Source organism: Aptenodytes patagonicus, chromosome 4, assembly GCF_965638725.1.
Source record: "Aptenodytes patagonicus chromosome 4, bAptPat1.pri.cur, whole genome shotgun sequence".
Lineage (NCBI taxonomy): Eukaryota > Metazoa > Chordata > Aves > Sphenisciformes > Spheniscidae > Aptenodytes > Aptenodytes patagonicus.
In genome coordinates, this window is record NC_134952.1 from 36,066,973 (window position 1) to 36,211,151 (window position 144,179).

The 144,179-nt window shown below is 38.3% G+C and overlaps 1 protein-coding gene across 5 annotated transcripts; it reads left to right on the top strand.

Annotated features, from left to right (window-relative positions):
* Positions 1-5,635: 5,635 nt before the first annotated feature.
* FAT1 (FAT atypical cadherin 1) lies at positions 5,636-118,115 on the top strand. 5 transcript variants are annotated; one of them, XM_076336351.1, is made up of 28 exons: positions 5,636-5,790; positions 14,149-17,437; positions 43,919-44,233; positions 64,271-64,332; positions 69,205-69,534; positions 70,076-70,286; positions 74,485-74,624; positions 82,794-83,069; positions 83,286-83,496; positions 86,059-90,126; positions 90,605-90,801; positions 92,216-92,369; positions 93,839-94,072; positions 95,354-95,743; positions 97,139-97,353; positions 97,763-97,900; positions 98,222-98,365; positions 100,563-100,760; positions 105,067-105,868; positions 106,843-106,974; positions 107,083-107,246; positions 107,825-108,287; positions 108,799-108,952; positions 109,200-109,310; positions 109,527-110,158; positions 110,405-110,542; positions 115,440-115,475; positions 116,404-118,115. In XM_076336351.1, the coding sequence occupies exons 2-28, from the start codon at positions 14,170-14,172 to the stop codon at positions 117,027-117,029; spliced, it is 13,809 nt and encodes a 4,602-aa protein (XP_076192466.1). In that variant the 5' UTR covers positions 5,636-5,790; positions 14,149-14,169; the 3' UTR covers positions 117,030-118,115. The 5 variants fall into 5 exon arrangements, with proteins under 5 accessions (XP_076192466.1, XP_076192465.1, XP_076192469.1 ...); XM_076336350.1 differs by lacking the exon at positions 5,636-5,790 and adding an exon at positions 7,681-7,747; XM_076336354.1 differs by lacking the exons at positions 5,636-5,790; positions 115,440-115,475; positions 116,404-118,115 and adding exons at positions 7,681-7,747; positions 111,037-111,090; positions 112,581-112,640.
* The last annotated feature ends 26,064 nt before the right edge of the window (positions 118,116-144,179 follow it).

Here is a 144,179-nt window from a genome sequence, read left to right on the forward strand (position 1 = left end):
ATCCCTGCAGATCTCCATACCGTCATCATTCCACCCTAGGGAATATTGAAGATAAGTGGGATGTTTCACTTTTGTTTGGGGTGCACTGCACAAACCATTACCCTAATTTCAGTCCAAACCTTTAATCAAAATACCAGTACTGTCCATTACTGTGCAGCTGGTTCTGTTCCAGTTTGCCAGTATGGCATAGAGTAGGATAAATGCCATAAAAGCAAACTTAACCTTATGTGATGTTTTTTTATTATTTATTATGCGGACTTAAAGTAATCTATTTGACTAGCCCTCAGCCTGAGATAGATTGGTGAAGAAAAGTGTGATGTGGAAAATGTCTTGTTTCTGAAGTGAAACTAAAATGCTTCTCAAAAGTTGACATACACAGAGGTAATCTGTAAGATCAAAATGTTGTAAATATGAGGCTGCCTAGCTCACTCCTGTTTAGAGAATGCATTTCTCATTCCTGCTGCTTGGGAAAAAAAAAAAAAAAATCACTCTTTTCCAGATCAGCTGTCTCTCCCAGTTTAAAGGCTCAGAAAATAACTATTCAAATATTTGGGTGTCCTCCCCCCATTAGTACCTGAAGAACTAGTTGTACCTAGAAACACAAAATAATTTTTTGTCTTTTTTCTTTTTTTTCCCCTATGGAATTGCCTCGGGTTTTCTTTACTATTGCATATGTGTGTATTTAGCACATATCCACAAATAGCTGTAGCTCGTAGGTCTAATGATGGAGTCGCCTCAGTAAACTCCTCTTTAGGTTCACAGGGCACACAATGGATTGCCAAGTAGCTGAGATTGTTTAGCATTTCATTATACCGATGCTGATATATGACTATTATTTTGACATTGCTGCCTTGAAAGTCTTGAAAAGCACTGTGAAAGGGTACCTAATCAAATAGTCAGTGATATTTTACACAGCAAGAATTCTCCAGGGTAAAAGAAAGTCAATAAAAATAATTAAACTATGAAAAGTTAAATATTCTTGCTCAAATTCTGTCAGATAAAGAGATGCATGCAAAGGCAATCCTAAAGATTTTCAGGGGTTTTGCAAGAGTTTGGTTTAGGTAGAAAAATGCCAGCACTCTCTCAAATGTGCATCTCCTACAAACTACCCCCTTTTCCCTTCTATATAAGGGGAAAAAAAAGTGGACAGCTGTGGTTCAACCCAAGTTTGCAGAGAGTAGGCAAGAACAGCCAGGAAGGCTGAATTGTTTTTTATTTCCCAGATCTGCGTTTACAAGAGAGGAAACAAAATAGGGTGGTAAAGGAGTATACATCCTTGACTGCAGGCCAGGGAGAGATGATTACCAAGTTTTGGGGAGTTGTTCTGTTTTGTTTTGCTTTCCAAAGGCTACAACTAATTGAGATGCTGGGGAGTTCTTCCTGAAGGGCTGTCATAAGGCATTGGGGCCAGATGAGGAAAAGGAGAATGGCCAGAGCAGAGCTTCTCCTAATCAGCCTCTTTCTGTGTAAACGCGATTTAGATAGAGTACAGGTTTTGTGCTAGCTTTTTGTACTGTAGAGAATTTTATTCTTACTGTAAAACCAATGTCAGATCAGTTCATATTTAACTGTCGGAGAACTTGCTTGAAACTGCGCCTGACCCCATTACTGAGAAGATGTATTTGCCCTCTGCCACAGAGGCTCAATGTTTATGAGCCCTTGATTGCCCCTGAGTCACAGGCTGCTATTGTGTTCAGAAGTGCTTTTTTTGAAGCTGCACTTGGTGTAGCAATTGCAACTGTTCCGCCCTCATAGAGACCAAGCCGTAATTATCTTTGCCTTTGCCATCTCTGAGCCGGAGCAATTCAAAGTGCTGATTTCGATCTTTAAAGCTTTATGCAGCTGAATTCCCTACAATTTGAAATTAACTTCTCTTTTCCAAAATGGGAGCTGAGAGACCAGTCCAAAGTACTTGAGATACCATTCCCCATGTGCCTACCTGGCGCTGGTAGCAGGAAAATTTCTCTGGAGGACACTTGACTTCAGTATTTACCTCCAATCTACTGACTTACCCAGTTGATCTATCAGCTCCTGTTTGTTAAATATGTAGCAAACAAGTTGAGATCTATGAGGCTAGGTTTTGAGGAAGATTAGTGAGAAGAGTGTTAGTGCCATAATGCCTTACAGGGAGATGATGATGAAGATGATCATGTGGGAATATAATTTCTGATTGTCTTATTTTATGACAAGAGTTCTCTAACATAATTGTTTGCTGGCAGTCTGATACCAGATTTCTATTTCAGTTTTGGGGAAATAATTCCAAAGTCAAAGGATCCACATTTCTCTTAAAAGAAGACTATCTGATCCAGAGAACTATTTTTTTATTGACAGCTGAGCTAAAACTTGTTTCAGCTTAGCTGGTTTCGTAAGAACAAGGATATGTTAATAGATGACAGGGAGCACTGAACATATTTTGCTACAATGGTTGTAAGACTGGAAGTTTTTCAGAGCAGTGCATGGTGCCCTAGGCACTGAAGTGTGATTTCAAGCATTCTCTTTTGTGCCTTTCCTATAGGTTAGCAAAATGTAACAGAATATATTCATTTTCTTTAGGATAACATATCAAAAAGATACCCTGGGAAGATTAATCTTTAAATGTGACAGTCAACAATGATTATAACAGCTTTATTGACACTATTTCCGAGAACAAAAATCAAAAGGCAGAGAAAACATGAAAAAAAATGGAATATTCAGTAACTATCAGAATGACTTTGTCAATATTATTCATGATGTTAGAAACCTGTTTTAGAAGGTAAAACTATATATATCAAGAAGACTTATGAATACACTTGCCTGGACATCTTGGCTCCAACACTTTATCTGAAGTGCTAAGCACCATTACCCACCGTTGGAGAGTGACGGCATATCCCTTTATTCTTCATCTAAAGTACTTACTGTCAGCATAGCATGTGTACAGCAGGAAATCCAAATCAGAAGCCCCTATTTTTTTGTTATCTTTACCAGCTACTTTTGAGAGATGCTCCTGTCCCACTTACAGGAGGTTAGTGCAATTCACCACCACTGCACTTCTCCAGGCATTGAGAATTAAAGTTTAGAAAAAAGTTTAAACAACCTGCTGCTCTGGCCTTTCATGACTTAACTCGGCAATCAACCACAATGTGGCCATGAATCTGAAAGGTAGCAAATTTTATACTCCAAAATTATGAAATATTTGCAACGGTACTGAGTAGAAGGGTGGTTTACATTTGTTTCTAGCCCTTAACTATAATTTCTTTAACGTGTTCCCCTTTTAGCTCTGTTCTGGAATGCTATTTTCAATGCAGTTTACTTTATGAAGATCACTTTGAAGCAGTTTTCACAGAAGGAAAGATCATCTGGCCCAGTGGCACTTGGATAAGGACTTAGTATTAATTCCATTTAGGGTCATCGGAAAGTAACTCCGAGGTGCAAAGTAAATCAATCAGCTGTGCCTGTTGTGGAAATCTACAAGGCCAGAGAATTTTGACATTAAACTTTCCAGACAGGTTCATTCAAAGTGGTCATTCCCAGGCTGAATTGGCTTGTATGCACTATTTGGAAATGTACTTAGTATTTATATACTGCAGTTTGTATCTGCTCTTCCTAACACAGAATGTACTGCACGCTCACTTGGCTGATAGATTTTCGTGGTGTATCTTATAGGAAATAATGATCCAATGTCTTCAGAAGTCAATTTGTCTTTCGGAGGAAGGCCACGACTTTAAGGTCCTTAGGGATAAATGGTGTTATAAAAGAATATTTTACCTTCTGAGAATCTCAGAGTGCTTTACAAATTTAATGTTACACTATCCCTCTCAGGTAAACAACTTTTAAAGCAGTTTCTGTAGTTTTTCCAAAATTGTATAAACCCCACCATTCAGCTGATCCCTGCCACTTAGCAGTGCCACCTCTCCTGGACTTTGTCAAGGAAGAGTAATTGTTTGGGGGTTACTTTGAATGAGGGAGAACTGCAGTATAGATATGCCTTGCTTGGTTATGCTTTATTATTTTTGAGAAGGAGATGCCATTTTGCTTTTTTTTTTTGGGGGGGGGGAGGTGGAAACCCTTTGCTGTTCCTTGAAAAATACAGCTCCTCTGAAGAAAAGGAAAAGGGAAGGAAGAAAAAAGAGGAAGATGAAGAAAAAAAGAGGGAGAGGAGAGGAGAGGAGAGGAGAGGAGAGGAGAGGAGAGGAGAGGAGAGGAGAGGAGAGGAGAGGAGAGGAGAGGAGAGGAGAGGAGAGGAGAGGAGAGGAGAGGAGAGGAGAGGAGAGGAGAGGAGAGGAGAGGAGAGGAGAGGAGAGGAGAGGAGAGGAGAGGAGAGGAGAGGGAAAGAAAGGAAGAAAGAAAGGAAGAAAGAAAGGAAGAAAGAAAGGAAGAAAGGAAGGAAGAAAGGAAGAAAGAAAGAAAGGAAGAAAGAAAGAAAGAAAGAAAGAAAGAGAGAAAGAGAGAAAGAGAGAAAGAGAGAAAGAGAGAAAGAGAGAAAGAGAGAAAGAGAGAAAGAGAGAGAAGAGAGAAAGAAGGAGAGAAAGAAAGAAAGGAGAGAAAGAAAGAAGGAGAGAAAGAGGGAAAGAAGGAAAGAAAAAGAAAGAAAGAAAGAAAGAAAGAAAGAAAGAAAGAAAGAAAGAAAGAAAGAAAGAAAGAAAGAAAGAAAGAAAGAAAGAAAGAAAGAAAGAAAGAAAGAAAGAAAGAAAGAAAGAAAGAAAGAAAGAAAGAAAGAAAGAAAGAAAGAAAGAAAGAAAGAAAGAAAGAAAGAAAGAAAGAAAGAAAGAAAGAAAGAAAGAAAGAAAGAAAGAAAGAAAGAAAGAAAGAAGAGAGAGAGAATAAAAAGATAGGAGAGGGGAGAGGGAAGAGGCGAGAGGGGAGAGGGGAGAGAGGAGAGCTCAGCCTATTTGGAGTCACCCGGTTATTTTGGCGGCTGTGCCCCGCCGAGGAGGAGCCGTGCGGCGCTGCTGCGGGGAGCCCGCAGCCGTGCGGCCGGGGAAGCGGCGTCCCGCCGAGCGTAGCGGCGCTGCGGCGGCGGAGCCAGCGGGGCCTCTAACCGGCGGCGGCCGCGGAGAGTCGCCGCGGAAGGGGGCCGGGGGCGGCGGGGGCGTGCGGGGCGCCTCGCCTCACCTGCGGGCGGGCGGCTGCGGCCCAGGTGCGCGGCAGCGGCCCCGCGCGGAGCCGTGGCTGCGCGGAGAGGTGCGCGCTGCTGCTGCCGCCGCCGCGCTCCGCTGCAGCGGTGAGGAGAGGGAGGGGGTGGTGCTGCCGGGAGCAGGGTCCGAGGGGGACGGACGGAGTGCGAAAGAAGACGGGGAGGGGAGGGAGGGGGGGAGGCGGGGGAAGGAAGGAGGGAGGGAGGGAATCGGCGATCCGGCGCAGGTTCCCCACTCTCACTCTCTCCGCTGCTGCAACTCCTCAACTCTGATCGTTCTTTGCCTGGACATGTCTTAAAAAGTTGGATCTGTCCCTCCCTTTCGTCTTCGGGTTTTTTTTCTTTTTTCTTTTTTTTTCTTCTCCCCTCCCCTCCCCCCCCCCCCCCCCCCCCCCGTCTATTTTTCCTTCCCACTCTCGTTCAAGTTTAAAGCAGCGGATGGGTCGGAGCCGACATGCCGCGCTGTGGCGATGGGGACGGGCGCCGCGCTTGCTGCGCGCCGGGGCCGCGCTGAGCGCCGGGGCGGCGGCGGAGTTCACGCTCTAGAGGTGTGTGCGCAGCGGGGCATTGCTCACTTCTTCTCAAAAGGACAAAACAGAAAGGGGGGGAGGAAGCGTGCGGAGATGAACTGAGCCGGAGCGGACTTTGGGAGAAGAGCGCCGGGTCCAGCTGGTCTGGTGAGTTCTTTGTTTAATGAGTTTACTATCAGCAGGGTGCTTAGAAAGATGATTCCCATGAGAGTTTTGGTGCTCTAGTTTGTTGCATTATTAAAAATACCCAGGTGTTCGCTTCAACCCGTAGTTTATAACTGTGTAGTACATGTATGTTTCTGTATATACCAATATATATATGCACACCGGCTTTATCCAAAGCTATGCGTACCTGGGGCTGAGGGCGTCCCCAGCTATACCGCCACCTTCACGGAGAGAGCGGCACGCAGGTTTCCCGACCCACCCCCCCTGCAGCCGGAGCCGGGCTCGGCGCCGCGGGCTACCGGCTCGCTCGGCTCGGCTCGGCTCGGCTCTGTTCGGCCGAGCCCGGCCGGGCTGGCTGCCGGCGCCGTAGCCGGCCGCCCGTGCGCTGTGGCGCGGCGCCCCCTGCCCGGCCGCCGCGGAACTGCGTCCCCGCCGCGGGGCGGCCGGTGCCCGGGGCGGGGGCTGCCGGTGCGGCCCCGGGAGGGGGCGCGGGCGCTGCGGGGGCGCTGCACGGCGGAGCCTGCCGGCTGCGGGCTGGTGAACCTGAAAGCCGGCGCTTTCTGAAGGGGTCGGTTTCGTCTGATCTGCAGCCCCGGGCGCGTGAGGCTTTGGTTACGGAAGGGCCCCCTGCGCAGCTGGCTCTATTTATTCATGTGGCTAACAGAAGACGCGGCGGGGCTAATGCGCGGTAAATGCGCCCCCGCCGGCTTCTCCCGCCCGCAGCCCGGCTTCGCCGTGAGCCCGCTGGGTCGGGATTCCCCAGGCAAACGTTTGATCGTGATCACTTATTAATGAGCGGGGAATCCTCCGAGGACTATTTCGGAGTATTAATCTCTAACGTTGGGCGGGCTGACAGACATCCCTTCAGCATGACGCCTGCGGGGCGCTTCCCCGCCTGAGGTAGCCCGTACCCCCTCCCCGGGCCGGGGGGTCGCCGCCGCGCTCCCCCGGCTGTCCCCGACCCCGCGCACGCTCGCCCCGCCGCTGCTTTTCCCGGCGCCGGGGCACGGCGCTACTCCTTAAAACGGTGGCGGGGAGCCGCGGTAGCCGCCAGTCGATTTTGGCCTCTGCTGGGAGACTTTCCTCCGCACGGCCGTTAGCGGCGGCTCGCCCAGCCCAGCCAAGGGCCCGAGGCTGGAAGGCGTGAGGCCAAGCCCGCCGGCGCGGCCTGGGGGCGGCAGCCCGGCCGCCCGCGCCCCCTCCCGCTCGCCGCACGGGGAAGAGGGAGCGGCCGCCGAGGCGCTGCGGTCGCCGCAGGGCGGTCGTCGCCGTCACCGGCGCGAGTGGGGACCGCGGGGCTTGTCCCCGGTAGCCGCTGCTCCTCGGACGGCAGAGCCCCGCCAGCGAGGACCGCCTGTTCCCGTGGGGGTCTGACGGTCTCCCTCGCCATCCCCGTAAGATATTCCCCGGCAGCAGCTTTCTGAAGTTTCGGAGTAGCCTGTCCGAGGGAGGACTTCGACACACGCGAAGCCGACCGCGCCCCGGGTCGGCACCCCCCTCCCTACTGCCCCGGCCGGGCTGGAGCGGGGCGAGCGCGGCGGAGGTCGGCGGGTCCCCCCATCCCGGCCCCGCTGGCGTCCCCGTGAGCGCCGGGCCACCGGCAGGAACAGCTCGTGCTGTGGTTCGCCCTCCTCCGGCTCCCCTCACCGCGTTTCGTCCTTCCCCGGCGGGGCCGGGCCCTGGGCGAGGAGGCGGACCGGGGTGCGGAGGCTACGGCCGCCTCTCCCGCGCCCGCGGAGCGCCGCAGAAACGAGTTCCGGAGGGGCGGCCGTCCAGGGCCGCGGAGGAATACGGCGGCGGGGGGCGCCGTGGAGGGGGCGGAGGGGCACCGTAGAGGCGCGCCGAAAGGCGGCGAAGAAAGGGGGAGCGGCACGGCGGGCACCATGCGGGGCTGGCCCCGGCCCGCGCCCCCGCTCCGCAGGCAGTGAGCCGCGGAGAGGTGAGGCGAGGCGCGGCGCTGCCGGGCCGGGCCAGGCCAGGCCAGGCCAGCCGGGCGAGTTGGGAGAAGTTTTGGTGGTGGGGGAGGGCGGGCAGCGGCGGCGCGGGGAGGGGGCGGCCGGGCGGCGAGGGTCCCCTCGGGAAGTTGCGGCGCTGAGGCGAGGCCGGGAGCGCGGCGGGGCCGGCCGGAGGCGCTGGGCGAGCGGCCGCCTCGTGCTGCGGAGGCCCGCGGGAAGGGGCTGCGGAGCGGCGCCGGCCCCCGCCCCCCTTTCCCCCGCCCGCCCGCGGCGCCGGGCCGGGGTGGCCGTCGGGCGTCGCGGGCCCTGGCGCCCCGCTGTCCCCGTCCCCCCCCGGCGGCCGGTGGCGGCCGGCGGGGCTGGAGCCGCGGCCACGCTCCCCTGAGAGCCGGCAGGGGTTTAGCCGGCAGGTTGCTCGTAAGTTGGGTGGAGGAAAAGGGGTGGCGGTGATATCTTCCCCTGGAGGCAAGGTGTCTTCGGATGCGTCTGAGGGGCCATTGCAAACTTAATTCCCTGGTAAGCCGGCAGGGGCGGTCCGCGGCGAGTAAGTACCGTGGGGTGACTTTCTTTGTTTGCATTTTAACACCGCGTCCCTCGTTGCGTTACTCGCCGGATTCCTGCGAAAGATAAAGGGAGGACGCGGCGTTCGGCAGCGGCTCTCTCGGAGATCGCGGCTGAGCGCATCAGCCGGCTTCTGCTGCTTTTTTCTTCCTCTTTACGGCAGTTGAAACAAAACAAAGCTTTGCTTGAAAGGTGCGCTTTTTAATCTGTTCGTGTCAGTAAGTGACGGTGTGTCTTACCGCTAGATAATATCTCCCCGTTGTAAACTTTTTTTTTTTTTAGAAACTCATTAATAAGTTAAAAAATGCTGCCTTCTAACAGCAGGTTTTCCTGCGGTGTAAACTACTTGCATGCAAATTGTTCCTAGGCAGTTGCACGGAAATATTACATGTATTCTTTCACCACCTCTGCTGTCTTTCTGCAAAAGAAAAGAATTTCTGTGTAATAGATATGTATTTCCTATTTACATGTGTAACCATGTGGAAATATTCAGCTATTTAGTGCGTAAAATACCTTACTTTAACGCTGAAAACTATTTTGTTTTTGTTTTGTTTTGTTCTCTGTGAAATCCTAAAATCTCACTTTTAGGAGACTGGAAGGTGAGCTTTAGTAGTCGTCCCAGTAGTAGGATAGTCTGTCTCCTGGGTTTTATAACTCAGCGTGCAAAAGAACTTTATATGGCTAAGTTATCACTGCTATCAGTGCAAGTAAGCAAACATAAAATCCCTTTATACCCCCAAAGATTTACATCTTTTATTTTTTTTAAGTTTAAAAATGAATTCAAGCTCAGTAGAACTATTTTTGTCGTCACAAACTTTAAGGTGCCATGTTAAATTTCGATCAAACTCTTTCATCCACAGAGATTGGAGGTCTGCCTTTCCTTGCACACCTGGTGAATTCAGAATTAGATACACTAGTAAGTAACTGCCATACAGGTAAATAGTCAAAATTCTGTGTGAAACTTTGTTTCACTCTGGATTCAGAATCTTTGCGTGCTGTTTGAATACAGCTGCTGCATTTTCCTTTTAACAGCAAAGATCTCGAAAGCATAAATCAAAGTATCTCATGAGATTAATTTATAGTGTGGAGAATACAAGCATAAAACTTATTGGAGTTTAGTCACAAGTTGAAACTGTTCTGTTAATCTCTGCGACAATGTACATTTTTTGAATAACTTACCAGCTTTACTAAAGTAACATTACCATACGCTTTCATCATGTGTTAATTTTCTGGATACCAGAACAGACGGACACCCTCCCTCCCAGAAAAGCAAAAGACACTGTTAAGTTTTTTGATTGGAAACTTAAGCATGTTGAAACAGCTAAACCTGATTTTTTTTTTTTCTCCAATCAGACTACATAAATAATTGCTTTTAAACAATTGAAAGAGTAGGTGTAACTACAATTAGTACAGCCCACAAAGCCACATGATCTCTCTTCTACAGTAGGAACCTTGTCATGACAGTTTAGTTACTGCAGTAATAAGTTTTCACAGTGCAGTTGTGTCAAACGGCATCAGTTGCATATGCTGATCAAAACTGACCTTTAAAGTAAATAGGTGATGTTTTGATTGGTAGAGACATTTTAGTGTTAATAACATTACAAATCAAAGAAGCTGGTGCACATATGGGGGGAAACCCCCACTACATTTATTAAAAGTTAGTGAAAGATTACAGTAGGCAAGCATTGTAGAAACTGCACTAAAGAACCTCTTTTAGTCCTCAGAATGCTCTCTGATGTTTCCCTAGAGCCAGGTAACAGGCCACGCTCACAGGGTCTCGTTCTGCTAAGGTAAATTATGTAGCTTAGTCTTGCAGGAGGTCCTTCTGGACTTAACTGGCAGATCTTGTGTGTAGAAAAGGGATAGCAGTGGGACTAATACTCATTGTGACTTGGGCTATGTGGCCTGATTTAGATTATTTTTCTACCTGTGACTTTTATTGTATTGCTGGGGGAGTAAATCTCTCAATGTATGCTTCCCATTCATACATTATGTAGAAGATAAGATTATTTTGCGTGTGTTTTTGTTGGCTTGCTTGGCATGGAGATTGCCATTGACTAAATTCTATATTTGATGCTTAAAACTTTGAAATCTCAAACTATAAACTTTGAAGTCTAGATACTGTAAACATACTGCTAAGAGAAACAGTCTTTATATAAAAGACTAGTACCTTATCCAAATCATCTTTATTTGTAAGCTATCAATTTGAGGTCTGCAAGCCCCAGAATTTTGCTTGTTCTTATACCTTAATGTGAAGATAGTAAAACTATGTTAAGTAACTAAGTTACTACTTAGTAACTATGTTAACAAAATTATTAACACATCAACACCATTAACATAATTTGTATATGGGAAAAAATACTAAAGCAACTTAGAAATACAAACTATCTTAAGTATCCCAGCACTGAATATGCATATAAATAAAAATGACCTGGATATGCATATAAATAAAAGTTATCCGAATAATAATTTCCAAATAGGAAATCAAAGTTTGTTTGAAAGTAGCTTTTCAGAATAAATATGGTGTGCACTTCTTATAAACCTAGGGCTATGATGTTTTGTTAAGCAAACGGTTGCCTTACGTGTTGAAAATGGATGCAGAAAATCCTAAACTGGTCATATTCCAAAGATAATAAAAAATTTGGGAGTTCAAAGTGTAGCCTTTGGCTAAAATGTTTCTGAAATTCAGTCATTCTGGCTCACTGTAATGAGCCATCTGAGTTTATATCTAACACATTATCACTTTATCTTAACACTTTCATACTTTCCCTTAGTAGTTAACTGTCTTTACAACTGGCATTGTTTAATACTTTAGATATTTATCAAGATTATATTATGTTGATTTTTGGATAATCCTGGATCAACATTTTTTAGTTTCCAGTAGCTCTGTAAATTATGACAAGATGGAAAAAGTGTCATGTAACAGAAATGATTAACTTGTTTTTATCTAACATGGTTAACTGTTCAGCTGAGAGATGCTTTTAAGCTCTCGATTGTGACTCAGCAAACCTTAGAAGTTGCTGCTGAGGAATGGATTCTCTTACTGGTAGTTGCGTCATTGTGTGTAATAGGCTGCCTGTTGCCAGTTCTGAGTGGACTCTACTTGAAGTTATTACAGAAAAGCAGCAAAAAGTGTTTAAGGTATTATGGCACAGAAAAATATTTATGGTAATAGTAAAACACAGGTGTTCAAATTTTAATGAGGAGTTTGGATATCTTAATGCAGTCTAATGCATCATAGTGTGGTGCACGTTGTATCTAATGTGCCTGAGATGTGAGGAGTAAATTATAAAAGATACAGACAGGTACAATGTTTTACATAATAAATACACCACTTCAGACAGCTCGTTGCCAAACATTAAGTGTAGGCAGTGAGTTACAGGATGCCATAGCATCAGAGTTCAAGCTGGGCTTTGGACTTCAGCATAAATTTAAAAAAAAAAAAAAAAAAAAAAATCCTAGTGTAACTGAGGAAGAAAAGAGGGAAAGACCTGATCAGATCAGCATAAGATCTGATCATTAAGCAATTTTTGGTAATAGACAGCTTCCAAAATTCCAGCAAGATGGAGTAAAAGAACCTGTTTCTGTTGATTACTTAAAAATGATGTAATGATTTCTTAACATGTCTTTTAGGACAGTCTAATGGCATCTTAAATCACTCAGAGTTTTGGAAGTATTGATATCAGTTATTTATTGCAAGGTTTTGGTTGGGTATTTTTTAGGTTTTTGGGTTTTTTGTTACGAAAATGTTCGTTTACTTGGCAGTGTGTTAGGGGGATGAAGCCCTGGAGACCCAAGTGTCTGTTTATTCCCAGGACAAATCATAGCCTGGGAAGAAGAGTACATAGGGGAGGAATAATATTGTTAACCCATTGAAACGGTGGCTATTCCAACCTCACGCTCATTTGCCCTCCCAACCTTTCCTTCATCCAGCTTTAAGACCTTGTAAGTAGTGGTTTCAGCTAGTGACTTACTTTTAAAAGCTCATTCACTTTTTATTGTTTGCTCATTCACTTTTTATTGTTTGCTACGGTTATAGCTTTAATCGTGTAACTTAATTGCTAGATTTTGAAGACAGATGCACTTTTTTGTTTTTCTTCCAAAAGGGTACTAGCTAAGTTTTCATTACTCCTCTCTAATATTTCCTATAGTTTGTGTGGATCTGAGTCTTAAATTCTTCTCTTCTCAAAATCATTGACTTACTAATGGCTGTGACTGAATTAGCTGCTTCTGAGGTTTTGGAATGAACTGTTGACACAGGTAGATTAATTTGCTCTAATGCTTTTTAGTTGGCAGAGAGGTAGTCTGTGGAATTTCAGCCAATGCGATCTTTCATGTATCTACCTGAGCAGGTAGGAATTAGGGGAAAGAGAAATAGCTGTAAGAGAAGATGTGAGTGGAAGGAGGAGACAACATAATGTGATACCTTTTGAGCTGAGACGAACAGAACTAGCGTGAGGATAGGCACTGAGGAGAGGCTGACAGCCAAAGATAGAGTGGGGACAAACTAGGGCTAAAATGTGGGAGAGAAGGTCAGGAAGAATGGAAGAAGAGTACAATTAGGAGTTAGTATGAGTTGTATAACAGACTGGCCAGGGAATAATATGCTAAAGGAGAGGTAAGGGAAAAATATTTAGGATAAATAGGGAAAGGTGAAAGAGAAGAATGTGTACCACTTAATCAAAGTAATCAAGTCAAAGCTAGATTACTTTCTACTTGCTGGAAAGGAATTTTTCCCCCAAGATTTTGTTGAAAGCTTGGGCTTGTTGAGGAAGCATTCTGAAGCTTTGATTTGTTATCCTGTGAGACTTTAGGGAGTAAAGACTTGCTATAAACCCAGATGAACAGGGCGGTCCCAAAGGTCTTGTTCCTGAGGTTTCTGCCTTTCCTCCTACCACAGTCTTGCCTGGATTTAGGCATTGGAAATGGTACACTGACTTCTTCAAAAGGGAAAGCCAGTGAGGGTGTGTCTCCATGTCTGTCTTGCTGTTCCAGGCTCTTTCCCTGCCATTTCTGGAATGTGTTTGAGAAACATGTCTTAATAGTTCCTCCAGTTATTTTGATAGATTCTTGTTCTCATAGCACTTGATATTAATTTGTTTCAGATCTGTTCTGAGAGGGGAATAAAGGAAAACGTCTCCTTTTTTATTGGTTTTACAACTTAGTGATGCTTGATAAAAATGTTTTTTATGATATGCACTGCTACCCCCTACTCTTATAAGGGTACTCGAAGCCAGAGAGAATACAATACATACAGAACTATTCTCTGTTTATAACTTTTATAATTTTTGGAACAGGTGCTTATAGGATACTTGAAGAATTCATGGTAATTTCAAGCCAAATCTTGCAGTTTACTTCCACATCGTTGGACATCAGCCATTTTACAGTCTAAGCGAAATGAGGGAAAAGAATTTTCTATCAGAAGACAATGTCACATATGAAGTAGAGGACTGGAGTGAAGGTTCACTACTCCAGATTAGTTCAGATCTAGTTTGCTTACTTACAGCAGACAGCACTGGCATATTTCTTCTAACATGTTGCTTCGTGGAGTTGTTCATTTGAAGTTTACTCTGTGTGTTCCCCTTGTGCCACGCTAGTAATTCCTAGACTTTTGGTCTTGTGGATTCTTGGCGTTTTTTAGGAGTTTTAATTTATCTGCTTTTCTATTACTGTAAATCATGTTGAAACTTTCTGCAAAAAAGCATATAACCTAGATGTGTAACTTGTAGCGTTCTTTGAAGCATGAGTTCTAAACTAAACATCAAGGCTATTTGACTAATATTTGAACAGTCATAAGTGTTAACACATCTCTCTCTTGTTTCAGGGTTTCTTTGTAATTGCTGCCATGGGAAGATACTTGACTATGATGTTGCTGCTGATGCTGCTGGTGCAGCATTTTGGAAACTGTGAAGGAAATCCAAGGCCACATCATGCTCCACCAATGCAATTTACACAAGTACAGTATAATGCCACTGTGTATGAGAATTCTGCAGCCAAGACTTATGTTGGTCATCCAGTGAAAATGGGCATTTACATTACAAATCCATTATGGGACCTAAGATACAAGATTATTTCCGGTGACAATGAGAACTTGTTCAAAGCTGAAGAATATGTTCTTGGAAACTTTTGCTTTTTGAGAATACGGACCAAGGGAGGAAACACAGCTATCCTTAACAGAGAGGTAAAAGACCATTATATGCTGACTGTTAAAGCAGTTGAAAAAAATACAAATGCTGAAACGCGCACGAAGGTCAGGATACAGGTATTGGATACAAATGACTTGCGGCCTTTGTTTTCTCCAACATCTTACAGTGTTTCTTTGCCTGAAAACACAGCAATAAGGACCAGCATCGCAAGAGTCAGTGCAACAGATGCAGATATAGGAACAAATGGAGAGTTCTACTATAGCTTTAAAGAAAGAACGGATGTGTTTGCTATACATCCAACTAGTGGAGTGGTAGTTCTAACTGGTAGACTTGACTACTCGGACACTAAGCATTATGAGATGGAAATTCTTGCAGTGGACCGTGGGCTGAAGCTGTATGGTAGCAGTGGCATAAGCAGTATGGCAAAACTAACTGTTCACGTAGAGCAAGCAAACGAATATGCCCCCGTTATTACAGCTGTTACATTGACTCCATCAGAACTGGACAAAGATCCAACTTATGCAATTATAACTGTAGAGGACAATGATCAAGGTTCAAATGGGGAAATAGCATCATTAAATATTGTTGCAGGTGATCCGCTTCAACAGTTCAAAACAGTGAGGTCTGTTCCAGGAGGTAAAGAATACAGAATAAAAGCCATTGGTCACATTGATTGGGAGAGCCACCCTTTTGGATACAACCTCACCCTTCAAGCTAAAGATAAAGGAAATCCCCCACAGTTTTCTTCTGTAAAAGTTGTTCATGTGACATCACCACAATTTAAGTCTGGTCCTGTCAGATTTGAAAAAGAGATATATAGAGCTGAAATAAGTGAATTTGCCCCTCCAAACACACCTGTGATAATGGTGAAAGCTCTGCCTGCTTACCCACATTTAAAATATGTATTTAAAAATACACCTGGCAAAGTAAAATTCAATTTGAACGCGCATACTGGTCTTATTACCACTTTAGAACCCATAAAAGCACAATATGCATCACATTTTGAACTTGAAGTTGTGACAAGTGACAGAAGAGCTTCTGCAAAAGTATTAATTAAGGTACTAGGCATGAACAGCAATCCTCCTGAATTTACTCAGACATCCTATAAAGCCTCCTTCGATGAGAATGTGCCAATAGGTACGAGTGTCATGAGAGTAAGTGCAAAAGACCCTGATGAAGGGGAGAATGGTTATGTGACCTATAGTATTGCAAACCTAAATCCTTTGCCATTTGTGATTAACCATTTCAGTGGGATTATTAGTACTTCAGAAGACTTGGATTATGAATTGATGCCAAGGGTTTACAATTTAAGGATTCGAGCTTCTGATTGGGGTATACCATATCGTCGAGAAGTTGAAGTTCCTGTTACTATTATTTTAAATAACCTCAATGACAATATACCTCTGTTTGAGAAAATAAATTGTGAGGGAACAATCCCCAGGGATCTTGGTGTTGGAGAACAAATAACAACTGTATCTGCTATTGATGCTGATGAGCTCCAGTTGGTGAGATACCAGATTGAATCTGGAAATGAACTGGATTTATTTAGTCTAAATCCAAATTCTGGAGTACTTTCACTCAAACAGTCACTAATCGATGGCCTAGGTGCTAAAATGTCTTTCCACAGTTTGAAAATTACAGCTACAGATGGAGAAAACTTTGCAAACCCGTTGTATATCAACATAACTGTAGCTACTAGTCGCAAGCCGGTCAACTTGCAATGTGAAGAAACTGGTGTTGCCAAAATGCTCGCAGAGAAACTCTTACAGGCAAACAAATTGCACAGTCGTGGAGAAGTTGAGGATGTTTTCTTTGACGTTCACTCTGTGAATCTGCATGCACCTCAGTTTAGAAGTACTCTCCCCAATAGCATTGAGATAAGAGAAGACCAGCCTGTGGGCTCCAGCATAATACTTATGAATGCTACTGATCTTGATACTGGCTTCAATGGAAAGCTAGTGTATGTTATCTCTGGAGGTAATGAAGATAGTAGTTTCATTGTTGATATGGAAAGAGGAATGCTGAAAACTTTATCTCCCCTTGACCGAGAAGTAAAAGATAAATATACTCTAAATATTACTGTCTATGATCTTGGAATACCACAGAAGTCTGCATGGCACCTTTTAGATATAAAAATTTTGGATGCTAATGACAACCCACCAGAGTTCCTGCAAGACAGCTATTTTGTTGAAGTGAGTGAAAACAAAGAGCCAAACAGTGAAATAATTCAAATTGAAGCTACTGATAAAGATTTGGGAGCTAATGGAGAAGTGAAATATTGTCTTCTTACGGATACAGACAAGTTTACCATTAATGCTGTGACAGGAATTGTGAAAGTTGTAGGGGTTCTGGATCGTGAAGAACAGCATGTCTATTTCTTGAAAATAGAGGCTAGGGACCAACCTACTGAAGAACCTCAATTATTTTCAACAGTTACTTTGAAAGTGTCTGTAGAAGATGTTAATGACAATCCTCCTAAGTTTATTCCTTCAAATTATCATGTGAAAATTCGAGAAGATCTTCCTGAGGGAACTATTATTACGTGGCTAGAAGCCTATGATCCTGATTTAGGCCAGTCAAGTCAAGTACGATACAGTCTTCTGGACAGTGGAGACGGCACCTTTGATGTTGACAAGCTAAGTGGAGCAATACGTATTGTACAAAGACTGGATTATGAAAAGAAACAACTTTATAACTTGACTGTGCGGGCCAAGGACAAAGGAAAACCCATTTCATTGTCCTCTACGTGTTACGTTGAGGTTGAGATAGTTGATGTGAATGAAAACTTGCACCCTCCACGGTTCTCTGTATTTGCAGATAAAGGCTTTATAAAAGAAGATGCCCCTGTTGGCTCCTCAGTAATGACAGTATCTGCTTATGATGAAGATGCAGGACGAGATGGGGAGATTAGATATTCCATCAGAGATGGATCTGGCATAGGAGTTTTTCGAATAGATGAAGAAAAAGGTAGGTGGCTTTCTGTTATTTTTATATTCCAAATAAAATTATATGCCAGGAAAGAGATAAGAGAAGCCGCAGTGTCACAGTTGACATAGATGTTCTTGTTAGGACAAAAAGATGTCACCGATAATGTGTATAGTTCTATCTACCGCTTTAGTGAAATTATATGTATACATTTGATCAGTAATTTTCCTTTTTTGTCCTCATTTCTATCCAGCTTACCTAAAGCCATTCTTAGATCTTAAAATCTCTGCCACCTAGCAAAAATAAGAATACTATTGATACAAAATGAAGGTCTGCCTCATGTGAACACTGTTGTGTTGTGGACAGTGGGGCTGTGAAGCTAAGGCAGCAAACTGCTCTCTGCAGGGATTTTCATGCTTTTTAATCTTAAGTGACATCTCTGCTTCGTTTACTGGAGGTATGCATGGGTGTGATATTGCCATACGTGCTGGTTTTGGTAGTTATCTTTTAGAGTTGTTATAGGTGCCCATCTATAAGTTAGTAAGCAGTGCCTTCTTCATGGAAAGGCTTCTGTCAAAGAAAGCATAGGTGTAGCCTTTAAAAAAAACTTGTATAAATAAAGCAGACAACTGTTGACCTATTTCATTAATAATGCATAAATTGACAAGCAACTGTGAGAATTATTCTAGCGTCATGTATTCAGAAGAAACATAATTATGGTTTCAGTAAAATTCTAGTGCTGACTTCTAACATTTTGGTTGGGCATCTGTGTAGCTACCCATTCATTTATGTCTCTGATCAAGATAGAGCATTGATATTGTGCTACTATCTAAGCGCCTTAAAATAAATTGAGGATGAATCTTGTGCAAAATCCAGCTACGAGTTATATGTAGGCAAATTATGACATATGTGATTGATGTCTTAAAGAAAAAAAAAAACCACCTTGTAACTGAGAATAAAAAATGGCAATCATATCTGATTCATCCAGTAGCCATTCTGTGTGTTCTGTATGCTTCCTACAATTATGAATGTGGGTAATACAGACTCACAAAGTTGCTTTACTCTTCAAGGTTTAGGTGAACAAACTGTTACTGGCAATATTTTTTTCTTCTATAGAAAGTCAGTTATTAAATTAGGTAGTTTGTGGCTAAAGAATCAACTCCAGAGCTTGAAATGTACCATTGCTTTTCTTAGTTTTGCTTTTAACTAAGCACATAGTTAAGATTATGGAACAGATTTTCTAAAAATGGAGAATCAAATACTTTCCAAGACTTAGTAATTTCACTTTTAGGTTTTTGGTATGTGTGCAGACTATTCATTTGTGTATCATTATGCCTTTCTTTTGACATAAGTATATTCAAGTTTACTGTGCGTTATAGCATCTTAGAAAAAGTGTCTAGTTGTCCTGCAGAATGAGTCTGAGTTTGCCAATTAATTGTCCAAGTGATAGATAACAGTAATGAGAATGAAAGAGTGAAGAAATATTTTTATTTTGACACCAATATGTACATGTGTACCTATTTATGTGTATGTGGACAGGTACGTGTATTTTTGTGAAACTACTACTGTGGCAGAATTAGTTGTCTGCATGTGTTCCCTCTTTATTCTTTTGGCATGAGGCTGAATTGCTTTACTGAAGAATTGGTGTGAGTTTAAGTAAGTTCCTTTTAATCTGCCAGGTTTACGAAGTTGGCAGAACTTGGGGCAAAACCAGCTTCTATTTAATAATCTTGTTCAGGACAGTGGCTCTGTATTTTCAAGGCAGGGGAGAGGCATTGTCTATATTCATATCCTGTATCTAGTGTTTGCAGTTCTTCAGGGATGAAAATAGAGGGATTTGTTGGGGTGGGGGTGGTGTGAAGAGGCTTTACCTGTTTTTAGTCTTAGTGAACAAATTCCCCTTGAGACACTGGCATGGGGAAGAGTGTATGTATTTGTGTTTGGTGGGTGTGTTTTTTCTTGAAATGTTGATATAAAGGAACCAAGGAAAGAACATGGACTATTCTACAAGCTTGACAATGTAGCTTAAATTTTGTCCTGACTTTTTTTTTTTTTGCTAAGAAGCCCATCAGAATTGTTACAGAAGGCACTCTTTATACTGCACTGTCTGAATATTTGTTATGTTTTTCAAAATGGACTGGCCTTGATACAGGGAGCAGACTGATAATTAGCCAAGAAAGCACATTAAAGAATTTGTGAAAGAGGACACCTGGCAAGCAACTCGGTAACTTTTTTAGCTTGCTAAAGGGCTCCTGACTTTACCCTTTAGCTACGTCTCTTCCTGCTGTCTTTGAAAGCATCATACTACACTTTCAGTTCAAAGATGGATAAACTGGATTTAGGAAGTTACTTGGAATCAACACTTAACTATTCAGTGGCTAAGAGGAATCCTTTTGTGTCTTGCTTCTTCGGAATCAAGGACAACAGTCACATTTGCAGGAAGACTAGATGATTGATGATGATAGAAGGATCAAATAGCTACTTCCACGCGTGGAATTTTTGCTGGCTTTCAGGTTATCTTTTCCATGTTAACGGGTTTTTTAATTTTACATTTCAAAAGGTAGGAAATTGTATTAGTGTTTGATATTTGTACCTGTAATTCTGGAATTTTCACAAAAGAATTTAATGTAACTTTGCCACTAACTTTTGAGTACTTTTTTCAAAGGCTTACCTTTACTTTAGGTCAGCTGGTTTTCATAGGTTCTGTTTTCTGCAGTCCTGTCCAAACCCTTAGAAGTAAATCTCTTAACAGGGAGCCCTAATGCACCCATATGCCCAAACTGTGGAGTTGGTTTGATTACTTTGTTGCCTAGTTGCTCTGAAGACACAGAAAAAAAAATATTAGAGGAGAATTTGGTATTCACTCATTTTTTAGCTTTCACGCAAGTATTCTTTAGCCTGAAAAGGCAATAATGGTCAGGAAAAGAGGACAGCAAGATGACAGAAGTCTATAAAATTGCAATAGTTTCTGTACCACCTTCCTCGTATTACTCTGGTTTTTGCAATGCAAGAAAAAGGGCACACACAGTTAACAGGTAACCAACCTAAAAGGAAGTATTTTTCACATGAAGTGTAATAAAGTCATGAAACTCATTTCCCCAGGAAGTTATAGAGGTTGAAAGTATGACTAAAGAAAATAAATGGTACTAATGAGATTATTTTGAGGTTCGGCCTCATGCTGTCTCCAGCTCATAAGTTGTTAACTGGAAGCCAAGTGTGTAAGGGAAGGAGATCAGAGATCGTTGCTTAATATATAATGATTCAGAAGTATAACAGTGTATTGTGACTGTTACTGTACAGAGATAAAAATTACATAATAAATGGATACTCTGGGTGTATTATAACAGTATGAGGGGGAAAAATGTTAAAACAAGATTTCTGTGCAGTGAATTTATACAGCAAAGCAATTTGTTTATCTTTTAAGTATGTCTGTTCAGAAGCTGGAATTTAAGATAGCTTTTTATGTGTGAGCTAGACTGAAGTCTGCAAATTGAGATGATCAACTGGCTATATAAATTGCCTACTAAAGCAGCTGTAAAGTATTTTCCCAAAGAATTTGATAAGGAGTTGAGCAGATTGGGATGTTTTAATAATAGAATGCATTGTGTTGATACAGATCCCAGTGTGCCACAAAATCACATGCACCATCTAAATCCCATTAGCACTGAGCAATAAAAGTGAGATAAATCATGTCAATACCATGCTGCTCCTGCCATTTAGAAAAGCTCTAAGGAATGATAGAAGCAATTGCTGGAGGAGAACCTAAAGCAGAAGCTATGTGGGACCAAGGTAATACTGAAACCTCTGTCTTCCTCATCCCAGTTCCCATACCAGCAGGCAAGCAGGGAAAAGGAGGATGTCTTCCTGTTTACTTTTTGGTTGTCAAATACAAGAATAGAGCATTTCCATTAAGTATTTACGCTCCTCAAAGGTGAAATGAAAGATGGAAGCTCTAGTATGTAAAAACGGTATTAGAAAGAACTCCCAGTACTTCCTCCAGTTGTATAGGTGAACAAGGCCACGCAGTGTCGCCCACTGGGCTGGATGTGACACTGTCATGGGAGCACCAGCACATGGTGAGCAAGTTTCCACACTGATTTTCAGTTGTAAAAATGAGAACTGTTACTAGTTCTGCTCAGTATCTGGCCTTCTCCAAAGATTTTTTTGCCAAGCAGAGCGTTCCTTTCCTTGAGATATCAGGGCTTCTAGCTTGTAACTGAGAGCAGGTTTTTATCTTGTTTCAAGGTTGTCTTCTTTTGGTTTTGGTTTTCTTTCTAGTGCTCAAAATTCAGATAGCTGAGGGAGCCAGCAGACTTTGGGAGTGTAGATGCCCTGGGTCATTTAGCCTAAGAAAGGTCTCATTGCAATGTTTATAGAAGATGGGAGCCCATCCTGGAAGCTGATGCTCAGAAATGAAGGAAGTTTCAAGAGTCATGAAGTCCCTGGTGTCCAGTTGTCTCTAACCAGTTGTGTACTAGAGTGGTTGGATTTGCAACCCTTGTACACCCAGATGCAGAGTGTCACATGTAGGCCCTACGCAGTAAGGTTTCCCCTGATGACAGTTTGTTTGAACTATTTTAATAAACCATGGTGAATTTTACACACACGATGTTATCGGAAGCTTCCCAGCTACTTCAACTTGCAAGGCTACCAGCAGGCATTTTCTAAACTTCTGCAATTGAGGATATTTCCCAGCACGTGACCTAGTTCCAGAATGGTGTTGAGGGTGATGTGGCAGTCTGAACTTCATGCATGATAACCTTATTAATTGTGTTTAATCCAGTAATATAGTTATCTGTTACCAGGAATCTTACTGTTCTTTCAGTAACCTGAGTTTAAGTTATTAGGCCATGAGTGTTACAGAATAGCAGTAATTCTGTTCTAACAGTAACAACAAAGTTTAAAGTGATTAAACTAATTTGCTGACTTAAGTATTTGCTGACTAAGTATGACTGTTTTATTAGAACAAAGGTCTGTCTAGCCTGATATGCTGTCTCCAGTAGCATAGGGAAGAATAAGAGCAGGGCAGACACATGATACTTCTTTCCAATACTTTCCCAGTCTCTGATTATTTTCTGTTTGGGGAGTTTTCGAGTCAGATGTGGTTTGTAACCTTTAGCGGATTTATCTTTCTTGTGTAGTCTTCCCTCAGAACCATGTAATTTTCAAGTGTAACCTTGCTACCATGATGATTTGTTTTGGTAAAGAATGTTAAAGGAGCAAGTAAAAAAATGTTAATGGCGGCATGTGGAAGAAAATTAACTTTATTGTACTATCTCTGTGTGCATAAAATACCATCAATAAAGCTTAATGGCCGCGAGACACTATTTTTAATATTATCAGAACCATTTCCAGCTGGTAAGACAGTAATTCATTAAGGAGAATGAATAGGATTTTAACTACATAAAGCAAAGTACTGAATCGTACTCTTAAAAGGTACAGAGCATTGCTAACACATAATAAGCATGTTAACATTTCTTTGTAGTGTTTTCATTATTGCATTAATTAAAATGCAGGATATGATTTACATTTATACATAAGGGGTAGGTTCAGGTTCTGTTTCTTCAGTGATCTTTGGCTTTTGAGCTGTTCAAATCATTCCACCACTCACTATTGTTGAGTTTTAATGTGAAGACAGGCATTAGCAAAGATTAAATAATATGATCATCAGTGGAGCAGAACACTTAAGTACCTATTGAATAGCTATTAAACCAGCAGCGTTGTCTGGAACAGAAGCCAACTGGCCTGCATCTATCCTAACAACTCTTTGTACCTTTAGGCAGAGTGGCTGCACCCGGATGGTCTGTTGGGAATGCTATCTGCTGCATTTCGACTCTTAGCTGTGCCCTGGTGCTCTTTGGAAGAGTGGTAGCTGGCACAGGCCAAAAGCAGTTTAGCAATGCAGAGAATCAAGTTCCAATGCCTGGGAACGTTTTCTGTCTGTACTGATGCAGCCATAAACCACTTGAGGGTGGGGGAGGCATTTTTAATCAAAACTGAGACTAGTATGATTTGGTTTTAACTTAATTGTAGTTAAGCAGCCTTATAAATACGGGACTTTCTTCACACTCTTTCAGTGAATGCTTCATGTTGAAGTTGCACCTTCCATATACTTTAGTTTGTTACCCCTTTTGTATAAGTCATGAATATAAACTCCAGGATATACAAGAACTTAGTTTCCCTCAGTTTAAATTTTTAAAAGAAAAACAAGAAACCAAAAAGTTCATAATAATTTCCATTTTTCTACAATACATATTCCAAACATGCTACTGTCAAAGCCATATGGTGGCTGTGTGCTGTGTTTATTCTGAGTCCTTGCAGATCTGTCAGATAGGTTATAGGTCACTGAAAACTGTTAACAGAAAAAATGTTGAGCAAATTTTTTTGTAAGAAAGCTGTTAAACATTAAATTAAAAATTGTAATCAGTTAGGTGGTGTTGATAGTCAGGAAAGAATATTCCTGGTGGGTTTGGTGTGATAGGCTATGAGGAGGAGATGCTGTAAGATTTAGTCAAAAGTTTGTTTGCAGAAGTTGCAACAATGACATTTCCTGTTTAGCTTCTGTCTACAGATACAGTCTCATTGGCACGTAAGTTTTGACATTAAAATTCCTTATGTGAGTATTTTGACCAGTTAAAAATGTGGAGTAAATGAGAAGACGACCCTCTGCTATGACCCTCTCCTTCTCATAGTGTTTTCTTCTTGCAAAGCGCAGTAGTTCTTCCCACTGTTTTTGAAGAGAGAGCTGGATTAGGAGACGCTCTGTTGCTATAGAATACTAAGTGGTTGCAGCTTTTTGCACAAGAAATTTTTACCCTAGCTAGTTCAGGTACAGACATGAGTGAAGCTTAGAGCACAGGCTAATTTCCCAGGTATCTAATTAACTTTTCAGACAAGTTTTTTTTCACCCTACACTGAATTCTGTACTGCCACATTACATTGTACTGAAGTCAATGATTTGCCCATATAGCTATAGCAGCTAACTTTCTTCAGTGGCTGAGGTATTGTCCTGGTTTTGGCGGTTAAACCATGACAGGTATAATGTGCTAGAGTAAGAATTTCTAAGGTTATTCTGATGTGGTTTATTTAAAAAAAACAAAAACAAAAAAAACAAAAAACCCAAAAAAAACCCAAAAAACAAACCATAAACAACCCCCCCAAAAAAACCTCCCTTGTAGATCGATTACTAGGTTCTATAAACTCCAAGTTAGGGTTAAGTTCTTAAGCCTGTGAATGTAAATTTGGAAGGTTAATCTTTTAAATGAGGGGCTGGATCAGCACTTCAGTTAGAATCAGGTTTTAGCTCTGTTAACTGCTAATATGTATGCTGGAGATTTGAATGAAATTCTAGTCAGCAGAGAGGAGTTTTTTCTTAATCAAAGGACTTATGCAGATTATTCTTGGATTCTGGAATTGGCCGGTCAGTTGCCACACTGACATCTGGAACAGAATTCCAGGTCAAAACCTGGAATTCAAGCACAAACTGTTAAACTTATTATTTCTTTGGAAAATAATACAAGGGCAACCATCTTCTATTTGTTTGAATAGTGTATAATTAAAGCTCTTCAAGGAATTCAAGTAACACTTTCTGAGTTTGAGGCATTTTTTTTGTGCTTATCAAGATAAAAGTGTATGTTGGGATTGTTTGGTTGGGGTTTTTTTGAGAAATGTTGGGAACGTATCTGTTCAAGAAATACTGGTTTATCTCTGCTAAATAATAATAATAAAAAATACAGCTGTTGTTATTCTGGAAACAGGAAGTAGTTTAGGTCAGAGATGCAGAAACAGTCATTCCCTTAGCTTTCTCTGTGAGGAGAGTTTAGTAAAAATAATACAGTATTCTTAAAAAAAGGGGGGGGGGCAAGTGAAGATTAATTTGGTAGTTAACTGCTCTGGAAAGATACTTTAATGCTGATGTATGTTCAGTGTTTTTTTCTAGTGGCATGTTTATTTTGTGCTGTGCCTGGGCATCCCCTCCCTTTGGTATTGAATTGAGAAAGATGAGGAGCATGAGAACAACTTGAATTGATGTGACTGGGAGACAAGATATACCCATTTCAGCTCTCCCGCTGGCAGTCTTGTGAATCCTTTGCAGAGGAGTCCTTATCAAACTTCTCCAGAGCCCACCAGAAGAAAGGTTTTGTAGTGACAATAAATAATGAAGCCACTTAGAGTATCATGCCCACCGAAACACAATAATCTGTTTTTTAAAGCATTTATCCTATGTTTTGATGACTTCTCTTCCCTACCAGAATTTTCAATGATAGTCAAGCATGCAGTCCATGGAGCAGAGCTGAAATCCTAGCTTAGTCTGTAAGATGGGAGAGACAATTGCATCTGTGTGGGACATTTAAATTGAGGAGGCATAGAGGCATATTTATGATTGTTGATTACAGATATTTTAAAAACTTGTTGTGTAGGCTGTTTTTAAAATGGGGTATTATCTTCTTTTCTGCTTTCTAGTTAATGATACCCAGTGGGTTTGAGTGTGTTCAGTATGATGTTGAAAATAAGAGTGACGTAGACACAGAGGAAGATCTGTACGGTGTCATTCTGTTTTTACAGCATTTTTTTTCAGTGGCATTAAGCCAGACTCAGGCCATTGTGCAAGAAAAAATTAGTTATGTTAAAAAAAAAATTAACTGTGCCTAAATTGAGTAATAATTTGAATTCAAAAAACATTTGCTTAAAATTTCATGCAACTAAAATATATTTTCCACCAATTTGTTATGGTTTTAAAAATGAGACATTTGGCACATAGATTCTCTTTTATGAGACAGTACAAATAGCTGTAACAGCAGCTTACTAAGAATAACTGTTGTATCTTTAGATCCCCTCTAGTATTAGGAGAAATTTAAAAACTTTTTTTGAAGAAGTATAGACTCAGTTCAGCACAATTTGTGTCTGTTTAAAGAAATAAAGGTAAGAGCCAGAGACCCGCTATCAGTTAGGCTGAGGACAAGTCCTAAATTTGCTGCTATCCAAAAAACCAATCCAGAAAGCTTTTTCCTAGTAGATAACTAACTTTTGGGGGTGCGTTATTTTGCTTTATTGCTGGTACCAATAGCCTGGCTGCCTGACACTTGAATGTGCATGTAAGTACTCAAGTTCAGAAGAGGTTACCTGGTTAAGGTGTCAGGGACCATCTGGTCTTGACTACAGTTTGCAGCTTTGCACTACTGTACTCAGGGTGTGATTATGTACAGGCTAAGGTCTGGAACTGATGGTGCTGCTGGGTTAACCTGTGGGATGATGCTGTTGCATTCACGTTTCTTGTCAGGTGCATCAAACGTGCTAGAGCTAAGCCTGACGTTTAGAGCTAATGTTGCGTTTCAGTTTGGCAGAGGTTAAGGAGGCCTGGGTTTGGACCAAGGTCCTGAGCAGCCTGGAGCTAGCTGATTACCTACCTTTCTTAGGCTAGAAGGAAACTGTATAATTTGCATTTGCGATGGTGGTAACTCACAAAGTGCTATTAGGTTGTTAATGTAGCTTTTAGAATGTGCCTTTGGAAGAAGCTGAATTAGTTTTAGACAAACATATTCATCTTGTGTTTTGCTGTTGGCAGGGGGATCTTCCAAAGTAGTTTGAGAGTTTTCTTAGGTATCCTGCTGAGTAAAACATCACCTTAGCTGCCAAATAGAGATCCCATACAAAAGCTGGGGTTCCCCTCCTTTTCTGCAGGGATGCTGAAAGTAAGGGATTGTTTTGTTGTGAAAGGTGTTGATTAGGTTACAACTTGGTCTGATGAAAACAGAGCTGCCTGGGGGCTGCGTCTCTGTAGGAGATGAACTGAGGCTGAGCCACATGCAGTCCCAAAGATTACCTTATAAACAGTAATCAATTCAGGCAGCAGAGTACATATTAAGGGCCTATTAACTTGCTTAGGCCTCTCTTTGACTTGAAAAGTACTTGTGAGCAGAGGAATAATAAAAGGGAAGGGTTGCCAAAAGCTATGGAACGTGCATCTTGCCCTATGACTGTTGGTACATCTGTTGAGTTGGGGATTTATTTCCTACTAAGCATCTGCTTAGCTTTTGAAGTACATATTAAGGTCAAAGGAGGGGAGTTTGAAATGATTGCATAATGTTTATTCTTTTCTTTGAAGATTTTAAACTTTAATCATACAGTATTTGGACGTATTTAACAAAGGACAAACCTACATGAGTATTTGGCAAACTTCCACAACTTATAACATGCAGTAGTTGCAGCTTTAGAACTTGGATTTAAAAATACTTTGGGCCTTGCTGAAACTATGGTTTGCAGGTCCGTTTTGTAATCTGTGTATCATTCTTATTGCATCTGTGACTTGATTGCACTGGTCATCTGAACGTGACCAAAAATGAATTTTCAATTCATCAGTCTCCATGTGGCTCAATAAAAGAAAATCTCCAGCATTCCAGTGCCATCAAAGAGGGTTTTTTTTTTTTTGAAAACAGTTGTGTCCAAAGAATGTGTCCAACAGGACTGCAACAGATAATTTCCTTATTCAGGAATGAGGTTTCCTCAGAGTCCTTGTGTACTATCCACGCTTCTAATAGCTGCTAATATTTCATTTTAAATTATTTGTGAACAAGGATAAATCAATAAGTTCATGGTTCTTATAAAGAGTTGCGTAATTGTGATAGGCATTAGGGTTAAAGAGCAAACTGCTGGGCTAGTGGATATAAATTGTCTTGACCTACCAATAGTGGCAATCATTAATAGTTCTTTCAGCTCAGAGTTCTGCGTCTGTGTAGATTTGTCAGTGTGGCATTGCTGATACCTGAACTGAGTATCTGGCTATGTGACAGGGAAGGTTACACACAGAAAATTCAGTAGTTGCATTGCTTTATCACCCAATCTACTTCTTAGAATAATCCTCGCTGACATGGATTGCTTCCAAAATCCACGTTTCTTAAATCAATCATTTTGGGTGCTTATACAAAAGGCCATTTTTATTTTGCTGCTGCGAAAAGACTGAAACCGTCTCCATAGACTAAAAAATGAAAATTCCTGAGTTTTGGTTTCAAAGTTGCTGATCATAGTGTGCTTATTCATATTTTGTACAGGACTTAAGGATTAAAAGATTATTATATTAAAAATTTCAAAATGCAAGAAGTATAGTTACAGAATAGCCTTCTGATTTTAGTGTTACTGGTAAATGTACGTGAGCATTACAGAACTGCTCCAGTCATGTGGGTAAAGGAATGAAGATTTTGGTAACATAATGTGCTAAAAACGAATACAGAATGAATGAATAATATGCTAAAAATGAATACAGACTTCTCCTCATATGCGTTGCCTGTAGTCCTGGTTATATTTATGCACAGAGGGAGTTTGGTAGTTCAGCTTGAAAGACTTGCAGTACAAAGAAGGTTATGATGGAATGTATGAATGGAATTACATGTGATCTTTAATGCTAGTACCTTGTCCCCTCCATTCCTCCAAAGCTGTGAGGGTGACACACATAGCTCTTTCATGGGGAATACATCTCCATTCTACAGGGTTTTTTTGGTGTGTTGTTTTTGTTTTTTTTTTTTTAATCCCCCCCTCCCCGAACCTTTGCCTGTAGATTTACCATGACAGGGTATATCCTGTCTCTATGAAAATTAGAGATTGCTGTCTAATGATAAAGGGTTTAATCTGCAACGAATCAGACATGTGGAAACTTCTGTCTGTGGAATTTTCTGTTTGATCTGAGAGGAATGCCCTTGCTGTGCCCTTCCTGTAATGAAAGCAAGGTAGACTGAATCAAAGTGATTCTAGATAAGATTGGAATGTGTGCATTGGTTATGCCTCTATTATATTTGGTGTTGCAATTCTGGTTGTATGTATTATTTTACTATCCCAGAGATTAACAGCATAGTTCACCTCTTTCTGTTTTAGTTAAAAGTGCTGGTTTTTTATTGATTAAATTCCTGAGTTAATTACTTAGGTTTGAACATGGAAAGTCTTGCTCACAAAAACAGATATTGTCAGCAAAATATTGAATGTGCTATGATAATACAACAGGTTTTTTGTTACTGTAAATAATTTTATGCTATTCACTAAATCTTCTGTCTTAAAGATTTTTTTGGTGTACTGTTGTGAGGAATGGCTAACCGTTTCTTTCCCTGTCTTTATTACACAAACAGTTAATGATTAACAAATGTCCAGCTGCCTGTGCAAGGAATGTTAATTACTTCGGGGAGGGAGGGAAAGATGACTATGCCTTTGCATAAGAAGTCTGGTATAATAGTTCACTTTGAAGGTAGTTTGAATATGACAGTACTGATTTTAGCAGATTAATCAGAAATGGAAAAATGACCTATGCCTCTGTCTTTGACGTGCTTCCATACCTGTGCTACTAGCTAGTACAGTAATATTTTGGGTTGCCTGGGTTTGTCCAGACCATTTTAAAGTAAAAAGTGTGTAAGAAGAGATGACAACTTGTTAAGAAGTAGATTACTTTGTATATGGATATAGAGAAAAACAGCTCAAAAAAAAAAAAAAAATCTAAGCAGTTCATAGTCCACACTATCTCACACCATTCCTAATCAGCTTTCTGAACAGGGACTTGTGTGTTAAGTACAGAAGCCCAGAGATCAAGAACTGTGCTTGCAAATGTTAAAAAAATAATAAAATCTTAGAATTTGCACTTTTCAATTAGTTTTTTGCTTGCTTAAAAATGTTCATGCTGAACAGTGAAAATCTGTAGGGAAATTTTGGACTGACTTGAATCCTTCCAGATACAGATAAAGTAGGGGAGGGGAGTGTGAGAAAGTTCAAAAACTGTTAGCAAAAGATGAGTTGTCGAGTTGTCAAGTTGTCACTGACTCAAGTGACACGTCAGTTTTGATGTGCATTGTTTAATAAGAAGTTAAGGGAGTGTTGATTACAGTGAGAACAAGATTACTGCAGATTATGTGGATTAAATTTGGAGTGAGTATTGATCCAGCATGTGATGATAGGAGGAAATGGAGTAAGAAATATATGCCATGCTATGTCTGTAGTTCCAGGGGTGATCAAAAAATCCTTTGGAAATTGAGTTGTTCAGTCTAGTCAAAAACAAGAATGGCCAGCATTTGAGAACATATTGTTGAGAACAGTCATGCACAGATACGGAGATTTGAGAAGGTCACCCGTTGCAACTCCATCTCTAGTCACTGCAGATTCTGTGAATTTCTTAAACACGGAAAAAATCTTCAGTGGCTCAGGAGCAAAATGCTTTTTGTGTCTAAATAGTCTACTAGTTACCTACAATATTGTAGTGTTCTTTCATTTACACTGAGTGTACTAGTGTAGACAGAGTTGATCTACTTTTATCATGGCTCTATGACAATTAAACTTCTTGTTTGGTGGAGAGTTATTGACATTACTCATTCTTTCTGGTATTGTTACTAAAGGTGCAGTTATTTTCAGTGAAAAATGTTTCTATGGGGAATAATTAAGAGGTTTCCAATGGAAATTCTAACAGAAACTCTGTGGTTTGTTTATCCAAATGCTTGCAGGTTCTACTATTAAGCAATAAATATAGAGTGAATTAAATTTATAGGTTGTGGGGTTTTTTTTTAAAACTGTTAACTTGCGTTAATTTCTGCTACCTTTAGTCATCTTTTTTTTTTCTGGAAAACCTTGATTAAAATGGTGCAGGCAGTTACCCATTATTTATGTGAAAGAAACTGAACCACCTCCCAACAAGCATCCAGGGCACGTAAAAATAAATATGCTTGACATCTAATAAGTCATTTCTAGTTTTCTAGTTGCAGGTCTCCTTTTTAGATGTTAAGTATTGATTCTTCAGTGTGCATGTAAGAATTTGCTTACAAACGGAGGATTTCTCATTTGCTTGATACAGTAATCTTAACCAAAGAGAACAAACATTTTTTTAACCCCAAAGTTCTTTGCCTTCATGACTCTCCTGTTCTGAAGTTTTTACTCAGAAACAAACAAGTTCAGAAACATTTCTTTGTATGGCCTTTTGTTTATTTTGATTCATATGCAAAGGCAAATAACAAAAAAAAAAAATTAGTATAACAAGTACTGATCAGTGTGGAATCACCTCTGGATATATGAGTAGAAATAAAGTCTGAATAAATAAATGGATACTTTGTAGGTTAATAAATCTGACTTTGTCAGAACAAGGATGAAAATGTCTTCTGATGCTGCTGGATCCCAGATGCTTTAATCTCGTGACTTCATTGATTTGCTTTGTTCTCCTAGTACTCACATGCCCACAGGTACACCAGCTCTTCTTTGTACACATAAATCTGCTCGGGAGCAGAATTTCTGTTGACAGTAATTAAGTGCCATTGTGTACATAGCTACTTGGTGCAGTAACATGAACAGCAGTAATAGCCTGATTGCCAATAGTCCTCAACAAGCTACTTGCCTTCTGACAGGTATCAGTATCTTTTCTCGCTCAGAGCTCATCTGGGAACTGTCATTGTTAACCAGCAGTTTCAGCAACTGAAAATAGCCTGGAGACCGAAAGCTTGAAGCAAAATTGCAGCAGTCCAAAACACAAATCAGTATAAATAACATGCACAGAGTAAATGACAACAATTTTTTGCATGTGGGTTAGTCGTGAGCCAGTGTTGCTGTGGATCATAGCTGTAACGGCTTCGTACTAAAGAAAGAGTAGGACTGCTCTGTTGAACTTCCTGGGCCTTCAAAGTTACTTTTGCAGAAGTAATACGAGGTAGGCTGCGATTGTTCAAATGGCAACCAAAGAGGGAATCTGAGAGAAATGCTGTGTATGCAGGAAAAAGATTCTTGGGATACATGGAACGATTTTCCTTATTTAAAATGGTCATTAAACTTTGAGATTTACAGACAAAAAGTGAGTATGCTTGTTGCAGAACTGTCTAGATATTTTAATAGTTTGCAGAGGTCTAAAAAGCTAGATCCTTCTGGATCAACAAATCAGTTTCTGTACAATTAAATGTGTTGCTCTTGTGCATAATTGGCTTCCCATGCGTCTCATTATTTTCCTTGTAGCCTCCTCTTCTGCCTAAGGGGGACCTAGGTTAATCTATCAGCTCCAGTTAGTTTTGAAATTCCTGGGGCCATTTGCAGAGGAATTTCCCCTTCAGAGGCTCCCCACTTCCCAGTTAAATTATTAGAGTGGTAGTATAACCACTCACATTGTCAACAATTCCTTAGTACTAGGAAGACTGACAGTGAAGTTAGAGGGATTTTGCAGGGTGAAGCCAGAGTTCTAAAGAGCATATATGTGTTCATTTGTGTGTGTATGTAAGACATTCTCATAAACTTTAACAAAGAACCTAGAAATTCATCCTTTGCATTTCTTATGCACATGCAAGTACACATACATTCTAAAAATTTCATTAAATACATTTCCTTCTTTGACGTTTGTAAGTAAACAAACAGTAGGCCTGTAGAACCCTTCGCTTGTTTCTGAATTACCTATATTTCAGTAGAAATTCTCTGTTGGTCCTGAAACTAGTAAGAGAGCAGGATTTAAAGGTAACTGAATAGTGTAACAATATTATCCCAAAGTATTTTTGCTTAAACATAGTTACTTATTCTAATTTTATGATACTGTGTAATTGTATTTCTTGGGACATAGAAACCAGTTGTGTCTTTACCCGAAGACAAAAATCTGTCCTGAATAAGGGGATGGATGACTGGAGCAATGATTTTCATCAGATCCTGCAAACCTTGCTCATGTAACACAGTAAGAGGAGCTGCTTTTGTGGGTACTGAGAGCCCACATGTTTGGCCCAGAATCTACTGGCAGTTTGTTCCATTTTCACTAATATTTTATAAACCTGCTGTAATGCTGATGTAGTAGTGTGGTCATGTTTTTTCAGCATGTTTTCTTTCAAATCATGAATGAGTGCTTATGTTAACAGCAAAGCTTGCTTTACTTGTTCTTTCTTCAAAGAAACGTAGATTGTATGTGGTTCTATTACAATAATTTTTCCTATTGGCATAGGAGTTAACATTTCATTTCCCTAATGTGTACTCATCAGGGGGGGGTTTCTGTCTCTCCATATCGAGCTTTAGCAACATGGTACTGTTCCTCTCTATAGCAATTACATTGCCTGTCCGAAAGCCTGACATACAAGCAGCCTAGCTGACAGAAATAAGCTGGAGCTATTAAAATAACCGTAAATGAGGCTGACAATAGGAGCTGTCTGCCATTGTCCCAAAAGATTTTCTGAACTGGAAGTAATCAGTTGAGTTCTAAGGCAGCCCCATCAGGGATCTTCTAATTGCAAAAATTCCCCCTTGCCACCCCCCAACTTCCTGAATGCAAGTTCACGATCTTTGTGGACTTTAGCAGATTTATTACTTTTAGCCCAAACTATCTAGTACTCTTGTAGTAGAGACTATGTAGTACTCTACATACTCTTCTATGTAGACAAATTTAAGAACATGTTTTCAGAACTTTTTTCTCTTATAAATGGCCTAAACACTATTTTCCATTCATTTGACTTGTTTTTGTACAAATGTGCAGAAAGCAATGTGTCAGGAACTGGAAGTCAAAATGTTGCTGGGTCTAATTATTTACAATTCTTTCTCTTGCCCTGTATTTTGTTCTACTTTGCACATTTAACTAAGATGTGTAAAAACTGTTTTCTCAATGTTTTAAAATATACTGTGTTTGGTGCAGAGCTTTATGCACATCTTTGCTTCTAGGTCTTCGTGCTATTTCTAGATGCTTGTTTAAGTGATAGTTGCTCTTAGCTGTTGAACATTCTGTATTTCTTCAAATCTCTCTGTATCTACCTTATTTATAAGCTGCATGTAGCACAGATCAATAGTGACCCTTTCTCTCCCTCCGCTGGAACACAATTCAAATTACTGCCCTCTGTTCATAGCTCGGAAGTGATGCATAAACTGTTCTATGTTTTAAGTTTTATGTCAAGGTCTGGATTTGACTACATGCTGGGGCTCTTTGGATGCCAAGTTTTTCCCCCAAAAAAGTGTTTTACTATGAATGCATTGGTAATTTCTATGCATTTACAAAAGTGAGTCTGCCAGGTTTGACTGGACACTGATAGTGTCTGATTGTTTCACCAACCACTCTCTCTGTTGTTCCATTAGTGTCATATGCAGAAATTGTTTAATTTTGAATACAGTAGGTTATTTAATGGAATTTGGGAGTTTTTGAAAACTTATACTCGTACCAGATTTATTGAAGGTATTGGTACAAAACTGGATTTGGCTATATATTTTACTATGTCTAGACAGTTCAGTGAAGTTAAATTTGAGATATAAAACAGGTCATCATTTTATTATGATTGAGATTTTACTTTGTTCGGTTTGGTTTTGTTTCATTAAAATCTCAAATCTGTCCTGATTATGATGGTTCCTGTACTCTGTTAAGGGTTCTCTGTGCTCTAGACACCACATATGCTCTGCAGTGATATTCTTCCCCTTCCACCTCCCAGAACTTGCAATAACTGGTCCCTGGAAAGAGAGCAAGCAGTGGTGGACTTGACATGTTGGAAGGTCTTGCAGCTGCACAGTGAAATGGCATTTACCAGTTACAGAACTTGTGCAAATTCACTACAGTTCCATCAGCTTGCTGATACTGCTAGTGAAAAGTTGCTTGAAACTTTCTAAGCCCTGATTTGTTAGAAAATGAGCACTTTGTCCTTGAAACAGTAACAAGAGTTGTCTTCCATTTAACAATCCTGTCTAAGCATGATTTCTCAGCTGGTAGTACACAAGATGCAACTTGAAATGTATACAGCTTTCTATTTCAAAGAGCTATAACTAAAGTTTCATTCAATTTTCTGGGAATCTGTCTTTATAAATGCTGACAAAGGACTTGTAATTCCAATGTGTTACTTTCAGCTTATTTTTGGTATTTTTTTTCCTAGCTTCTCCTGAGAGAAACTTTTCTGAGCATTCTCTAAAACAGAAATTGTAAAGTTTAAGTTTTTTCATTGACTTTCTTCAAAGAAGAAATGTTATATATATATATATATATATATATATATAAAAAAGTGGATTAAGACCACTGTATAGAAACTTACTGAATATCTAAACAAATAAATGTGTAAAATCTAAATATGTGACAAGCTGTAACTATTAGAAGGAATGTTTATATTGATGACAGGTGTTAGATGGTATTATCTAAGGACTTTTGGCGTCCTTGTGAAAATCAACTCTGCAACAAGTTATGTTTGCAGGCCATAATTTTTCAAGGGTGGTTGTGTTTTTGTGGGGTATGGTTTTGTTTGGGGTTTTTTAAATGTTAAAGTCCAGTTAACCAGGATACATAAATCAGAATGTGTTAATTTAAGATTCAGCTTTACTCAGGCAAAATAGAAGTCATTGAGTGGTTGAAAAGAAACAATGAAACTGTTTCAAACTAGATTGAATTATTAGTTATGCACACTCATATTCCTCAGACATGTTTGCAAACAAGCAATCTGAATTCTTAATAAGTTATGCAAAACGCAGTATCAATGGTTTGTTGCTAGGTTACAGTCTTCCTAGCTGTGCTCCTGGAGAAGAGGAGAGAGAAGAGCAGTGAACACCTCTTGTTTGTGTGTGATTCAAAGGCAAGCAATAGTTGCTAAAACTTTCTGCTCTCCTTCAGGGCTGCAACCAAGGATTATTTATATTCTTAAACAGTACAGTTTAGTCTGTGTGAATCTTCAGATGCGAGAAGTCTGATATGTGAGTAGCTTGCGTTGTCAGTGATAAGCTTTAAATTGCTATGGAGTTGAAGAGCAAATCATATTTCTCTGGTTGCACTTCATTCCATAGAGGTGTAAACACGTAATGCTTCCTGTTCAAAGTGCGTATGTGATACAAGTAAGGAAGGCTAGCACTTTTCCAGCTCAGTTTATTTCTCAAAAATACTATGTTTCTTAAAAGAGAGATTGTATATACTTTTTAAAAGTTGACACTGCCTGCCGCAGGTCTTTAGTATTTCAAGAGTTAGAGTGCAGTGCCTCTCTTGGCATTCTGCCCTGTTTATAGAGTGGACGAGCTGACACTTCACTTCTGCAAAAGGAATCTCATTCCATTCCTTCTTTAGAAGGAGATTGTTTCAGGGAGTTCACAGGATGGAGATTTTGGTCTTTTCAACTGACGTTTTAAGTGCTGAATAGTTCCTTGTCTCTGTGGCAGGACATACTTGAAATCTTTAGTGCTTAAGGATAGTTGGTTTGTGTAGAATAAAGACTGATGTGATATTGTGCTGCCTTTGTTTGTTTTGGTTTTACCAAGTGGTTATTACTTGACTGATCAAATAATATTAAATTTTGTAGACATTAACGTTGGATGCTGTTTTAGAAGAACTGTAGGCTTAAGGCTCAGTTGTCCCTTACACACTGGTGCTTGGTAGAGGCCTGAGCTACAGTAGCATAGCAGCCCCAGGGAAAGAAAGAATTTTTTCTTGGGAGTTCAGTAAGTTACATATTTCAAAACCTTCACTTTATAGAATTCTTTATGGCATGTAGGGTTGTAGCTGTACTTGGCTGCTGCTTCAAGGCATTTCCCAATGTCAGACTACAGCAGTGGCCAGGAGTTATCAGAAAGAAGTTAAGTAGTTAACCAAAATACAGATAAATTGGCTAGAGGATTTTTTTTTAATTGCTGTAAAGTGGAAAGAATCTGAGCTATGACACTGGTCACAATTAGTAATAGAATCACAATTTATACTGAATGCTACAGATGGGTCTAGTACTTGTAAATAGTGCACTCCAGTCTGCTGTAGTCTGTCTTCTCTTGTGCGGGTGGGTGCCATAACTATTAATAAATTCGCCTTTTTTTCAAGTCACCTTGCTCTCTCTTACTGTGTCTGACAGGGAGCATAAGTGGAGAAAAAACCCCACAGAAAACCCACGCATAACACACAGGATTGCACTTGCCAGCTGTCCTGATTTGACTGTGCCTCTGGAAGTTACTCGAGGGGAAAAAGAGGACGAAGGAGTATGGATGTGTTCCTCTTTGAGGCCTCTGGGGACTGCTGAGAAGCAGACAAGCACTGCTTCTTCTCCTATGCCAGATGCTCTTTCCTGTTTTGTGGTTTTGTGTTTTTGGGGTTTTTTCATCCTGTCAGCTCTGCTGTAGCCTCTGTATTTATACAGCTGAGGAAAATGCTTATGTCGTGGCAGGTAATAATCTAAGAAAGAGAGGTGTATTGCAGGAAAGGCAAAAATAGAATGTGTAAGAGACAAATAGGAGCAGAAAGTCTGCCAAGGAAGGCATCTGTGTTCGATCTGGATAGTGTTGAAGAACTGCACTGCCACTAACTTGCACCAAAAGGCAAAGTATGGGTTAGAACAGATGCTGTTTTAAATAAGATGACCTGGGCAGAAATCAAAAGTTCATTAAATTGGGAAATACCAGCTTTGTAAAATGTTTTTGTTTTCTGGCCTATTCTAGTTGTGCAAGTGTGGAGATTTTAGTAACAACCTGAAAACTCTCTGTTCTGAATTGTTTAACATTAGAAGCCAAAGTATGATAGTATTATATTTAGCAAGATTTTACTTTAAAAAAACAAAACAAAACAACCAAACCAGTAATCAGCAAGGCTGATGTAATTCTTTCTTTGTTTCAACAACTACTAAGCGAAGTTCCACAAAATCTAAAGCAGAAATTTGACCAGAAAAACTGAGTTTCTGGGAGTTGGGGTTCTTTGGACCCTTGTCCACATAAAAAGCTAATTTCATGAACATTAATAACTTTCTGGAAAATATATGCAGCCTATCTAGAGGTAGCAGAGATTCAAGTAGTAAACTGCAGTATGTGGTAAGCATTTCCCCCTATTTTATTTTTAATTAAAAAGATTGTGCAGACCTTAGTGATAGTTTACACTGCAGTGACTTACCGTTTGTTTAGAATTGAAGACAAAGTTGCAGTCTGTGTTGGTGTTGGCAGACTAGTGCCATTGAGGGACAGCATGCCTCTGTTTATAACAGGCTTAATCCACTTACTTCTAAAACTTTGATTTGGATTGGTTTTTCATTGAAGGTCATATTTGATCAAAACCTTTGTTCATGCAATTCTTAAAATATTGCCTATTTTCCCCCAGAGATGGCTTTTAAAGCAGCTGAAGAAGCTTTTTGATTTGCCCAGCTTATTAGAATTTAGATTAATTAAGTTTATAATCAGATTTCAAGCATCATGTTCCAGGCCAGGGATTTCTCTTAGTTTGTTTCAAACGTCACTCCCAGGGCAAATTCTGCTAAACGGCATTTTCATGCTTTGCTGAGAAATGATTGCAGGTTTTGATTTCCATTACAGAATCATTAATATTGTTAATGAGAGTTCTCATGGATAAGCACACTTAAGGAGGATCATCCCTGGGAATTGGGGGTATTATAGTTTGAGCATTTGTTAATTAGATAGAATTGGCTGTCAGATTTGAGGTGGATTTATATGTTTATTTTTGTTTTAAGAGTGACTTTGGCTGTAGTGACTTGGGTTCTGGGATTTAAGTTGCAAGTAATGTTGGTTCTTGTCGAGAGTGGGGTTAACATTCTGATTTTTCCTCAGTTGCTGTATTCATAAACCAGTCTGTTCCTCCATATTGAATTCTGTCCAAATTCTGTTCTATAGTATTCACTTAGGACTTTTGCCTTCTTTTAATGAAATTGATAGAAAAGTCCTATTGCATCAAGTGGGAACAATATCTAGCCTAAAATCTCAGACATATGAATATTGTAAAATCAGCTCTGATGTCCTCTTGCAGATGACTGAGAAACACTTCATCAGAGCTCTTCTGTACTCCCCTCTGGTGGTTACTGACTGAATTTCTTTTTATCCTGACCACCTGAAAGGCTTCAAGATTGTATATCCAGCCAAGTGAAAAATGTTTTTGGAATCTTCACTTTACTGTATTTTATGAACAGTAATATTTACAAGTCTTTAGGATTACCATACATGCTAAAGATTCTTTAGTGGTGCTCTGTGGAAGATTTCTCTACTTGTCTTGCTACATAAAAAGCAAGTGGTTTGTAAAAGTTAAAATTACCAAATTGCCTCAGCATAGAGAATAGATGGGAAATTTGCTGATTAAAGACTTTTCTGTGAATGGGAGAAGAATTAGAGCAGTGATGGAGCTTTTACAGCACTGAAGATACAATAGAAGCACTTAAGCTGTACTCCCTAAATGTGCTTTGCACCACTTGAAGAAAAAAGTGAAAATACTTTCTAGGAGCCAAAATACGCTGTTGAAACTGATGATACTGATCAGCATCTTACTGATGCTTAATGGATCTAGCTGATTGCGAGATTAAAACAAATTAACTCTTACTTAGATTGTTTTATTACTTCTCTTTGATATATGAGTTCCCATCATTTTTCTCTCTGCTGTCTTGAGAAACACTAGAACTAGAAGCCAGTGAATTTATGAACTCCACGAGTGCTGGCTTTCAGACAGCATACAGAATTGTGCTGCCCTAATATGTAAAATAGGCCACTGTAGTCAATGTTTGCAAAAGCAGAAAGTTGGCACACCAACCAATGATACTTTAAGGACTGTTTCTAGACCTGTGATTTGGTAGGAGAACTATCATTGTCTTTTTTGTTTTGTTTTTTTACAATGTTCTTAGTTAAATTATTTTTCTTTGGGCTTCTGTTTCTTAGAAGGTATAGTAGACTACTGAAGTTTACATGCATTTGTATTCATTATTGTATAGAAATTAAAGATGAAGCTATTAGTGTTCTCATAGGCAAAATCAGATTTAGCGTTAAACTTGCAGAAGCAGGAGCAACTTCAACTAGAGTAATGAGAAAAGGATGGTGTTTTCTAATTACTGATGTAAGTTCAGATTGTACAATAATGTTAAAAGGGGGGAAAAAACCAACCAAGTACTCCGTGTAGCTGTGTGTGTTTAGTGTTGACTGTGTTTTGTGACACACGTGCTGATGCAGAACCAGAAAAAATTCAGGTTTTGGTAGTCAGAGCTTCCCCCCACCCCCAGGCATGTGTACTGGATCAGTATCCGTTCCATTTTATTGCTGGGCGGAAACGGCAGAAGGAAAGCTGAGTCATTAATAGACCAGTGATCCCTTCCCTCCTGTGTCTGCAGCTTTGAGTGATGAAGGAGAACTAGGTGTGGTGGCCTCTCCTCCACCCTGCTCAATGTGTGAGGGGTGAAGGGAAATTTTTGCTCCCTATCTTCCTGTTCCCTTTTGCGTGGCTGTTATACTGGAGGAATGTTATTTTGAGTCTTCATTTTTAATATTGTCAAAATAATCCGCTTGCGTGTGATGCCCATCTCTAATAAGTTTTCCAACTTGCATACATACCTGTCTATTCCATCTGTTCTGAACTGTAAGTGGAGTACATGAAAGCTTTTTTTTAAGTACCCTTTATGCCTCTAGGAAATGTTCATTCAGGAATTAATCTGTTGATTAGCGTTAAACAGTTACGTAAGCATCTTTGCATATCTGACTGATCGTAAAATCATTTTCCTAGATGCTTTCTATTTCAGTTTGGAATTACAAAGAGCACGTACAGAAAAAATGCTCACTCAACAATTCAGGATCCATTGGGTAAGAAACATGAGAAAAATGGAAAAATAATTTTCATGAATGAGATTTCATGTTACTTTAACTAATGCGCGCTTAGAGCGTGGATGATCCTGTAGAAAATCAGACACATTCTGAAAACCAGAGCTACCTTGTTGGGTAAATGTCTGTGTTACATGACCTGTTCAGTGGTCAGATGATCAGACAGATTACAAGCCTTTCATTGAACATTTCTGCAAAAAGTGTAAAATATACAGAAATAATGTCATATATGCAGATCTAATTTGATATGAAAAATGAACCAAAAAATAAAGTTGCCCGTGTTTGCTGTATTGTATGGTTAGCCACTATCTCTATAGTCTTTTTACATACTTCTTTTGAAATACTGTAGTTGTTTTGTGGTTTTTTTTTGGTGTGGTACTTTTTTCCCCTTTTTCCCTTGTGAAGTACATGACTTAAGAGAATGGACATTTGAGAACTGATAGTCCACAAAAGCAAAATAGGTTCAGTCTTCTTTTTCCGTGAGGTAGGCTTTGATAACTAAGGTGGTAGAATTTCTAAAGGTGAGCAGATTGCAGGAGGAGAGCTCCATTACCACAAGTCTCTTTTTATGTTTCTTTAAAATCAGGCAAGGCTATCTTAAAATTAATCTGCCACTTCTGATGTAGCTACTGTTAAGAAAGCAGGACAGGTGTAAAATGATAACGGTCGCTCAATTCGGCACATAAGCCTGCCCACTGTGTTCTGCATGGATCACAAGCAACAGAGCAGCACTGCTGGAAGCCTTGCTAAAAGGGAATTAATGCAGTCTAGCCTTGTGTTTAGTGGGACATGAAGGTTTTACAAAATTTTCCAAGGCATACGTGGAGTCTACCCAGACTTAAGATGAAGTGCTTGTATGCCACATCCAGCATTTAGGTTTAGAAATGAGGCCACAGTAATTAACAATTTTATTTACTCCCAAGCAAGTCTCCTGGCTGAAGTAGAGAGGTGCAAAAGGTATAATGTGAGTGAGTTACAAAAATAGGATCCAGGTAATTGGGTGCTCAAGGCTGTGTGTCCATTTTTAAGAGCAAATTTACGTACATTAACAATCAGAAACTATGCAGGTAACCACAGCACAAATCCAGTGACTACATAGGGTTATTAATTTTTTTAATAATAAAGCTGCTATCAAACAAAATATAAATACTGGGGTGAAGAGACTGGAAATCTAAAATGCCAAAATCCTTAAAATTAACACCTTGGCTTAGTTTTTGATGACGTTCCCCGGGGGGGGGGGGTAGAAAGGAAATTATAAAGCCACCAGTTCGCTTTCAAGAAAACTGTATGTAGTATAGACTGTATGTAATGCCTGTATATTTTCAAATTGCAGTGCCCCTCCTTTTTATCCCAGTTCTGAAGCCTTTGGCACTATATAAAACCAATTTCCATACTGACATCTGGTGGTAGTTCTGAAATGCTGTGTTGCTTGAAATGCTATATATGGGTATTTTGCAGGTCTAAGCATTGGGTGCTATCCCCTCCAGCCCTTCTGAATTGATCTTACTGACATCTTAAAATTTCATATGGTCATCATCAGACCTTTATGCAGCTTCCCACAAGGCAAAGAAAGTAATGAATAAATGAGTAATTCCTCATTATTGATCTCATTTTGCTCAGTTGGTATAATGCATTAAAAAAAGTGTCTGGGGTGTGTGAAGGAAATGATACTTACAGTTAATTCCTTTCCTGTAGAACTCTTGTAAAAGCACAGTGGCATAGTTTTATCAATGTCCTATTTTACTGATGGGGTGTGTGTGTGTGTTGTGTGGAGTAAACGAGCTCAGGACAAGGGCCACATCACGCATAGTCACATTATGTGGCTGTATCCAGAGTCCAAAACTGGCTGTCACAGTGATAGTTTGACTTATCTCTGCTCCAATCCCGATTAGACCTGGTGTGTCTCAGTATAACAAACAGTAAGAGCCATGAAAAAGCCCTTCAAGACTTCCACAGAAATAGTTGCAAGGGCTTGCTCTGTCCCTCACCCTGACATGTGTCAGGTTCGTTTTAAGTTCTATTTAGAAAATGTCTCAAATTGGACCACCTGTAAGAGCAACTGGATCAGGAAAAGGAAAGTGCAAAGTTTAATTGTGTCATGGCTCCGTGAATCTGTTTGATATTCATCCCCCATCAAATAGGTTACAGTGTGTCATGTACCCTTTTGACACGTGCATATTATGACGTACCTGTAGAGTAAGTTGCATATAAAAATAGATCTGTATTTCCTTCACAGTGGATAAAAACTTGAGTCCCTCATTCTTTGTTTAGTTCTGGCTCAGACAAACTCCTGTAGACTCAGCAGACAGATTTTTATCAAGTTTGTGAATTGTGTAGCTGTTCCTTAAATGGTAATTCATTTTGTGCATGTAAAATTGAGCCAAGTGCTGCTTTCCATTGCCAGAGTAATGGCAGCCGTTGGTTGGTCCTAATGCTACAGAGGTTAGCTTCAGGTATAACTTTTGTTTTCTTCTCTGTGAAATTTCTGTGAATACAAATAAGCACATTAAGAAAATTCAGTTAAATAATTCATTTGGGCACATAGATAAGAATGTTTCACATTTAAGTAGCTGCTCATTAATATGAATAATGGTAAACAGTTCAAGAGTTTGGCATCTAAATCAGATAGTTTAATATGGTATAAAATTCACTATAATCAGTGATGAGTAAAGAGGGTCATTCAAGTCCCAAAAGACTGTGAATTACTCATTATATTTAATCTTTTAGGCAAAATAGCTTTTCTGAATAGTGCTAATTGATCTGATAAATCTCAAAGGATGTTGGGAAGGAAATTAAGTAATATATTGTTTTAATATCTGTAATGCGTAATTGCTGAAAACTGTTGTAGTAATTTTATTTTTTGTGGCTTCAGGTTAGCCTCAATATGTTTGTCTGTGATTCTACAAGCTGTGTTAATATACAATGTCAGTTATTTTCAACTTGTATTCATTTTTATTTATTCATTTATTTAAGCTTGTTGCTTACGCTATTTTTACACACTTCTGCATGTTTATTGAGCATTTTCTATTTATCTTTCTTCCTGTTAAACAGGTATTATTGAGACTGCAGATCGCCTGGATCGTGAGACTACTTCACATTACTGGTTAACTGTTTATGCAACAGACCAAGGCATTGTGCCTTTATCATCCTTCATTGAAATCTACATAGAAGTTGGGGATGTTAATGATAATGCTCCTCAGACCACAGAACCAGTTTATTACCCAGAGGTCATGGAAAACTCACCTAAAGATGTATCCGTCATTCAGATTGAGGCATTTGATCCAGATTCTAGCTCAAGTGAAAAATTAACCTACAAGATTACAAGTGGCAATCCACAGGGATTCTTTTCAATAAACCCCAAAACTGGTAAGTACAATACAGTGTTTTATTTTACATATAAATGAATCAATGTATTTGCATAAATGCATAAACCAGGCAAAATCAGGATCTTTGGTTTAACATTGTAACCATGCTTTCACAATAGTTAGAGTTAACATGGTATCTTTGGCTGTGTCAATATTAGTAAGTTATACAAACAAGTAGAAGAGGATTTGAGACTGAAGCAGTCAGTTCAAAGTACTTGACATCCACACCATGCGCGTTTTGGGAAGGTTTACTTCAGAGTAGCTCCACTCTAGACTTGTCAACACCTGTTTGCTTTTCTTGCTTTTGTAATGCAGTAAATATACTTTTGGAACACATATTTTAGCTTAGTTTCATCCAAACTGTTTTTAGCAGTCTCAGTCTTCCAATTTTCATGCATAGGGTTTTTGTCAGGCGCTTTTTTTTTTTTTTCCTTCTTTCTGGGTAGTGTTAGTCTAAGCAATGCAAGCCATTTATTAACTGCAAACTCACTTGTCCCACAGTCGGAAGAGACTATCTTTGTAAGTAACTTGCTGCTGTAAGCGATACAAAATCTGGAAGATAACTTGCAGGTGTGGTTGTTACCTAATGAAAAGAAAGAGTCTGAGTTCAGTGTTTGGTTGGAAAGCTTAAAAAACATGCTGAGGTTTTAACAAGAAAGTACGAATACAAGAAACAAGTGACCTTTTGGTAACTGTGAATTACAAATACTGAAATTTGTGTAGGGCAGAGAGACAGGAAACAAATAAAATAATCCATTTTAACTGAAGCTACACAGCAATTTTGAAAACAACATAAAGGTTGCCTACCATCCCTTGCTTCTGAATGAATGTAGAGAAAATAGTACATATCGTGGATGTTTTTTCCATAGATCTTTCCTAACAGCAAAGAAGGGTTTGGGTTTAATTAAATATTTTGCTGGGTTGGGCGCAGCTTAGCTTTTCATGTGTTGCATTTAGGTACTGTTTCACAGTACAAATTACAGGAGATGCTTCTGATTCAATCAGCCAGAAATTTCTCCTCAGAATCCAGAGATTTTTAGACTAGAGGTGCTGAAGAGGTGTAGAGAGTGACTTTAGTCTGTAACAAGCCTACTAAGTAGAAGGGAGCAATAGAAGCCTTATTCATTTAGTTCTTGCTCATTCGTAAAGGGAATTTCAGGGGATTTAAAGGAGCAAAAAGTGGGTGAAAAATGTGTTTTGAAGGCTAGGTTGACACTATGGCCTTAAGTCTGTTTCATAGTTGTTTCAGCTCAGGGTATGAAAGACTTCTGTGCTGTATCAGCTGTAATTGCTGTGTCAGCAAAGCTCTGAGTGCAAACACAGGTATGTTATTTGGGTTATTTCTGACAATAACTTCTTTGTTAGCATGTGCTGCATCTGCTTGTGAAAACATTGCCAAGAGGGACATATGAAATAGCTATAGCATCAGAAGATCTTTAGCGTAGTTAAAGCCTCTATCTAAATACTATATTTACAGAAGCATTCGTTTTAGAACAAAGGCAGCTGAAGAAGTAAAACAAGAAAAATTCAACCCCAAAGTCTTCTAAAGTAAATGCAGAAACTCTGCACGTATGTGCTTTATTTCTATTTGTTTTTCTCTGCTTACACATGATGCAAACACACATCACACACGCTCATCTATCTACTTCCTCACCCTTTCTGTTTTTGAAAAGTACTGTTTGCTTGCTACTTTGATATTTCTTGTCCTCTCAATCAGTGATATTGATAAAACTGGGAGTAAAATTGCCTGTGAGTTGGGTGGAAAGAACTGAGTGACTGCAGTGCTCAAATTGCAAGTGAACATAAACTCTACCTACATTCATTTACTCTTTACTGTATAATTGGCCGACTATTTTTGGTTGCAGTTTCCTTACTTTTTTTTTCTGTAGCTCATTTTCTCTTCCGCTTTCTTCCGGTCCTTTCCTGTTCCTCTCTGCCTTCTGTATCATTATGCAGCATTTTCCAAAGTTTTAAAAAAGGCACTTGCATGCCTCCCTTACCTAGGTTTTGAGATGAAGAAACATCTTTATTCCTATTTAATGGATAGAAAAATTAGGGCAGCAGGAGATTGTGACTTGTCTTCAGACAGAGTTCGTAGTTTTCTACATCAGTAGCTTACTGCCGATCTCATTTATGTTAGAAAGGGAGCTTGAGGGAGCTCAACACACTAGATGCTGAAGTGATAAGGAACACTTAATAGGAAGCTGATAAAGATTTTCTGTCAAGAGAGTTTCTTACCTGCCTTTATTGTAGCATGCATATGGTAGAAGCAAGCCGTGCGGTCTGGAGTCCTTCTCAGCTCCGTGTTAAAGGAGAGGGACATCCCCCCCCCCAAAAAAAAAAACCCAAACAAATGGAAATAATTATTTAATTATATTTAGAGTACAAGCACTGAGAAGAAAAGAATCTCCCTCTGATTTACATTCAGCAGGAGAATTTTTTTTTTTTTTTTAAATATAGATAAAATCATAGTAATAGGTAGATTCATTGATGTCTATTACTGTTAAAATTGTAATGCTAGATAGACATAATAAACATAGAGAGGAGGAGAAGAGAAGAGGTGGGCAGAGGAGGAGAGAAGGGAAACCTCTTTGGCTGGTTTCTGTTGTGTTCCCAGAGTGCACTCCTATAAGTTCAATGAATATTAAATAGCTAGTTCATGTATATTGTCTTCCTATTATATAGGACACTGGTTTTCATGCGATCTAATATGCTGTCTTGTTTTTCCTGTACGTGTTTGGTTTGAAACTGCAGTAGGCACTAACATAGTGATGAGTTTTGACTGAGGTTATCAGGATTGTAACTTCCCAAGTCTTTCTTCTGTCTATTAGCAATCAAATACGTTTAACCTGAATAGATCTCATTTGGGGTGAAAGCACTTTCACTAGGATTGGGGTGTTAAGGAGTTGAAAAATCACTTTAAAAGACACTAGTAGTTGTTGTAGCTCTAACGCAGTGTATTTTATCTCCATCAATTAATTAAAATAGGTCTCAGCTGAAGAGTACATTTGACTAGAATTAGTGAGATCAAACCCTGTCTTGTTTGCTTATGCAGGTATGTTACCCTTGTTGGCCCTTGTGAGGCTATCGCACTGTAAGGTATTTGTCAAAGGAAGAGAAACCTTCACAGGGCCCCAGGTTTCCCTTCCAGCCAAGGGGGAGATACAGGGCTGGACTATGAATCAAGTCTTTAATTGTATCCCATTATAACACTGAAAGCGACAGAGTAAGAGAATTAAGTGTGTGTGACATTGTTACTTTGGGCCACTGTGCAACCCCAAAGGCAAACAGGACTGTACTGGCATTCAGCCTGAGTCAAGGAAAGGCTAGTGTTGGGATTCTTAAAATATGTGGCGAGTGCTAAAAATATGTTTCAGTTGATACTATGTTATTGTCTCCTCTCCAGGTCAAGGATCCATCTTTTTCTGTCTCTTTATAGAATTTAACAGTATGGTATTGTGGTCCATGGCTAGAACTCCCACACATAATAGTAATACAGATTTTAAATAGCAATAACCTATATGTAGCCTATGTCAAGTAAAATACTGCTTTCTGTTCTCTGTAAGTAGCTAATTAATTTCTAGAATTTTATAAGCTCCACGCTAAAATGTCTGTGTCTTTGCACAATAATGCTGAATTTTTAGATGGTGAAACTGGCTGACATGGGCCTATGTAGGATATAGCTCATCTTTCACAGAAAGAGGAGATTTCTTTTCACGACAAGAACTATTGATTGACTGATCTGTTTTTCAGAAATGCTACTCGCTGAAGTAGTATCTGTGTGCTTCTTACAGTGACCAGTTTCTGAGTATCCCCTTCACTAAATCTTAATTGGCATTTAAAAATATCTTTCTTATTTTAAGTAATTATAAAATAACTTGGTTAAAGAAACATTGCTAAGTTTTTCTTTGCATGCAGAAATAATGTTTCACTTTTTGGAGCAGAATATATAACACAGTACATCGCAGGACATTTTGTAATCTTTTCAGATATACCTGGCCTTTCATTAAAGCAAATGAAATACCACTTTCTTTAGTTTTGGAGTTTCCATGTAATGAAAAAAAGCTGCTGTACATTGAGTTGGCCAGGTGGAATAAAAATAGTTATCATAATATTATTTGCAGGAAAAAATTAGAGCAAAGACTAATTTCACAACTTTCACGCTCAACCTGAACACAACTGTAGGCAAATATGTAAGTTATGGTACTAATTTATATCTGCTTAACTTCTTGCAAAATAGCTTGTAATTAAATACAGAAGTAATGGACAAAGACGATAGAGTTCAAAGGCATTTTAGTATGTTTAGATGGAAGGAGTTGGAGTTGGCAGAATTTGATAGCTGTTCAGAACACACGTGCTGGGACTCCGGTTAATCTCACCACTTAACCCTAGAGCTATTGCACTGAGGATCAGAAAAGATTTGCGCTTTTAGCAACACTCATGTAAAGCAAAGGATTATATAAGAGTAAATAAGTTCTGGGTTTTGTGCTTTGGAGCTCACAATGTTCAATGTTTTTTCTGGTATGTATAATAGAAAATAGTTCAGTAATTTTTCACTGTTTATTGTGGGTGTGGTTTATTTGCTTGTGAGTTCAGGTTTTTTTTGCTTTTTACATTTTGTAATTACCTTGTAACAAGGTCAAAGACATTGAAACTTATTATCAAAATGTTCTTAGTTGCTAGCTTTCGTATTTCAATGGATGCATTTGGATACATTTTGTTTGAGAAAGCAATGAATGGACAAAAATGGATGCTTTGAGGTACGAGTAATGAGCTGTTTCACTTAAGTCAGTGATTCGACTCCAATCTAGTTGTAGGACTGAAAAGTTTTACACCTCACTGATATAAACTCCATGGTTGTATTTACAAAATATAATTGAATATTGTATTGTTTGAATTAAATTACTGAATATTTTTATTTTTACAGAATCATGTTGAGTGGAAAAATTTATATTTTTTCCATCTTTGATTCTTTCATATTACAAGATGTTAATTTGCTTTATTGCTTTTGAGGAGGAATGTTGGAAGCATGACAGTTGACAGCAGGATTGCAGTAATTCTTAGAGAAAATGGAACGGGTACTTATTATGGCATCTACTAATAATAGCTGATAATACCATTGTATATAACTGTACATTTATGAGCTGTTTAGAAATTATATAATCATAATTCATAATCTGTATTGGATTAACCATTTAGAAATAGATCTGTTAGTGTCAATTCAAGAGAGAGTTATTGTATTCATTTTACGAAGAGCTCTCAAACAAAATATGTAATTTCTTTCTGTCTGAGTCAAGAGAGTGGAACATGCATTAAACACAAGATTTTGTTGCACCTGGTAAGAACTGTGAGGGTAGTATGCAAACTAGCTCCCCAGTTTAAAGTGTATACTTACAGTTCCCCAGAGTGACATTGCAGTGGGCTAGAACAAAATTCTTTTTCTATCATTACTTCCTGTGTTTTGTAGTTTTCTTCTGTTTTTATTGTTTAAATTGTGGGATTGCAAACTTCATGTGAAATTAGAAGAAAGGTATTCAGCTTTAACTGACCAACAGTAATGGCTCAACAAGTCATGAGTAGAACGTGGAGATTTAAGAGCTAAGGAGAACATCCTTAATTGCTGCAGAACTAGAGCCATTAGATTGAACTCTCTAAACAAAAGGAGCTCACTGAATTCCCCTAGGCTCTGTATCTGTTTCCATATGGATGGAATAGCTTTTGCCATGCCATGATTTTAAAATATGGCTGCTACTCAGTGATACAGGCTTTGTATAATTAACATCTCAAAGATTGCTGAGTTAAGGTGCCTGAAAGAAGCTCATACTCCTTCCTTGTAAGTGGCAGTATATGAATTAGAATGGCAAAAACTACATTTGCATAGTGAAAGGAATTCCAGTTCTCCTTGGTATACCTGAGCAAGAAACTGGAATCCTAACTGGGTATCCATATAGGGCGAGGGAAGACCCTTGTACCCTTTTTGGATTGCCTTGCTCGTGTATTCAGGCCGGAAATAATTTCTGATCTTTTTGCCAAATTGATATGCTTACTTCCACTCCCCCAGGACTTCTGTTACATTTATTGTACCGACTAGATTTGGCTTGGGGAAAGAATCAGGGTTGGATAGCAAGTAACACTTTCTCCAGCAGCCATGCCTTCAGAAATTTAAAACAATAATAGCAAATGAGGCAGGGAGCTACTTGATACTGATCCATATAACAATTTTGAGTCAGATTTGCAGACATGCTGAGTGCAAAAATAATAGCCTTTTATGCCTGTAATGCAGCTTGATATGAAAATGATGCAGACCTCCAAAAACTAGACTTGGGTTCATAACCTGGACAGGAGAATGACAAAATTAATTTTGAGTGTTAATTTCCCTATACTTCAGTTTTGCAGGTATAAAATAAGAATAATTGCACGACCTAATTGCTTGGGAGTGTTGTGAAGATATATTCATTCATATTTATGAAGCACTTGGGTATTATCATGAGAATGCCATGGACATTCCTTTGAGAAAATTAGTAATCCTGTGGTGTAGGAGGTAGGTCATTTAGATAAGGCCTTTCTTACATACGGAATTCCAGCAGAAGCACTGAGTAATTACCCATTTCAGAACATATTGTATCCTGTGCTCCCAATGAGGCCTGAGTCTGTGCATCTTAATACACACATGCAAGACAGTCAAGGTGATATGGCAGTCTTGACTCTGGAATTTCCTCGTTTGAGTGATTAAATCTGAAGCTAAGTGTTTGTCTAGGATTTAATATTATTTGACATAACTTTTGCTGTTATTTTCTTTTTTTTCTATGTTCTTTTTTACTATCTCAAGTTTTTGAGAGTACTTACACTAAATTGATCCTGTGGCAGTTTAGGATTGTGGCAGTTTTTGTTTTATAAATTATACCACACTTCAAAACGTGCATTACAAAGCTAACATCAACCTTCAAATTAAGTGCTGGTTTAGAGACATTTTTATATATGCAATCCCAAAATAGAATGCTATTTTTATATATTAAGTTTGTTGTATCAAACAGCGTAATTAAAATTTTGGTAACACTGAGTCTGTGGTTCTCGCTGTCTGTTTGTTAGTCTCTAGTAATCATTAGAGCTTTGTGAAGTTATAAAATGCTAATAGCTCATGAGTAAATCATCTACCTCACATGATTTTGTCTTTTACACTGTTTGTAACCTTCAAAGCAGTATCTTTGTGTGTGTGTGTCTGATTTGGAGGCTGAGTAAAGTGAAATAGGAAATGGGTACAGCTGCAAACAACTTCCCATGGGTTTCCGATAACACTGGAGAATTACTTAGTGAGGAAATGAAGGGCCAGTGACCGCACAGTAGTATTGGCTTCATTTTAACAAAGGAAATCTTTGTTGTTTAACTACTTGTGGGTTTTAATCCCAATTGACCTAATATTTTAGAACTTGAATAAAACCAGTATTACTATGTTGCACACTAAAGTGATTTAAAGTTAAATAAAGACCCAAACGCTGAAATTGTTCATGTTACTTCTGTAGCTGGCAAACAATGCCAGGCTCAATTATTGTTCATTCATGTCACACAGCTCGAAGCATATGTAGCAGCCTCCATGTGCCCAACTGTTTACCTGTCACATGCAGAGAAAATAAAGTATTTGATTACACTGTCTCTAGAACAGATTATTTTTTCCCTTTACCGAAAAGGTGACCAGAATTAACCCAAATGTTTATTAAATTCCTGCAACCAGAGAGGGTTACATGAGTAGACAAAAGTTTGTATAGACATACATTTGGAAAGAGAGTTTAATTCTGCAAAAAGCTAATTTTATTTTCCTTTTCAAATATTGTTTAAAGCACTTGAAGTGCTATTAGACTAGTGGTTTTCAACCTGGTCTTTTTTGGAACTGGGAGAACAAGTTCATATTTGTGAAACATCTTCACATCCACTCGCTCTACAATACTTAGGGATTTAGCACTTGAAAAGACAGAAAACTTGCTGTACTATAGGCAGCTATTTTAAAACTTATTTGCAAACATTTATGTAGAGATCACTTCTTCTAAGTTTTAGGTAGTGGTGTTTGGGCTTTTTTAAATTATTTATTTTGTTTATTCTCCTACATCTCTTTGGAAAAAGAGAAATGGTAGGAGCTGGGAAAATAAATGGGAAGCACAGCAGTCCTTCCCTTCTCCTTTTTCTGTCCCTGGAACTACATAAAAACTTCAGGTCACACTCTGCATGATCTATGTTGTAAAGCAGGAGTTTAAAAGAAGGTGAGGTTTTCTTTCAATTTTCTCATATTCTGATGCAGAAATGGTAATGGACACAGACTCCCTCTATATCGTATGTTCTTTTGAGCTGGAATATATAACGTGTGAAATTATAATTCTAGCCAGGGAAGAGATGGTGACCAGGTAACTGTTACGAGCCACTTGCATAGTACTACCTTCACACAATATAATGGTTTTCAAAGATATCAGTCTTTCCTTGATAGGCTTGCTGGGTAGTGTAACTTAATGGAGTTTGTGTATGTAACAACACTATAACATTATATTTGTTAATTTCCTAATAAGAGAAGATTACTCGGAATTAGTGCCCTGATTCACATTTAACTTGGCGTGATTTTTGAGTGATGAAAATAAAAGATCAATCCCAGCAAAAATATAGTTCTACATGAGGTAATACAATTTTCTATCTGTATGACAAATTCACAGTTGAGTCACAGTCAAAGGCTAACTAGGAGTCAGCTATAAAATTCTTCATCAGCTTTTCTGAGAGCTGAGACGAGACCTTTCACGGCAGTTTGTGATCATCTGTCATGAGTGTTGCATGGAGGTCTTTACATATGGTTCAGTTACAAAAGCAGTTCCCTTTAAACCAGTAGGTAAAAGACTGCAGTGCATTCCAGACTTGTTCTAGTAGTATTCTGTCTTGTAAACGTAGGAAATAGCATGCAATTAAAATAGAAGGAAAAAAAAAAAGGCAGCAGCATTGTATAAATGTCCAAATTCTCACTTAGAAACTATTATTTTAGGGTTTAGATGTATAGGGAGTTAGGGGGCCTCAAAAGAAAGCCTGTAATGGTGTTGGAAATGTCCTAATGTTCTTCGTGTCATTTGAACAACTTTCTCTGTACTTTTGTAAATACGTATGTCATCCATAAACCATTCTTAACATCAAAGGAGAGAAGATAGTAAGGACAATTGTATCTAACAGAGTTGTTACACTGTTGCCCCAACTTTCCTTTCATATGAAAGATTTAAATGAGTACCCGAAGAAAATTCCAAGAAGGTTATTTGTAGGCTTACGGCTGCCCAGAACCCTGAAATATCTCAAATAATAAAAACCAAATAGTGAAATCTGTACCTCATTTATCCATATACAGAGAACGCTGGAACAACACAATTCTTACTATAAAAAAAAAAAAAAAAGAATTGTTTTTATTCATAGTGTTAGATCATACAATGTTTTTTCTGGCATGCTACTCTTAGTTCCTGCCTCAGTTCCTTCAAGATAAAAACTTTTACATCCAGTGTCAGTGCTGTGATAAATGTTGAAAAAGCCTCTGCCAAATCGCATTTTTAATTCCTCTTTTTCAAGTCTTTCAAAAACTTTATTTGTATTGTTGAAATACAGAAAGTTCTGCTTGTTGGCTTTTTAAGGAGACGCATTCTTGAACTTGTCTACATTTTCAAATTTAGAAGACTGTATTTCCAAATTGGATGGCCAGTTCTGAAGTAGACAAAGCAAGACCAACCATCTCGTGCAATTGATGAGCTTTCTTAAGGAAATCCTCATGGTTTGAATTAATAAAAAACAAATAATGAAATAAATAAACCATATAGACACACACATACACACACAAAAAAATATCCAGTGATGAACATTTGGAAGGTGAATTTCCCCCTTCCATAAGCCATATCTTCAAAATTTGGAGGGAATGGATTTTGTCCATAACAGTCAGTTAGCTAGTTTCATATTCATTCTCTGCAAATCAGTTAATATTATTTTTCACATTTTTATATTTTAAATGTAATGTTAGTTAAATAAAACATTGTGACTTTTTCAGATTAGTTTGTCTTTCATGAATTATTAATTTTATCTAGATTAAAATGAACATTTTTAATATTAAGCTGTATTTCGTGTGGCTGCATACTCCCCTGTTTTGTTTTGGGGTTTTTTTGGTGGCATCAATTACTAGTATGGCGTTGTAATGGAATTATGCGCTACATCTAAGTGTGAAAGACTTCTGTTTTGTGCTGGCGGTATTTCATGACCTGAACACATTTAGGTCCAGTAGGTGGTCTCATTTGTCTTTGTGTAGGTGGAGTCTTAGATATGCTAAGATAACTGAGATCAAAACCCTCCCTTTACGGTTTTGTTTCCAAGGCTGTTATAATAAGAGACCACATTTAAAACTAGTACTTCTGTTCAGTTTTCTTGCATTCTCTAGGATTATTTGGAAGCTGTTTTCCCAAAAGATACTTCCTTATTGTAATATGCTAAATACTAAGAAACTTTAACTAGACATTTGAATTTCTTATTTCACTTAGAATGTATCCCTGTAACTTATCAAAGTTTTAAACAGCTGTTCTCATACTTCGCTAAAAAAAAAAAATTTGAGTAGTATCAAACTTTCTACTCTTCCCCTATAATAACATTTTCCTGTTTGTAGAATTTTATGAAATGCCAAAAAGAGTTCAATAATTTCTCATGTTACTTACAGTCATTCTCAACCACTGCTGTCATCAGTTATATGCTGTAATTGCAACCAAAGCACAGTTTTGTGACTGAAAAACAGTCTTAGTAAAAACAGTTGAATTGCATAAGAGCAATTTTGACATCAAGACAATAGCCATCTTGGAAACCTGCTCTGATATTTCTCTTTGAAATCATGTATTCTTAACACACTGTAACTTTGCAAATCTCTGTTTTAAAGTTCAGGGTTTTTGTGTAGCGAGATGTAGCTGCAGTGCACGCAGACTTTGACTTTATGGTTGTTGCTGTTTAACTGTAACTACAAATCTGCTTGTTGATGAATACTTTCCGTTAACTCAATGCAGAACGTTCAAAATTACATTTTGTTTAGCTACCTTGCATTTCAGAGACAATACTTACCAACTGTAAATAGCTTTACCAGCAGAGTAAATTCCAAAGACTGTACATGTTCTTTCTTTGTGAGTTTGTCAATCTTCCTTAATCCACATGTGTTGCAACAGCTTTATGGGAGATTAATCATGAAATTGTAAAACTTCTGTGGCAGACGAAGTGACCTCAAAACTAACCTCAATCCTTTAATAATTGGTCTTAAATACTTCTCTCAACTGATCATGATTTTTTTAAAACATATTAACAACTCAGTGCTGGCTACAGTGAGCTGAAAAATGCATTTTCTTTGTTCGGGGTGGGGGGGGAAGCTGAGTTTGGAAAGGAGTGTGGGGTTTCTTTGTTCAAACACTGTAAATGCAGTAAGATTATGTCAGGTTTGAAAAGGTCTTTCAAGATGATGTGAGATTTTATGGTAATAATTCTGTACTTCATTACTGAAGATGGTATGTCTCAAAATGAGATAGTAAAGGTGAGTGATGAAGATCAGGTTGCTTAAAGAGTTAATTACTGAAGGTATTTGAGCTTTGAATTGGTGTGGCTTTAGTATACCAGATGGTGCTGAAGGCAAGAGTATTTTTGCAAGGTAAGCAGAGAGATAACAAAAATTTATAGTGTTCTGTTGATAGTAAGATCAAAGTTCATTCTACAGGAAATTTATCATCACTTACTAGTTTCCTTTCAATAATCATACTTGGGTTTTGTTGTTTTACTTTCCATGCAAAATTATTCTAGCTATTTTTTTATTAAGTACCATTTTTTATGATTTCATCTTATACTGCTTATGACTTGCAGTTCTGTTTTTCATGTTCTTATATATAAGAGAAACAAACTACCAAAAGAGTATGATTGACAATGAAACTGGACACATCCTAAATGCTTTCAGGTACTCAGAATGCAGGATCTTAGACTTAGGTTTACTTTTCTAGTATAGCTATTTGGGGGTGTGTGATTATTTATATGTTTCTTTTCATTATTCCCCAAATAGTTTTACTAGTAAAAGAATTACTGCAGAAGCAGTTATACCACTGTCTTAGTAAATCCAGACTGAAAATAATGTAATCTGTGACTAATTAGAGTATATGAAACGATATGGTTTGGTTTTTTAGGATATATTTGAGCAGTTTTCTATAATTATATGATCACTAAACACAGATTTTATACTTCATTTGGAACCTAGTTGAAATTGAAGCTCTACAATGTTTATTGGATTGGATGACTTAGTAGTTTATATAAAGGGTTTTTTCCTCCTTACACCATACATCAATAAACTTTGGTAGGTTGCTTGTCTTTGCTCCTTGCTTGCAATCACTAAAATGATTAATGAGTACTCTGATCAGCAAATTCCAGGTCTTTCTATCTGGATGCTGTTAAAATAGTTCAGGGAAGTGACTCTCAACTTCAGATGTGCACCTTGCACTTATACTTCATAGTAAGTAGTAGGATTGAGTAGTTAAATTGCCTGGTTACTGATTAATGTCGTGACTGGTGGTATGAAGTATCAGCCATAGGATTAAGTAACTTATGTTTTGACCCTATATACAAAGCTTACAGTCTTGGCAACAAGTAACAAACTCATAAACACTGATATTACTGTACTTCAATAAGTATCTAATGTGCTGACACAAGCACGCCCCTATGGACTAGGCAATCCTGACTTGGGTAGGACTGAGATCTCAATTATTACTTTAATTTTCATGTAGTACCATTCAAAGGGCAAGACATTTATTCATCTGGGATAAATGTGCCAAAAATGTTTTTTGTGGATGAAATCCAGAGCACATACATCAGCATCTGAAATAGGAATAAGGAAGTGCCTAAATAAAAAAAAAAAAAAAAGAAAAAGGATGGACTGAAAAGCAAATAGAGTGTGTAGTTCTATAAAGCTTTTTAGGTCTCAGTCTAAAGTTTACCTAGGTGCCTGTATACTGTGGGAATGTCCTGCTGGCTTTTGCCTGAACTGCTGCAGATGGAAAATGAAGGGAAAAAGGCACCAAAGCCATGAAAGACTGTGCTAGTTGAGTGCAGTTATGCTATACTTAACAGAAAGGGAAGACTGATCTCAGCACAGTGTACTGCAGTAGGTCTCCCTTTTAATTTTTCTAAAACTATCTATTTATAGGGTAGTGCAACTCATTTTTGTAAAATAGCCTAATCAGAAAGTTCATGCATGAAGTGGAAAACTACTCCTGTAGCCCCAGAAGTGGATTTAAACTAGAAAAGTCTGCTAAGCCACCAGGCTGTAAGCTGTGCTAGGCAGAAGTGATCTTTGTTCTACCAAAACAACTGTATAGCAAAAAAAGGTAAGATTTGAGAGGCCAGAGAGAACAAGCGAGCAACAACATGACTCTGTAGCTAATGGATAGAGTACTCAGCTAAGAGAGTGGAAAGAGGAAGCTGGGCACTCAGTTTCTCTTGAAAAGTGGTATCGTTTTTACAGTCGTTATTAAAAGAACAGAAATTATTGCTTTTAAATATTTTACTTGAGCAGAAGAGGCATTTGCAACCATTTAATGTGCTTGTAAATAATACTGCTAGTTTCTTTTTGGACTATATGTTCACAATCATATTTTCAGCACTTGAAAATTACTGGTGACAATTCTGTTGCTGGTTTTATTTGAGCTGTTAAGGTGCTTAGGACAAGGAAGAGTTTAGGAATGAAAAGCAAGTCAAATTGCTAAGGAGGTCCTACAGATCTGTAGGCCTGTGTAAACCAAAGTTGTTCAGTTCCTTTATGATATGTTTTCTCCAGTATGATGGTTAGGACTATGATTTTGTTTGTTTTTTAACTCAGCAGCTTGCCTTCATGGTGATATATTACAATGGCACACTGTCTAGCTTATAATCATCATCTATACATGACTGGTAAGACATGGAGTTTATATTTTGTCAGCTGCAAAGCTGAAATCTGTTCTTAAATCCCTCTGCTATTACTTTTCATTGACCTATTTTTATTAACCTGTTTATTTACTTTGGTTGTGAAGCCTTGTCTTGGCTTACATAGAAGACAAGATTTGACTACAGTCTTGCCAAAAAGTGTATCTGAACATCTTTAGAAACGAAATACGGGCCTTTTCTGATGGTCACTGATTGTAAAGTAAGTTAAGTGTAAATCATAGTTAACTTGAAATCAGTTGAAAGAAAGAAGACTGAAAAAAATAGTCATCTTTCTGTGGCAGTGATGAAACAATCATGGATTATTGTGCTCATCAGTCATTTTGTCAGTATTTCAGAAAGTGTTGAGATATTGGAAGCAGTTTAAAAAAATGTCGTAAGAGATGTTCCTGACAGTGAGACTTGACGCTCACTGTATTATCAGAGAAGTCTAAGACTTGACTTGATCACACTGAATACTTTCATGAGGAGGAATCTGCTGATTCCAGTGGACTTCTTAGTCTATCAGACAAAAGAAAGATATATTCCTCTGTCTAGAAGGGAAAGCTGTCTTCACTTGGATATAATACACTATTTCTTAAATGAGAATGATTAGTAGGAAATCCTGCTTTGAGGTGCGACAGCGTCTTCATCACTTGAAGAGACATAATTGGTCTTCGACTTACAGAATATATGCTGTAATTTGCCCAGTGCTTTAGGGTTGTGTTATGCAGTAGTCAAACCAGATTATCATTACAGCCACATGTGAATTTAAAATCTGTACTTCCTTTAACTCTTACACTGATTTATATATTAAGATCTTGTAAAGAAAATACCAAGATAATTGTTTTTAATATTCATTAGTAATTTGTCATTTTTGAGGTTGAAGTGGGGGAACGAGAGCTTAAATAATAATACGTTATAAGTAAACTGTTCTAAAGCTTTAAACTGATTGAGTTGCACTAATGCAGTCTAGAGAAACCATTTCTGCTGACTGGTTGTGGTTTGCGTTCGACACAGAAGACAAAAATGTCATCAACAAAATGTGACCTCCCTTATATTTAATTCCAGTGTCTTGTATCTGTTGAAATTGGTGATAAAAAATGTTGTAGCTGCTTTCCATATTTCCTTAAACCTTCAGTGCCAATGCATTCAAAGATCAGAGGAACTGTATTTCTTTTCATACACTACAATTCAAATAGTGTTATACTACATTCAAATCAAGCCTATCAATTCAAACTCATTGAGGGCAGCTTAGTAGACTTGGCATCTGCTTTAGTCTCTTGGATCGTGGTGGGTTAGCCCTGGCTAACAGCCAAACTCCCACCCAGCTCCAGAACCTTCATCTCAAGCTGAATGTGCAATTGGGTAGTCTGTGTATGTGAAAGCACAAATGCATGTGTTTGTAGGTGTGCCTGTAGTAGGGAATGCATGGTGTATACACAGCAAGACAAAAATTTTGAGCCTTCCTCCTCCCCTTGCAAAGACCACTTTCTGATGCTACTTCTTTCATCACTGAGATCATCCATGCCATAAAGATAGCTAATAGCACAGAATTAATATTAACATTCTTAACACTGTGCCCACCTAATGTTCTACATTTTTTTTAAAGATTACCATTTCAGCATTGAATGGAAGTTGTTGTTGATGTGCTATTTTTCAGATACAGAGGTAAGGTGATGTAACTGGGCACTGAGATAAAAGCTCATATGGGATAAAATAAATTCCTGCTAATGTCAGGTCCCTTGTGCTATTTTCTGTTCCAAATGTAGCGGTTTTGTTTATATTTACATAATTGAATGCTGTAGTTGCATTTTTGTCTGTTTATTTTAATACTGTTTAAAATAGAAATATGAAGTAAATTTTATTTGAATACAGTTGTAATTATTTTTATTTTTCAGGAGACCTCAAATAGACAGCAGATATCCCCAGAATGTAAACTCAAAGGAGGAAGGAAGGGAGAACAATTGTATCTGTTACCTGGTGTGGGTTTTTTGTTTTGTCTTTTGTTATGGATGTTTACAGTGAGTTTCAGTTCATTATAGTACCTCTCCAGCTAGTGAGGCAGAACAGCTGTGGTTTATCCAAAGTCTCTCTAAATTATTAAGCTGCTGTTATGAAAATGTTTCTGATGAGGTGCGTTTTGAAACATTACTAAGTAGAAAAACTGCACCAATTCACTAGAGATACTATTTGCCCATCATTATCTTAGAAATGTTTGTTATAAACTTGTGTTTTCCCAAGGATGCTTGACCCATCTTGCCATAGTGTGCACTGATTTCCTGGTGGAATAATAGTCAGTGATGTGAATTACTGGAGCTTATTGTTCCTGTTGGTTTTTTGGGGGGCTGGGGGGTGGGGTGTGATAAGAGGAGGCAGAAGGAAAACAGGAAAATGTGACTGCAAAACGATGCTCTGTGAGTCAGTTTTGCTTCGAAAATGGATGCTTTGTCACAGTGATCTGTTTCTCACACACGCGGTCATTTCTCTCATTCAGCAGTGAACAGATTCTACCCACCTCATAATGAGGATTTCAAAACTGATTATGTTACAGACTTCTTCAGAGATTAATTGAAATCATCTTTTGCTTGTCACTTCTGTGGGGATGTGGTGTATGCAAAGGTGTGGTTATTCATTTATTTGTGTAGAGGGAGGGGTACAGCAAGGAGATCTCCAAGCTGTTACAGAAAGGAGAGGGAGCTCAATGTAAAAAGTTTGAGAACTTTTGTTTTCAGTAGAAAGAGCAGAGTGATTACTCTTGTTGCAGGGAGCTGACTTATATTAGGTCCAAAGATTCTCCCCAACCATCTTAATGGGCAGTCACAAAAGCCACACTGCATAGGAACACTCGACCTTACTATCACGGCCTTAATTCAGAAAAGCTCTTCAACAGCTGATGAAATCTGTCAGTGCAGCATTAAGCATTTTATAATATACAACAACTTGGAAAAAATGGAAGAACTTAGTGATTGCCGTAATCAAAGCTTTTACAGTTTTAAGCTGTAGTGAAACACTTCACTGAAGCGAAGTTTTCAGTTAGGAAAGTGGCTAGCAGTAAAGAGTTAAATAAAAAGAATGTCATGCATGTGTATGTGATTCTAAATCCAGAAGTGTTACATTTCCTTTGTTGGCATTAGTTTCTGCTGAATATACAGGATATATATGGTGAAGACTAAACCCTTCTGTTATTGGTCTGAAGTGTTTTAACAGAAGTGTGGCGTGCTTGGTTGAAAAGACTGGAAGTTTTAACAGATGAAAGCATATATATTTTGTTCTTACTGGATATTTTTCTGCTTACCCCCTTGAGTTGTATTGACCAGCTTCATTATCAGAAATTATATCTGGAATTAGACTTTCTTTAACAAACTGTAGCATGTAGAGTAGGGGTACATGATAGAATTCTGTCTGGAGTGCTTGCAGCAAAAGAGGGTTTGGGGTTTTTTTTCCCCCAAAGTATTAGTTGGCATTTATTAGCAGTGACTCCAGTCTTAATGGCTCTTGCTGGGGGAAAAGTGGATAGGAAACTGTTGAAGGTGCCATCTTTCTGCTCTCGTGTTAGCAATTCTCGATTTGCTGCTGCTGTGAGAGATGGAATCTAATATTGTCAGAGGGTGTAGACTGAATATTGAATATTCAGAGAAATGCAAGCATAATGAGATATTTCTGCTGGAATTACTTTATTCTCCCTGTGCTTTTTGAGATCCTCCCCATCCTCAACACAGCTATTCAACAGCCAACTCCTTTAGTGGCTATGCTGAAATTTACCCTTTCCCCTTGCAACTGTGGTGAGTCTCAGGGGATTAATGCTTCATGGGAGGGCTTGTGCTGGCTTCCTCCAGAGATACTCAATAGAAAGCGGTGTTATGGAGAGCTTGTGTTTCTTGAAGTCACCTACAAGTCCCTTTGCTGGAGGGAAGCAGATGAGGCATCTGCTCTGCCATTTGTTCCTCTCCAGTTAACAGTTCTGTGCTGTTCCCCACAGAGCCTGTGAAAAGAAGAGGTGTGGCTTGACCAGCCTCAGCCAGGAAATTAGGAGAAAGCTTTGTTTAGAATATGTGACGATAAATATTTTCAGTTGTCATTGTTCACAGCTCTGCAATCTCTATGGGAAGGTATTAACTCAAGGAGGTTAATACAGAGTTGTCACATCCTTTTTTTTTTTTCTCTTTCCCACTCCCCCCCCCCAAATTTACAGTACTAATGCAACATTTTTTCCTTGGTTTTTTTTTTTAATTTTCATTCCTACTTTCTTTGTAATTAAGGGCAATTACTTCATAATACCACTAAGATGTATCCTAACAATAACATATCTTCTATGTGTTGTAAAAGCATAAAAAGATAAAGTAGGAGAAGATGATAGATCTTTGTCTAGAATACTAGGTGTATATAATGGATTTGATACAATGGCAAACCAAATTGCTGGAAAAACAAGGGTAGATTTGACCATAATTGAAACAGCCATTATTTGCACTATCTGTTTTTCGAAGAACAGTTGTTTGAACATTTGACAGCTGTAATATTGCCTTATATAGGTTTATGTTCATATTATTTAGTACGGGCTGTCTATTTTGTTGGTATATATAGACTACAACTCTATTTTGACAGGAGCATTGAGTAGCTATGCACTGGTGGTATACAATTCTGTTTCTATTGGCCTTTCTTTTTTGAGTGAAATTGAAACCTTTATTGCTCTTCTTACTTACACGCTCTATTTTTTATCAGCTGTGAGACAAAATTGAAGGCTTTTTTTTGTTGTAGCAGATCAACCTTGAAGACTTTATAAATGGATTTTAATTTTGCTTATAAGAGGTCTTATTGATAAAAAGCTTATGCTATAGTTAGAAAAAGGAACATGAAGTATGCCACCTGTATTTTGATCTCTATTTTGTCCTTAATTGGGTAATTGCTTCCCTGTTTTTCAGTTTGACAATTAAGGATCAAGATGGCAGTGCTTTCCTGTCACTGTAAAAAGCTGGGATAGTTGGGTAAAAGGTCTCATGATATTGCAGCGTCTTCTGTATCTAGCATATGCTGGATTCCTGCTACAGAGAATATGGGATGCTTTGTCCAGTAGTGGCTTGGGTTGGGCGAATCCAAATCTTGGTGTTTGCTCTGTGAAAAGCCACGTTGAGTCTAGCAGGATTTACTAGCACAGGCTCAGTGCCATGTGAACACAGCGACAGTGTTTGTGGGCCCAACTTGTACCTGCAAACAGGTTAATGGCTTTTGTGCAGCAAAGAAACTGAGTCATCTCTTGTGTCTGCATCCATGACACGGTTAACCCACACCATAGCAAGCCATTCAACTATAATTGAGAGTTGACTGAGCTTACTTTTCATGAAACTCAGTAGTTAAAACTTTGAACTTACTGTTAGGGAGAATTAATTCAAATAAGATCCTTTTGTATTTAGATTTCACTCTCTTTTTGTCACTTCTTACTCTTTGACTTTTTTCATGTAAAGCAAAACTCATCATGCCTTCCTAATCTTGCATCAAAGGTGTATCAAACTCTTGCAACAAAATCTAACATCATGTAGCAAAAACTTGTCTTCATTCTCTGCTATTGCCAACAGCAACTGTTTGACTCCTTGTCATTGCAAGTCAAGCCAACACACACAAATTGTTCTGGTTTCCACCATTAATGCATCTCTTCAGGTCATCCTTTTTCTGTTGTTATCACTAAAAATACAAACAGATGTTTCTCCTGAAGAGATTGGTAATTATTCAAATAATGTGTGGCAAGCACCCTTTGAATAAGGCGTATGAACACCCTCTGAAGACAAGACTTCATGTGAGAGAATTACATACATTACTCCTGTCAGAAGCATGACATGCACAGATATGTTGGAAAATTGAACTGTGTCTGTCTTAAGGGCTACAACAGCTTAGCTTTCAGATTGCAAAGAGTATTTTCATGGCCCTTAAGGATTGGAAACCCCTAACCCCTTCCTTTAATGAAAAATAGAAGAGACCACCTAAGAAGAAATTGAGATCAGGTATATCGGTAACTACTGGTTTAACCTAACCATTCAGATTATTTTCTTGAAGGATCTGATGAATTATTCTTTTACATTTACAGGTCTAATTACAACCACATCTAGAAGACTAGATCGAGAGCAGCAGGGAGAGCACATACTGGAGGTAAATAATTTCTTTAGTTCTCTGAAAAACAGTGATTGTAAGTTCATTGCTCTTTTACAGAATTAAGTTTACCATACTTGATTCCTATATGAAGAATTTAGAGAACTGGATTTCAGAAGTAATTTACTTCTATGTTCATTATATTGCAATGCACAAAACTACATATCTTATAAAAACTTTTTTTTTAAAGAAGAGTTAAGATATGGATAGAAGGCAATTTTTTGTTTTTATATCTGTAAACCAAGATTTTCTTTCAAAGAGTACAAAAGTGTGATTGTTAAAAGGAGAAGTGTGATTCTTTTTTTTTCTTCTTCCTGTGTAATTATTGGAATAGCTTTCAGCCTGTCTTTTGCTGAAGACAGACCTCTGAAAGAGAAATGCAGAATCTTTTTTTAACATTGAGAATACAAACAGATCGTAAGTGAGTAGACCTTTTTTCTGCATAACATACTGATCGATCACATAAGTAGTTGATTTGCAAAATATGCATTATAGATTCGGAGTCCAAGAATATGAAATTCATGACATAATTCTTTTATTTAGCTACATTTAATCGATCACCTGGAATTTATGTAATAGCTATTCTCATTCTCTGTCAGACAACATGAAAGAAAAACACGTAGACAACTGGGAGTCTTCCAGTTTCACAGTGTTGTCATGCAGTGTGGCAGCATTGTACTTCACCTGCAATGAAGACTTAATATTGACAGTGATACTTGCATATTAAGATTTATCTGGAACCTTTAGTGTGCCCCTCCTTCTGGATGATAGACAAAGGAATGCATGTGGGTTGGCAAAACAAACCTTAAAGCCAGAGAAGGAAATCTGGACTTAACTCAAAACTTGTGAAATCTGTAGAAAGGTTTTCTAATAGCAGTGCGAGGACTGCATAGACTTGGAGGTGAATGGTATTCCTTGATAGCACAAACTATCCTTTTGCAGAACTTAAGTGTACATGCAGTCTTCCTGGCCCTTTTCTATCCCTTTGGTGCATTGCAAGCTGGATTAATGCAGCTGTTGGACCATATTTTTATCATTATTTTAATTTCTGTATCAGCTTTGGAAAGAACTCTTTGCACATAAGTAGCAATAGGGTAGAATTTCCTCTGCAGTGTGTTTCTAGTAGTAGTAATAGCAAAGTTAATTAATTGGCAAATCTGGTTCAGTACTAGATACGTTATTCCTGTAAATTGTAAAGTCACTATCTTATTCTCTTTTTAAATCACCTCCTTAAGTCTGCTTGTGTCAGTTTCCCAAAGCACTTCATGTCAGTTATATCTTATTTCTTGACCACTGCTATGTATATTGGTTGTAAAATTGGTATCCCATAACTTTTACTCTTATGCATATTGTGCTAGCTTTTGTATTAGATTTATACAGTAAATAAAGGGAGCTGTGGATCGTTCTCTGACCCTGAAGCCACCTGACACAGTATGGCTTTGATTTCTTATATCTTATCCCTGGAACAGGGTGGCCATGCCCAAGTTGCCTGTTGAGAACGGTGCCTGAATTGTGTGAATTCTCAGGCTGCAGCTAGGCAATGTGTGGGAGTGCGCCACTCGTGCTGGGCCAAAACATGCCAGAGATCACACTAGCAGTGTAGTGTTATGGGCAGTTGTCTGCTAGCAGTCATGCCTGCTAATTTAACATAAGTTATTACAAGATAACATGTACAGAACTCAGGTTTGTTTTTTTTTTTAAGGTTACAGTATCACACAATGGTATGTAAATCCTCCTGGTTTCAGTGTTTTCTATAAAGATAGCAGATTAAGCCGATTGCTCTTTAGTTTGAAATATTGGTTATTATGTGCTGGTATCATTTATAATTCTTCATTCTTCCTTCATTTTGAATCCCAGCTGGTTGTTAAAGTTTTAAATAAAAGTCTGTGAAGTATCCAGCGGAAGAACTCTTAACTACAGAGCAAGAATGACAGGCAGCATGGCCCAAAGTAGCAGTTTTCTCATTTGTTAGTTTTATGTTGACACCTTTGAAAATAGGTTGGAAAGAAACCCAGAAATGCACAGAATGGTGGGCAATATTAGGAGCCAAGTGCTGAGCATCTGGCTAATTAATTGAGCATTGAAATGTTGACCAGATGGGTTGGTGGGTTTATTCCTTGTTTGCTATTAAATTTGATCCTTGATTGGACTCCTGCTTACATAATTATAATTAATATGCCCCATTCTTTTATTCCCAACTTGTAACTATTTTCTGAGTGCCAGTTGGCACTTTTTTTATGCCATTATTTTAGGTTAGCTTCATGTTCTCTCATATCTTAGTATTCTGTTTGTTGTGTCAGTAATGCCTTCAAAACTGATGCTGCATTCAAATCAAACTAGATTTTCCTCAAATTTGCCATTTTTTCCTGCTTGGCTCAGGGCAATGCTAATTTTATGTTAACGGACAAGTCATTTGGTACCCCTTGGAATTTCCTCTTTTGGGATGTGTTTTTGGTTTTTTGGGTTTTTTTGCAAACTGAAAGATATGTGGTGGTGTTCCATTACAAGTACTAAAGGGAACAGATATTCATATATGTGGAAAACCTATCATCTGTTAGAGATGAGCATGTATATTTGCATTTCATGTTGCATTTCTTGTGTTTTGTCGTGGTCAATCACTTTAATCCATGCTTTTTCATTTCCTTCATGCTTGCAAGTTATACCACGTTTCATTTGTATTTCCCTATTTTTTTTTCCTAAAATAGATGAGAAAGGGCAAAAAAAAGAATACCTGATTGTGTCCTCATTCATGTCAATGTAAATTCATTTTTTCATCAGTTCTAGTCTTCCATTAGCATTCATTTCATTATTTTGTATCCATGTAATCCTTGAATCCTTATGTTTTTCCATAGTCAGATTTCCCAGGGCATCCTAAGAACCAGTGAAGGAATTCACCACCCACATTCTTGAAGGAAAACACTTGTTCTCCCCAAATTGGGGTGGACTTGTTGGAACTGGAATATCCTATATCAGTGGTGTGTAGGGTTTTTTGTTTGGGTTAAGGGGTGTTGGTTTTGTTTAACACCCTCCACAGCACTGATCTTAGAATCATAGAATCATTTAGGCTGGAAAAGAGCTTTAAGATCATGGAGTCCAACCATGTATCTTCCCTGTCATGTTTTCCCAGTGCTACTGTAGCGACTGACTTCTATACAGAGCTTCCTCCCAGCAAAGACTTTCATCTTCCTTGCAAACTCAAAACCAAAATGAAACTGCAGTGTGCAACACATTGCCCATAGAATTTGTTAGAAACATTGAGTGTTTAATTTTTTTTTTTTTAATTTTTTTTTGCATTCCTCTACAGCTTTGACAAGTATCCGGTACAATTAGATGAGCATATATTTGTCAATTTCCTCTAATTACAGCAGAGCTGGCTTAGGTGACCCTCAGACATCCCTGTGTGTTTCTGTGTAATAATAAGGAAGGTAAATTAAGTCAAGGAAGATGATTTTAAAGGAGAAAAAAGAGTGAGAAAAAGAAAATGAAAGGGAGACCATAGAGAAAGGCTGAGGAAGAATGCTGCACCAGGTCATGAAATTGTTCTTAAAATGAGAGACACACGGATTAAAATTCTACAGCTAAAACCAAAACCAACCCAACAGCAAAGAGAAAGTAAGGAAAAGGACATGAAAGATTGACAAAGAAAAAATGCCTTTACCCATCATTATTCCTTACGTCTTTAATACCACTTTTTTTTAAAACATCCCCTTCTGAAACTGAGATTTAGCCAAACTGCTAGAGGTCGGGTAATACTGTTATCAGTGAAGAATTTTTATTTGTTTTAAATGCTTTATGTAATAGGAGCTAAACTCTCCCTTGAAAATGCCTGGTGTCTGTCTGAGCCCATTAGCTTTTATGTGGATGGCAAGGTGCAGCCAGAAAATGATGGGCCTGATTCTGTAACTCTTCTACTATAAGCGAGCTCTTCCAGAAAGCAGGAATATAAGCCCCCTATCCTTTTCTTCTTTGAAATAGATGCTAAAGTAATTTACATATGCTCATATTAAACCTCTTATTAACCGATAAGGGATTAAATAGGTAAGATTCCTATAAATGAACTAAGTTTTTTCCATCAGTTGGATCCTTTTCCAGTAGATGAGGATTTTTTCTCTTGTTTTCTGACTTCAAATTAACATAACTCTTACTTTTATTATATTTTTGTTCACTACCCATGCCAATAACATCAGATCAGTCCTAGAATTAATATTGTAGAAGATTCCGTACTCATTTCCTGGCTTTTTAGTAGAAATTTTTACTATTGCTGGAAGAGCAGACTTGGTTTAATTTCCCATTTCATTTAGTCCATGGAAATAGATTGTGTGTCTTCCTGAAAAAGCAATTTTTTTAAGCTTCTTTCAAACAAGACAGTGATTTTATGTCTTAAAATATAGGGGATTTTTAGTGCATAGGCCTGTCAAATTCTGAAACTTATATTCTTATGAATTGCATCTTTTGAGGTGTAAAATCAAATCAATAAATTGAAAAGTTGCAAGGAAACACTAGGCTGAAAGTATATTAAGATATTAGTACAGTGAAGCTGTTACCAGAGATACTATACTTGTGTGCTGTTCCTGTACTCAAGTTAATATTTCAGTTACAGTGCTGCAAAATAGTGAAAGAGATTTAATATATATCGACTCCAACGTGCCATACATCAAGTGTTAAAATGTTAAGATAGTAGCTGAATAAACTTTTGTAGTGCCTTTTGTAATTCACCAAATAGCTTTACACAATGGTCCTTAAATAACTGAAGTTAGGGAATTACTTTACAGTTGTCATAGGCAGTTGTAGGAAAATCTGATTTAAAAAGAGAATTGTTGGAAAGACCGTGTTTGAATTTAGCGCTAACCATATCCTTTTTAATAAAAACAGGTAACGGTAACAGACAACGGTATTCCTGCAAAATCAACAATTGCACGGGTGATTGTGAAGGTCTTAGATGAGAATGACAATAAGCCTCAGTTCTTGCAAAAGTTCTACAAAATCCGGCTTCCGGAGCGTGGTAAGCCAGAACGAGAGAGAACTGCTAGGAGAGAGCCAATCTATCGAGTTATTGCTGCAGATAAAGATGAAGGCCCCAATGCAGAGATCTCTTACAGCATTGAAGATGGCGATGAACATGGCAAATTCTTCATTGAACCGAAAACCGGAGTGGTTTCATCAAAGAAATTTTCTGCAGCAAGGGACTATGATATCCTTTCAGTGAGTCAAAATCTTGTATATCATGAATAAGTGAAATGTTCCTTTATCTGTATTCTCATCACTTCTTATTCAGTAGCTGGCAGATGAGTGACTGCAGTATCTGAAGGAAGAAAGCTTCAAAAAATTCAGTAGTATTGTTTTGCGGATTTGTTTGTTTTGGTTGGTTTTTGTTTTTTTTTTAAAGGATGATTTCAGATGTTTGTATTGAGGAAGTGATTCAAGAAGTGACTGTTCTTTTCCAGAACTTGACAGATAATGAACGTGATGAGGGAACATAAACGATTAGTTTGACTCTCTTTCAGGAAGAAAGCAAAATAAAAGTTAATTTATGGTAACAGTTTGTGCTACTATCAGGTGCTGCATACTTTTTCTCCGTTTGCTGCCCAGATAATGAAGGGCAAGTGGCACTCTGAGAGACACTTAACCTTTTTGGATATATCTCGCACAAGCAAACATGCTTGGAGCTTATTACTACTTTTCCATTTATGTGACATAATGATTTATGTGATCCTGTAGCCTAAAAGATGTATCTGTTTCACAGATTAAAGCTGTAGATAATGGTCGTCCACAAAAATCATCAACTACACGGCTTCACATAGAATGGATTCCAAAGCCCGTCCCACCCACAGAGCCCATTTATTTTGAGGAAGCATTTTTTTCTTTTACGGTGATGGAAAGTGACCCAGTTGCTCACATGATTGGCGTAATAGCTGTTGAACCTCTTGGAACACCACTTTGGTTTGACATAACAGGTAAGGATGCCTTAAGGGCTTTTATTAATAGAAACAAATGCATGGAGTCTGAGATACTGGAGGGCTCATTGCAGCTTGGTTTTGTAATCGCTCTTCTAAATAATGCAAGGTTTTGGCATTCTTTAGCTGTAGATACCTATTTTTTCCCTTATTTCATTATAAATCAAAATGACTTAAATTTTTATCAATGCCACTATATATCAAAGATTAAAATTACATTGCAAAATACCTGCTGTGTTGCAGTTTTGGAAATGACTTATGAATATTGCGTCAGTGAAATTAAGACTAATCAAATCAGTCTCATAGACTGTAGGATAGGGAAAGAAATAAAATGCCAGTTTTCTGCAAATTGGGATAGTACACCCAAAGAGAGATTATACTGTTCACATTGATTTCTTGTCCTCTGGGCTGCTTCTCAGTTTGCTGTCCCTTGATTCAGTACTAAAAGGAAAGCTTGCAATGTTCCTAACCCCAGCAAACTTCTTCCTGTACATATTCTTACTACTATATCATACCTTAGCCTCTACCATTGACAGGAGAATTCTAATCAGTAATATGACTATACGTTGACACTGTGGTGACAAAATGAATAGTACTTTTTAATTTTAGACTTACTCACTAGACCTATGAGCACCAGGAATACACAGAGTGTTCACTGTATAGCTGATACTAAAAACAAGTTCTGTCCTGTGTTACGTGCTTCAGAATCAAGGAGAATAGCACAGCCGTGTTTCAGGAGAGGTATCTTGTAGTGAACTGTTTCTGGTCTTAAGATAGCCCTATCAGATTGGGATTTTTCCACCACATTCACAAGAGAGAGAGAAGGATCTTTTTCACCTCGGTTACTGCTGAAAATTTTAGCCACAATTATGGTGTTAAGTTGTCGGGGAGAGCATTTTTTGAATTATTTCTTTAAAATTTAATTATTTTTAAGGTCTGTTTTGATGGTATGTATTTCCTAAGGGATTCTGAGAACAGCAACAGTTAAAAACAAAGTTTGTAAAACTGATACATGTAGCAGGAATGTATAACTGCCAAACACTTGAGGGTGTTCTCAGAAAAATTGTGAGTACCGAGAACAAACACAACTCTTCCCCTAAATGCATGCTTCATGCGTGAACAAGCTGTGATGATATTGATAATCATTCATAGATTTTTTTTTTAATGGATCTTTCTAATGTATTCTGGGGAAAAAAAAATAGTTCCTGTCCAAATAGATCATAGTTGAATAAAAAGTGTTTGCGTTTAGACAAACTGAGGGGTTAGAGATCTGTACAACCGTGTAGAGGGAGTAAAGAGGTCAAGATGCCTCCTTGCATTCTCATAGGTGCAAAGCTCTCTGCATTAGAGGTATTTTGGAACTGAGGCTGCTCTTTTACTGTTCTCCCAAACATACACACACATAGATATGAGAGTAGAAAACCAAAAAATACAAAAATAACTTAAATGAGCAGGAGAGAGGAAAAGGTTCCATGTGCTCCAATTCAAACAGGGTTATCCAGTTAACAGTAAACAGAAACGTCTGTAGACCAAAAAGAGTCCATTAAAGGACAGGTTAAGAAAGGGATGTTGTCAGAAAAAGGTGAGTGGTTCATGGAGAAGAAAGAGACTAGATAGAAGAGGCCTCAGAGGTCTTGACCGTTTCCACAGAGTACAGCAATGGCATTTCCTGTTAATTAGCAGAATTTGTTAATTCGATTGGGGATGTACTTTTCTATTGTTCTTTTTAGTTTGCTTCAACTGCTGTGCACTCTGAACAGTGTGTACATCTGAATAGAATTCTGATGATAGTGTTATTTTGATTTGCTCCTTCTAAGCATGCAGCACAGTTTGGACATTTACATAATTTTTATTGTAAGCTTAAAGCAGAAAATAGATGATCTTTTCCTGCTATTCTTAGAAAGACCTATACAGAAAACTCCAAGGCGAAAGAGCAGAATTTATCCATACACTGTGAAATAAACCATTTTACTTTGACTGTTTTCTTAGTAAAAGTGTTTTGGAAAGTTTGATATGTGATCATGTTGTGAAGTTATCAGCTACTCTAACAGGTGGTCACTTTACTGCCCTCTTTTACTGTTTCTAATAGCATGAATTAATTTGATTGACAGCTTTCCTTTGTGTTCTGTGCTTGCTTTCCATGCTTTCTTTCTTTTTGGCTGAGCCAGGAGACAAGCTTGCTAGTGAAGTATTTTACATCTTTCAGATGGCTTGTGACCTGAACTGTACAGCAGAAGGTATCTGCTGAGATCACATAATTTATTACCAGATTATGAGATCTGAAATGAAAGCGTACATTTATAAAATATTTATTTTATTAACCCTTCGGAAATCAAAGTGCTCACAGTTGCATTTGTGACAGGTTCGTTTTTGTTTTGTTTTGTCATCATTACATTTATACAGCATCAATTCAGAGCATCCAGTTTTGGCTTTGGCCAAAACTGTTGCTGTTACACTTTCAGTGTACCAGATGCAGAAGTTTGGGTTGAGTTCTGCTTCAGTGGATTACCAGGTATCACCACTACTACAAAAATGAGGCAAGGCCTTTGTGATTTCCTTGATAAGGAAGAAAAAAAAGTTGGTTAGAGAGCTTGTCCTTGTATCAGAGAAACTGAACAGATTCATACCCATTCACCCCACTCTTCCCTTAAAATGGAGATGACTTCATTGAGACACTAAATTCTCTCCTAGCCATCTGAGAAAATGGTATCGCATTGCAGCTATAAAAGAAAAGTTAGAGACTCACTTTCTGAAGCGGACATCTTGCACAAAGCCCATTAAAAGAATTCATGTACACCTGTTAAAAAAAAAAAGGCTGCTGCCTTTCATGCTGTCCAGTTTATATCCATTCATGTGATTCAGAAACTGCTGCTGGACCAGTAAGAGGAGTTGGCTTTCAGTGAAACTAGAAAAATTACATTATCTTTGTCATTATCAAATATCTTAAATCCAGTGAAGCAGAATCCAGCCCATCTTTCCTAAACTGATATGTCTGTCATGCAATGGAACCTTCTGAAGGTGAAATCCTTTTTACATGTGAATGGGGGCCCGTTTCAGTATTTACTGTTCTTTCTTGGATTAAGTATAAATTTGCAACCTTTGGAACTTCACCGTCTCAGTTGTAGCCTTGGCTTTTCATAAAAGGCATTCAGTGATTTACAAAACATAGCATGTAAAAACTCATTTAAAAAAAAAAAAAGCACTCATACCTGAATGCTATCCTTGTAAAATATAATTAGAAAAACACATGCACATAATTAGGAAAAATTGGTTTGCCATATCTAGCACTGGCTTGACTGGCAATAAAAATTGATTCCTCCGTTTTAGGCAGTTTATTGAGAGGCCTAAAGGAATTGTAGTCAAATGGCAGTATTTATCATTGCTAACGATATTTGGACTTAGTGGACATTGTATTCTCATGACAGTCTGCTCGGGGTAGCATGATGATGATCATCAATTAAATGTTTAAATGACTAAGTGTAGCTATTGGTCTACACGGTTATTTAACTATATTTCAAAGGATAATTTGAAAGTTTCACAAGGGAAGTTAAGATAATTTGCTTCAGAAAAGGATCTTGGCCATATTTAAACATTGGGCATTTAAACATTTAGCACTCATCTGAGTCCTGCTTATCTCACTAGGAGTTAGATAGTGAGTTTTTTAGATACTCAGCATAGAGATGAGAATCCTTTGGAGGTACTGTAGCTTTTTCAACTACAGTCATATATGAGTATAGTAATTTGTACTCTGATCCAAAGGGCACAAATTTGACAGTATTTCTGATTTGGGATTTTAATTTATTTTGATAAAAAGTATATTTTTCACTAATTAGCCTGACTCTCTGCACAGAACAAACTATCACATTTCACCTAGTAATTCTCAGTTTCTTGCTATTTGGAATCTTTGAATTCTGGTTAAAAAAAGAGTAGAGAATCTTGCTAAGAATCTACCTGCTAACTTCCCATGAGCCAGACAAATCAGCTTTGTCCAAAACTAATGAGTTTTAAATATCTGTAAGTAGCAGCATATCACATTACCAGAAAAAAACAAAGGGTTTAAAATAACTGTATATATAAGTATATGTGTATATAGTTCCACCTTCATTAAGCATCTGAAGACAGAACATGATCATACATGAAAATAATTCAACAGTGCCATGTTTTATGAACTACTTCTTCTCCCAATTTCCTGAACAAGGTGGCAACTATGACAGTCGATTTGATGTGGACAAGGGCACTGGAACTATCATTGTCGCTAGACCTCTTGATGCAGAACAGAAATCAAATTACAACTTGACGGTAGAGGCAACAGATGGAACCAGATCTATCAGCACTCAGGTAATGGACTTTCTAATGAAGGATTTACAGAAGAAGGAATTTGTAGCTGGGGGTTGGGGAGGGTGTTGCATTTTCTCCTTACCATTTTTTTCATCCTGGACAATGAATATGGTTTATATAAATTAGGGACTCTATCTAAAATAGAAGTGGATTCTGATATTCGTAGAGCCATGTTGTTTGGCGGTCCAGGTGGAAGACTGTTGTTGCTATGCTATAGTCTGAATCAGCAGCTTTTAAGTTATATCATGTTCCTACGTTAGCTGAGTAAATGAAAACAGAAACTAAGCCCTTCCATGCATGATTTACTCACAAGAAAAGGATTAATACTTCTTACCTGAATTACTCTCCCAAAATCACCAAATAATATGATTACTTCACTTGATATTTAAAAGACCACCATTGTTAGGTGGTTTTGTTCCCACCTCCCAAGATCTGTGGATGACAAATTGGACAATGTCCAATTACCATTTTATGAAACTGAGCTACTCCTTCTGCATGGTGTGCATATAGAAACAAGGTTTAGATGATAACATCTCTGTGTATCTTCCTGAGTACTTTCTTTTAGCTTCAGTGGAGGTAGAGATTGCCAAACACTCTCCAAACAGCAGCAATCTTACACAAACCAAATTTTTTCAGATTACCTCTCTACTAAGGCTCCATGGTGGTGGCAGTTCTTTGCAGTTGGACTAGTAAGTTCACTTTAAGGCAGATGCCTTTTGTGACACCACTGGAAGTAACTCATAGTAAAGTAGGCTATGATGTATATCCCTCCTGCTTTTCTCATCTAGTTTCTTCCCCCGGCCCAGAACCTATATATATTTGGAAGTAAGGTTTAGCTGAGGTTGGTGTGAATAGAGCCTTGAGCATAGAGGAGCTCCACTTTTCTTCCAAATAGAACGGAAAGGATTTATTTACTGATGACTGTTGGATTGATACAGTGATGTGGCTGTGTTGCCTACCCCTATCATTGACCTACCACTCAGGAGCTCAAAAAGCAATAAGGGGGTTGCTGCTGTCTTTTCTGTACATGGAAATCTGTGTTATGAACGCAATTTCTTGTTGTTCAACTTCTGTGTAGTATGTATGTTTTTCTGTTGTCTTTTCTAATGTCTTAGATGTTGTCTTCCTCCTTTCGGCCAGAGGGAAGAATGTTTCTTGTCAATGTTTAGGATTTAAAACAGAATCTTTATTGAGCTGACTGCATGTCTGGAGGCTTGATAGGTCAAATAGACTAAATTCGATAGTAGAAGATTGTGAGGTTAGCCGTTTCCTTCTGAGAGCTGCCTTTTCCTTTAATGGTGACAATTGTGAGGGATATTCTAGACCATGAATCTCCAAACATGACAACATGTCCCCCAGTCAGAACTTGCTGCTCTCGTAGCTGTGGTGCCATTGCTGCTGGTGCTGATAAGCACCATAAAGGGTTTGGAGAATCCTGCTGTAAATATAGTGCCTAGTTGTAGTAAAAATACTGAGCAGATTCATTTCTACCAATTACAGAATACTGGCTAGAAGGCATGAATTAGTTTGAAAAAAATGAGAAGAAACCCAAATCCAGCTAAAAGATAATTCCTTTTGCCAGGAAAGTCAGAAAGACAGCAAGAGGCTTTCCACACATACTTCCCCACCTCCCAAGAATGCAGTCAAAAATGCCACCATGCAGAGTGTGTTGGGGTAGCCTGGGGACTAGTAAAGGCTGAATATGTGGTCTCGATGACTGCAGATATTCTATCCAGTGCTGCTGCTTATATAGCTGAATTTATGCAGGCGTCCTGAGTTGTCACAGTTGAACCATAATCTGCTTTGTCTTCTGGAACAACCAAGAATTGGAAGGTCACAAAAATACTTTAACCCTCACCCCTTCTCTTCCTCTGGTTTATGCGATTCATTTCGTTCTTCTTGGAAGTGCACAGTGTAGCTTTTGTCCAATTTCTTTAAATGAATTTGTTATTTTAGGATTTTGTAAAGCTGAGTGAACATTATAAACATTTACCACAGCAGTCTTCTGCAGAAGAATTGGCATAGTAGTCTCAAATTTATCGTCTCTTATTTCTGTGATTGCTTTTTGTATGATTTTCTTTGCTGTCTTTCCTTTCCTCTCTCAGCTAGAGTTGGCAGGAGCAGAGGTTGTGGTTTCTGTTACAAGCGAGCACAAAGACTTCCTTTGCATTGTCTTCCTTTTTCCCCTGCTTGTGAGATAAGCACACGTTAACGCTGTTGCTGTTTGAGTCTCACGTTATAGATTGAGGAGCATGGATTAGTGCAAACTCTGCAACTGTTGGTGCATGAACAGACTCCTGATTTTAACTGATTCTCTTATCTCCCTCATAACTCCTGGCCCACCCACGGACTGATCTGTTATGATAGCCCTCAGGACTATCGTTAAGAATATGCATTTCAGATGAGGCTTAACTTCAGGGGAATTAAAAATGTTGATCTGAAATCAAAGTTGAAGGTGTGATTTATGGCTGCTGAAATAATGATGATTAACATTTGAGTGTTGATGTGGTGTTGGATTCTTCTAAGGGCTGATAAACAGTAAAAATGGAGTGACGGGTGAAAGAAATTCTGAATACTGAGTGCATACATTAGGAACAACAATATGCCATACACAGCTTTTAGCTTACAAAGTAATTGCTGTAAACATTGGAAATACAGTAAACAATTTAACAGACCTTGATTAACAGCAGACTAAGTAATTTTATGTTTAATTTGAAAAAGGAAATGACATTTTCAAGACATTAGGGAGGGGGACAAGAAACGAAAATCTTATTGTGTGAAAGCAGTGTATTGAATCTGACTTTAAACTAGAAGGCATTTGCTGGCCTCAGGCCATTAACATCTGTAGAGCATTTGACTCTTTCAGGACTTCAGTTAAATAGCTTTTTTTGAAAAATACAGCAGCAGTAGGCGTGGAGGCTATTAGAACTTTGCATGCATCTAAATGCCAAATGCATGATGCAAAACAAGGACAAACAAATTCCAGGCCTACAGTAGTGGTGTCTGACAGATGATGTTAGAGATGACTAGTGTCACACTAGGAAGGAATATCATTAAAAAACCAAATCAATGTACTTGTGTTTTTGTTTTATAATGTTTTGGCCTGCGATAGAAAAGGTTATTCACAGGCTGTAAGTAGCGATATATGAACTATTGAGTTGCTTTTTGGGGGAAAACAAAAAGAAAGAAAAAAAAAAAAATCCTGTTTCTAGGTGTAGCCACTTCCAGTCATTGCTATGTCTATCAATTTTTTTCACTGGAAGTAATACTTCAGATGTTTTAAAGCTAATTGCAGCATTTTACCTATTGCTGTGCTATTGCAGAATATTTAATCTTCCTTTATGAAAATTTGTATAGATACTATGCTTTGGGAATGAAGGATAGATATTCTTTGTTGATTAAATGCGCGTTTTTGGTTGCAATCACCACGCTGCTCCACAGAGACATTTTAGAACTGGAATGCAGTTATATTATCTTCGGATAATATGACTTTTTGTTTATGAAAATGATTATAAACATGTCAATGTAACTATAATGTAATTATGAATGGAAAGAGGAGGAGATCTTAAACTCCACACAGAATCAGCAAATGAAAAATCAGGTGCCTTTCGTTTAATTTGAAGGCCTTAACAGTTTACATGAAAATTTGGTCCTCTTAGATTTAAAAGGAAATTACACATCTAGCACCTGTCACTTAGCATCAGTAAGAATCCCTGTCTTGAAAGTAGGGTTTCCTTAATACATTTATTTAATAGTTTAGGTTGGAAGGAGCCCCTGGAGTTCATCTAGTTAAAACTCCTGCTCAAAGCATAGCAAACTGCAAAGTTGGATCAAGTCCAGGGACTTGTCAGGTTCTATGTGCCTGGGATGACAGGGCATGACACCTCTTCCTTGGACATGCTTTTACGTTAGTGTTTAACAATCCTACTTTAAAATAATTTTTTCTTATGTCTAATTGTAGTTTCCCTTATTGGAGCTTGTGAGCATCACCTCTTGTCCTTTCACTGTGCATCTCTGAGAAGAGTCTGGCTCTCTTACCTGCAGCCCGCCCTCTACACAGTGGATGGGGAGCTTTTAGATCCCCATTGATTTCAGTGGCGCCTCACTGGGTTCGTTTCAGTTTGTCAAGATCTCTCTTGACTGCAGGGCCCAAAACTGTAGTGGATCTACAGTCCCACCAGTGAGCGCCAAATAGAGAGGAATAATTCCTTTCCCCCTGCCTGCTGCTCCCCTTATTAAAGCAGCCCAGCATGCAGTTAGCCAAGTTACCAAAAGGGTGCCTATTGACTCACATTATGCTTGTCCGCCAGAATCTGCGGAGGGACATAAAGTAACAACATCAGTGAGTGAGAAATGAATCCTAAAGTATGTAGACAAAACACCTTTCGCTTGAGTCCAAGATAAACTTTGGATTTTAGGTACATTTAAAATGATTGCACTAATAGAACAAATTGTGTATTTGTAGTTGTGTTTACCAGTGTGGAAAAAAGCTGCATGCCTGAGCAAGTAAGTTGACAAGTAATGGAATACCTGAGCAAGCCACTCGTAGTGACTGAGTCATTATGTTTATTCCTTAGCAATATTTTTGTTAATAATTCATATTTAATAGTGCTGTACGTTTTGATGAGCTATCTCCTTATCTGCTTAGCCCAACAGTACATTTTTGGAGGATGTCTCCTTACGTGTTTAGCGGTAAGGTCATTTTAACTGCTTCACTGGCTAATACCAGAGGAAGTTGATGCTAAGTCCTTCTGACGATATGGTCAACAGATCACTTCTCAGTTAAGCTGGTTCATTGGCTATGTGGTTAGTCTTGGCAGGTACCAATCTTGGTTTCAAAGTCACTACATTCCTGGCATTTAACTTAATACTTTGCACAGTTTTTTGTGGTACTCCATTCTAGAAATGCTGTTTTCCTGTATTCATTTTGTGTAGTACCGGCAGCACAGGTGGCCATGTCTTCCGCTCCAAAGAGCCATCTAACGCAGTTGCTCTGGAGTTGCATTCCCTCCCACCTGAGGGTTTGACCTAAGTTTCTGTATTTCCTCATTTGGAGGGAAATAGATATGAACTTAAGTAACAGTTTTGATTTAAATCCATCAAATTTGACACTTTATCTTTCCACTTACTGTTTTTCTGAGTCTAAACTTAATCTTTTGGTGTGTGGGAATTGAAAAAAACATTGCTGACTGTTCATTTTGAAAGCATAGTATCCATGAATTGTGTTGTAATTGGATATGGTCTTTTAACCTTTTAGTCATACAAAATATATTTGTATAGTTTCATTTGTATTGAGGGTTGAGTTTTTCTGCATTTTTTTTTAAATTTGTTGGCCATCTTCATTTGGTTTCATTTTCCTGAGGACCAGTGTTCAGCAAGCAGGTGTTTTTACTAAAATGCTATGTAAGTGACTGTATTGGACCCTACAGTATTTCTTCTTCCAAGATGCATTAAAATGTATTTTATTTACACAGAATTTAAAAAAAAAAACTGTGCGTGTGTTGCTTTATTATATCCTCTCTAATCATGACAGTCTAAAAAAATCACATATTTAAGGTCATATTCTTTTCATTCTTGCTGTTCATTTTCCAGTTGAATTTGTTAGTGAATATATTTAAAAACTTGATATAATATGTATCCTGGGTCACCTACCATTAATTTTTCTCCCCACTAAAAATTAGTATTTATTCCAGCTCTTTGTTTCCTATCTTTAATCAGTTTCTAATCCATGACAAAAACTCCTTAGTTTCCATAGCAACATCTTGCAAGGGATTTTATCAATGTGCCAAATGATTAGTTTATTTTCTACTTCTGTTTTCTGAGAAATCTAATAAATCGTGGGAGGCAGCATTTTCCTATTAAAAGCAGGGATAGTTTGTATTTTTTCTAACAGACTGTTTCAAACACTGAGTAACTACCTATGTTTATGAATATTTCCCTAAATGTACGATATATTGGATTATGGCTCACTGACCTGCAACACCTAGGACTACATCAGCTTAAAAAGTTAGAGGCTTGTGTGTGTGGCTGTGGACAGTAGTGTGCACACATACACACACGTGCCCCCCCTCCCTGCCCTGACTGGTGGTCTGGAGGTCAGTATTATTAACAGCATGTGTTACATTAGAAGGATTGCCATCTTTTGGGGGTTTTTTCTCAAACACCCCCCCCCCCCTTCCCCTCCCCCCTGCAGTTCGGCAGGACCTGGGGGTGGCTCACATCTTGTCTTGGTGATTTGTTTCCATTTAGCAGCTTATTGCAGCACCTGATGATCTTGCTTACCCATAGGTCATTTTGCGGTTTCAAATAAACTTAAAACTGTTTTTATTCCTTGTGTGGCTTTTTATTCTGTATCTGGCTTCTGACTCTTGAGTTTCCATATTTGCCATCTTCAACTCTGCTCCTATATTCCTTTTTATATGCTTCTCTGTTCTTTTTTTATTATCTGAGTGAAATTCTCAGTGAAAATAGTCTTTCTGGTGACAGTTATTTCAGCTAGCAGAGCAGGCAATATCCCAGTTTTTGGGAGGACTTTCCTATGTTACAATACAAGGTTATCCCAAAAGTTCCACACCCAGGTCTTTTTGTGTTCCCAGATTCTCACTTCCATTAATCAGTCTGCCCCGTGGTGCCTTCAGGGTTGGTGCAGGACTTCATTACTTAGATGCAAAAGTCTTTCTGTTGCTACTTAGAATAAAATCCTTCTAACAGACTCCTAAACTCTTGGTAGCATTTGTAGAGTATATCCAAGGACTGCCAATGTGTGTCTGGAAGTTACTTAAATGTTTTCAGCCTGTATTAAATTTTGCCATTAGGAAGAACTCATTGTATTGGAGCTTAGGTAGTAGTTGCAACCTGGGATAATATACCTGCATCTGAAATAAATATTTTAGGAATTGGCATGACTCCTGTTGATACACTTAACACCAGTTTTTCCTTAACATAAGATGCTAGCTTTGCAAAGTTGAAGGTTGAGGAAGTTTTCTCTTCCTGTAGTGAAATGTATGGCATTTCCTTATTATTTACCACCATCTCATCTAACTTCTACTGCATGCAGTTTGGTACCTTGTCTAAATTGTATCTCTAGACTCCACCAGGTATCAATGGAAAGCAAATAAGTATCTTCAAAGAGCAATTTAACCCACTTACGACATCATAAGTACTTATTTTAAACACCTGTTGATGGCACTTAACTAATTCATACAAAGCAGCTAACCTTTGGGGGGCTGAAAGCTTGGCTGTATGTGCAGCACATAAAGAACTTGAATTTAGCCATGTGTTCTTGGAGCTTTGCTGTCCACCTGCCAAGTCCTCTGCATTATTGTTACTCATCTGATGTTATCACTGGGGAAGGAACAGGATGGTGGCTGAATGTTTTACCCTTTTTATACAAGAGTTCGATGCTGTGAAAGGCAAGTCGGTGTGCAGGGATCTTGTGTGGTTCCAGTGAACAATATTATTCAGACAAAGAGAGCATTGCCTGCCTAGCACATAGGTGAACCCAACTGAACTTCGGTGGGAAAATGCAATTTGAAGCATCGAAGTTAATATAACTGTAACTTCAGACAAGTTGTGTTGGTGACCAGTTACCTATGCTGAGATTGTGCTACACTGCTGAAGAAGAGCAAATAATACCTATGGTTCTTTGAAATAATATACTTTTGTGGGAATTCCACCACTTTTCCATCCTTGTCTAGGCATGGAAATGTAAGGAGCTGAAAGAGGATTGTTTCCATGTGAGGGCAAGGAGGAGTACAGTGCATCCGCTGCCTTGGAAAACATTGCTTAAAATTCCAAATTTGCACAAATAAAAAGGATTTTTACCTACCCTGGGATCCATATTGAAATTTTTTTTTATTATCTCAAATTTACTAAGAAATTCTTTTTCATCTTGATTTAGACAAAAATCATTCCCTTTAAGATATCTTAGCTAAGGCATTTTTGATCATACAGATTTCTGGTTTGACTTTGGGGAAGGTGAGGCAGATTTGGGTTTAGTGAGATTCTTCTTCCCTACTCCTCTTAGATCTCTCCCCTTCCCTGAAAAAAAATTTGTCTTGCAGTGGCATTATTTCAGTATTATGGTCTGATTTTTAATGAAATATCCTCTTTTCATCTCTGTTTCCCAAATATCATCAATGCTTTCCTCTTCCCGTCGTATCATTTCAGGTGTACATCAAAGTTATAGACACAAATAATCACAGGCCTCAGTTTTCCGCTTCAAGATACGAAGTTGTTATACCTGAAGACACCATACCAGAGACAGAAATTCTGCAAGTCAGTGCCACAGACAGAGATGAGAAGAATAAACTGATTTATACTATGCAGGGCAGCACTGATCCCATCAGTCTTAAAAAATTTCGTCTGGACCCTGGAACTGGCTCTCTTTATACCTCAGAAAAACTGGATCATGAGACCATGAACCAGCATATTCTCACAATAATGGTAAACAAACACAAAATTTATTCTGTAGTCAAATAACAAACATCTTTTTTAATGTCTTTTTAATTTGTCCCCTTAATTCAAACATTTATTTGTATGTTTAATTTGTATGCAGTTTTTGTCTCTGTGACTCGCACAGATTGAACCTTGAATTATGACTAATATTTGATGAACTACTGAAATAAGTGCTAATTACTAGTAATGTGCTAACTATTTCAGGTTCGAGATCAAGATGTTCCTGTAAAGCGCAACTATGCTAGAATCATCATTAATGTCAGTGACACCAATGATCACGCTCCATGGTTCACCAGCTCTTCCTATAAAGGACTGGTGTATGAGTCGGCAGCTGTTGGATCAGCAGTACTCCAGGTTACAGCATTAGATAAAGACAAAGGAAAAAATGCAGAAATTGTGTACTCTATTGAATCAGGTATATTGACTTTCTTACATCTTCAGTTTATTTTGAAACAATGCTTGCTGATACTTTGTTTCAACTGTAGACGTGTAAAAAAAATAGCTATAAAAAAGAGGGCAGTACAGGTGTATGTGTCGTATCCTGAGAGATGTATTTAAGATACAGCCTCAGAGCATTTAAAAGAAAACTGCAATAACAAATATTCATCTCCCTCCCTTAGCTATTTATATTATCCTTTAGATAAATTTAAAACATTTTAGAAGTAGTAGAAGAAAAAGCTACCTTTAAACCCTTAAGAGGGGTGTGTTCTTTAGAAATTACAGAAGCATTAAATTCAGATCTTAAAAAAGCATTCTTTTTTGATAATGTAAGTGATATTTTGTGGCATAGGCAAAGCAAGAATTTGATGAAAAGGGTAAGGGCCTGAGACAAGTGCTTTCGTGTTTAACACAATGTGAAAGAAAGGAGCTCAAAAATAACTTACAAATATCCATATACTTAACCACTAAATAGTCCCAGTTTTTAAGTTAAACTTTCTGATAGATGTAGCAAGGAAGGGGTTGCTTTGCATGGTTCCCTCTGGCTGATTTTAGATAGTGGGACTGCTATTCTAGCTCAATAAAATATGTAAGAAATTCTTTAATAGCTGGTCAATTTGGCATTAAGACTCCTTTCAGATTGCAGGCCAGAGAAGAACATTAGGTGCTGCAGCTTATTTTTAATGTCAGAGTATCTTTCTAAACTTGCCTATAACAGTGCAATTCAAATGATGGCAATTTTGAATAATATGAAAACAGGAGGACATTGACTTGAGTTCATTTACCAGATGGAAGTGAGTTTTGGTTCAATCCAGTAAAGCTGGATATAAGCCTGCCATTACCAAGGTCCTAAACTATTTAGGCACTATGACTGGGGGAAAAAAAAAAAGGTTATTTAAATTTCATTACCTATGTGCAATACTACTTTCAAGGTAGAAAGTAATTTAAAATAAAAATCCCAGTAACAAGCATAAGAAACTGTATATTAAAGAGAACAGTAGGTAAGAAGTTACTCAGTTACTGTTGCATGCAAGGTGATATGTGCAAATGCTTTTTGTATTTGACATAAGTTGCTTTGTAAAGCGTAGGAATTGTTTACGGTAAATATTTTCCTTTTCTTCCCCCAAAGCATTGTTTCGACATGAAAACATACTTTAACACTGTATTAAACAAATCTGTGATTATGATATTCTGAAGAGGAAGAATGTATTTAAGTGTCTCATAAGTTGCTTAAAATATATGTTTGTTTTGTTATTTGTAGAAATACGACCTTTTTACTAAGCAGGATGCTAATGTCCATGAAACTTTTCTCTTGCCTTTCCCTTTTCGGTAGTGCTTGTTTTACGAATGCCAAAACATGGCAAGAAAAAAAAAGTGTGTGCGTGCTGGCTAGAATGAAGTTACACCCTGTTCTCTTCCTTTCTTCTAGCTTTTTGTGAGAGTAAATGTGAGACTTTCTTAGGTTTGTTTTACAGGACTGTGATCTGCTAGGAGGTTAAAGCATTATAATTGATGTTCTAAGCATATGGAAGGAACATTCCTTAAATGTTTGTAGTGGCTGCTCAGATTTGTAATGGGATATTCTAAGAATGCCATTGTGTTTAGAGCCTCCACTAAAAAAAAAAAAAAAAAACACAAAAAAAAACCCCACAAAAAAACCCCTCTTGCCTACTTGTGTGCATAATTCAGCAGTCCTTAATGAATTTTTTCCATGCTGAGAACATGGCTTTAGTAATGGAATTTTTTAAGGAAGTAAAATGTTAAATCTTACCATATTTAGTATATGAGCTGAATATTGTATGCAGTGTAGTTCAGCTATATATTTGAAAATACAAAGAAAACAAGTGTTTATCAAATGGCAGCTGGTAATCCTCAGCAGGTAGTATTTTTTTTTCTAATACTATCACAGGGAATAACTTGCCTATGTATTAATAGGAAGTTAGGAGAGAGGTAACTATTGGTCCGATTCAGAAAGATTCATTTTGAAGCAGTGATTTAAACAATGCTTGCATAAGCAATTAAGATTCACAAGTGTGAATTAAAATACTTATTTTTTTCAAAGCAGTCTAATTATTTTAGATCGTAAAATATAACTTGTATTCCACTAATGTTAACTTCTGAATATAATTTTTTCAGCTTCAGTAGATATTTAAGTTGGCTTAAACATGAACTCACTCACGAAGATAATTTGAAGAAAATACATAATTTATAATGTTGAAACTTGCAAAATACTTGTTATCTTTTTAAGGTTTTTTTAATGGAAAATGAAACAAATTTTTTGCATTTATTTTCAAGGCTTGGATGGCTTTGCTAACTATGTATTATGCAATGTTTCCACAAGTAAACTTAGAATTAGTGCTAACTCTTGATTACAGAAAACTTTCTGGAGAGGCTAACAAATGTTTGTTAAACAAAACTAAGAAACTTTAATATTCTCTGTGTTCTCGCTATGTGATCTCTTTTAGTATATAGCTAAATAAGCATTCATCCTTTAAGTTCTGTATACCTCTTTCTTAATTACTTTTCTTTTTCTTCACAGGGAATATTGGAAATTCCTTCTTTATAGATCCCATTTTGGGTATGATTAAAATTGCAAAGGAATTAGATCGTAGTAACCAGGACGAATACAATCTGATGGTAAAAGCTACAGACAAAGGAGATCCTCCAATGAGTGAAGTGACCTCTGTGCATATATTTGTAACGGTTTCTGATAATGCCTCACCAAAATTCACAGCCAAAGAATACTCTACAGAAATCAGTGAAAGTGCCAGCATTGGCAGTTTTGTTGGGATGGTTACAGCATACAGTCAGTCTTCTGTAGTTTATGAAATAAAAGATGGTAATATAGGTGATGCCTTCGCTATCAATCCGAACTCGGGTGTCATCGTTTCTCAGAAGAGACTTGATTTTGAAACTTTGCCTATTTACACTCTAACTGTGCAAGGAACAAACATGGCTGGCTTGTCCACTAATGCAACAGTTCTGGTACATCTTCAGGATGAGAATGACAATACACCAATTTTTATGCAGGCTGAATATACAGGGCTCATCAGTGAATCAGCTTCAATTAACAGTGTGGTTCTGACTGACAAGAATATCCCATTAGTAATTCGAGCTACAGATGCTGATAAAGAATCTAATGCTTTGCTTGTTTATCAAATTGTTGAACCATCTGTCCGCAAGTATTTTGCCATTGATTCTAGCACTGGTGCCATTCGGACGGTAATGAGTCTGGACTACGAGGAGACAAATATTTTCCACTTTTCAGTGCAAGTACATGATATGGGGATACCACGTTTATATGCAGAATATGCAGCTAATGTTACTATTTATGTAATTGACATCAATGATTGCCCTCCTGTGTTTTCGAGAGAGTTGTATGAGACATCCATTTTGGTTCCAACCTATAAAGGCGTGAAAGTCATCAGCGTAAATGCCACTGATGCCGATTCCGGCATTTTTTCACAATTAATTTATTCCATTATTGAAGGCAACATTGGAGAAAAATTTTCAGTAAACCCTAAGACTGGAGATATAACAGTACAAAATACAACTCAGTTAAGAAGCAGATATGAATTAACAGTGAGAGCATCTGATGGCAGATTTGCAAGCACTGCATCTGTAAAAATTAATGTGAAAGAAAGCAAAGCAAGCCAGCTGAAGTTCACACAGAGTTCTTACTCTGCAACAGTGCAGGAGAATTCCACAGAGGCAAAAACAATAGCTGTTGTTACTGCTATAGGGAATCAAATAAATGAGCCTTTGTTTTACCATATTCTAAATCCAGACAGCAGATTTAAAATAAGCCCAACTTCAGGAGTCCTTTCAACAACAGGAATACCATTTGATCGTGAACAGCAAGAATCTTTTGATGTGGTCATAGAAGTGACAGAGGAATATAAACCATCAGTTGTTGCACACATTGTAGTTAAAGTCACAGTGGAAGATGTAAATGATAATGCTCCATTTTTTGTCAATCTTCCATATTATGCTGTCATTAAAGTAGACTCTGAAGTAGGCCATGTTATTCGACGTGTCACTGCAGTAGATAAAGATACAGGCAGAAATGGAGAGGTGCATTACTATCTCAAAGAACATCATGAACATTTCCAAATTGATCCCACTGGTGAAATTTCACTGAAGAAGAAGTTTGAACCAGACACACTAAATAAGGAGTATCTGGTCACAGTAGTGGCAAAAGATGGAGGAGATCCTGCTTTTTCTGCTGAAGTTATCGTCCCAATTACAGTTATGAGTAAAGCTATGCCAGTCTTCGAAAAGCCTTTCTACAGTGCAGAGATACCAGAAAACATTCAGCTCCATAGTCCTGTGGTACATGTACAAGCAAACAGCCCAGAAGGACTTAAGGTGTTTTACAGCATCACAGATGGAGATCCTTTCAGTCAGTTCACTATCAACTTCAACACTGGAGTTATAAATGTTGTTGCCCCTCTTGACTTTGAGTCTCATCCAGCCTACAAACTGAGTATTCGAGCAACAGACTCCCTAACCGGGGCGCATGCTGATGTGTTTGTAGACATAATAGTGGAAGACATCAATGATAATCCTCCTGTGTTTACAGAGCAGTCTTACACTGCAACCCTTTCTGAGGCATCTGTCATCGGAACATCCGTTGTACAAGTGAGCGCTACAGACGCCGATTCTGGAACAAACAGGGGGATTTCCTATCACTTGATTGAGGATAATAGCGAAAGTCATGACTACTTCCACATAGATAGCAGCAGTGGACTCATTCTTACAGCAAGAACTTTGGACTATGAACAAATTAAACAACACAAGTTACTGATAAGGGCCATAGATGGTGGCATGTTGCCTTTGAGCAGTGATACTGTTGTAACTGTTGATGTAACCGATCTCAATGATAACCCCCCTCTTTTTAACCAATTGCTTTATGAAGCTAAAATTAGTGAACTGGCTCCCCGAGGGCATTTTGTGACATGTGTGCAAGCCTCAGATGCAGATAGTTCGGATGTTGAGAAGCTGGAGTATTCCATTCTGACAGGCAATGACCAAAAGAATTTTGTAATTAATAGTAAAACTGGCATTATCACCATCTCAAACTTACGCAGACAGACACTAAAGTCACATTATAATCTCAATGTGTCTGTTTCTGATGGGGTCTTCAGAAGCTCAGCCCAAGTCCATATAACTGTAACCAGTGCCAATATGCACAGTCCTGTTTTCAGCCAGAATGAATATGAGGTTGAACTAGCTGAAAATGCTCCATTGCATACTTCAGTGACTGAAGTTAAAGCAACAGATGAAGATTCTGGTACTTATGGCCACATCACTTACCACATTGTGAATGACTTCGCCAAAGACAGATTTTATACAAATGAGAGAGGGCAGATATTTACCTCCGAAAAGCTTGACCGTGAAACACAAGCAGAAAAAGTAATTGCCATTAGTTTAATGGCCAAAGATTCAGGAGGAAAAGTTGCTTTCTGTACTGTTAATGTAATACTTACAGATGACAATGATAATGCTCCTCAATTCCGAGCAACAGAGTATGAAGTAAATATTGGATCTGATGTTCCCCGGGGTACTTCCGTCATTAAAGTCTGGGCATCTGATGCTGATGAGGGTACAAATGCTGACATCACATATGCTATTGAAGCAGAGTCTGAAAATGTTAAAGAGAATTTAGAAATTGATTCATTGTCTGGTATAATTACTACAAAAGAAAGCTTAATTGGTTTAGAAAATGAGTTTCTGACCTTCTTTGTTAGAGCAGTCGACGGTGGATCCCCCCAAAAAGAGTCAGTTGTTCCTGTCTATGCTAGAATACTCCCACCAGAAGTGCCTCTTCCAAAATTTTCAGAGCCGTTTTATTCTTACACAGTTTCTGAGGACATTCCAATTGGGACTGAGATAGATGTTATCAAAGCAGAGCATAATCAGACTTTAGTATATAGTCTGATTAAAGGGAACACTCCTGAAAGCAATAGAGATGATTTTTTTGTGATTGACCGACAGACTGGAGAGTTGAAACTTGAGAAGAATCTTGATCATGAAACAACTAAATGGTACCAGTTCTCAGTTCGAGCACAGTATGCAAATGAAGATTATAATGTTGTTTCTTCAGTAGATGTAAGCATTCAGGTAAAAGATGCAAATGATAACAAACCAGTTTTGGAGTCCAATCCATATGAAGCATTCATTGTAGAAAACATGCCAGCTGGAACAAGAGTCATCCAGGTTAAAGGAACTGACTTAGATTCAGGACTCAATGGGCAGGTTACTTACAGCTTGGATCCTTCTCAAGAACCAGACATTATGGAGTCTTTTGCCATAAACATGGAAACTGGCTGGATTACCACTCTCAAAGAACTCGACCATGAGAAACGAGGCAAATACAAAATCACAGTGGTTGCATCTGATCGGGGTGAAAAAATTCAACTGTCTTCTATGGCTGTGGTTGAAGTTACTGTTACGGATGTGAATGACAATCCTCCACGCTTTACTGCAGAGATATATAAAGGAACAGTCAGTGAGGATGACCCTCCTGGTGGGGTAATTGCCATCTTGAGTACAACTGATGCTGATACAGAAGAAGCCAATAGACAAGTCTCTTATTACATTACAGGTAAATCTTCTTGAGTAATGTCAGAATAATCATTTAAGTGGTCCTGGAATGATGTGAGATATACCTTAATCTTCCAAATTATTGAAAAGTATTAGAAACCATAGAGCTGCAAAGAAAGAATGTGTGTCTTAATATTAATATTACAAACTTCAGGGGGAAAAATGAGTTTTAGAAAACAGGTCTTTGTCTTTCTGTTTCACGTTTGCCTTGCTTAAAATGCTTTCCTACGTTTGTTGTTTACTTGACATGAATTTCTACTTTGATTTTTATAGATTCTGTTGGCTGCAGTTAAATTTGTTGTATGAGCATCTACTGACTATTTCTACCTGGAAAATGAAGCTATTTCTTTATAAAGCCACAGAGAGTGGCTGTTTATTTGCATTTACATTTTTTCTCTTTAATTGTAACTTAATATTGATAGAGTAATAGTGGCAATCTCTCTCTTGTCTTTAATTAAATATTTCTTTTCGTATTTCAGGAGGTGATCCTTTGGGACAGTTTGCTGTTGAAAATATACAGAATGAATGGAAGGTCTATGTCAAAAAGCCTCTGGACAGGGAAGAAAAGGATAATTACCTTCTCAATATTACAGCTACTGATGGGACCTTTGCAACTAAAGCTGTGGTTGAGGTTAAAGTCCTTGATGCTAATGATAATAGCCCTGTTTGCGAAAAGGTAGGCACAATCTTGTATCTTCTGTGTCCAGCTGCTTCCATATGTAAAATGTAAACTTTCTCTGAAATTGCTTCTCAGGAGACTGACAAATAGGTATTCCTTTTATGCTGGTATTTGGACTATTAAGATAGAATGCTGTCAAAGAAAAGTTATTTCATGGACAGGTTTCTTAAATAAAAATCCAAAAACAATTCGTTGATGTAATTTTAACACTGGATGGGTATTTGAAGAGTATGAGGAGAATTGTAGTACATTTCTCCTGTGTTAATGCATACTTCTCCAAAAGGAATTGTTTTAAGCTGCAGCCATGATAGTTTATATGCTGTTTTTTCTGAAGGAAGCAAAGTCTCAAAGAAGGCTGCGTACTATCACTTAGTTGATGTATTTGTGCATTTCCTGTGATAAGAGTTGAAAAGACAGGAATGTTGTCCTGCAGTTGCACTCAACAGCACCAAAAATCTGTAATCCATAAATGCTTTCTTGTTATAAAGCCATCTACCTTACCAGATTTGATAGTCTGCAAAAATGTACATGAAAAATAAAGAATGGAAAAAACCCAGAAAGGTGGACCCTACAAGATGTATAATTGCCTTACAAGAAAGCCCTGGGTTTTCATAGTCAGCTTTTTTTTTTTACTTTAGCACATTGGGACTTTTCATAGCCATCTTGTTGAACACAGATTTGATGTTACCGGGTGGAAAGGCAAAATCTTTTCTTGTTCTGGGAAGGATCAAGTATACAGTGAGCATTTGATTCTTTTTCTTAATCGATGTTTATATTGGTTACTTCTATATAGATGATTGCAGTTATATACAGACTGGTAAGTCAATGTTTTTAGCTTTTTTCCTTTGTTAATATTGGTGTTATAAGGCTCGGTCCTTCTAATTTAGTGCACATCCCTAACATGGATGAGCTGTAAGAGTGCTTAGTGCCTTTAAATTCTGGGTGGTTTTTTCTTAGTTTTTATTTAAACTGGAAGCTTTTATTTCATGCCGTTACAAAAAAGGCAGGTATCAATTTCTCCTAGGTTGAGTCAGACCTAGAAAAGATGATTTACCCAAGGAGGAAAAAATGAAATTACCTAAAAAATTTTAACTCCTATTTTGGGAATGCATTTAATTATCAGTTAATCAGTTACAAGTGTTTAGAGTTCTTAGCTATGCAGTGATACTCAAGAGTCACTATGGTTGCAGTACTAATTACCTTTCTTGAATAATCTAATAAATGTGAGGTATTTAATTAGAAAATCATAAGTTCTTTTCATTTTCAGGTATTTCATCGTCTAGTTCACTTCATATGTTACCAAACATTCAAAAAGGATATTATCTCATCTGGCATTCCTTCTTTCCCTCCCCTTTCCAAGCTCTACTTATTTCATATGTTTAGTCTTTCAATGTAACTTTTAATCTTGCAGGATTTATACACTGATTCTGTTCCTGAGGATGCCCTTCCTGGCAAACTGATAATGCAGGTATCTGCTACGGACGCAGATATTCGTTCCAATGCAGAAGTTACTTACACACTGCATGGCACAGGAGCAGAAAAATTCAGACTCACTCCAGACACAGGTAATAAAGCTTTATACACTATACAAAATTCCAGTCATCACTTCATTTTATAAAATGTTTTACTATTACATTAAGACGTACATAAATGTCAGTACTTTAAGCTTTCCGTTAAGGGTTAGTTTATTATATAACTGTTTAAAATGTGAGTTTCTACTACATAAGTATTAATAATATATTGAATAGAAGTCAAGGAAAAGGCAAGTATTTCAATATATGAGGAACTAAAGAGTAAATAGGGTAATTGCCCCGAAGCCAGAAACTTCCATGCTGAAGTGACTGGAGTAAAAGTATACTATAAATTTTGTACTGTTTATATTCATTGTAGTAGTAGCAATAACGGTTTATAAACTGAAAATATCTTCACTCAGATTCTCTTTGCCATCATTTGGTTTGGCATAGTAAATGGGATGAGGTTAGATGGAGCAACAAATTTCCTTTCCATAGTAAACACCAGAAGTGCCTCCATTTTTATTGGCAGCATTATATAAACGAGATTAACTTTTAACTTGCCTGACTTTGGTTTTCATGGCATTCATGTCTTCTGGATTATAATATAGGTCAAAGCTAATGCCAAAATCCTGTGCTCTGCAGGCTGCAGTAGACAAGCAGTAAAAAGGGAGTAGTAAACAATATAGGAAAATTTAAATAAGATAAATACAAAGATATAGTGGAAGAAAGATACGGAGAAGGAGATTAGACTACTTCAGTGGCAAAATAAATGAGAAGGATCTTACTTCATTGAGTTTTTTTGACTTTGCATGTCACCTGTGTGCTGTACTAGCATGTCGTTACATAAATTCAGAATTGGTGAGGCTAGAATAATAAACAGTATTTCAGAATACTTTTCTGAATTGGTTAAAAGGAAACAATGACTACACATTGTGCCTGTCATAGTGTTTTCTGTCACATTGGAAAGAAACATGTGTTAGACTTCTAGAGGTTTGTCTGTAGCAGCAAGTTATATTTGATAGTGTGAATAGCTCTGTTTTATTCATTGAATGTTAGAGGAGGAGAGTCAGCTCAACAGCTGTGGAAGGAACATGACTAAATTTCCCAGGCAAACCATACGTGGATTTTACCTTGCATTTTGTTAAAGCCAGAGTTCTAATATTTTCATTTTCTTTCCACAAAAACACATGGATTTGTGCATGTGTACACATTCTCTCTGCACCATCGGGTAGTCTTACTTTAGCTAATTTCTGTTTCAGAGTCATTTGGAAAAAAAAAAAAAGGGAAGAGGATTTTAGTATTTAATCTTTTAAAGCTGAAAAGGCAGGCCACTGACATGCTTTGCCCAAAGTGGAGCTCATTAGTGCAGTACAGCTGTTGACTTAGGCACTGATGAAATTATTGTCAAAAAGAAAATTGTTGTTTATTTTTTCTGAGTACAAAGATTTTAGAGGAAAACATGTTGGGGGTACTTAAGTCTTGCAACTCTCATCAACTTATGTATGTTATTCTGTTTATAGGTGAACTGAAAACATTAATGCCACTTGATCGTGAGCAGCAAGCAGTTTATTATCTTCTAGTGAAAGCCACAGATGGAGGGGGAAGATTCTGCCAAGCTAATATTATTCTGACTCTGGAAGATGTGAATGATAATGCCCCAGAGTTTACAGCTGATCCTTACTCCATTACAGTATTTGAAAACACAGAGCCTAAAACCCTTTTGACAAGAGTGCAGGCAACAGATGCAGATGCAGGTATGCATTCTTTGACCAATACTTTTGTCATGGTCTCCGAGTTACAGTAATGTTTATTTAGTCTTACCCTGAGAGGTGTTAAGTCTTTCAGTGGAACTGACAGATGTTCAATACCTCTCAGGATTAGACTCCTGAAAGATATATTTAGGGCTACTAAATCATGTAACACCTGACTCTCATGTGTGAGTAGCTTGGAAAACATCCCTTTTGTGTCTCTGCAAAAAAGAAGAGAGGGGAAAGAGACAAAATAGAGGATATTTTTAGTGTGATAAGCTATTAATGTTATGATGGGTTAGGTCTGTCCTTTTACTCCTGTTGTAAGTAAAAGGAATATTAAGCCGTGTCTGTTAGTGTAAACGTGCATTCATGGATTTTGTATGTGTGTTTCTCAGACTAGCCATCGATGATCATACCATAAAGAGAACGCTGGTCAATTGTAGCTTTATGTATACGCTACCCTGTTAAGATTTTTGCTGCCTCTATCTTCACTGTTTAGTTACAAGTATTTAAGTGAACATGAACTGAAATGACATTAGAAAGAGTTTGTTCTTAGGTTTTGTTGTAAGGAATACAACAGCATAAGGTCTTTTTTAAAGGTGTATGATTTCCATGTATCATCAGTTTATTAAATAATTAATATTAATTAATAGTTGCCTCAGTCTCGTGAAACAACCAACCTGCTTTGTGCTATGATAAAGCTAGGTTGCTGAATTGGAAGGTAACAGACAGATGTTTTCACAATTCGCTAGTCTTTGAGGCTCAGGAGGAGCTTGGCCCCAAAAACTATGGGTGTTTTGTTTGTTTCTTTTATACAGAAATGTTGCCAGAAATTATGTTCCTGTTAATTTTGGGACATGGTTCTTAAATAAACTTACTGGAATTGAGACTAGTTATTTGATGCAGCCTAACTCTCCCATATCCTCCCACGTTATTTATAAGCCTGCTAAGCAGATGCTGTTGTACTAAAGTTATAATTAGATTTATATTACTAATCGTTTCATATTAGCTAGTACTGTGACTGTAGCAGAACGATGCTTCATGTTTTTTGTGTGGCAGAAAATCGGTGCAATGAAGTGTTAGCTTAATTTTTTAAATCAGATTACATCTTTTTGGAAATCATTCTGCCCTTCAGAGAGCAGCCTTTAACTCTTGCTGAAATTTACTTTAACGTGAATGATAATATTTAGCATGCATGTTTTATTTCTGTAGCTATCAGATCTGTTATTATGTTGGTGTATTTTAATGGCTGCTTCATACTCTGCAATTGTTTTAAAAATGCAGGGGTGAACCATAAAATCCATTATTCACTGATGAACTCTGCAGAGGGCCAGTTCTCTATTGATGAATTCTCTGGAATCATTCGGTTGGAGAAGCCTTTGGATCGGGAATTACAAGCTGTGTACACTCTAACTTTGAAGGCTACAGATGAAGGTTTACCTAGAAGACTGTCCTCAACAAGTAGTCTTATAGTTTCTGTTTTGGATATAAATGATAATCCACCTGTATTTGAGCACAGGGAGTATAGTGCAAGTGTATCGGAGGACATTTTGGTTGGAACTGAAGTTCTCCAGATCTATGCTGCAAGCAGGGACATTGAAGCCAATGCTGAAATCACATACTCAATAGTCAGTGGGAATGAACATGGAAAATTCAGCATCAATTCAACAACAGGTAACGGATTACAACTGTGAATATACTTTAGGCTAACCAAGCACAGTGCCATACTGTGTTCTACAGTAGTTCAACTACACAGGTTATGTATAATCTGTGTGCATCATCCTGGCTGTAAAGCCAGTGCTACCGTCTGTTCACCCATATTGCCAGCACACTTACTAGAGGAGTGCAGTAGAATGTAGAATAAGAACTTTATTTGTTGCTGCTATTTATTGTTATTTGGATTAGATTCATTTAGCTGGCAAGCGTAAGAGTTTCCTAGCTGGAATATTCCCCACCCTGGGGGCAGAGGGCATGGAAAGACATAGTTCTGTAACGATAGAAGCATAATAGTCTTTTGACAAAAGCTATATAATCAGAATGAGTGGCCAGACTTGCTAAAAGAAAGATCAGAAGTTAAATTGATTGGGAAAACTAGTCATTGGTCCACAAAGACAGTAATTCTAGAGGAGTTTGATATGGCATTAAAGAGAGGTTGGAATATTCTGTTCAATCATATATCCAGCATGACAGTGGAGATTTTAGGCTTGCATGTTAGTCAGATTTAGTCTCAGGAAGCATTTAGGTTCTGTGGAGAATTTGTCCCTATTAATGACAATTCTTTGTTAAAAATCAATATACACCTCAATTCTAGTTTTGTTTTCTTATATAGTTCCTTTTCTAGAGTTAATTTCAGGTAAAGTTTGGGGGTTTTTAAATAAGATTTCTACCCAAAAGTTAATAGTAATTAATTATACCAGTGTAATTGAAATTAGTTCTTCCAGCTGCTTTTTCCAGTGTGCGCGCTGGTACTATGGTATAGAATTACTTTGCCAGTTTAACTTCTTCACATACTTGAAAGGAGGAAAAAGGTTCCAGGAAAACATTCTTCCAGCAGCAAACTAGCGTGTATGTTGGGGACTGCACTACCTTAATTAGTCGGTTAAAAACTCACACTTTAACTCAGATATTTCTATCAATCAGAATTCATGGTCAGACACTTCTGTTACTACCTCTGCATATTCCATGCCTGACCTTAATGCTGGTTGCAAGGAAAGTCAAGTTCAATGTCATTTCATATTTTTGGTTAATTTTAATTGAAAATTAAGAAAAGGACATTTTCTAAACACATTTTTTTATTTTTCTTCATTTGTTTCATTACAGAACGTGAGCCAGGTGGTTTTAAAGTGTGAGTCTTTCGTAGTAACGGCAGAAACTTCTCACCTTTTTACTTTTATGTGTAAAGCCTGATCATTTCACTGTGTAGCCCCAGCTTTACAGTGACAAATCAAGCCCTGAAGAAGCAGAGTATTTGTCAGACTAAAATCAAAAGTTGCAATATATAATACTACAGTAATAGCAGAGTTTGTGTGAGGGATTTTGGTTTTTGTTTTTTGTTTTTTTCTTCCATAGGAGCCATTTTTATTATTGAGAGCTTGGATTATGAAAGTTCTCATGAGTACTACTTGACAGTGGAAGCCACAGATGGAGGCACACCTTCATTAAGTGATGTTGTAACCGTGAATATTAACGTAACAGATATCAATGACAATACTCCAGTGTTTAGCCAAGACACTTACACTGCAGTAATCAGTGAAGATGCTATGCTTGAACAATCAGTCATTACAGTACGTATTGGTTTTTTCCTTTGAAATACTCTGTCGTGACAATCGTGCTTTTAGTCTTGAAGGAATAAATATTGATTTGAGGATGGACATAAATGAATAGATAAGTTTGCCGCTGAGTGAATTGAATATTTATTTTGAAAAAGTTTCAGAACCAGGGACTTGAGATGCTATGGGAAGGTAGATGATATTTTGTGATATATTTGTGTTCTCCTCATGAGAACATGACTTAATTTTAGAAGAAATTCAGGAAATTAAGGGATGTTGGTATGTTCTATTCGGATGACATTTCTCCTGAGAACTATGAAATGTGTTAGACCAAAACAGTTGTGCTCCTCTTCAGGATGTGTTCATCTGAAAGATGATAGAGTCTCTTTTGACCTGTTTTAAATGAGACTGTAATGTCCCTTAGGTTATGGCAGATGATGCTGATGGACCTTCAAACAACCGCATTCGCTACGCAATTATAGATGGCAATCAGGGAAATCCTTTTACAATTGACCCTACCAGGGGTGAAATAAAAGTGACTAAACTTCTAGACAGAGAAAAGGTAAGCTTTTGATGCTTTTTGAGCAGTTGGAATTAATTTAGCGATATGTAATTGATGACCACCATTTTTTGGATTGTATTTGTAAATTACCATTTCAAGTGTTCCAAAATTAATACAGCTGTAACAAAGTGAAAGCATCTATTTATGTCCATGCTTTTTGGGGTGGGGACATCTACAGGAGGAAGAGAAAGGATTAAATATATGAAGGCAAGTTTTACTGGGGGGTGGCACTAAAATATTTCTTCTTTAAAAGGAAAGCTGTGTTTGCTACTCTTTGCTCCGTAGTGAATGTTTGAAAATTTTTTTTTTATTATTTTGTAGATTTCAGGATATACCTTGACGGTTCAAGCTTCAGATAATGGAAATCCACCTAGACTTAACACAACCACAGTTAATATTGATGTTTCTGATGTAAATGACAATCCTCCAGTGTTCTCAAAAGGAAACTATAGTGTTATCATCCAGGTAAATACAGATAGCGAAGTAGTCAAATCAATATTGGAGTGTTAATTTGTGACTTGAAAAATTCTGCAAGATATGATAAACCTAATGCTCTGATTTTATTTTTCTGTATTTTTAATTATTTAAGGTTGTCAATGAGACTGCTTACCTGAATAAGTGTTAAGGGTTACAAAATTCATATTGTGCAGTCTATTTAGAAACTTATGTTGCAAGTTGAGCGTGTTCTTTTTTCATGTACTTCGTGTGTGTACATGTGTATATATATATCTTATACATTGCATTTATGTTCATAACGTTCTTAGCATCATACAGGTAGGTTAATTTTGCTATTTCTTTTAATCTTACAGTTACTACTTAGAAAAAGATACTTTGGGTACCTATTACTGTGAAGCAAGTGGTGTGCACTGTGGCACATAGTTCAAGACTTAATTCCTATTGGCCTCCTCTGGGATCAGAAACAGTTAAAACAGGAGTAGTGTTTCATATTGCTACATACCAATCCTTTGACTAATTTTGCACCTTAGGATGGTAGTAGTGGGCCAGATTCTCAAATGGCTGACACGTACTTGCCTGATTCAGAAAACTCTCTGCTAAAGCAAAGATAGCAGAGGCAGCATCTGTACTTCTTGTCTTCCTGAATCCAATAGAGAATAAATGGAAGGGAACAAAGGAATTGCATTAAGACCTTTATACTAGTAACGTAAGTGAGCTCAATCCCTTGGGTCCTTTTGCTGTTGCTGGTGCCTGGCCTTGTACAATAGATAAGTGGGGATCAGGCAATGTTATCTGGTGCACTGTGCCATCCTAACATACCACTTCTGTTTGAGACTCTGTGCATGATTTGTAAAAGTAGCTTTCTGAAAGAGGACAAAGTGATTCATCACTACCCAACATATACAGAGTATGCAAGTAAGATGTCCTGGATCTTTTTTTTTTTTTTTTTTAAAGCAACAGATTTGTATGTTTGTGTGCTGTCAAATGTATTTTGCTTTCCCCAATTACAGTCTTTCTTGAAGTGAATGTTAATTAATGTATCCCCTAAAACTGTAGACTATATAGCCAATGTCTGTAATGTTTCCTTTACTCAATTAAAAAGGAAGACCTCATGTTTTATAGTTCATTCATATCACCCTGTCCCAGTATGAGGGTAGCAGAGAAAAAGCTGGAGGAGTTGCCCAAGAATGCTGGTGTGCATTTCCTGATATATTGGAGATGGACATTTTTGGACACAGTTGGAAATGTGCTTAGCTATTATGAAAATCAAATTACTTTAGATGTCCAAATGTAAATATTTGTATTTTGAAATGATGGTCCTTGTCTGTTTTGCTGAAGGGGAAAAAAGCTTCAGCTGCAATATCTGATAATTAACTTGACTTATTCTCTCAAGAACAAAGAGTATGCTTGTTATCAGGAGTTTTTGCAACTGTGAAAGGGGTAGCATTTCGTTATTGTTGTACTTCACAATAACGCTTCTACTTTTTTTTGCATTTAAAATATGTATATATATTAAAAAAATCTGGTCAATACAGTATAGCACAAATTTAAATTCTCTGGGAGAGGTGTTACAAGTGTTAGATAATGGGGGGGGGGGGTATGTATCACATACATGATAAACCAAAGTGTGTGAAGTGTCTGTGAAACCTCAGGCATTCACAGGGTGCAAACTTGAAGGGATTTTATGATGCAAATTTTAAAACCTGGATTTCATATTTTAACCGGACTGCAGCTGTAGCAGCCACAATTGTAGTCAGAACACTAATTAGGGACACAAGGGGTCAGATGGAGGAGCCTGTTTTTCTAGTCCTCCCAACAAAGGCATTGGATTATTCTTAACAGGTGTTTTAGCTAAATTGGAAATCTTTGATGACTTGGTAATTAATCTACAATAATCTTAATTCAAACCAAAAGTGCAAAAATGTAAAGTTTCAAGGCTGAGCTACTTTTAAAAATATAAGACAAAGTTTAAAAAAATGAAGCTTAAAAATGTACTGCCTTTCTCCTTTTACTGGTTTCATCGTTACTCTCGGAGGGTAGTATTTTTTCTTAAACAATATTGTCATTCTGATTTCTCTTATACTGATTAACTGGCTTTACAGTAATCTGATATTTAATTTTTTTTTTCTGTTGTATAAAGGAAATCAATGTTAGGCTATATGCTCAGTTATAACAAAACCAATGTGATTGTATTATGCGTTTATAGGAAAACAAGCCTATTGGATTTAGCGTGCTACAGCTAGTGGTGACAGACAAGGATTCTTCTCACAATGGCCCTCCTTTTCTCTTCACTGTCCTGAGTGGAAACGAAGAGAACACTTTTCAGATTAACCAGCAGGGAGTACTGACCACAGCTGCTGCACTGAATCGCAAAGTGAGGGATCACTATTTACTTCATGTCAAGGTAGGATGCACTACCTCTAGCTGTTTTGCGTTAGAAGTATTTAATTAACTTTTCCCACTCATGCCCAATCCACCATTTTTTCCTGCCTACCCCTTGTCTTTCTGTTACAAGATCCTGACATGCCAAGTAGTCATTTGAGGCACGTTCCTTGTAGTAACATCTTCATAGACAACGTCTGTTGATTTAAATGGAAATCTACACAGGTGTAACAGTAAGCTGAATTAACCTCATGGTAAGGGTAAGGTGTAAGTGAAATGTTAACTGGGTGAGCGGTCTTGATTAAGCCCTTTGCCTTTCATGTGGGATGCTGGAAAAGCCAGCAGGGGACAGGTCCCTTGAGCCACCTGCTATTGGCTGCAGACTTCCTCTTGCCACTGTCACTTGGACCCTTGAAGCTGTGAGCTGGACTACACTGATACGATGGAGACAGGGATAGTGAAGGTTGCACATCGCGGCAGTACTGAAATATTTTTCTATAGTGCCACATTCTTTTTCCAATGGCAATTGAAAATATCTTTCTTTAAGTTTGGAAAACCAGGTCAGTGGACCTTTGTCATAGCATTGAAATCTGCAGCGCAGTACTCGGAGATCTCAGAATCTTGCAGTGGAAAACACGGCATAAAACTCAAAAATGACCTTGAAATGCTATAATATATGCCTATATTTGCCATGGTTGTGCAAAAAGACCAGACCATGTCCAAAAATCCAGGTTGCGTTAATATAGCTAAGTTCTCTAAAATAGTTTTTTGTAACCTGATGTAAGAAAAGTTCAAACAATTTTTTTTTAATCTTATCCAGTCCTTTTTAATTCAGTTATAAATTAAGCAGCTGTGAACAGGAGACTTAAAATTGGTAGGCTAAAAATAGCTGGCCTTAATTCTTAAACTTCATTTCCAGATTCATGTTTTAAGAAAAATTCTTAGCTTTATTTTTACATGAGGATTTTCTTTAAATCTCCAAATTATTCTCATATGTAATATTGCAGACAATTTCTGAATAAACATGCACTTGCAGAGTTTGAGCAGTACTGTCTGTATCAGTGTATACTGAATTCTGTCCACATTGGGACAATAGTCGTGGTGTATTTACACAGTCTATCTCTTTTCTTTGGGGAAGGAAAAAAAATTCTCACAGCTACTGTCGTTTGCTGGTTGAGTCACTAAAACATGTTATCAGGAGCCATCAGTATAAGAACCAGCATAGATAAAGGTTCTATTTAAATGTAGTTTAGTTTAGGTTTTAAGAATTGAGATTAAAAAGGGGGCAGGGAGGTATGTCATTCCTCTGTGAGACATTTTTTTTCTCAATGGTGATCTGCTAATTAGTGGTGGGACAGATTAGCCTTCAAGGTACCTAAGCGATGGCTCCATTGGCCTTCCTAGGCTGCATGAGTCCGAAACAGCAGTAGAGCTGGGCTTTGTCACACTTGCCTGATAGGCTTTCCAAGTTCTATACTGATTCCCCAAAGTTGCCTTTTTGTTTAGGGAAGAAGAACCAGCAATGTTTTTCCTGTATGTGCAATCAGTGTAATACAAGATTCTTATGTTTTATTTTATATTTTCTCTAAGCAGTAACTGATTTCTATTTATTTTGCTTCTAAAACATCTTCCTGTGAATGCATGCACAGGCAATTATGTTTGTTCTGTGTAGACTGTTACACTGTCTTTGTCATATTTCATGATTTAGCTGCACCGTTGGCCCTTCCTAATGTACCTGCCTTTTCTTAAGTATGAGGCACCTATCTAACACCTTCCTCTGGGTGGAATCATGCAATTCTTTCATTTCACTTCCTAGCCTGTAGGGTGCTTGTAAACAGCCTGTCAGTACTTAAGCTATCTTCTCTTTAGCACAGCACTTGAAAAGTGCCTTTTTTCTAGGGAATGAATAAGGGCTATTTTAATGGCATCCAGTAGCTAAACAAGGGTCTTAAAACAAATGTACTCATTTAGAACCAAGGCTTCTCAGAGATTGTAAATCATTAAAGCAGACTATACTAATGTGCATTTTTTGTATGCTGTACTACCCAATCTCAGTATTTTGGACCTGTCTAGTCCCTTGATTTACAAGTTCCCTGCCTGGATTCTGGAAATATGTCACTGTCTTTTAATTGCCATTTATCATCTTGTACTATGATAGCTTTTCTTAAATAGACACAGTGCTATGATTTGCTATTATCTTCTCCTTAGTGAGTCACTATATATGAGTATGAAGGCATCTAAAACTAAAACTAGCATTTCCATATCACAAGACTTCAATTCCAATGATACACACAAAAATAGATACATGACTTTTGTGGAAAAATATTCTTCCCCTGTTCATTTAAAAGAAGGAGTTTTCAAAGGCTGTAGGAAGGCATCTTCTCAGGTTTACAGTATCTTTAATTTCTGTATTCTCGTCTTGCAGCTCACAAGTTAATGGCTGTGTATGATCTCTTAATACTCGTTTTCGTTTTAACTGACCTTCACTGGTGTGCTTTTCAGTATTGATAGCTTTCACCTTAGTTGCTTTCTGAATGGATTGCTGAGGCAGAGGTCATCTTATGTTACAGGCATACTTTAATTGGGAAAAAAACAAAACAAAACAAAAAACCCCAAGACCCCACAAACAACCCCTCCCATACACACCCCACACACCCCCTACCACCAAAAAACTTTACTTAACATGAGCCTTTCTTCTACTTTACTTTTGTGTTTTTAATAGAAGTAAGGATTTTTTTCCCAACAGCCACCTACATGTGCACGCCACTCACATTTGCTTTCCCTCTCTCCAAAGGAAATAGATTATCCGTTAACAAATGTCTCACAGCATTAGTGTGTGAAATCTTCAGCTATGAGTCATACAGTCCTTTGTGCCACACTCTGAAGTCTTTAGTTTAAAATGACAGAAGATTTTTAAATATCCGCACTATTGAAAAATCATTTCTCCTGGGGCTCTTCTTTCCTACTTGCTGTCCATTTGTTATAATTTTACTTGCCCGTTTTAAGCCCTTTCTTGTTTCCCTTGGGCATTTCTCCTGCAGCTAAACTGTCTGCCTTCTCTTGTTTCCAGGCAGAAATCTAAGCAAAACAAAACTTTGCCAACTTGAGCTCTCTCTCTCTCCCCCCCGGCCCCGTTATTTATGTTTGTGTAACTAGAGGGCAAGTTTCTAGCCATGCCTGTCTTTTGGAGTTAACAGATGAAGACATGTAGTTCTATGAGACATGTATTAGCTTTTAAAAATGCTACGATTATATGCACGTCCACAGATGATCCTGTGCCTGGAGTTTTTCCTCTTTTGCTTAAATTTGTATGAAAAATCAAAAGCAGCTTCTCTGCATAGATCTTCAAAGTGTACCAACTACCTGTAGTCATTGTAAAATTATTGTAAAATCTTTTGAACAATGCAGGGTATCTTCTACCTTCTGAGCCCTGTGTATCCCCTCTGTCCCTTCACATCTCTCCAATTCTTCTTTGCCCATTTCTTTGGTCTCACTTTCAGTAACCGGGAAAGGGCTCTGGGAAAAAGGTAGATGGGAAACAAGAACTGAGAAATAGAAAGAAAGTGAACCTCAGGGAATGCTCTTTTCTCACTTTTCTACTCTTTTTTTTTTGTCCCCTCTTCATACAATGACAGTGTATGCTTTTGTCAAAAAAGGGTGGAGGACAGGGGATGTGATGTTTAAAAAGGCTTCAAAATTGAATTAGGCTGATTTTGTTAAAGATAGTTACTTTAGTTGTCTGAAGCAAATAGCACTACAGGTGTGTTTTTTTTCCTCTCCATAATCACAAATCATGAAAGACAACGTAATTAATTGTAACTTTCTACATGTATTGTTTTCCTTTTGAAGTACTGTTTGGCATACTGCATTTAGATTGTCTTCAAGACCACTTCCTATAACTGGTGAAGCATGTTGTAAATTTCTGGTGCATGACTCATTTCAAGTTTGTAATGTTTCCATGCTTGAAATAAAAAAGCTTCAAGCACCATCTGCTGTCTGAAATCAGCTACTGTGCATTTCCTCTGTATTTGCTAGAAGTGCTAGTAGCTTCCTGGCATGTCCTGGCATGTCCAGGTATTAAGAGCACTGTAGCCTTTTAATCTTGGAAGAAATGAAAATGTGTTTGTGTGTGCCTGCTTATATAAGCTTTTTAAATTTTTCAATATTAACTTTTATGTCAGGACCTGTGTTATGAAATTTTAATAAAGCATTTTCCTACAGGAACTTTTTTTTTTTAGAAAAATACAAGTCTACTGTATACAGTACAGCTATCTACAGTAGAATTTGAGATGAAGCAAAAATCTAACTCTGTCCTCATCTTCCTTTAGGTGGCAGATAATGGAAAACCACCATTGTCATCTTTGACTTACATTGATATTAGAGTTATTGAGGAAAGCATTTATTCTCCAGCAATTCTGCCTCTAGAAATCTTTATCACAGCCTTTGGGGAAGAATATTCAGGTGGTGTCATTGGAAAAATTCATGCAACTGATCAAGATGTTTATGATACTTTGACATACAGTCTGGACCCCAAAATGGAATCCTTGTTCTCTGTTTCCAGTACTGGTGGCAAACTAATAGCACACAAAAGATTAGACGTAGGACAGTACCTCCTAAATGTCACTGTTACAGATGGAAAATTTACAACTGCAGCTGATATTACTGTACACATCAGACAAATCACGCAAGATTTACTAAATCACAGCATTGCAATACGCTTTGCAAACCTGGCCCCTGAAGAATTCATCGGTGATTACTGGCGTAATTTCCAGAGAGCTTTAAGAAACATCTTGGGCGTGAGGAGAAATGACATCCAGATTGTTAGTTTGCAGCCTTCTGATCCTCCTTCAAATCTTGATGTCCTCCTGAATATCGAGAAGTCTGGTAGCTCTCAGCACCCAATGAGAATTTTGCTCCACAAGATAAACTCTTCTGTGCCTGACCTAGAGGAGATTTTAGGTGTCCGGATAATTGATGTTTTCCATAAGCTTTGTGCAGGCCTAGATTGTCCTTTGAAATTTTGTGAAGAAAAAATAACAGTGGATGAGAACATCATGTCAACCCACAGCACAGCCAGGTTGAGTTTTGTCACTCCCCGTCATCACAGAACAGCAGTTTGTCTTTGTAAAGGTAAGAAAAGCAGTAAGGAAAACAGTATCCTTGAAAACATTGTTCTGGTTTTGAATAGCCGTAATCCACAGGGAAACACTTATATTACAGGACAAGATTAAGAATGTCCTGTAACCCTCACTGCAATATTTGCCTAATTTTATTCAGAGTAAGGAGTAATTCTTTGTCTCATTACCCATTTTAAGAATTTACATAATATAAGCTTTTGGGAAGGGATTTTTTTTTTTATAGTTGCACCTTCATTTTCTGTTTTATGAAAGAAGTTCCTTTTTTTTTTGTTGCCCGTTCTAAATTGCCAGCCATTTTCAGTCTCGTATGCACGAAGGTAAGTTCTTGCAAAGTGCCTGAATACTTCCTGGTTTCTGCTTAGAGGAATAGCCCATGCAGCTTCCAAACTTGGCTGGGAATGACAGGGTGAATTGGGAAATGAATATTCATTAAGATACATATAAGTATACAGACTTATAACAGAAGATTAATTTGTCGTTGGCTTTGAGGGAAACAACATTGCTTTTTAAAATCATGACTTAATCATGCTGGGTGAACTTGCACATCTTAAGTAAATATTTAAAGCCCGTTCCTTTTCTGTCTCAAATACAGACACACTCTTGTCCTGCTCTCCCCAACCCACTCTGTCCATGTTTAATATCTATATGTTGTTTTTTATGGTGTGTGATAGTAATGGTAAACCTTAAACCACAACACCGGTTGCCAAATTTTACCAATTGAATTGTTTGAGTAATCAAGATAACTATGAACATCAGCCGCTATACATGCCATTTGTCTAGTCTGTGTTTGTGCCAGTCGTGTCCCATAACTGTTACTTCACTTCCTTGTCTGATAGTTAGGAATATCATTTGGGTTGCTTTCAGCTACTGTACTTAAGTACGCTATTTTCACATATTTAAATATAGCTATTTTCACAAAATACCCTTACCGCCAACAGAAGAGAAAGAATGTATTTTGTTTTACAGAAGGGAAATGCCCCCTGGTGAACAGTGTGTGTGAAGGAAACCCATGCCCTGAAGGTACTGAATGTTTAGGAGATCCAAAGGAAGGAAAATACACCTGTGTTTGCCAAGACAGCAAAGCTGGACAGTGTCCTGGTAAGAAATTAACTCTAAAAATCTCTGCGTAAAACCATACTACTTTGCAAATATAAATTTGATTCCAGTCCTGTGTTAACACATTTTATGCTTTTCTGTATTCCTAAGCATCAGCTGGCTCTGCTGTGACATTTACTGGGAGCAGCTATGTGAAATACCGTCTCATGGAAAATGAGAACAAAGAGGAAATGAAGCTGACAATGAGACTTAAAACTTACTCTGCTCATGCAGTTGTTATGTATGCTCGAGGAACAGACTACAGTATCTTAGAGGTATATTAAAATCTCCCCCTCTTTTCTTCTTACCATCTTCTTACTATTTTTTGTGCCAAATTAAGAGATTGAATCACAACATCTCTGTAGCATTGTTACAATTGGGAATTGCCTTCAAGGTAGTGTGTGTTATACATCCAGGTGACAAACTTGTACAGAATTTTTTTAATGTGTAAAAGGAATTAGTTTTCTTTAATGTTTTAAAAATAAAACAAAACAAAAAAACCCTGAATTATCTATTTTAAATAACAACTTTAAATTTATTTGCTTATAATACTCATGAAGTCCATACAGAAAAAGTCACTTAAAGCACAAGGTGCAAGGTCTTGAAGTATTGTAATCTTTTGGTGATGATCTGTGACTTCTTTACTAGAGGAAAAAATGTACAAAGTATACGTTTTAATTAAAAGAACCATATAGAATGAATCACAATCACTGTGACTGTTTGGAATACAGATGGTTTTATGAACACCACCATCATCCCGTCTCTCCAGCAAACATAAACTTTTATAGGCATCAATACTTTATACTCTTTAAGTGTGCAGACCATTTGTTGATGTCGTGGCTTTCCCCTATAGATTCACCATGGAAGGCTGCAATATAAATTCGATTGTGGCAGTGGACCTGGGATTGTCTCCGTTCAGAGCATTCAGATTAACGATGGCCAGTGGCATTCAGTATCTCTTGAAGTGGACGGAAATTACGCACGACTTGTTCTGGATAGGGTGCATACTGCATCTGGTACTGCTCCTGGTACGCTTAGGACACTAAACCTAGATAATCATGTGTTTTTTGGTGGTCATATTCGGCAGCAAGGTACAAGACATGGTAGAAGTCCTCAGGTTAGCAATGGTTTCAGAGGCTGTATGGATTCTGTTGTACTTAATGGACAAGAGCTGCCCCTAAACAGTAAGCCACGAAATTATGCACACATGGAAGAATCTGTAGATGTGACTCCTGGATGCTTACTGACTACCACAGAAGGTTGTTCAAGCAGCCCATGTCAGAATGGAGGCATCTGCAATGTGCTGTCAAATGGAGGTAAGCTCTGTGCTGTATTTTTCTGCTGTTAGTTTTCAAAACTGCTTTTCCACTTCCCTGCCGTGAAGGACAAAACAACTTTGTGAATAATTCTTGCTTTCCCAGAGAGTTGTAGAAGGCTGGTTGTTGAACAGGTAGGAAGGCTGTGTCTGCCGTGTTCTAGACTCAGTTCCTTGGGGTATGAAGTAGACAAAGTCCATCAGACAAAGTGGGGATTTAACCTTCAGTGTCAACACCTGAGGTCCGTCCTCTTAGCTGCCTACTTTAGAGTCATCCTTTAAAAATTCTGAAGTCATTGTGACAAGCTTGAGTTTTGTGAGAGAAATGGAAGTTATCCTTCAACTGTATTCAAGAAAAACTTTACTGTTAGACTTCCCTTCATCTTTCAATAAAAATATTTCTCTTTCTTCCCATCCTCTCTCTCTTTGAACAGGTAGGTGGGCAGGGAGGATTTTATCTTAAATCCAGTAAAGCCATGTGTGTCTTTCAAAAAGACTGTATTTGATTTCAGGTTACTACTGCAAGTGTGCACCTTTGTTTATGGGAACTCACTGCGATGTAAGTGTCAACCCGTGTGCTTCCAACCCCTGCCTTTATGGTGGTACTTGCATCCCGGTCAGTGATGATTTTATCTGCCAGTGCCGAGGACAATACACAGGCCAAAGGTATGTTTTGTATGGCTTATTGTACCAATGAACCCCTTAGAGAATAGGCTATAAATGTAACACTTTTTCTGTTTTCTTTTTTATCTGTTTCCTACTTAAAGCTCAGACTTTGAAATCCACTGTAGTTAGTTGAAGTTAATGCCAACCCCCATGTTACAGCCCTGAATCCCACACTATACTCACTTGCAGTAAGGTAATGATTCATTCATGCTCCCCCCCCCCCCCCTTTTTTTTTTGGCCTTTGCAGGTGCCAGCTGGGTCCATATTGCAAAGACAATCCTTGTAAAAACAGTGGCAAGTGTATTGACAGTTTGGATGGACCTGTTTGTGAGTGTGAAGCAGGCTTTCGTGGAGAAAGGTAGGTAGTGTTCCACATATATTGAATTTTTAACAGTATTACTTAATAGTTAACAGTTCAAACTGGTTGAAATCTGGAATGTTGATAAAATAGCAAATTGCCTGGTAGTGTACAGAACTGTGTATTAAATAGATCTAGAATTGTTGAGAACAAGGAGACGACAACAAAGACTACTGATGTAAACTAACCATCATTGCTCTGCTCTGTTTCTGGTAGGTGCCTGACTGATGTCGATGAATGCGTAGAAAACCCGTGTCTTAATGGTGCCCTTTGTGAGAATACTTACGGTTCATATCACTGCAATTGTAGCCGTGGATTTGGAGGAAAACACTGCACAGACATTGTTCTTAACAAATACGTTTCGACATCTTGGAACATTAGCTTCGCCGAAGTGATTGGGATTATTGTTTTCATTGCAGGAATATTCTTGTTAGTTGTCATTTTTGTTGTTTGCCGCAAAGTGATTAGTAGAAAGAAGAAGCACCAGCCAGAACCTGAAGACAAGCAACTGGGAGCTACAACGGCTTTCTTGCAAAGACCTTATTTTGATGCAAAATTGAATAAGAACATCTATTCTGACATCCCACCACAGGTTCCTGTTCGTCCCATTTCATACACTCCAAGCATTCCAAGCGACTCCAGGAACAATCTTGACAGGAATTCTTTTGAGGGGTCTGCTATCCCCGAGCACCCAGAGTTTAGTACTTTTAACCCAGATTCTGTACATGGTCACCGGAAAGCTGTAGCTGTTTGCAGTGTAGCACCAAATTTGCCACCTCCACCTCCCTCCAACTCTCCTTCAGACAGCGATTCAATACAGAAACCCAGCTGGGATTTTGACTATGACAGTAAGAAATGTTCTTATTTTATTACTTTTCTGTTAAAGGTGTGTGCTGGTACAATTTTAATATGAGTGCAAAGTCTGCCCATGCCTGTTAGGGTACAAAAGGCATTATGACTTCACTGGGTTTTGAGTCTGATCAGGCTTCATGCTCTATTAAGTTTTGTAAAAATGTGTAGATCTCGGCCTTAAATTTTATTGACTGTTTAATCTAGAATCCATTAATCGTCTCGCTTGAAACTTTTTCTTTCAGCTAAAGTAGTAGATCTTGACCCCTGCCTTTCAAAAAAGCCTCTGGATGAAAAGAACTCCCATCCTTATAGTGCTAGAGAAAGCATGTCTGAGGTCCAGTCTCTCAGCTCCTTCCAGTCTGAATCATGTGATGACAATGGTACGTAAAATACAATCATTCTGTACTGCTGCTTACATTCATTTCTTCTGTCTTTGCATCTATATCTCTTAGTGTCAATAGGACTTACATATATCGAATATATATTAAATAATAGCTTATTTAATATATATCTGTATTTACTTATGTTAATACCCAGATATGTTAATTTTTAAAAAGTATTTTGCCTATCTTACACCTCGTGTTAATTACTTTACCTTAAAATTATATATAAACATTCTGCTGTTAGAGTATTAACAGTGAAAATGCAGCAGAAGGTGTTCAGAGCCTTGTGTTTAAAAGGTGTTAAAAGCGTGTTCAAACTGAGAAACTCTTCTAGGTAATCATTAGTTATCACCTCATACGAGAATATGGTGAATTTAAAAAACGGCCTCTGCACAAATATAACTTTCGCTTTGACGTTCAGCTCTCAGTAAAAAACTTTCTGGTGTTACAGTTTCATTTGTTTCCTTCTCTTTTTCTTGCTGCGACCTCAGCTCCCATATGGATCAGATCAGTTCTGAGTGAGAGCAGAGTTTAAGGGACTGCTTGTAAGTTTGATTACTTTAGTAATGAAGGAAGCTGCACAAAAAGGAATTTTGTTATAGTAGAACAGTATATTTGGCTTTCACCATGATTAAAATGAATTCATAAAATTTCATACAATGAAAACAGCCAATATAAAAATATAAATATTTTGATCACAACTCCAGTCCATCAAAATATAATCAGTATGCATATTTGTGGGGTTTATTACTATTAATTGGAAGTCTTTTACTTTTCCATTGTGGTGACAGATGCTTTTACAGTTGATATGAATGCATCTATGTATTCAGAAATATTTCAGACTGATTGGACAAAGCCACAGTTGTCCCGTAACTTAATTCACTAAGTTAAGGTGTTTTGATTCTTTATTCCAATTTCTGCTTTTGTCTGTGTGCAGTAAAAAGAATTTGAAATTTCTTTAGCTTAGGAATAAAGAACATTCTGCTTCTCAACGAAGTAGAGTGATTTGTTCTTAACATCTGTGTTAATGATTGGTGAAAGTAAAATGGTATGCTTACAGTACTCATCATTTTATCAGTAGACCTGATACCAACTTTCAACTTTTTTCCTGTGGTATTAAGTGTTGTGCGGTACATGCTGTTCTCCCCTCCTCTCCATCCCATATATTTCATACATTCTTACTCACATTTCTTGTCATGTATTGATTACTCATTGATACATCATTTTAAGAGAAATAGGTGTAGCATCATAGATATTGTTCCTTCCTTCCTTTTTGGTAGATTCTGAATTTATTAGTTTGAAATTTAATTCGTGAACCATGCAAATAAATTGCATGTGCTTACCTCATCCTACCCTATAAAAGTAAATCCTTCTCCCTTCCAAAAGTATCTTGGGAAAGGGAAGACATAAAAAATAAATTCATTTTAGTTGTTTTTAAATAAGAATGTCACAGCCTGAATTTGGTATTCCTACTGTGATAACCACTGTTCACACACACCTTGAGTACATCAGCCACAGAAGTTTTCAGTAGATATTTTTCATATTCTAGCATTTTAGTTCATTTCAGTGAAAATTTCTTCCCCTGGTCTTCCATTGGGGGGGGGGGAAATGTAGTTTGCAGTCTAACAGGGGAAGCCTAATGCAATACTCCTTAATCCACCCAACACAAGCCTTTAGAAGAGCCTAGTTTATTGCTATCTAGAGGAAGTATTATGCAAATGGTATGTTTAGGAAACATTTCAGAAATTCTAACACAACTAAAGCAGCTTTGTGCTTGTGCAGAATTTGCTTCAGGAGGAGTTACAAGTACTTTTCCATGTTTATCAAGAATAAAATTCAGGTTTAGAGAGTATTTTATGTATTAATGCAACTGCTTTCTAGATAGAGAGTAAAGGTATATGTATACCAATAATCTTGCTCTATAAAATAGTAATGAACTGCAATTTTACAGTGTTTTTTTGTATATCTGTATGCTGTTTAAAATGATACTAACTATAGGTTTGTTTTAATTTGCTCCTTTTATACCTTTTACAAGCTTCCGTAGTGACTGTAATACACCTTGTCAATGCTGTTGTTGACTCGGTGGAAAAAGAAGGTATATATATGTTTTCATATTTTTTTACTGCTTTGGCAGAATAATGCACGTTTGTCTTCTAGTAATGTAGCCCTAGCAGATGGGAGTTATAAAATATTATTTACTTGGACTTTCTGATAAGTTTTAGCAAAGAATATATTTATATTGTATATCTGTTCATATTTTCATGTGTATGCTGTAGCTACGCTGTGGACAGGTTTCAAAGTGTGATTTCTTGGAGGGGGGAAAGAATTGGCGTAAAAAGATCTTGGTGCTTACTCTCTTCTGAAAATATTCACACTGAAGCTCCCAGCAGAATTGAGACAGCATCAAAGGCAATTACATACACTACTGTAGATGAAAAAGCAGCAGCCCCCACTTCCTTTTCTTCTCCCACCCACATCTGTTGGCACCTTGTCCAGCTGAGCAGAATGGGAGTAATCTGGTATCAGTACACACTTCCCTGGTCTTCAGATCAATCTGTCTCTTTAGCAGAAAAAGATGATTTCTAGTATGCAGTTGAGGTATGCAGGCATACGCATCCCTATCAGTTTAAGTAGTTACTTACTACCCAGCCGTACACCAGTAACTAAAAGGTATGTTTGGGTGTATATATGTACACACACATATATTTGTGTGTGTGTGTAGTATGTATTTGGAAGTTAGAAAGAGGCGAAGTAGACGTTTTCAATGGAATTTTATTTCTTTTCTGCTAATGTTTAAGAACTGACCACTCTGGAAAACACAAACTCTTTGCAAAATCATAGTAGTAATAAAGGTGGCGGTGAGTCTATACAAATGCTACCTATTGTTTTAATTGAGTTAAAAATCCTTAAAGTTCCAGTAATATGCAAGTAATTCACGTCATGACCATGAGTCTGCAGAGGTTACTTCTGAAATAACATCCACAGTGTATGTTTCCTATTTCTTAATACAGACTAGGAAACCCTACTTTTTTATTAAGTCCTACTTAAAACAAAGCCATTTTAAGAACATAAAATTAATTATAGTAGCTAAAGATTCTCTCTGGTTTGTTATTTGAAGTACATCCTGTCTAATGTATGCAGACACAAAAAAAGTAGACAAATGCAAAGACTTCTAATTACATGAGAGTATTTCATTACTGTGTACCTGTAGACCATAGTCCTCAGTGATAAAAAATTGTAATGCGCAGTACATATGAAAGGGAGAATTATAAGACTAGAAGAGGTAAAATCTCTCAGGGGAAATATTTAATAACTTAAATTTTCTCTGAGATTTTAATTGGTAGAAAATAAAAATGATGGATGTAGTTCTCAAGTCAAAGTTCTAAAGTATTGCTTGATGGTTTAGTATCACTGTAAGATAAATACAAATATTTTATGCATTGCAGAATATTCACAGAGAGATCAAAGATGTCCTGCTTAGCTACTTCTTAACACTTGGAAGTTTCTACTCTTAATAAGCATTCCTTCTTTCAAAGCATCTTAGGTAAATGAGTTCTGCTTTTGAGCACCCTCAGGAGAGTGCCAGTTCAAGCAGCAGAGATCCTTGCTCAAGCCTTCAGCAAGGTCAAGCTCTGGGACAGATGGTCTTTTCTCTCAGACTCTTTAGTCTCCCCAGGTGGTTCTGTCCAACAGGTATCCTGGAAGTATGAACTGTAGCTAGTCTCATCCTAGGACAGTTGTAGGCCTGAATTCTCTGCACTGCTCCTCAGGGAAGGTCGTAGCTCCGTGCACATGGACAGTGCTGAGTGCAAGAGGAAATCTGCTCCAGTCTAGCAGATTGTCACCTAGAAAGATGGGCACATCAGGTTCTAGTTTGTGTTTCTGTATTTTATGTTAAAGGGTCTTTGCCTCAGAAGCAGAGGACAGGACCAAGAACTCCCCACTGCTTGGTAAAAGCGCTCTAAATCATATAAGGCCTATTGGCTTTAGTTTTGCACCCAGTTTCCCTAGAAAAATGGAGAATGTCGTCTTCTAAGTAGACTAGTGGTGAGAACCTTCTCCTGGAGATGAGGCCAAAGATGTTTTAGGAGTCTCAGATCATGGATAGTAACAGACTGATACCCCCTTTAGTGTGGACAAGTATTTTTCTTGTCTGGGCTAGGCAAGCTTAAAAAAAAAAGGAAACATCCCCCAAGAGTCAACCTCTGTCCCTCCAGTCTTCCAAGAATAGATAAAAGTATCGATTCTTAGGAGAAGATTCTGGTATTAGGATAGGCATCGCCCATCCTTACAGACCTGAATAGGGAATATAGATTCCTGAAGAGAGAAAGATTTAAAATTTGTCAGATAACACAGGACAGTTCTCTGCTGAGCATGAGTTGTTGGGATTGCTGTACAAAGGGAGGCAGGTCTCCCAGTGCACAGCGTATGGAAGCTAGATACTAAAGGGAGAGGTCCCATCTTTGCATGAGATACTTGAAAGTCTAAGTCCTAATAGGTGCAGCCCTGTATCGAAAACCACGGGGATACAAGGAAAGAAAAAAATCAGACCAAGTCTTGTTACCCTTTTTAGCAGAAGTCCTAAACCTACTGATAGATTTCTACAGACTGCAGATTTTGCCACTACACAGCCGTGTCCTGGCTGGGCTACATCAACTCAGTAGCTATTCAACAGTTCAAGTCTAACAAAGAAGGAGCCCAGGAGAGAAAGAAAAAAAAAAAATGCCAATTTTACTACTGCTAAGTAAACTGGCGTATTTTGCCTACTAATAATGGACAAAAGCAGCATGAACATCATAGTGACAGTCATTGTTTGTCTTTACGTCGGTTCTACTATTTGATTCCTAACTACAGATGTTTTCTCCTTTTTCTTCTCATTCTGCCACCTAAAAAGAATCTTTTGCTGTTCCTGACCTCAGCAATTCAAGAGGTGACTTCTGCATGCAGTTCATTGATGTTCACCAAAATATTTCTGTTCATACTTGATTTTAACACAGACTTACTATCAGTTGCTTGCTGTGCATTTGTCTGCAGTGATTACTAGATTTGCACCTTATTACAATTCTGAATTATTTTCCTTTTTGGTGGTTAGACGAGAAAAACAATTATTTTTTAATGAGGTTAGGCTTACATCTAGTTTCCAGCAGACCAATACAAACTTATTCAAGGGGAGTTTGCAAGAGAGGATCAAGTTCGGTCATTTATGCATGATTAAGCTTGATTTTCCTGTGTGTTCTTGTATTTGAATCTGGAATGTCTTTACTAATAGTCAGAGATTTTTATCAGAGGTGCGGCAGTTACTGTAGAGCTAACAGCATTTTGTGAAATTAACTTTACAATTCAGTTAAGGGGTAAAGTCGCTTTAAAAGGTCTGGATACTTTACCAATTAGAAAATACTTCTTTTATGCAAGAAAAGCATGGTTTATATATGCTAAATATATTCGTAAGAAAAACAGGCAGCTGTAATCACCCTAACTTTAATTACTTAACAGTTGATTAAGAATTTAGCTGCACCAGGGAGGCTGTTGGTTCTTTGCTATCCAGTGAACAATTCTATACCATTATGTATTGTGACAGCACATTCCATAGGTGACCTACAGCTCTTCCCATTAGGTGAGATGTCTGAGAAAATGTAAAAGTTCAAGTGTGAATGACGCAATATCTAATGCATGGCATAACTGTAAAGCTGTGTTGTGTTGAATGTCTTTTGTGGAACCGGGGCAAACTGCTCTCTAATTAACTAGTGTCCTAATCACGGTGATTGCATTGTCTTAATACGTATGTTGACTTCTCAGTTCAGATTGACTTGAAGACAAGATACTAACATTACCTTTTTTTTTAAAAATCAACTTTTCAGGTTATCACTGGGATACATCAGACTGGATGCCAAGCGTTCAGTTGCCAGGTATCCAAGAGTATCCAAATTACGAAGTGGTTGAGGAGTCAGCTCCCCTCTACACGGATCCAAACGCCATCGATACAGACTATTACCCTGGCGGTTATGACATAGAGAGTGATTTTCCACCTCCACCTGATGACTTCCCTGCACCTGATGAGCTTCCACCGTTACCACCAGAATACAGTGACCAGTTGGAGTCAATACAGCCACCCAGAGACATGCCAGCCGTAGGTAGCTTGGGTTCTTCTACAAGAAGCAGGCAGAGATTTAACCTGAATCAGTACCTTCCCCATCACTATCCTGCAGACATGTCAGAACCTCAGACCGCAACCAGTGGCGTCAACGGCAGTTACAGAGAACCTTATGCTCCTTACACGTTAGGGTACAATAGAGACTTTGAAGCACCCGCTGTAGACAACATGTCCATGTCTGTGTATGCTTCCACAGCTTCGTGCTCCGATGTGTCAGCGTGCTGTGAAATGGAGTCTGAAGTCATGATGAGTGACTATGAGAGTGGCGATGATGGTCATTTTGAAGATGTGAAAATTCCTCCACTTGATTCCCAGCAACATACAGAAGTCTGACACACTCAACAAAAGTGCCTGGACTCTAACAAACTTTGTCAAATCTAGAGCAACTTCCAAGAGCTTTTTTATTTTTTTCTTTTTCCCAGCCACAGTGAATGCTTTTGTTTCAGTGAGCTAAACTGGCGTGGCGGCATTGGATCATGCAGCTCCATTTCACTAAATTAGCCTATTTCCATTTCCTGACCTACTGTAATTGGACAGTTCCAAGATTTCCATTGGCTGTGCCATTTCTGAACATCCTTTTTGTACTTACATTGTCTATGTTAAAAAAAAATCACATACCACTTCTCCATGTTAGCATGATGCATATATTTATATAGTTCTAATGCAATTAATTTTCTCCTACTTTTTGTAAATTTTATGTACAGTTTTGATTTTAATAGTTTTAACTAGATTTTGTAGATATTTTGTGAATTTGTTTTCCACTGAAACTAGTGGTGTTAGTGTGCCATTAAAAGCTAGCACCCTGACTTCTTATAATCAGGGCGTCACTGTATGTATTCCCCCAAAAACTAAGGTTTGACATTTCATTATAAAAAAAATACAGCATATTCACACAATTCCAACTGTACATAGGTTAGGTCTGATAACTTTCTGGGTCAACTACATGGAAATGTCTTAAATGGGTTGCTGTATTTTAGAACTGTAAACATTTTTTCCCTTCTTGGAAAGTGTGTTGGGGACCCTCTACATACCAGTTTAGAACCAAAACCACCACGACACAGTTTTTATAGTGTCTGTATATTTGTGATCCAATGGTCTTGTAAAGGTTTTTACTGAAAATTACCATTAGCCAGTCTTTCTTACTGACAATAAATTATTAATAAAATACTTTAGCTTTGCTCTGTGTATCTCTATTATATAATATACAATTGACAAAGCATTCAGTGCAGCATTTTTAAGTCTGTATATGTTTTGTACTGTATTAAGTTACTTGCTCCAAGCAACACATTTTCTTCTCCTCAGAAATCAAACTGCAGCTATGTTAGAGATGCTCACTAGATGGCAGCGTGTGTCTACTTAATGGTGTTTTAAAAAGTAATCGGGCCAGTATGAATAAAGATTGATGGGTATCAAACTTCAGTAGCCTTCTCGGTAGTTTGCATTTTTCTTTAAACATATAATATCAGCTATGTAAATTACTGAGTATTTTTTCCTGAAGTCCCAAAAATATATACAAAAAAAACCCCAAGCTCTTTAAAACAGTTTCTTCCTTTCTTATTCACCTGAATAGTTATTTTCATGAATAGTTGTCCCTTGATTGTGCACTTGCATGCTGAGTTTGTGATAAATACATGGGGGGGTTTATGCAATTATATTTCAATTGCAGTTTCTTGCATTAAGTTCACACTAGAAGTTCACCTTGAAGAAGTCAAGACAGGATACAGTTTGCCTGTATATTTTCCAGCTGCTTGTCTGACTAGAAAAGAACAAAGCCTCTAACAAAGTTCTCTAGCATAAATTTGTCCTGATGGTAGGCTAAAGAAATAAGATAACTGTCTTCTGCCTCTTGCATGAGGGACGCTTTAAGTTCAGAACAAATTTCCTAGCACATTAGTGAATTTTTAATATAGCCTGGAATCCTCCTTTTTTTTTTTTTCCTACTGTCTCATAAAATTTTGTAGCCTGGAAAGGTATTATACTAGATTCTCTCAGGCATGAGAGCTACACCTAGGCCTTCCACCATCTGGGGGAACAGGGTACTGGATTTTGCGTTTGGAGTGCTACTCATGCACAATACGGAACAACTCCCAGCCTGGCAGCTGTATAATGGAAACGGATGGATTACAGGACAGAGCCAAGAGCCAGGCACAGATATTCCTCAGTGTTAACTTGCCCATATGCAGGTAAAAATCTCATGATGTATGTAAAAAGGCTAAAATCAATGGGTTTAAAACCATCTTCTGGCTGTAGATAACAAAGCTTTTTGTACATTGGACCAAGTGTAGCATTTTCTTATTTAATAGCTTTAAAAGAATCTTACAGAACGGTGAGTAAAGGGTATCATACACTCTATGGTAGTTAGGATCACTGCTTAAGGTCCATCTTGAGCTATGAAGGTTAAGCTTAGTGGCAGTTCTACTCAAGATTTCCTAATCCTGCTTCTTGGGAGGAATGAACCTTGGAAGTCAGCAAGAGGAAGATGCTGCGCAGATTTGCATCATTTCTCAGTTGATAAGGACTCCCAGTAAAGATGAAAGCCTGCCCTACAAATACAGTTTCTTAAGTTACTCATTTACAGGAGAAAGGTCTGAATACAGATTTTTAAAATTGAGAAGTGGGAAGGACAGGAACATCAAGACTTAAGTATACTTTTATTCATAGTACTGTGAACTGAAGGCTAGTGTAGAACATCATGCTGAAAAGGAACAATGTCTCATTACTCTGCAAAGAGACTCTAAGTCAGCTTAAGAAAACCTTGCATTGAAAGCATCAGAATAGCCTTTTTATTTTTTTCTTTCTCTTCACAAGAACCGTGCTGCTAAGCAACATGCAACACCCAGGTTATACTTCACAGCAGAAGACAAGAGGGCATCATAGCAGTCACTCACAGAAATAACAGGCGGTTTCAACTCCACAACAGCATTGCTGTTGGTGAGTAAAGCAAGACCATGTTGAACAAACGCTCCCTTTGTAGCAGTACCAGGAGCTATTACCACCCAATTAAATTCCAGTAAGTAAGTGCAATTAAACCTGTTTTCCCCACACAGAGCTACAACAATACACAAGACCAAGCTGGTGAAATTTTTAACCCATTTAAGGCACTGGTACAGCAGAGCATTGCTGTTTGACTCAATAGTAGTCCAAGACATTCAAAAGCATTGGCCAGATGATTTATTTTGAGACAAGCATTTTAAAATAGGGAATATCAGTGAAGTTATACATTCAAATCCTCATAGCTACTGTTAATATGTTTTACTTAACTCCTTATACAGATTTTTAAGTGGCTAAAGATAAATACAAACTTCATCTCTCAGCTTTTGAGTAGTTGGCATATCCATATTAAAGAGGTCTTAAGCAATACCCTAAATCACAGAACAGTTGAGGTTGGAAGGCATCTCTTGACTATCTCCAAGGATGGAGACTAAAACCTCTCTCTGGGCAACCTGTTCCAGTGTTCATCTGTCCTCACAGTAAGAGTTTTATGTTCAGGTGTAGTTTCATGTGTTTCAGCTTGTGCCCATTGCTTCTTGTCCTGCCATGGGGCACCACGGAGAGGAGCCTGTCTCCATCTTCTTTACATCTTCACACCAGGTATTTATAAACATTAGTAAGTTCCCTGCTGAGCCTTCTCTTTTCCAGACTGAACAGTCTCAGTTCTCTCAGCCTCATATGAAAGAGTCCCAATCCCTTAATCATCTTACCAGCCCTTTGCTGGACTCTGGTTAACTCCCTGTCTTTCTTGTACAGGAGAATGTGGAAGTGATTTTTTTTTTTTTCCCTATTTTAAAATACTTATGAGCTAGTAGAATTTAAAGTTTTATTGAGCAGATTTGAGTCAAACTCATTGCTGTTCAATCTACATTTTATTTGGAGCATATGAAATGTCATTTTGCCTTGGAGCAGAGAACAAACTGCAATTCTACCTGATTAATAGTATTTGAGGTAGAAACCACAGACAATCCTATAAAACTTATTTCAGTCAATATTTAACACTCACACCTGGTCTGAGGACTCCAGGATAGAGGCATACACATACAAGAAGGAACATGACCAGAGAGTACCAGGTTTTGGCCCCTCCTCCAAGGATATTTACTCAGATTGTTTTTCTACCATTTCCCTGTTCTACCCATTGCCTCCATGAAACAAGTACTGTCCCAAGCAATCAAGTCTAAGAGGAGTTCCTGCGCTGCCCAAGGGATACAAATCTGAATCCACTCAAGCCAAAGAAGGTACTAAATCATTCTTTAGCTGCAAGACACATGAAATAAGATCCACCTTTTTATTAGGGTAGAGGGGGAAGAAGGAATGCGCTACCTCCACCTTTAATCTATCTGTAAGGCCCTTGAAGACAGTTGCAGGGATTAGTCCATGCTCTGTCAGGGGTCATGGCTGACACCTGTCTGCAGACAGAGACCAGTGCTGAATAGGTCAAGTTCACCAACGTGCCTAGGATGACTCCTGACTTTGTATTCACAAGCTCTGCACGCTAAACAGTAGCTGCTAACTGCCACACCAAGGTACCCAAAGCCTCCACGCAAGGAGCCTACGCACTTCACAGCAAAGGTCTGCACACACTCCACGCCCAAAAGTCAGACAGCCAAGAGGCGGGTGCCTCAGTTTCTTTTCATAGCTCTTGCCATTTTTTAGCATTAAATGGCTTTAAAGCCACAGAAGCATTCCAATCATAACACAGATTTAAAACTTCACACACAAAAAAGTTAGGCATTTGCAGCCGTCACACAGGGGTCAAGGCTATCAGTAAGACTATGACATGAGCAAACACTTTCATTTAGAGTTATCAAAGCTGAGCCATATGCCTTTCTACACTTTTTGCTGCAGATGATCATTTCTCAGTTTCTTATTTTCTTACATGTTTGGAGTAGAAACCTCCAGTGTGAGGAAAACCACCAAGAAGCCTAATTATGTGAATGAGTCATGCTATCATTAATCCCCAGGGTACCAATTGGAAAACATGCTAAGCAGGATGAATTGCTTTCAGAGCTTGCATTTAACTTTGAAGAAATACATAGGGAAAGATTGTGCTGCTGCATCAAAAAGTTCTGTTTTCTAATTTCATATCTTATAGAGAGCTTAAAGCACGGACAGTAATTTATAGCATAAAAGTTCAAATGCCTCCTGTTGAAACAATTAATACTTTACAATGGCCATATAGATAATAAGAACTTCTGCTCTGAGTGTCACTGGGGGAAAAAGAGGCCTCAACTCACAGAGAAAAAGGCTAAAAATATAGTTAGCCTGATAAATGGAGCTTGATTGTATGTATTGAGCTTTTTTTTGTTTCAAAACCAAACACTGTTCTGTCCCAATGTTATTTCACAGAGCTCACCTCCAAAATCTTAGTGTAGCTGTTCAGAAACACCTAGAAAGCGGGAGAACAAAGCTTACTTTGCCTGAGTTAGATTAAACACTTAAAGTGTTTAAAACCACATCTTTCACTGATTACCCACCTCAAGAGGTCCTGCTGAGGAAGCCAGAAAGCCATCTAACCTGGGCAACAGGAAAAGATAAAGACAAAAGATGCACCTTGTGTCCCAATAAAACGAAGAGCAAGAAGACAATCGTGACAGAAAAAAACCCCACCCCCCCACAAACACACAACCCACAACAACAACAAAAAATACTTATCAGCTCAGAGCCAGACATGCACAGAAGCAAAATGTGAGGAATTTTGAAAGTCAAGAGGAAGCCAGCTACTGAAAGTAGAGAGCAGCTGAAGCAGAGAGGTTTGGCTTTAAGTCCAAGAAAGTATATCCTAACAACAGTTTCAAAGTCTTTTAGTAGGCCATGTCTTAAGTATTTTAGACACTTAAATTTGTAGCTTAGCTGTTTCCTCTGATTTAGTGTGGGCTAATTCTTGCTCAGCATACAAGCTTTTCTGAGAGCTAGATGTGGAGCTGCGTTCCTCAAGTTAAAAGTCCCATCTTACTTTGGAGATGCAAACCTTTCTAGGCTGCCCTTGATAGCCTTCCTAAGAGGAAATTCTTTTCCTTCTGAACAGGGTGACTAGAATCCATATGTATCACTGTATTGCTGCCATGACTTTCCTATTGGCCACCCTAAAAATCCCACCATCACTATTTTAACATTATGAGGAAGTCAGGCAGACTCAAGATTAAGCCTCCTCAGTCTCACTGGGGACAGCAGTTCATTTCCCCTCCACTTCCTCAGTTCTAGTTGAGGTTAATAAATCCTGTTGCCAAACCCCTGCTAACGAGTCTACAGCCCCTTTGCAGATCAGCAAAAGTCCCTCCCCTCTTAAGCCCGCAGCGCAAGCACACAGGAGGGAGGGCTGAATTTATATTCCCAGAAGGCAATGGTACTCACACTTACTGTTAAAACAAGTAGAGAAAAGGTCTCGCATTAAGGGGCTGACATTCAGCTCAGGCTGTACCTGGATTCAGATATTACTGAGTCACTCCTCAAACAGAAAATGTACGGTTATGCTGTACTTTAAATGCCAGAGATTATTTCCCTATATCTGGAGTGAAGCATGTTATTTTAAGCACCCCGATCTTTAGGGTTTGGAGGTTTTTTGTTTGTTTGTTTTTAACCTTTTCACTATAACTAGTTGCAGTTTCCTTGGGAAAAGGCAGAAATATCTTCCCCCCCCATTCATACTCAATTTAGCCACTCTGCCAGAAACTTGTTTATATCAATCCATTTTAGGACCCTATACAGAAAAGAATGGTCTTCAGTTAAAAAAAAAAAAAAACTCATGAGTGTCCAACTTGGCTGATCTCTCACAACAGGGTTAGAGTCTTAAGGAAAGCTTGTAACAAGCAAGTTCTCTCTCTCTCTACAGAGTTAGTAAAAAAGGATGCTCTAATTATGGAGGGTATAGTGAACAGTTCAGTCTGTGTCCAGGGACTAGTGTACAAGGTTGAAAATCTCATTTCTATACTGTGCTTAAGTAGGCTTTGCCATTAAGAACAGCTAGACACATCAACATCCATTAATAGCCAAACACCTACAGATTCTCAAAGAAGATGATAAAATTTAAGAAGGAATCCTCTCATGAACAGAGCATTTCAGAGTAATTCACAATATCTTAATTGCTCCATGTTTCCAATGCGTTGTTCATTTACAAGGTTAACTCTATAGTAGCTTGCCTCAAGATAGGTAGTGTACCTATCCTCTCCCCGATTCACATTTGTGTTGGGATTTCATGCACACCCACATGATGTACAACATCTTTCAACCTCGGCCCTGTCAGTGACTCCTTCACTGCACAATACTTACCATGAGCCCCTAAGAGCAAAAGCAGCTCTTGAACTTGTCCTTTGCAGTACATGGTACCCAATGAGTAATACTGTTGAAGACATAGCATTTAACAAAAGAGTTTAATTTTAAAACTTTGTAGGCGCATCAAAAGCCAAAACTTCTTACTGCCATGATCAAAAACATCCAAACACCACAGAAGTGAGCACGCTTTTTAAAGAGAGCGAAGAGAGGCAGCTAAAAGGCAATTCTTAGCACGGAGCACAGGTTGTACAAAGATGTCATATTGGCAAGCTTGTGCCATTTATCTCAACAAGACTTGAAAGACCAAAAAAAAAAAAAGGAGACTGGCATGGTACAACAGCAAAGCAAGGAAGGCTATGACCTCCAGGAGGCTGAAGTTGTACAAAAGTGAGGACAATAAGAAGGAACAGACTCTGGCAAGTACAGTGCAGAGCAAGATCATCCAGAGTTGTTTGAGGAACAATTTGCAGACATCAAAAATTAAAAGTTTATTTTGAAACACATTAAAAGCAGAAAGTTCTGCTGGAGAATCTATAAATACAAAACTAATGGAAGATCAAGGTGTAACAGGAACCTTGGAGAATTCAAGACTAGCAGATGTTTTCCCCACTGCATCTATGTCCACTGTGGGAAAAGTTGAGATGTTTCACTGCTTTCCAATGTCTTAACATGAAAAATCACACAATAAAAGGATATTAATGAATGAGAATAAACGGTATCAAAGACAATACGGCACTGACTCCACACTTGTAAAGCACTTAAGGATCAGAGGTCCATGTTATCTGGGGCACAGCCAACTAAAACTGTCTCAGGACCACAAGACTGGCCACTGACAAAGACAGAATACAAAGCACCAGCTTCCCATGGATGCAGCATTTAAGAAAGAATGCAGAAGCAGCAACAAACAGGTAAATTGAGATTGTCAAACCGGACAATCTGGTCCGCTGCTTGTAAAATGAGAACTGAATCGAATCACATGGCGCCAGTCTGGGCATCTGCAGATTCTCCGTACAATCCTTTCGTGGTTTCTTTGTTCTTACACATAAGAGACAAAAGAGCACCTGCCAACATGACCACTGTCAAAAACATTTATCCAAACAGCTCAGTCTTATCTAATGTAAAAGCAGATCTCACATGGGCACTGTGACATTAGGAGTGTAGTCAACATCAGGGGACAAAAGCTGCACATTTCTGCTTTCATTCAGATAGTTATGGAACAGGGACAGAAATTCAGGTTCAGGTAAAAATATTAGGTTAGAATTACTACCCAAAGATAACCAGATGAGTATTTCCTGACAGACAGATTTACACAGCAGCCAGCTCTGACTTTGAAAGTGAAAAATGGAAAAAACCCAGAGTCCTTCATGTAAAGCAGAGTTTTTACCAAGGTTTTCCATAAAAAGGACAACTGGTTTAGTAATTTGGAGAATAAAGGTGTAGAGAAGTTGTACTAGTGCCTTCTCCTGTTTTTTGTGAATTATTTCAGTTCTGTTCCTTTACCTTTTTGTTAAAAAAAAAGAAACAAGATGCTTTCCTTTTAAGATGAACTGAAGATTCACTTGACACAAGGGTGTTTTGGGGTTGGCTTTTTTTAGTGTTCATTTCAGCAAGATACAGGAGCTTTCATGCAGCTGTACTGAATGAAGTTTTCAGTTTGGTGTCTGAACCAGGGAGAAGTTATTTTTACTGCCCTGTTTCTGAAATTGCTTTTCGTCTCTGTTACTATATGGCAATACCGTCAGCTATGTCCTACAATGAAGTTCCTTCTACACTTTTCTAAGACAACACAACACTGAAGAAATGTTATTTCCTCCACTAGAAACAAAGCTTTGCAGAAATCACTGCTACAGGAACACTCTTGCATAGTCTTGTCAATATGTTAATTTGCAGTTTCAAATCTTAAAAGATAAAGCCATGGGCAGCAAAGAATTAGTTGTAATTTAAAACCTCTGTTACTACTTCAGGTATTAGTTCTAATCATTCCTTCTTCTATCCCTCCTTCCACTAACTTTAAATATAAATCGTTACAAAGGCCAATAAAACAGCTAAAGATATCAAACTCTACAGCCTGAAGTTAGTAATGCAGCATCTCAAAATATATAGACTATAAGAATGCATAAAATAAAATTGAATTATGGTTGTTTTCTTTCAGGAAACATCATAGGTTAAAGAAAGAGTTCGCTTCCTCCTAATATTCCTCCTAAGCACTTGGATTCCTATACAGTAGAAATGAATCCAAACTCAGTGAAGTGTCTTTCCATTAGGATTACAACGCCAAACATACGTTCTATTCAACTAGTAGGAAATAACTATTAAGTTAGATACACTTATGACTTGACCAGATTTTATCCACCAATATTTTTATATTTCAGCTCCACATTCATTCAAAGGAATGATGTGACAAATCCAGATGAGCACCCGACAGCAGCACAGGACAGTGCAACAGTACGACACCACGGTTTGGAAAACACTGGCAACCACAACACTGGCACTCAAGCCCAAAGACCTTCCTACCTTTTCAAATTCCAGTTCTTTCACGATCTATTCTGGTGCTTCCTCCTGAGAATTTTAGAAGCTTCTCATACAGCTCAAAACACAGGTACATTCACAGTGTGTGGAGAAATATTTGTTACGCTTGGCAAGATGGAACACTTCTCCAACATCATCTTCCTTTGATAAGTTAGACCTCACCACTACAAAGTGCCCCTCCTTCAAAGTACACTACTGGACCAGTAAAACCAACAACAAAAAACCCAACAGGAATCTTGGAGGTTCTTCAAGGGTTCAGTTCTAGTTGCGACACCTACCGTGCATGCTCCTGGAGGGGCCAGTGCCCCAAAGCAGCACTAACTGCTGGCCAGTCACTTCCTTCCCAACCATTTCTCTTTGTGAGGCTAGATAATACCTCTGCTCACATTTCTCCCCTCTAAAAGTCCAGTTTTATCTTTCGTTTAGGCATTTCACTTCCCTAACTCTACCTCTAGGCTCTTTTCCAGAGTACATCCCAGCAGGAGGTCAGCATGCAGGGGAGAAGCTGGCGGTCTGGCATCGCAGCCAGACAGACTTCTGAGATTCCCTCTACCATTATTTCTTTCTTTCCTTCTGCTGTTCACTCTGACTAATGCTGCTGCCCCTAATGCAGCTGTAGACCTTGCAGGTAACAAGCGGAGCCATCTCCCAGAGTTCATACTTCCATCCAGCAGCAGTTCCAGAGCCTGTTTAACCAGTGCTGCTTATATGGAAACCCTGGATGCCAAAAGCTCTTCTTGCTATCGCAAGGGGCTGCTGTTAACTGTTATAATCGAGACAAGACGGTTTGGAAAGCACTGCATGCATCAACATCAAGCAAGATTCATGAGATCAAAGCAATGAAATTGAGTGTTCAGAAATGCAGCAGCAGCTCTTGAGCTATAAGACATATAGGTTTCTTCCAGGTGAGAGATGCTTTTTTTGGTACAGCATTTGGATTACTGCTACTGTTACCAGGGAGCAAGAACCAGTGTACAAGTACCATGCTGCCTATTAAGAAGCCACAGAATTACAAGTAATACTTGAACTAACCTTTAGATAGTGCAAATGACATGCCAACATGAATTAGTGAAACTGGATATTATACAGCAAGATCATCATGGTTGCCCGGTATACAAATTAGCAAGAAAAACTCTTCCCTGGAGAAAACACACACATAAAGACTTAAAACAAAAGTAACATGCGTGAGAGCTGCAGTCATAGCCAAAACACAGGATCTGACGCTGAATGACACTGGACAGACAGAAGACACCCAAGGGACTACTGTGTTTCAGATCTTAGGATGACATCAGACTGCACAGCTGATACCTCATCACCCAGCACTACATATATCTGGTCTGACATACCTAGAGCAATACTACCTTTATGATTATTTATATTACCAAAGCAGCATGACAGTAAGGGAACTGCAGTCTGAAGCTGATTCATAAATATTCTCTGGAGCATCTAAGATGTATTTATTCCTAGCTAGAATTAAAATATAAATGAATTTCAAAATGACTGCAATTTCTCCTTCAACTTGCGATCACAACACCAGACCGGTTCCTTGTGCTTAAGGTATCGGTTTGAAGACATCTCTACTATTCTGTTTTTACTATCAACTTAGGAACTGGCCCAGCTGAGTTGTCTCAGGCTGAAGGAGCTGCACCCAGCCTTTTGGTCTACATGCCTGGTTGTGCTCAGTGTTGCTTGGGTAGGAGAAATACCCAACACACTGCTCAGGAGAGCTAGAATCACAGAACATTGTTCTGTTTGAACTTCTGTGCATGTTGCTGTTCACATACCAATAAAATGCTGGTACAGCTGCAGAGAGGGGTCCCTCCTCCCATCTTAGAGAATCAGGCATCAGTAAGGATGAAACAGTGACCACCCTATTCCTCTGAGGTAACAAGGATTTAAACAGGAAAGCAAATTAATAAAGGCTTGTCATAAAATTGCCACACACAGTCCTGACTGCTGCACAAACTGATCAGAGGTGGGCATTAGAAGGAACAGTAGCCAGTCCAGATTCTGCTTCATTAAACAATATCAAAAAACATTATGATGTATCTTCTCCAGGACAGTAATAAGACCAACAGAAGCAAGTCACAGTAAGATCTAGACTGATACCCATTCCTTCATCATGCTTATGCACATCTCCTTTTCCATCTCCTTTTCAGAAAACTGATTTAGAAAAATACGGAGATTTTACCACTTGATCAGTCTGGCCCCTCGTGCTGCCATGTAGCTGGTGGCTCACATCCCTTCAAGACAGCCCCCAAAGCAGCTCAGCCCCTTGCAGGATTCCCACTTCCCAGACAACTCCAGCAAGACAAGCAGCCCTTTTGCAGCTCTCCTCCGCTGGAGGAGTTACCCCCAGCAAACCTTTTCCCCTCCGCTTGTTTCCAAATGAAGGCTGCCAACCTTCCCCACACCTGTGTCTCAGCCTTATTCCTACCCAACCCTCAGGTGCAGCCCAGGGCACTGAGGACACCCACTCTTATTAACCCTTTCATACCAACATGCAGTGTTTAATGCAAAGCTTCCTAGAAGTAAGTTTTCAGCAGGGATCTGAAGAAAGTCCACATGACAATGTGGATGGGGGGACAGGGAGAAGGCAAACAGGATTTCAGGGTTTTGTGACTTCAGTTACAAAGGTTTAAAAGGGAAGTAGTAACAGGCCTTTACCATTAGGATTGTGCACAAGCAGCTCAGAATCACAGAAGCTACTGTAAGCTGAAAGTGTAGTCGTCTGCTTTATTAGTCATCTAAACAGACAGAAGTTGATGACAGAATGGGACAGATTAATTACCTTCCAAACATTGTGCTGCAATTTGCCTGAAGCCTCTGTTTCCTTCAACCATGATCCCACTGTTCAAATTCCCACCCAGGGTTAATCTCCAGGTTGGACACATCCTTCTTGCCACCGTGTATTTGCAGTCTCCACAGAAAAATAAGCAGCACCACATTATCCTTGAAGAGTCATCCTTTCGCCTTCCAGTAAATCCCCTTGTTGGGCTCATCTAGCTTGTTAAAGAAATTCTCCTCCTATATTTACTTCATATGAATTTAGGTCAACAATAACAACATTTTTTTCAATATACACATTTGTTTGTTTAGAGTTCCCTTTCTTAAATTGTTCACCTTTGTCCTTGTTTACTCATCACCATATATACACTGACTTTTAGAATGAGATTGAAAGTTCACCATTTTCCAGTTCCGTCAGTCAGCAAATAAACCTCGGAAATCTTAACATCAACTCTCTTGTGACTGATTCAACTTCTAAAACATACAGTTCATTGGTTTTAACAACACATTTTCTTTCACACCAGATATGTTGTACAGTTCCACATGACACCAAATGCAGAACAGTTTTCCTGAAATAACAATCTAATAATTGTAAACAACATAGTATTTGTACAGTATGTGCTCTGAAGTGGTTGCTTCATTTAGAAGACATTAAATATTACATGAAATAATTCTGGGGTTTTATTCCTCCCCATAAGTATATTTTTTTTTGGTGTATGATGCCATTTCTTTGGTCTGTAATAGCTTCTTTGTCCGTTTTGGTTTTTAAACATGCTGCATTGCTCAGCGAGAGGTGAAAGGCATCTCAGGGTTTCACTGGCTCTTTGCTGTAATTGCTAATACTCTCTACCATCATGAAGGATATCTGTTTACTGTATTGTAATAGCACCCTTAAGGGTGCACAGAGAATACATATTTAGAGAGAAAGTTACCCTGAAAACCAAATACAAAGATGGAGGTGGAGGAAAGGCTACAGTAATAACAGACAGTCCGCTAAAGAAGAAAGTTAAATCAATAGAGAAAGACAGAACAATAGGACAACATTTCTAGAGGACCAACTCTTGATAACGTGTAATTGCAAGAGACAACTACATCAAGTAGGAAAAAACATCCTTTTCTTAAACTTTTGGCTATTATATAACTTCTTTACAGTTAAATTGTGCCCAACAGGCTTCGTCTGTAAGAAAGGATACACAGCTATGCTAGGAAAGCATCTTGAGACAGTCTCTCAAGATACGTGGATGCTACATTTTCAGGGAGACCTCAAAGCCACTAAGAAAATCCTGTGACTGACAAAAAACCAAAAGACAAATACAGCTCTGGATGTGGCCAGAAGGTGCTATCAAGAACACGTGGGACCTCCCGCCACCAAACATACTCAGTGCACTATGCTAGAGTACCGCAGTCAGTCCCGGCCAGCACAAACTGGCCCTGCTGCTCTTCCCCTCGCCTCCCACTGCTAAATCCAACTCCCCACTTCTCCACTACCTTGTGCTTGTACAGCCTTCAGCATTGCAACAAACCAAACCAAGGAGTTCCTGTGAGACAGCAGTTGAACTTACCAACAAAAAGCAAGTACTCCATTTCCCAAGCCGGTTTGCTACTTACCTGCAGAGGGATAGAAAGGGCTAAAAGAACAAGGGTGTTTAGAGGGCAAAAAGTGAATTCCCATTTTTCCTTATGAAGAACATTGTTGTCTTTGTGGCAGTCTCTAAACCAATGAGGCATTGCTATCATCCCGTAACCCACAAAGATTTTGGAAGTGTTTTCCTACCTTTCATAGGTATGTGATCGGAAAAGATGCCGCCTTTTCTCCAGCCTACATCTACCTTATTTCAAGCACTCCTTCTAACTTGTAACTAATAAGAGGTCTTTGTCACATTCTTCTACTGTGGAAGAAGATATCCTCTTCCTCCTTGAACACAACATCTGCAAATCGTCAGTTGCTTCCCCATAGTCAAATCTGACTTTACCTGCACTCTCTTTGCAAGCTAATAGAGGCCTGTCCTGTGACACGATGCTCCATTAATGCAGAAACTTAACTATAGCAAGACATTAGGGAACTCTAGACAAATAGCCTGGATGCCTCCCACAGGCTTCATTCCTTCCAGCACACAGGCATGCCCATCCACACCTTTTCCTTCCTCACCAGGCTCCTTCCACCACTACCACTGCCTGCTTAGCCCATCTTTTTAGACATGCAGATCCTCCACCTGGGCAGCAGCTACAATAACAATGTCAAGCCCTCCCCCCCATTCAGGTGTGTATTTGCTGCATTTGACACTTCTCAGAGAGGAGCACCTGGCCTGGATACCCTTCCCTTCTAAGTCTCACTGCCACTCTGCTACCTGGACATTAACACCTCTCATTGCAAATTCACATTGGCTTATGTCTGCTTTGCAGAGAGCTACAAATTCTGGAAGGTATCAGAAGGAACTCTGTTTTACATGATAAATTAAATGGTACAGTGTTTTATAAATATTTATGATGACTTTTTTTCTGAGAGCTAACTATTATGTGGAAAGTGTATTCACCAGAGGACAAAACCTTATTTCCTTGATAACAGGATTGAAAAAATAAGGCAATACAAGTTTTTTGTCTTTATGGACTATAACTACAAGCTGCCATTCATAAATGTTAAGACTGCACTTCTTCTGCAAGCAGGCTGAAAATAAAAGTGTATTGGTGTAGTCCATTTAATAATATACCTATGACCTCAAAGTATTCATGTTAACAAGTAGCCTATAACAGCATACACCATATTACAGAAAAAGCAATTCAAGAGAAACATACAAACAACCTTTCCAACAGTAAGTGTTTCTTCTAGTACATGTCACAATAAGGTTAAAGGCTTCGTTTAAACATTTTTCTTAAGCATTCTGTTGTGCATATTGATCTAAGCTTTAAAATTCATCTGGTGTACTCTAAAATTTCCTCCAGAGCCCTGGAGGAATCATAGAATCATTAAGGTTGGAAAAGACCTCGAAGATCATCGAGTCCAACCGTCAACCCAACACCACCATGCCCACTAAACCATGTCCCTAAGCACCTCATCTACACGTCTTCTGAATACCTCCAGGGATGGGGACTCAACCACTTCCCTGGGAAGCCTGTTCCAATGTTTAACCACTCTTTCAGTAAAGAAAATTTTTCCTCACATCCAATCTAAATCTCCCCTGGCGCAACTTGAGGCCATTTCCTCTCGTCCTATCACTTGTTACTTCGGAGAAAAGACCAACACCCCCCTCACTACAACCTCCTTTCAGGGAGTTGTAGAGAGCCATGAGGTCTCCCCTCAGCCTCCTTTTCTCCAGACTAAACAACCCCAGTTCCCTCAGCCGCTCCTCAGAAGACTTGTTCTCCAGACCCTTCACCAGCCTCGTTGCCCTTCTCTGGACACGCTCCAGCACCTCGATGTCCTTCTTGTAGCGAGGGGCCCAAAACTGAACACAGTATTCGAGGTGCGGCCTCACCAGTGCCGAGTACAGGGCCACGATCACTTCCCTGCTCCTGCTGGCCACACTATTTCTGATACAGGCCAGGATGCCATTGGCCTTCTTGGCCGCCTGGGCACACTGCCGGCTCATGGTCAGGAAAATGCAAGGCTAATAACATACAGGGTAATAAGAGATGGAAAATACCTGTCTTATTGATTAAATATATATTTATACCAGGTTCATCTCCCTGATTTTGCTGTTTACTTGAGTTTAAGCAGCTAAGTTTTTTTCCTTGATTCCTCTGCTTATTTTTTCTCCCCCCCCCCTCCCCCCCGCAAGACTTAAGAAATGTCTAAATACAAAATAGCTGTCCAGAGTTAGATGCACAAATGTCTCTAGTATTTAAACTGTCTCTCACACTGCATAGGATTTTCTTTTCTATCTACCTCTTTGTTTTTCAGTTCCCAGGGTGGAAGAGGGGCTTTAGAGGAGCGGATTACAAGATGCATGTTCCCAGTGTGTCCATATGCCTTACATCTAAATTCTATTTGAAAAATCCTTCGTTCTAGTCAAAACCAGGACATAACTCGCCCACTGAGGAAGAGCCATAACAAGGCTCTCACACTGGTAACAAGAATGTTTTATTGCTATTAAAGCCATGAATCTCCACACAGAAGATTAACTATTAACTGTATCATTACTTCATTTGCTATTAGCAAAAGCAACAGGATAGGCGTTAGGAATAATATGACAGAAAATGCAGAAAGATCAAAGAGGACATGACACCTATCCAGGGCTTATCCCTCCTCTTCTACCTCACTGCACTACTTCCCTTGCAATATTGACATCAGTACAATTGACCTCCTGATGGAGCTGTGCCAGGGTCTCCAAGACCTCTTCCACCCAAGCAGATTCTAGCCCTTGCAGCACGCGAGGAATTGCACATTTCTGAGAGCAGATCTGCCTCCTTTCCCTCCAGAGTATGTCTTCCCAGCAGCAGTGTCCACAGAAAAGTGACCTTAAAGTCCAGTCACTTAAATAATCTTACTTTTAGGGTTTTTTTGTACCTGCTTTTATTGAGCATAGCTTTACACAGGTATGTAGAGCTCATTCAAAAACAGCAGGAACATACACCACAGTTGGCAAGTCTGAAGTAAAAGAGAAAAGAAAGAGCTGGATCCTGTCCAGCCAGTGACAAAGAAGTTTAAGTTATTGAGCACTGTCTTTTCCATACTCATTTGAAAAGAGTATTTGTCTCTCAAAAGAAAATTACTATATGTCAAAGTGATTTCAAATGGAAGCAGAAGACACATGATAAAGAGACAGGGCATATGTGAGAAGAAAGCTCTTCCAGGTTTTTCAACCTGCCACTCCAGACAGACTCCAAACAAGCAGAAAGGATTTTAAAAAAAAAAAAAAAAAAAAAAAAAAGAGAACTTAACCTGGCTTGGACTACTTCTCCTGTCCATCAACTCCATACAGGGAAATAGGAAGACTCAAGCAAAACTGCCAGGCCCTAGCAGATAGGTTTTCCACAGGAACAGACCTTCCCCAGAAGCACAACAGGCAAAGTGTCTGGAAATACAGGTTCTCTGCTTTCACCCAAGATTTCACTTGTCTCTTAAGAGCAAAACATGCACTGCTCACTAAATCTTGACACTGAAGTCAGATGTCCTTACCTAGAATGGGGACACTGAAATTTTGCTTCATTGTGGGCTCTGAGCCACCTATCGTAGTGAGGATATGGCTCGCAGAGCCCCTATGCAGTCCCACAACTCCCCTATGCAGCCCCATAAACCAAATTTCCCCCATTACCAGGGGAAGGCACCAGGCTTTACAATGACCTGGCAGCGCAGGGTCTCAGGTTTGTCTGTACCTCAGCCTAAGCTGGTTGTAGCTTGGTTCAACAGTTGTGCAGTGGTCAGTAACTGCTGCCTGACCTGTTTTGGTTTGAGCACCAGGAATACCCTGTGTGGTAAAGGCCCAACAGCCCCAGCAGAGTCCAAGACCCAGAAGGAAGTAATTACCCGCATCCCATGTCAAAACTTTTCCTTAAGACAATGAACTTGAGACAAAGATGATTTGCTTTGACACCCCCAACCTCTCTACTTCAGAGTTACTGGCACCATCAACTGTAGGACACAGAGGGTCATCAAAAGGATGAACACACCACCAGAGGAAAGGGGCTGATATTAGTAAGTTTTCTAGCATAACAGTTATTAATGAGACTTCTCTGACTTAACATAGTCTGAATTCACCATTATTCTGGTAACACTATTATTACTGGATTAATAATATCCTTGTTGTATTTTGACTAGATTGTTAAGATTTTGATCAGGAGAGCAATAAATTCTTGGCTCCATGTATATGCAATGTTCCCTTTTTTCCCCATAATAAGATTTAGAGTCTAATATTCAAAATGTGTTTTCAAATCTCATTTACTATTCTCTAGACACTATATTACACTCAATATACTGTACTCACTTCTCACCTCCAATGTCACAGTCAAAGAAGATACTGTGCATTTGTGTTGCTGGATCTCCAAAAGCACAGTTCTGAAGCCGTGGCTGCCTTTTGAGGATTATACAGAAAAAACCCCCATGAGTCGCCCTTGAAAGTGTCTCCATAACAATATTTTCAAGAAGCTGGGAAGGGAAGGAAGGGTGAACAGTTTCCAGTTTTGGAAGTAAAGAGCAATATAGTAGTAAATAAAAAAAGTGGGTAAATTCACCTCTTGGAGAAGAGAAGTGGTTAAATCCTGAAATAAGGGGATCTATTAAAGAAAAAAAAGGAAAACACATCAGTCTTTTCAAACCAAATTAAATTACCATGAAAACATCAACAACAAGAATCAGATGAGGACAGGAGAAAAAAAAGTAGGAAAAACCCCAGAAATCAAACACAGTACATATAGTAGGAAGAAGAGCAGAAGAATAGGTTCAGAAGTCAGTGGCAAAAAAGATAGCATATGCACAGTGGGATGAAGTGTACTCTAAGAAAGACAGCACAGGAAAAATAGCAGTAGGTGCCACCCTTTGCTTTGAAAGGCTAGTCCCCATATTGTTTAATCTGCTTCTAGTGCGCGAAGAAGCTCAGCCTGCACAATCTCTCCTCTTCTCACCTCCTTTCTCACAGTAACTCCTCTTACCCTGGTCTCCAACAAAGACCAGGCTCCACACCTTGCTCTGCATAACCCTGGGGTTCCCTTCTGCTTGTGAATTTAAGTACACATTCAAAACTCATTTGCGGTCTGTATTCTTTTTGCTTAAATTCTTTCACTTCAGGATGGAATTTGGAGACAACAAACATACACAAAAAATAAAAATCCCTTCCTCCCCCCCAGCCCCCACCCATTGCAAACAGTGTGTTATGTATTCCTTATTTTTTTTCCAACAGAATGGAAATACATATTAACATCTTCATTATAAGTTTTGATTCCGCTACACTGAAGTTCACCTTGCGCTTCAGTGACAACATATTTTCTGGGCTGCTTCCTCCAACTTGTCTCTGAAATAAGCCAATTGTGCAACTAAAGCACACAATGCATGCTCATTAAAGGCAACAACACATATACACCCAACATGGTCCTGCAAATCCAGGTTAATCTGAACAAAGACACACAGAGAAGAGACATTAAACAGCTGGTGACTCAATGAGGAAAAATTGACTTTTTTTTTTTTCAAGTGTGGGATTTTATCAACAAGCACTAGAACATGCCCAATACTAGAAAAATATGCTCATGACATCCCTAGGCAGTCATCTAAATCTAGGTTGTCTCTCCTATGCACAGAGAAAAATAAGGCACAGATACTCTTTAGACTCACCAGTAACGGGTATGTGTATGAGGAAGATATAGCAATTTTGCCTTGACTGTTCTCTACAGTTTTCCATTTGCTCCTTCCGTGCTGCACAGTAGGAGCGCACCTTACATTTAGTGATTGCCACTGCTGCAAAAACCATATGGGGAAGAAGGTGGTGGAGGAAAAAGCCACCGCTCTCTCCCTTAAGAGCCACCCAGGTTTTAGCCCCAGTTCTGTGATGTAGTGATCAATTCCATCAGATTTATTGGTATTTTGTGTGCAGACTTCCCTAGATTTGAAACAGATTATACTTATCCCAGGCTTCCAGATTCAAGAATATTTAAATAAGAAAAACATTCTCCTTTCTTCCGCTACTGCCCACAGTTTTATCTGCCTGTAAGTAAAAGCATGACAATGGGAGAGCTGCATCTAAAAATTATTCTAGTAATCACTGAAAGGGTGACAGCAAAATTTGGAATGGAATTTTCATTTGAACAGATCACATCATAGATGACAAAAACCACTGAAATAAGAATAAACACTACGACATCAACTGCACTTAATTTTCTGCTACTCTCAATATATCTGTAATCATGCAAAAGGCATGCATCAACTAAATAAGGGTATCCATAACTGTGCCAAGGATTTTATGAGTCACTCATTCAAATTACAACTTTATTTCCACTGTTTCTTTGTTTTCCATCTTAAAAATTTCTAGGTATCACAAGACCTGGCAGTTCCTACACTGAAGCAGCTCAGTGCTACATAGTGAACTTTCTTAGTGATTCCTGAGGCATTAGTAGCACTGACAAAGAAGATTACTAACAGTGCATAAGAGAAATGCACAGTGAACTAAGCCTGACACTTGTTTTATTTGGATGCCACAGATCTATACCAAATTAAGTTATATTAATAAATAATAGAAATATCTCAGCCCCTGACTTAGTGAATGTTCTTGTATCTTAGCAAGAATATACATGGAAAAAATGGGTACCTTCAACTGGTAATAACTTATTTCAGTGAAAATAAGAGAAAAAAGAGCATCTTTTTACTAACTATGGATCTTCTCTCTATACTGACAGTTACCTTTCTCTATACTGACAGTTACAGATAATTATAACAGATTACATTTTTTTTGTTCATTTACTTATCTGGGTTACTTTGTGACAGCCAAACAAAGCTCATCATAAAGCTCATGCTGATGCCAAGTAATACCACTGAGACCAGGGCCTAAATGACAAAATCTGAAAATAATCAAAGCAAAAGATACAAACAAATAACTCATCTTGTATGCTAGGAGAGCAGCTTCTTCATAAGTAATGAATCTGTATATCAGGCACAACGACTGATATATTTCTGTATGGTAGATCAACCTGTCAATCTATTTTCTCATGGAGGAAAAAACCCACAGCACCTGAAACCTGCCAGACAAAAAGAGAAGGGCTGGTTAACAGCACTAAGAGAAGTTCATAGAGATTATATACAAATATGCATGGAAATATCATGAAAGACTTTAAAATTGTGATTCAAACTAAATGACCCCTCAAACTGCTGTCAGAAAAAAAAAAACCACCATCAAAATAAAACCACACAAATCCCCAAATCTTGTACTGGCAAGTTTGGTAACATTTATTTTATTTAGTTTTGCTTTACTCAGCAACCAACTTTTTACCTTCTGTATTTTGGGTAATGTCCTCAAGATACGTCATCAAAAAAGGTAATTAATTGACCAAAACTAGCCAATAATACTAAGTAAACTTTGCCAAAAAAGGTAATGTGCTCCAATTATTCCACATCACTTGAAGAGTGAAAAACTTTACTTCGGGTTTTGCTTTCAGATGACTTCTTTTCCCACAAAAGTCACAGGAGTTCTTTAGTTATAATGAAATAGCTGCAAATTCAATTGTCTCAATTAAAACATTTTAAGTAATATTATGTCTGACTTCTTTATTATTCAGATAGCTGTTCAACAAAGATTGTTTTAAGTGGATTCAGTCCACAAGTAAATTGCTAGGTCACTAGATATATAGAAGAAAGTGTCTCTACAGACCAATTAAAAATAGTAATAACCCTACCACTCACATACTAGCTGTAACATTGAGTTACACTCAGAGATGAAAGGGCAAGCCACTTTCCACCTCCATTACTTTCTTATAGTGTCAGCTGAATTTGCTACAAAATGCTAATAAAAGGGTTTTTTTTTCCTTTGAACATTGCTTTGACCCATTAATTAGATGAAAAGTACTAATTTATTTCATATAGAACACTGAATGGTGAACACATCAAATGACTCAAATAGAATAAACATAAGGAAAATAAACATATCATCCTCTAAAAAGACTTATGTGATGTCACATATCGCCAGATAAACTGGAGTTTAGAATAAGCTTCAGCGTTTAATGCCACTGAAGTGTTCTTATGTATTTGCCCCTTTTGTTTGTTGCTCTATTATTAAAAAATACATAATGCAACTTTGGAAATCTCCTTTCTTGTTAACGGCTCCATGGTTTCCTCATGTCTTACACAAATAATAAATATAACTTCCAATCACCGGTATTTACCTCTTACAACGTAGCGGTACAGACCAGATCCTCACATATAAATAAGGGGATATCACAGGAATCAGAGTCAAATGCTGGTCACCCATTCTCACCAATGAAATTGCAAATTTGTTCAAAAAATAAATCCAAAGGATGTGTGCACCTGTCTAAGAAATCACAGTGATATAAATGTAGCTAAAGTCTGCTATGAAATTCTAAAGAAAAAGAGCTTCTCCAAAACTGATCACAACACCAACTTCAGTACTAATTCAAGTAAATTCCATAAAGTCAATGCATGTAGTGTGTAATATCATAGCCACGGCATTTATTCACTGTCCCAGACCACATAAAAAGTATGTGACAACTTTATATGATGGTTTACTATCTTTAAATATGAAAAGAAGCTTAAAAGCAATGCCTCCCTTCCTAAAGGAGATCAAAGTCATATGGAAAGTTGTAGAGATCTTATCAACAGCAGACAATTTCAACTTTAGAGAACAACATACCTTCAGCAGACCTTGTAGCAAATCACTGCTGAAATTAGTCATGTCAAGAAAGTAACTGCACATGTAATCAACATAATTGGAATTCATGGTACTAAAGATTGCTGTCTAACATATCACTTTAACTAGCACAGATGACTTGTGAATACAACCTCTGCATTTTTGTATTTAGGTTATTACTGCAGAATTTTTCTCAGCTGAAGCCCCAGAAGGTAAAAACTTAGGTATGATGAAACCGGTAACACAAAGCTGACCAAGCACTTCATCCAGTTTATATTCCCCATACAAACTACTGTAACAATCTAGAGCCTCCAAGAGGCATTAACTTCCTTGAAAAGATGATGAACATTAAGTACAACAAGCCTGTGTTTAGCTTGGTCAGATAGAAAGCGATACATTACAACTGAACATAACCTAACAAAGCACAGACTACACAAGAAACCAGACTACATCTGACGGCTTCATTCGGTGGTTTTATAGATGTTAGGAACCTGCATACCGATGCAAAACTCAGCTGTGACTAATTTACCCTAATGAGCAAACCAGGTGGGCCTCCTTAACTTCAACTAACAGGCTGGTTGTAAAATATCTTAACAAAATGGGGTAGAAAGAATGACAGGCTTTTGAAAATGGGAAGCTTTAAGAGGATCTCCTATCAACCAGTTCAAAGTGCTTGCTGGGTAATAGAGAAGATCATGTTAGTGACGCTGATCAATTAGTGAGGAAAATCTCTGTCAGATTCACTCCCTCTCAACACATGGTACCAGAAGTAGAACAAACATTAGAAAATAGTGTCAGTGGAAGAAAAGTGTAATCAAAAGCCCCAACAAAACTGAAATTTTTGTGGAAGGTGAAGACCACCAGAGAACATTCAAAACATTGCACTGTCTTTGAGAGCAGCCAATATCAAGGGAAAAAGCTCAGGTAAAAGGAAGCTTTATTGCTCATCATTTTTTCTTTTACAGTGCTTGATGTGTTGACTACTGTGTTCAATAAATATTAGGACTTTCCAGAAAGAATACTTACCTGATACTGTCTGCATAGCAATAGGAAAAGGTATTGTGAAATACATAGTAAAAAAATTGGCCTCAGTGCGAGGAGAGGGTAAATGGAGCATCTGGGCAGTGGGTCAGAGACACACATTGTACATGTTTTCTCTCTGTCTTTGCACCACATCCACATGAGCAGCGGTCTAGAGGGAAGGAAAAAACAGCTAAGCAGGAGAATTTTATTCTCCTGGGTTCTTAAATTTGGTGCTACTGACTGGTTCATGGTGACCTATGTAATACAATTATTACAAATTGCAGTTTGCAGCAGTGATTTCATTAATCTGGCCAAATCATGATTTTTTTCAGTTGATTTCTGTCTTAACTTCACTGACAGGTTTAGTGAGGTGGCTGCTGCTGTGCTTGAAGCAGATGGAGTGGCATAGGAATTGCCACATGACGGACAATGGGATTTGTCATACACATGTGCCTATTTTGGTCCTTCTAAGTGTCATAGAAGAAGCTGAATTCAGGAGCTCCATTGTGACCACATGTGCTAAAGTACACATGCGCTAAATAAGTCAACTGGAGCAAAAGGGAAATTACTAAAACAGGAAAAGAAAATAGAAATGGTGTTAGAATTAGGAAGGAGATATCTATTTGCAGATCCTTGTTGCTACTTCAACTGGAGCTGCTAAGGGTTGACTAAGATTCTGCATCTGTAGCAAATTCTTCTAGGGCAGAAAACAGAGGATGTTGTGGACTCATCTGCTAAAGTCGACTTGACCAGAAGTTTGCTCTAGAAGTTTGGCTTCTGTGGGATTGACTCATTTTCTGGGTATGAGAAATCCAGACAAATTTGCTGACAAATGTCTGCTTACATAAGACCGAAGTGCAGGACTTGCCCTTTACATGGTTATACCATAATTGTACCACAGGCTTCATTCTGGCCATTATCTTCTTAAATAATTTGAATGTATTGGTTTTGCTTGCCACTCTGAGAATAATGAAGAGGATCAAAACAGGGCAATGATGAGGAAGGGTGTCCCTATAGCCTTACATATCAGGTTAAGTTCTGACACTTGACAACGTGGCAGCAGTACAGATTCCTTTTAGAAATATAAGAACCTAGAGGTCGTGATAATCTTCTCAGACTGTGTAGCTTAGCTGACTTTCCTGATGCTGCTGTGGTTTGATAATGTTCAAAAACAATACAATTCATGTATCAGGAACTAGACATAAAGTATGTCATAATCTGATTCTTCTGATGTCAGTAGATATCATCAATAGTCTGATCATATTCTCCTTAAGGACTTGAACCTTCAAAGCTGCTTATGACTGGCCCACTAATTATTTAATAAACATGCAAATGAATTATTTAATAAATGTGCAAATGAATTATTTAAAAGAATGACCATGTCCAGCTCAGTTTTCTTAAAACTGCTCATTCTGATGAAAAACATTTAAGCATGCAAAGCTCATCTACTGTTACCCTCAAACAGCCAAATAATTCTAGGTTCAAATTAGCTTGCAACAGCTGTTAGTTTTTCAAGCTTATTATTAAACAATTCAGTACTCAGTAGAACAAACATCCCTTGGATGTTTGGGGTTTTTAATTTTTTTTTTTAATCTCAGAAGATATGAGGTAGTCTGCACCTTCATGTGTTATGAGATTACAAGTAGAAGGAAAAATAAAGCTTTTTTCAGTTTGTTATCCATCTCAGCTAAACATTTGACTAGAATACATGTGCTGTGATGTCATAATTTCACAATTGATGCATATGCAGTGCGGGTCAACTATGTCTTTCTTGTGAAAGTGGACCTGTCAAAAGCTTCTGGGCATAATGATCTCTCTCTCTCAGTGTACCGGACACTAATCCTAGGCACAGTGCACTCTCCGTACAGCTAAGAAGTTCTGTGAGGCGCTGGATGAGTTCCCCAGGCAGAGCTGCCTCAGCCTTTGACTAAATACACTACCTACCTCTGCCTGTCAGTGCCATTGCTTTACAACTCCTAGCAGATGAAAGAAAGACCACACCTCACCCACTTTTGTCTTGGCCCGGTTTACAGAGGCTTACAGTACCTTTTCCACTTTAGATGTGACCACGAACCACAGCAGCTGCTAGCCACTTTTATGAGAACAGAATTTAGTCCATAATCGTTAATCACATCACAGTCCTTGTTCTGCCTGCAGCCTCCTTGATACTGATAAATTCAAACCCGTACAAAGCACCAATGAGATATACTGAATCAAGTTTGTCAAAATAAAATGTTAGTAGTCACAGTCACTCAACCCATTTGAGACACAGTTCTTTACAACAATACAACAATGGAGGATATGTAGGACTGATTTGTGTAGACCAAAAGAAAAGGGTGAACGTGGAAAGCTATTGCCCACCCTTTTGTGAAATTGTCCTAAACAAGGCCTATAGCATCTGCTGAGCAACTTAGTCCTTCAAGAGCTTGTGTTTTAGCTACTGGCACAGGGTTTAGCCTGTGTTAGTACATCCTTACACTGCTATAAGCAGTGCTAATTGCACAAAGCCTGCACACACCTTCATTTGCTGATTAGCTAGTCTCAGCACAATGTTTTAAAGCCTGCCTTTAATATTTTCCAGATGCATCTTTTTTCTCTTATTTTGCATTTGCTCAGTCTTCATCAGTAATCCAAAATTAAAATAGTTCATAACCTTTTACTGCTGGACAGGTGCCCAGTATTTAAGTGTAGTATTAAAAAAAAAAAGTTAAGAAATTATGCGAAGACTCTTGAGACCAAACAGAGATGGGAGAGGAAAAAACATAAGGCAATTGAGTTTCCATCAGTGCCAGCTGTGATCACTTATGACTGTTCTTGTTTTAAGCTAAAACCACTTCTCTCATCATCTAAGCAAGTAGTTTGTCTTTATTTCGGTTTGTTTAGGATTTTATTTGGGGGCTTTTGTTTGTTTTTTTTTTCTTAATTTGTGCCTTATGTCCTCAGAGAAAGCATGGCCTTTCTCCACAAGGAGTAAGGTCAAGTTAGGACTCAGTGAGGGGAAAAAGTGCCTCACAGGATATAGATGCAATAGTGACGTTATCTTACTTTTCACCAAGTACAGGTAAAATTCTGAAATTTATACTAGTCATTACTGAGGGCTAAAATTTTACTGAATTGAAGGTTCATTGTGGTTTTTGGGTTTAGGTTTTTTTCTTTTTTTTGGGGGGCAGGGGATGTATTTGCTGTTGGTTTGGGTTTTGCATTTTTTTTAAATAAGATTAAGGAATGGCCAAAACCCCATCTAAATGTCCTGATTTGACTTTGTTTGTGTCCTAGTCAAATACACATTAGTAGTTAGTTATATTTAAGTATTGCCTAGAGGATCCAGTCAGATAGAATTCCAGTTTAAGTACAATGCAAACATTTAATAACAGACTGGGTCTATCCTAAGAAGTTGACAGTTAAAATAGGTAAGATTTAGAAATGTAAAAGACAATGTATAACTATCTCCATTTTACAGATGGAGAACTAAGGTATGGAGAGACTAAATGATTTGTCCTGGGCAATGGAGAGTGCCTTAGGCTAAAACAAGACCTGAGCTTAGGGGTTTTTTGTATCCCAATACGATGCTGTAATTAAAAAGCTGATCTTCTAGGTAATT

Bases quoted from the DNA above. Each gene is read 5' to 3' on its own strand.
- FAT1 (XM_076336351.1), top strand. From the start codon at position 14,170: ATGGGAAGATACTTGACTATGATGTTGCTGCTGATGCTGCTGGTGCAG. The intron at 69,535-70,075 runs GTGAGTCAAAAT...TCTGTTTCACAG, and splicing joins GGGACTATGATATCCTTTCA to ATTAAAGCTGTAGATAATGG. The intron at 92,370-93,838 runs GTAATAAAGCTT...TTCTGTTTATAG, and splicing joins CAGACTCACTCCAGACACAG to GTGAACTGAAAACATTAATG.